At 45.5% G+C, this 144,179-nt stretch overlaps 1 protein-coding gene across 4 annotated transcripts; it reads left to right on the forward strand.

Annotated features, from left to right (window-relative positions):
- Nucleotides 1–7,694: 7,694 nt before the first annotated feature.
- Nucleotides 7,695–115,226, forward strand: IGSF9B (immunoglobulin superfamily member 9B). 4 transcript variants are annotated; one of them, XR_013263253.1, is made up of 21 exons: nt 7,696–7,865; nt 27,370–27,567; nt 34,777–34,923; nt 40,551–40,702; nt 40,983–41,100; nt 41,221–41,362; nt 43,242–43,387; nt 43,622–43,764; nt 45,553–45,693; nt 46,332–46,448; nt 50,101–50,251; nt 59,030–59,153; nt 65,028–65,203; nt 65,292–65,518; nt 67,050–67,134; nt 67,723–67,884; nt 82,081–82,126; nt 82,513–84,003; nt 86,368–86,410; nt 105,651–105,754; nt 108,095–108,128. XR_013263253.1 is itself a non-coding variant. In XM_077457902.1 (20 exons), exons 1-20 carry the CDS (start codon nt 7,799–7,801, stop codon nt 108,307–108,309), a joined length of 4,152 nt encoding a protein of 1,383 aa, XP_077314028.1. In that variant the 5' UTR covers nt 7,695–7,798; the 3' UTR covers nt 108,310–115,226. The 4 variants fall into 4 exon arrangements, 3 of the variants coding, with proteins under 3 accessions (XP_077314028.1, XP_077314030.1, XP_077314029.1); XM_077457902.1 differs by lacking the exon at nt 86,368–86,410 and having other exon boundaries at nt 7,695–7,865; nt 108,095–115,226; XM_077457903.1 differs by lacking the exon at nt 86,368–86,410 and having other exon boundaries at nt 59,030–59,141; nt 108,095–115,226.
- The last annotated feature ends 28,953 nt before the right edge of the window (nt 115,227–144,179 follow it).

Below are 144,179 nucleotides of genomic sequence, written 5' to 3' on the forward strand. Positions count from 1 at the left end.
CTGGGAAAGTTCACCACTGTTCCATGTCTTCGCCATTTGTGGATAATGGCTTTCACTGTGGTTCGCTGGATTCCCAAAGCTTTGGAAATGGCTTTATAACCCTTTCCAGACTGATAGATCTCAATTACTTTCTTTCTCAATTGTTCCTGAATTTCTTTGGGTCTCGGCATGATGTGTAGCTTTTAAGGATCTTCTGGTGGACCTTACTGTGTCAAGCAGCTCCTATTTAAGTGATGCCTTGATTGTGAACAGGTGTGGCAATAATCAGGCCTGGGTGTGGCTAGAGAAATTGAACTCAGGTGTGGACAACCACAGTTATAGTATGTTTTAACAAGGGGGGCAATCACTTTTTCACACAGGGCCATGATGGTTTGGATTTTTTTTCACCTTTAATAATAAACACCTTCATTTACAAATTGCATTTTGTGTTTACTTGTGTTGTCCTTGACTATTGTTTAAATTGGTTTGATGTTCCGAAACACTTAAGTGTGACAAACATGCAAAGGAACAGGAAATGAGGAAGGGGGCAAACACTTTTTCACACCACTGTATATGGGAGGAGGGTATAGTATATATAGTGGATATAAAAAGTTCACACACCCCTGTTAAAATGTCAGATTTATGTGATGTGAAAAAGACAAAGATAAATCATATCAGAACTTTTTCTACCTTTAATGTGACCTATAAACTGTAAGCCCTTGTACACACGGTTGGACATTCCGACAACCAAATCCGTCGGATTTTGTCCGAAACTGTTGCATACACACAGTCGGACAAAGTTGTCAGAAAATCCGATCGTACTTAACGTGATGACGTTATTTCGTTAGGACGGGACTACGTTCAGGCTAGTAGACAATAGCTTTGGTCTAGGAATTTGATCTGAGCATGTGTGGCACTTTGTCTGATCGGAATTCTCTACACATGATCGGACAAAGTCCGATTGGATCATGTTGTCGGAAAATTGTATAGCCCAGCTAGAAAACTTGGTCCGTCGGATACACCGATGGACACAGTCCGATGGAGCCCACACACGGTCGGATTATCCGACAACACGGTCCTATCGGACATTGTCCATCGGAATGTCCGACTGTGTGTACAAGGGCTTAGACTCAGTTAAAAAACAAACTGAAATCTTTTAGGTGCAGGGAAGTAAAAATAAAATAATATGTTTGCATAAGTGTGCACACCCTTAAACAAATACTTTGTTGAAGCACCTTTTGATTTTATTTCAACACTAATGTCCCATACACACGGTCAAAAATTCTGACGGAAAAGGTCAGATCAGGTTATGTTGTCGGAAAATCCGATCGTGTATGGGCTCTATCGGACTTTTTCCGTCGGAATTTCCGACGGAAAAAGTTTGAGAGCTGGTTCTAAAATTTTCCGACAACAAAATGCGATCAGACTTTTTCCAAGCATGTGTAGAGAATTCCAACGGACAAAGTGCCACGCATGCTCAGAATAAATTACGAGACAAAGCTATTGGCTGCTGGCCTCTTTATATTCTCGTCATACGTGAATTACATCACCTCATTCCGAACGATCGGATTTTCCGACAACTTTTGTGTGTATGCAACACAAGTTTCGGCCAAAATCCGTCCGAAAAAATCAGACAGATTTTGTGGTCAGAAAAAATCTGATGGATTTTGTGGTCGGAATGTTCGACCGTGTGTACAGGGCATTAGTCTTTTTGGGTATGAGTCTATCAACACGTGCCTCTTGACTTGGCAATATTTGCCAACTCTTCTTTGCAAAAACACTCCAAACCTGTCAGATTGCGAGGGTATCTCTTGTGCACAGCCCTCTTCAGATCACCCCACAGATCTTCAATCAGATTCAGGTCTGGACTGGGCCATTCCAAAACTTTAATCTTTTTCTGGTGAAGCCATTCCTTTGTTGGTTTGGATGTATGCTTTGGGTCATTGTCATGCTGAAAGATGAAGTTCAATAGACTTGGAAAATTTAACATTAATAAGTCACCAGGACCAGATGGCTTGCACCCAAGGGTACTTAGGGAACTCAGTCAAATAATTGCCAGACTATTGTTCCTAATTTTTACTGACGATGTACTGACTGGAATGGTACCAGCTGATTGGAGAAAAGCCAATGTAGCACCAATGTTTAAAAAAGGGCCAAACTACATCCCTGGGAATTACAGACCAATTAGCCTAACATCAATAGTATGCAAGCTCTTGGAGGGGATGATAAGGGACTATATACAAGATTTTAGTAATGAAAATGATATCATTAGACAAAATCAGCATGGATTCATGAACAATCATTCTTGCCAAACCAATCTATTAACCTTCTATGAGGAGTTGAGCTGCCATCTAGATATGGGAATCTGGATTTTGCAAAAGCATTTGAGTTCCTCATAAACATTTACTGTACAAAGCAAGGTCCGTTGGCATGGACCATAGAGTGAGTACATGAATTGAAAACTGGCTACAAGGGTAAGTTCAGAGGGTGGTGATAAATGGGGAGTACTCGGAATGGTCAGGGGTAGGTAGTGGGGTCCCCCAGGGTTCTGTGCTGGGACCAATCCTGTTTAATTTGTTCATAAACGACCTGGAGGATAGGGTAAACAGTTCAATCTCTGTATTTGCGGACCATACTAAGCTAAGCAGGGCAATAACTTCTCCGCAGGATGTGAAAACCTTGCAAAAAAATGCATTTGGGTGGCAAAAATATGAATGAAATCTACTCACTGGGGGTAGAACCTCTGGGGGAATCTAGGATGGCAAAGGACCTGGGGGTCCTAGAAGATGATAGCAGCAGCTTGGCATTGCATGTCATTGCAGAGCCTAACAAAGCAAACAGAATATTGGCATGCAAAAACCCCCCGGCCGGTATTGCCGAGTCTGGCTCGGGGTGGAATTTCAGTACCATAAGCGGTAACCCTGAGCCAGACTCGGGATCGCTTTGCAGGATACAGGGAGAGTTACTTACCTGGTCCCCTGGATCCTGCGATGTCTCCCCGCTGTGTGTGCGACCGGTCCTCTGCTCGATTCACACAGTGCCCGAGTGCCGCTGAGCTCCGTTCCCTGCGACGTTGCGACGCATGGGAGCGGAGATCGGCACCAAATTCAAAAAAGTAAAAACACACGGTACTGTAATCTTACAGATTACTGTACTGTATAAAAAAATTACACACCCCCTTTGTCCCTAGTGGTCTGTGCAGTGCCCTGCATGCACTTTTATATTATAAATACTGTTTTTTCTGCCTGGAATTTGGAGATTGTCCATAGCAACCAAAAAGTGTCCCTTTATATCAAAAGTGGTTAAAGACCAGCTAGAAAACAGCGATAATAAATTAGAATCACTTGCAGAATTGAGCGATAGCGATTTTTGTGGGGAAATTCGTCATCAAACACTAAGTCTAATCACAGCGACAATTCTGCAACTGAGCAAATTTCAGTGTTTTTGATTTGATTACATTATTGAATATTTATTATTATTATATTATTATTTGGTATAATTATTTATAGTTATTTATTATATCATAATTTATGATTTTGTGTTTCAAACTACTATCATACCGGGGATGAGTTATTCCTAAGAATTGCAGGCCTACAATATAAAACGCCAAATTTCCATGCAAAATAATGGTACCGCTTTCAGCACCTAAAATCTGAAATAATCATACCTCCAGGGAAATTAAAAAGGGGATCAACTCCAGAGATAAAACGATAATTCTCCCACTCTACAAGACTCTGGTCTGGCCGCACCTGAAGTATACTGTCCAGTTCTGGGCACCAGTCCTCAGGAAGGATATACTGGAAATGGAGCGAGTACAAAGAAGGGCAACAAAGCTAATAAAGGGTCTGGAGGATATTATTTATAAGGAAAGGTTGCGAGCACTGAACTTATTCTCTCTGGAGAAGAGTCGCTTGAGAGGGGATATGATTTCAATATACAAATACCGTACTGGTGACCCCACAATAGGGATAAAACTTTTCCGCTGAAGGGAGTTTAATAAGACACGTGATACTCACTAAAATTAGAAGAAAAAAGGTTTAACCTAAAACTGCATAGAGGGTTCTTTACTGTAAGAGCAGAAAGGATGTGGAATTCCCTTCCACAGGTGGTGGTTTCAGTGGGGAGCATCAATAGTTTAAAAAAACTAAAATTATATAGTCACCTGAACAACCACATACAGGGATATACAATGTAATACTGACATATAATCGTAGAGAAGTATATAGGGGGGTGTAGTATCATACAGAAGTATATAGGGGAGTAGAGAAGTGTATAGGGGAGTAAAGAAGTATATAGAGGTGTATAGGAAGTAGAGAAGTATATAGGGGTTGTAGTATAGTAGAGAAGTATATAGGGGTGTATAGAAGTATATAGGGGGTGTAGTATCATAGAGAAGTATATGGGGGAGTAGAGAAGTGTATAGGGGATTAGAGAAGCATATCGGGTGTATATGGGAGAAGAGAAGTATATAGGGGTGTATAAAGAGTAGAGAAGTATATAGGGGCCTTATAGGGAGTAGATGAGTGTATAGGGGTGTAGTATAGTAGAGAACTATATAGGGAGTAGAGAAGTGTATAGGAGTTGTAGTGTATAGGGAAGTAGAAAAGTATATATGGGGTGTATAGGGGAGTAGAGAAGTATAAAAGGGGTGTAGTATAGTAGATAAGTATATAGGGGGTAGAAACGTATATAGGGGAGTAGAGAAGTTTATATGGTGTGTATTATAGTAAAAGTTTATATAGGGGTGAAGTATAGCAGATACGTATTTAGAGGTGTATAGGGGAGTAAAGAAGTATAGGAGGGGTGTATAGGGAGTAGAGGAGTATATATGGGTGTATATGGAGTTGAGAAGTATAGAGGGGTGTAGTATAGTAGGGAAGTATATAGGGGAGTAGATTAGTATATAGGGGTGTATAGGGAGTGGAGAAGTATATAGGGGAGTAGAGAAGTATATAGGAAGTAGCGAAGTGTATAGGGAGTGTATACGGAGTAGTGAAGTATATAGGGGAGTGGAGAAGTATATATGGAGTGTATAGGGGAATCAATAAGTGTATATGGGGTGTATAGGGGACTAGAGAAGTGTGTAAGGAAGTATAAAGGTGTATAGGGGAGTAGAGAAGTATACAGGTGGTGTATTATAGTAGAGAAATATATAAGGAGTGGAGGAGTATACAGGAGGCGTAGTATAGTAGAGAAGTATTTATGGGCGTATAGGGGAGTAGAGAAGTATATAGAGGTGTATAGGGAGTAAAGCAGTATATAGGGGTGTATAGGGAGTAGAGAAGTATATAGGGGAGTAGAGAAGTACATAAGGAGTAGAAAAGTATAAAGGGGGTGTAGTATAGTACAATAGCAAAGTGTATAGGGAGTAGAGAAGTACATAGCGGGTGTATAGGGAAGTAGAGAAGTATATAGGGATGTAGTATAGTACAATAGAGAAGTATATAGGAGGTAGAGAAGTATATAGGGGTGTATAGAAGTATATAGGGGGTGTAGTATCATAGAGAAGTATATGGGGGAGTAGAGAAGTGTATAGGGGATTAGAGAAGCATATCAGGTGTATATGGGAGAAGAGAAGTATATAGGGGTGTATAAAGAGTAGAGAAGTATATAGGGGGTGTATAGGGAGTAGATGAGTGTATAGGGGTGTAGTATAGTAGAGAACTATATAGGGAGTAGAGAAGTGTATAGGAGTTGTAGTGTATAGGGAAGTAGAAAAGTATATATGGGGTGTATAGGGGAGTAGAGAAGTATAAAGGGGTGTAGTATAGTAGATAAGTATATAGGGGTAGAAAAGTATATAGGGGAGTAGAGAAGTTTATATGGTGTGTATTATAGTAAAAGTTTATATAGGGGTGAAGTATAGCAGATAAGTATTTAGAGGTGTATAGGGGAGTAAAGAAGTATAGGAGGGGTGTATAGGGAGTAGAGGAGTATATAGGGGTGTATATGGAGTTGAGAAGTATAGAGGGGTGTAGTATAGTAGGGAAGTATATAGGGGAGTAGATTAGTATATAGGGGTGTATAGGGAGTGGAGAAGTATATAGGAAGTAGCGAAGTGTATAGGGAGTGTATACGGAGTAGTGAAGTATATAGGGGAGTGGAGAAGTATATATGGGGTGTATAGGGGAATCAATAAGTGTATATGGGGTGTATAGGGGACTAGAGAAGTGTGTAAGGAAGTATAAAGGTGTATAGGGGAGTAGAGAAGTATACAGGTGGTGTATTATAGTAGAGAAATATATAAGGAGTGGAGGAGTATACAGGAGGTGTAGTATAGTAGAGAAGTATTTATGGGCGTATAGGGGAGTAGAGAAGTATATAGAGGTGTATAGGGAGTAAAGCAGTATATAGGGGTGTATAGGGAGTAGAGAAGTATATAGGGGAGTAGAGAAGTACATAAGGAGTAGAAAAGTATAAAGGGGGTGTAGTATAGTACAATAGAAAAGTGTATAGGGAGTAGAGAAGTATATAGGGGGTGTATAGGAAGTAGAGAGGTATATAGGGGATGTAGTATAGTACAACAGAGAAGTATATTTGGAGTAGAGAAGTATATATGGGGTGTATTATAGTAGAGAAGTATATAGGGGGTTTATAGGGGAGTAGAGTAGTATATAGGGGATGTATTATAGCACAATAGAGAAGTATATAGTATAGTAGAGGGATTGGCACTGTCTGTGGTGTATGGGATGTAGAGTATATAGAGGGTGCATTATAGTAGAGAAGTGTATAGTAGAGGGATCGGCGCTGTCCACGGTGGGTGGTCCTGAATTGCAGTGTATGGGATGTACAGTATATAGGGGGGTGTATAGGGAGTAGAGAAGTATATAGGGGTGTAGTATACGATAGTAAAGTACAATATGGTGAAGTGTAGAATAGGATATTATAGGATGGCTGTGTTTGTTGTACAGAGGATCGGCGCTGTCCGTGGTCGGTGGTACTGAATTGCAGTGTATGGGATGTACAGTATATAGGGGGTGTATAGGGAGTAGGGAAGTATATAGGGGTGTAGTATAGTACAATAGAGAAGGATGTAGAGGGTAGTGAAGTATATAGGGGGTGTATTATAGTAGAGAAGTATATAGTAGGTGTATTGGGAGTAGAGAAGTATATAGGGGTATATATGGAATAGAGAAGTATATAGGGTGTAGTGTAGTATAGTAGAGACGTATACAGGGGAGTAGAGAAGTGTATAGTAGAGGGATCGGCGCTGTCCGCGGTCGGTGGTGCTGAATTGCAGTGTATGAGATGTACAGTATATAAGGGGTGTATAGGGAGTAGGGAAGTATATAGGGGGTGTAGTATGCTGTAGTGTAGGATAGTACAATATAGTGTCGGATATAATAGGATATTGTGGGGTGGCTGTATTGTACAGAGGATCGGCGCTGTCCGCGGTCGGTGGTGCTGAATTGCGGTGTATGGGAAGGGGGGATCCTGTATTCGGTAGTGTTCCGGTTCAGGCGGTGATCGGTGGTGGGGGCGGGGAGACCTTGAACGGACAATGTTATCCGGGTCCAGGTGCAGTGCCGGGACGGGTCTCGGTGTGAGGACAGAGGGGCCCCGGTGCTAGTTGGGGACCCGGCACTGCGCATGACACTGCGGCTGTCCTTTGGCCTGGCCACACCCCCACCTTGTTGACTGGCGCCTCCCCCGACCAATCAACGCCTCCCTTGGAGCGGGGCCGGCCAATGGGCGCGGTGAGGGGGCGGGAGCGGCCGCTATAGTCTGTGTCCGGTGCGGGCAGAGAGGAGATGGAGATCGGAGGGGGATGACACGACGGGGAGGATGAGGCTCCAGAGCGACCATCGTACGATCTACTATGATCCGCTATGTGCGACATTTCATCGCCGTCATCTTCGCCGTGTGCGCCCCTCCCCGGGCTCAAGGTGAGACCGACCGACCCACCGGCGCTGCCCGCTCTGCCAACTACCCCACTAGTGCTGCCTGACAACTGTCCTACACTTCCCTCCTGACTGCCCCCCCCGAACTGTCCTGACCCCAAGGTGCCCCCCTTCTCTCTGTATACCCCCTTCTATCTACCCCCTGATACCCCAACCCCCCTTCTCTCTGTATACCCCCTCCTATCTACCCTCTGATACCCCAAGCTGCCCCCTTCTCTCTGTATACCCGCTTCTATCCACCCTCTGATACCCCCTCCCTTCCATGTCTATGCCCCTGTACTCCCCGTCTGACCCCCCAGTACCCCAATATACCCCCCTTCTGTCTCTCTTCTAATACTGCAGAGAACTCACCCCGACCCCTGGTGACCACTAATACCCCAGTATATCCCCCTCTCTGCTTTCTTACCACAGCACCCCCGTTATAATTCCCCTCCCCCTGTCCTCTAATTCCCCCTTCATGTCTGTCCTGAACTCACTTCCCCCCCATTTTTCCCATGTCTACCACCCTCCTCCACACCCCGGATTTACTGCCTTCTAATGCCCCAATACCCCCCTGACTGCCCTAATACCCCCATGTACTATCTCCAGCACCTCCTTCCTCCTGTCTGCCCTCTAATACCCCAGAAGCCCTCTCCTCCTTCCTGACCTGCCACCCCCATCTCTTCTGTTCTCATATTCCTGTCTGCCCTGATACCCCAGTACCCCCTCTGATACCCCCATTCCTCCTGCCAGCCCTATAATACCCTGTTATGTCTGTACTCCACCCCATCCCCATGTTCTGCCTTCTAATATGCCCTCCTGTCTGCCCTAATACCTTCCAATACTCTATGCAATACCTCAGTAACCCCCCTTCCTTCTGTCTGCCTTATAATACCCCAGTGCCCCCCCTTCTCCTGTCTGTTCTCTGTTACCCGCCCCCCCCCCCCCATACCCCCTTCCTGTCTGTCCATTAACTTATCTAGAATGCCTCTCCTTCTGCCTGACCTGCCACCCCCATACCTCCTCTCTTCTGTGCTCATACCCCAAAATCTACCCCTTCCTCTCCTGTCACTATTGGAACTTACCCCTCCCCATTAGGGCACTATACAAATCTGAGTACATTGCTGTCTACAAAGGGGACAGCAGGATTATTCTATTGGTTATTTGATGGGGCCAGTGGCAGTAGGATTATAGCACTGATCATTGGATGGGGCAGCAGAATTCTCTCTTCTCTCATTGGATGAGGCAGTAGGATTATCCCTCCTCACTAAATGGGGCAGTAGGATTATCTATTTCTCAGATGGGGCAGCTGGATTATCAATCCCTATTGGTTGGGGCAATAGCATTATCCCTTCTCATTGGATGGGGCAGAAGTGTTATTCCTCTGATTACTGGTTGGGGCAATAGGGTTATCTCTCTGGTTGCTGGTTGGGGCAGTAATTTTATCTTACTGATCACTGGTTGGTGCAGTAGGGTTATCTCTCTGATCGCTGGTTGGTGCAGTGTGGTTATCTCTCTGCCCGCTGGTTGGGGCAGTGTGGTTATCTCTCTGACCGCTGGTTGGGGCAGTAGGGTTATCTCTCTGACCGCTTGTTGGGGCAGTAGGGTTATCTCTCTGATCGCTGGTTGGGGCAGTAGGGTTATCTCTCTGACCACTTGTTGGGGCATTGGGGTTATCTCTCTGACCGCTTGTTGGGACAGTAGGGTTATCTCTCTGATCGCTGGTTGGTGCAGGAGGGTTATCTCTCTGACGGCTTGTTGGGGCAGTAGGATTATCTCTCTGGTCGCTGGTTGGGGAAGTAGGGTTATCTCTCTAAACACTGGCTGGGGCAGTAATTTTATCTTACTTATCACTGGTTGGGGCAGTAGGGTTATCTCTCTGATCACTGATTGGGGCAGAAGGGTTACAGTGCCCTGCAAAAGTATTCACCCCCCTTGGCATTTTTCGTGTTTTGTTGCCTCACCCTGGAATTAACATGGATTGTTTGAGGATTTGCATCATTCAATAACATGCCCACAACTTTGAAGATGTTTTTTCTTTTTTTATTGTGAAGCAAACATCAAATAGGACAAAATAACAGATAAAGTCAATGTGTATAACTATTCACCCCCCTAAAGTCAATACTTTGCAGGGCCACCTTTTGTGGCTATCACAGCTCCAAGTCCTTTTGGGTAAGTCTCTATGAGCTGGCTACATCTTACCACTGGGATTTTTGCTCATTCCTCCTTGCAAAACTGCTCCAGCTCCTTCATGTTGTATGGTTTGCGCTTGTGAAAAGCAATCTTTTAAGTCTGACCACATACTTTCTATTGGATTGAGGTCTGGGCTTTGACTAGGCCATTCCAACACATTTCCATGTTTCCCCTTAAACCACTCAAGTGTTGCTTTAGCAGTGTGTTTGTGGTCATTGTCCTGCTGGAAGGTGAACCTCCGTCCTTGCCTCAAATCACACACAGAGTGGTACAGGTTTTGCTCAAGAATATCCCTATATTTAGAACCATCCATCTTTCCCTCAACGCTGACCAGTTTCCCAGTCCTGACTGCTGAAAACATCCCACAGCATGATGCTGCCACCACCATGTCTCACTGTGGGGATGGTGTTCTTTGGGTAATGTGATGTGTTGGGTTAGCACCAGACATAGCATTTTCTTTGATGGCCAACAAGTTCAATTTTAGTCTCATCAGACCAGAGCACCTTCCTCCATACATTTTGGGAGTCTCCCACATGCCTTTTCCCAAACTCAAAACATCATTTTGTTTTTAGCTGAAAGTAATGTCTTTCTTCTGGCCACTCTGCCATAATCCCAACTCTATGGAGCGTACGGCTTATTGTCATTTTATGTACAGTTAATCCAGTCTCTGCTGTGGAACTTTGCAGCTCCTCCAGGGTTACCTTAGGTTCCTTGGTTTTCATGGCAGTGTTTGGTTAGTGGTGCCTCTCGCTTAGGTGTTGCAGCCTCTGGGGCCTTTCAAAAAGGTGTGTATATGTAATGACAGATCATGTGACACTTGGATTGCACACAGGTGGACATCATTTCACTAATTATGTGACTTCTGAAGGTAATTGGTTGCATCAGAGCTTTTTATATGCTTCATAACAAAGGGGGGTAAATACATATGCACATGCCAATTATCCGTTTTTTTAGATCTGAAAAATAGTTGTATGTATATATTTTTCTCATTTTACTTCACCAACGACTATTGTGTTCTGATCCATCACATATAATTCAGATTTTAAAAAACATTGAACTAAAGGCTGTAAAGTAACAAAATAGGTAAAACGCCAAAGGGGTGAATACTTTTGCAAGGCACTGTATCGCTGTGATCACTGGTTGGGGCAGTAGGATTATCTTGCTGATCACTGGTTGGGGCAGTAGGATTATCTTGCTGATCACTGGTTGGGGCAGTAGGGTTATCTCTCTGATCACTGGTTGGTGCAGGAGGGTTATCTCTCTGATCACTGGATGGCGCAGTAGGGTTATCTTTCTGATCACTGGTTGGGGCAGTAGTGTTATCTCTCTGATTGCTGGTTGGGGCACTAGTGTTATCTCTCTTATCGCTTGTTGGTGCAGGAGGGTTGTCTCTCTGGTCACTGGTTGGTGCAGGAGGGTTATCTCTCTGATCACTGGTTGGTGCAGGAGGGTTATCTCTCTGATCACTGGATGGGGCAGGAGGGTTGTCTCTCTTATCACTGGTTGGGGCAGGAGGGTTGTCTCTCTTACCACTGGTTGGGGCAGGAGGGTTGTCTCTCATATCACTGGTTGGTGCAGGAGGATTATCTCTCTGGTCACTGGTTGGTGCAGGAGGGTTATCTCTCTGATCACTGGTTGGTGCAGGAGGGTTATCTCCCTTATCACTGGTTGGTGCAGGAGGGTTATCTCCCTTATCACTGGTTGGTGCAGGAGGGTTACCGGTATCTCTCTGACCACTGGTTGGGGTAGGAGGGTTATCTCTCTGATCACTGGATGGAGCAGTAGTGTTATCTCTCTGATCACTGGATGGAGCAGTAGTGTTATCTCTCTGATCACTGGATGGAGCAGTAGGGTTATCTCTTTGCTCATTGGGTGTGAGTTGTGTCCATAGAGGTGCTGTGCACTTTTATGGAACATATCAGTCACAGAACATCCCATATCCAGGTGTTGGCACTTCCTAACCTGCAGCAGCTGTTGGCATTTGCAGCACCGCAGTGGAGTCTGCCTTGGCATCATAGTTGTGTGCAGGCTAGGCCTTGGCAGAAGCACAGAGAGGGCAGAGAAGGGACACAGAGTGAGCTGAAATTCCCCTTTATGTTGTGTGACCCTGCCATGTCCTCTCCAGCTCTCCTGTGCCGTTCTGGGTATTTGATGGAGTGTGATGTAAGCGGTGAGGAAGGGGTTAATGGATGGCTGCTGCAGAGTGGTAGTGAGCGGACTGTCCACGCAGCAGGGACGGTGAAGGACTGTGACCGGGAGGTCTGTGGGGTGCTGACAGGCTCCACGTTTTTATCTTGTCACATCTCATTAGTGTGAGTCAGTGTCACAAGTCGTGTAGAAGTGCAGGAGGGAGATGACGGTCGGAGAGCGGAGGCTCTGGATGATGTCATCTGTAATTCATGAATTCAGTGCCATGTGACGAGCAGCTTGTCCCGGGTGGTTTTGGGTGGAGTTCGGAAAGGACAGACAGATATTGCAGAGCGTGTGAGGGATTTGTTCATTAGAGGGGGGATCCGGGCATATCACTAGATATGTGTGTGTGTGTGTCAAAGAAAGTTGGCATGACCGACTTGCTGAGGAGACCTCACCTGGAGGCACCGCGTAATCCTGGGAACCTTCTGGAGGCTTAACCCTTCCTCTGCCAGCTCCTCTGTGCCTCCCATCAGGTGTCAGTCAGTTGTGGTGTTTCCAGCAGTGAAGGGGTTCATTTGTCTTGCGCTCTGATTTAAAGGCTGCTGATTGATGACAGCTTGAAGTTTCCACCAGTAATTGCAGAAATGATCTTTGCTGAGCGTGGGATCCCCCCCGCTCCGTCCTCCGGGCACAGAGACTGTAGTCTGCAGGAAGAGGGGAGTACAATTTGGCTGCACTATTGGGAGTGCTGAGAGGAAATGACATTTTCCTGCTGGGGCAATTCAGTGATTGGTGGAGATGCTCACTTTGCCATCACTAAGGTTCCATGTGTGGAGGGGGGTTTACATCACTACAAATGCGTGTTCTGCTCCATATATTAGGATGTTGCCGATGTAATCCATTTGAGCAGGTAGTGTGATGTCCCGTATTTACAGCACTGAATGACTTGGAGGAAGAGTTGTGTGAGTGCCCCCAGGACTGGTGCTCCAGGAACTTTCAAGGTCTCTCTGTGTGGGTGATGCTGAGCAGAGCATGATGGGTACATTGTAATTGTAGTCTATAGTCTGGGATCCCCCTTGATCTCAGCAGACAACCACAAGGCCCAAGACATAATGGACACACCATGTGTGCGTCTCCACAGGGGACCTCTGGATTTAAGGGCCCATTCATACAAGATACAGGTTGGTTGGACACTGGTACCCCACCCACGGTCTCATCATTCGCCTGAATATTCACTTCCTTCCTTGTTGGCACTGAGACATGTGGAGCACTTTCCCCATTTCCTGTGGACACTCAGGTCAGGAAGTCAAGTGTGTGCTGGCTCCAGTTGCATGGTATGGTGGAGATCCGGGCACACAAATGACTCTTAGCCTGCATCTGTCCATATACAAGGAATACTTCTTGTACTAAGTCATTGGTTGGGAGTTAGGGGAAGGGCAGGTTGTACTCACACAGGGGCCTCCATTGCTGCCTCCATGCTCTATGAATGCCATCATTCCTTTGACCGGAAGAATTCAAGTAGAACTGTAGGCAAAACTTTTTTTTTTTTTCATTTTAGATACAATAAGGAAGGATTATAAGCCATGCATGTTATTTTCTGCCATTTGTGTCAAATTGGAGTGATTACCTTCACTTCCTGCCCCATAGCCAAAACAGGAAGTGAGAGGAAATACCTGCAAATTAAAGGAATCCCTTTGGGAAAGGCCAAGATTTCCCCTTTATTACTGTTCTCGGGACAACCCAAAATGTGGGATTTTCTTTTACTTTCAATGATGGGGGGGGGATAATAAAAAGTTTTGCCTTTGGTTATACTTTAAGCTGTTCATGCACTGGTAGAATTATGTTACTTTTTTTCCCCTATTTTAGGAATGTTCATTTGATTTTCCAATCATTAGTGAGGTCAAAATGACATTCGTTTTCCACTGCACTGACGAGAAACTTCGAAGGAGCAAGGATGGTATATTTCCAACAGTGGATGTAGTTTTTATCTGGCTGTAGAATGTAGATGAGATTAAACAGACTCTCCACCCAGAATTTTTGGTGTCTGGTAGGTGCTAGAAATTTCAAGTATAAACTAAAGGCAAATTTTTTTTATTATTATTATTTTTTTTTGGATAGAGTGGAGAGGGAATAGAATGCCTATTAGGTTTTTATTGCTGTCTGTGCCCCCCCCCCCCCATTAGCAAGAATGAATCTCCCTATTTGTCCTGTTTACCATTATCATTGAAAATGAAAGTAAATGAAAACCCAAAATTTGGGTTGTCCGTAGAAAAGTAATACAATTTTCCAATGGGGACACTAGTTTGCAGGGATTTCCTCACTTCCTGTTTTGGCTATGGAACAGGAAGTGAAGGTAAAACTCCCCAACAAGGTGGCAAAAAATTGCCTATAGTTCTACTTTAAAGTATCTAACCATATCTTTTCAAGGACTCTGCGTTGAGTTTCCTCATGTTAAACTGCCTGTATGAGGTGCCATGCTCTACCTGTATATGAAATATCACTTATCACATATTTTGGTGCCTCCAGACAGACTGTTAGATCTTTTCCATGGCTGTGTATGTCATCATTTATAATCACTGTGTCTAGGATGTTATGATGTCCACTTCTCAGGCAATGCTCTGCTCCCATCCTCGATACCCCCAGTACAGTGCTTTCTCTTTTACCCAGGTATGGGAAGAGATACATTAATAATGTGTTGCCAGTTCCATCAGTGTTTGAGAAGAAAACCAAAAAGCATGCACTATGTGCAGGTCTTAGGGCCAGAGTAACACCACTTCCTTATGGAGCACTGTGGAATATCGGGAGCTGTGATATTCTGTATATGGTGAGCAGTGCATTGTGGGATATTGAGTACCATGAAATCCTATGTGTGGTGAGTAGTGCATGGTGGGATATCAGGTGATGAACAGCGCATTGTGTGATATTGGAAGCCCTGACATCCTGTGTATGATGGGCAGTGTATTGGGAGATATCGGGCACCATTATGTCTTCTGACCTCCCACATCTCAGACTTGAGAATTCCCTGAAGTGAACTCGGCGCCGGTCAGTCTCAGGAATCTTCTAGTGGGCAATCTGTATATCTCAGGCTTGGAAATGGCCAAGATGGAATTCTAGACCTCTCATGCCGAGAATTTCCAAGGTGGGTCTCAGCAATTCTTAGGCCATGGAATTCTCTGAATGAGACTCCATACTTCTCTGCAGTGAAGGACATCCTAGCTAGTTAAGTTGTATCTTCTTCCTGCTCAAGTTGCTTACAGTCTTTATGTAGTTTTCTGTAAACTGTGAAAGATGGAACTAGCAGGGTTTCCACTTCTGTTTCTGTCAATGACCCTGTAATTGATGCCATGCCACATGTGTCTTGCCTGGGGTCTGTGTTATTTTGTCTCATCACTGCTGTCAGTAAACTTCTGCAGATTACACAATATTTCATTGCTGTCATGTCTACCAATGACGGTTCCATTTCTTCTCCGGTTTATTAGAAGATTCGATCCTTTTGTTTAGTTCAATACATGATATAGTTAATAACCTGAAACATACCACTTTTATAAATCCTCTATGCTCCCCTTCTGCAGACCCCCTACACTCTTCTGCGAACCCTCTCCGCTCTCCTTCCGCTGACCCTCTCCGCTCTCCTTCCGCTGGCCCTCTCCGCTCTCCTTCCGCTGGCCCTCTCCGCTCTCCTTCCGCTGGCCCTCTCCGCTCTCCTTCCGCTGGCCCTCTCTGCTCTCCTTGTATGCATGGACCCTCTCTGTTCTCCTTCCATGGACCCTTTCTGCCCTCCTTATGCGCAAGGACCCTCTCTGCTCTCCTTCCGCTGGCCCTCTCTGCTCTCCTTCCGCTGGCCCTCTCTGCTCTCCTTCCGCTGGCCCTCTCTGCTCTCCTTCCGCTGACCCTCTCTGCTCTCCTTCCGCTGGCCCTCTCTGCTCTCCTTCCGCTGACCCTCTCTGCTCTCCTTCCGCTGGCCCTCTCTGCTCTCCTTCCGCTGGCCCTCTCTGCTCTCCTTCCGCTGGCCCTCTCTGCTCTCCTTCCGCTGGCCCTCTCTGCTCTCCTTCCGCTGGCCCTCTCTGCTCTCCTTCCGCTGGCCCTCTCTGCTCTCCTTCCGCTGGCCATCTCTGCTCTCCTTCCGCTGGCCATCTCTGCTCTCCTTCCGCTGGCCATCTCTGCTCTCCTTCCGCTGGCCATCTCTGCTCTCCTTCCGCTGGCCATCTCTGCTCTCCTTCCGCTGGCCATCTCTGCTCTCCTTCCGCTGGCCATCTCTGCTCTCCTTCCGCTGGCCATCTCTGCTCTCCTTCCGCTGGCCATCTCTGCTCTCCTTCCGCTGGCTCTCTCTGCTCTCCTTCCGCTGGCCCTCCGACCCTATCTGCTCTCCTTGTATGCATGGACCCTCTCTGTTCTCCTTCCATGGACCTTTTCTGCCCTCCTTGTGCGCAAGGACATTCTCTGCTCTTGCGCACACGTGCTTTACATCAGTGGCCTCCTAACTGTGGCACAGGGCTAGAAGCAGCCCTTTGCTTGTTTTAATCCAGCCCCTGGAGCACTATTTCTATCCACCAATACCAACAATTGGGCATAATTCCCAATGACACCAATGATGAGACACAATTCTTCACAATGACACTGATGGGGCACAATTCCTCCCACTGACACAAACGATAGGGCATGGCTTATTCACACTGACACTGGGATCTTTACTCCCAATGGCCTTTGTCTGGCCCACCTTAGGTCTGAAGGACAGTATACTGGTCCCTTTGCTTAGAAAGTTTTTAGACCTCTGCTCTACACTCTTCTTCCCTAAGTGCTCCATACTTCCCCTCTGCAAACCCTTTGCATTCTCTTTCCGCAGACCATCCAACACCTTCCTAGTCTTCTCACAATCAATGCTCTGCTTCTGCTTCCAAACTTCCCTCTGTGGGGAGAACTTCAAACACCGTGGATTAGGAGAAAGTGTTCATCTCATGATATTCTCCAGTAACTCTGCTCTCAGGCTCCACTCTGTATGCAGGAGGTAGAATTCCTAATCCCTCAACCTTGTGTAACCTCCATCTCTGTTCTGAACGCTGACTTGTTAGACAGCCCAGAGTTCGCTTCTGGCCAGCCTGTGTAACTTCGATGCTTCTTTATTGCTGGTTCACTGCAATGCACGCTCCTGTGATCACATCCATTATCATCCATTTTTTTTTTTTTTTAGGTTTTTTTGAGCTTCTAAAGCCCCCACTGTTGAGCTTTTCCTGCATTTCTGTCCCAATCTCTTTGACTGAGGGAAACATTCTCATCTTTGTCACCAGAAAACATGTCCATGCTGAAAGATTCCCCTTCACATCCGGGTCTGGGGACATCCATAACATTATGTATTTCCTCACTTTCTCTCTTACCAGGGCTATTAGAGAGGATCAGTCTTTTAGTGGAGATACAGTCCATGTATTGGCAGTAGCAGAGACGAATCTTTCCCACATGGTGCAGCTAAACTGTCATATTGACGTATTTAATGTCCTACTCCAGCCATAATGTTTTATGGTATTATGAATGGAGTGGTGAGGAGTGAGGGAGATTCCCCCTTACTTGGTGAATGGTTAGAACATTTTATTCCCTTCTGTACCTTCTTGTACTGGCAACAACTGCTTCCAAAATTTCTTGTGTGGGAGTCAGACAGGAAGTGAGGTGAAATCTCTACAATGAGGTCACAGAAAAAATACCTGACAACTTTTTACTCTTGCTGAAGCAATACGAAACTGAAAACAGATTTTGGCTAGAAACAGGCTTTTTTTTTGCCAATCTGCGTTCACCTCCAATCCTCAGTTTTCCATGATCCTCCACCTTCCATGTCCAATCCTCAACCTTCAATGTCCTGTCCAATCCGCGCCATGCCACACCCGATCCTTAGCCTTCCTTGTCACCTATAATCCTCATCCTTCCACATCACCCTTGATTCACCTTCCATGTCATATCTGTTCCTTAGCCTTCCATGTCACCTATAATCCTCAGCTTTCCACATCACCTTTTATCCTCTGCCTTCCATGTTGAATCCAATCATCAGCCTTCCATGTTACCTCCAGTCCTCATTCTTTCATGTCCACCTTGTATAACCTGGAAGACAGCAAGGTGAGGAGCAAAAACATTTACCACCCCCCCCCCATCATTGTTTTATTTTATACATGTCCTTCATGTAACTCTTCACGTGTTCATCTCAGATTCAGGCAAACACCGCCCTGTATCTGTGCGGTCACGGGAACACCTCTCACTGTTGTCTCTTCCCATCCACATCTTCTAAGCAGATAAAGTTTATTTATGGATTTATGAGGATTTTTTTTTTCTCTTTCTACAACTCTCCACTTAAAATTCTGATCTCAAGTCGTAGTAAACAAGTTTGACTAGCGAGAAGGAGTGTTTGTTGCCAAGTGGCAGCTATAGCTCACACAGCGGCCCACGCGGACGCCCACTCACGCGTGTGTATTGATACAAAACATCTTGTAACTTCTCGTAGCTGGGTATCACTTTCCATGGCGGGACCAGGAATATAGCCAGAAGGGATCCCTGTCATCATATCATTGTTTTGACAATGTTGACTTTTTTTTTTTTTTTCGAGAAAGTATGCTAATGAACCAAAAAAGCTGAATTGTCTTCCAGCTGAACTTTTGTTTTTCTCCTGGCGTATGCATGAAAGTTGCTTCTAATAACGAATCTTGGAGATGCTGGAAAGGCCTCAAGTTAATGAGTGAAATGTCTGATTAGAGACAAATAAGAAAAGAAATGGTTGACATAGTTTGGTGGCATTTATAGAGGTCATCTATGTTCAAAACACACAGAGAGCATAAATAAGGATCTCCGTTATTTGAATTGGGGCCCTGCTTACTAAAACTTGTTGGTGAACTTACTTAATCACATGTTATGTCCCCTGCTGTTCCCTTTTCCCTGCACCAGGGCAGATCCAAGCTGCTTTGTGTAATCGAATGAAGGAGATGGAAGAGGACTGAGAATCATATTGAACGGCATTGTACAGAATTGCAGTTTTGTTTTCTTAATCTTATAGAAGCAGGACATTGTCAGGCTTCATTTCCTGGCTTAGGCCCAAAACATTACAGATCCTCAGGCCCCTTTCACACGATCTGTCCATTTTTTTTTCAATCCTCAGACGTACTCCTGTGGGCAAATGGATTGAAATGGATGATCATCCGTTTACATCTGAATCCATTCTAATGCCCCGTACACACAATCGGACTTTCCGACAACAAAACCGTGGAATTTTGTTTGAAGGTTGTTGGCTCCAACTTGTCTTGCATACAGACGGTCACACAAATGTTGGCCAACAATTACGAATGCGGGGACGTACAAGACGTACGACGAGCCGAGAAAAAGGAAGTTCAATAGCCAGGGTGGCGCCTTCTGCTTGATTCCAAGCATGCGTGAACTTTTATGTGTCGGACTTGTAGGCACACAATCGAAAATTAGGACTACAAAGTTTTGTTGGCAGAAAATTAGAGATCCTACTAGCCAGCATTTGTTGGTGGAAAGTCCGATAACAAATGTTCAATGGAGCATACACGGTCGGACTTTCAGCCAGCAAGCTCACATCCAACATTTGTTGTTGGAAAATCCGATCGTGTTCAGGGCATAAGAGTGTGTGATACACAGGTCCATGCACTCTTCCCAATATTTAGAATAAAGCTTGAAAGGCTTTAATTTCTTGCAGTTTGATTTTTAATCCGTCATGTACTTATACAGCTCTGCAGATTATAGGATGTCTTCCACTAATATCTAATAAATTGATCATTTATTATTTTATTTTTTTGCTGAATGATGGTTGTAGGAGCCCTGCATATAAAAAGCAAGTTTTCTTTGAGAAGATTAGGCGCACTTGCTGAACCTAGTGAGCTGTGGAATGTCACACTTAGAAGGTGGCAGGGAGATGTGATCACAGCTGTATGTAGGCCATGTCATATATTAACAGGCGCCTGTAGTGTGAGCTGTGTGTGCAGCACTTATCTCATATTGGAGTCACAGTAATTCCTGCCATAACCCCCAACATACACCTCCCATACCTGTATTAGATACTTGGCTTCAGCACCACAGACAGACAGCTCCCCTCAGTGACACTGATCACAAAAATGTGCCCTCCTGATGATCCGCTAGCACTGATGGTCTCATTAATGCCTGCAAAGCACGGTGTGTCTCAAAGGGGGTCAGGTATTGATGTCTGTGTCAGAAGGGGTTAGGTATTGATGTCAGAGGGGGTCAGGTGACGATGTCTGTGTCAGAGGGGGTCAGGTATTGATGTCAGAGGGGGTCAGGTGACAATGTCTGTGTCAGAGGGGGTCGGGTATTGATGTCTGTGCCAGAGGGGGTCAGGTGATGATGTCTGTGTCAGAGAGGGTCAGGCATTGATGTCAGAGGGGGTCAGGTGACAATGTCTGTGTCAGAGGGGGTTAGGTATTGATGTCTGTGTCAGAGGAGTTCAGGTATTGATGTCAGAGGGGGTCAGGTGACAATGTCTGTGTCAGAGGGGGTTAGGTATTGATGTCTGTGTCAGAGGGGTTCAGGTATTGATGTCAGAGGGGTCAGGTGACAGTGTCTGTGTCAGAGGGGGTTAGGTATTGATGTCTGTGTCAGAGGGGGTCAGGTATTGATGTCAGAGGGGGGTCAGGTGACAATGTCTGTGTCAGAGGGGGTTAGGTATTGATGTCTGTGTCAGAGGAGGTCAGGTGACGATGTCTGTGTCAGAGGGGGTCAGGTATTGATGTCAGAGGGGGTCAGGTGACAATGTCTGTGTCAGAGGGGGTCGGGTATTGATGTCTGTGTCAGAGGGGGTCAGGCATTGATGTCAGAGGGGGTCAGGTGACAATGTCTGTGTCAGAGGGGGTTAGGTATTGATGTCTGTGTCAGAGGGGGTCAGGTGACAATGTCTGTGTCAGAGGAGGTTAGGTATTGATGTCTGTGTCAGAGGGGGTCAGGTGACGACGTCTGTGTCAGAGGGGGTCGGGTATTGATGTCTGTGTCAGAGGGGGTCGGGTATTGATGTCTGTGTCAGAGGGGGTCGGGTATTGATGTCTGTGTCAGAGGGGGTCGGGTATTGATGTCTGTGTCAGAGGGGGTCGGGTATTGATGTCTGTGTCAGAGGGGGTCGGGTATTGATGTCTGTGTCAGAGGGGGTCGGGTATTGATGTCTGTGTCAGAGGGGGTCGGGTATTGATGTCTGTGTCAGAGGGGGTCGGGTATTGATGTCTGTGTCAGAGGGGGTCGGGTATTGATGTCTGTGTCAGAGGGGGTCGGGTATTGATGTCTGTGTCAGAGGGGGTCAGGTATTGATGTCTGTGTCAGAGGGGGTCAGGTATTGATGTCTGTGTCAGAGGGGGTCGGGTATTGATGTCTGTGTCAGAGGAGGTCAGGTATTGATGTCAGAGGGGATTGTGGACGATGTCTGTGTCAGAGGGGGTCAGGTGACTGTGTCTGTGTCTGTGTCAGAGGGGGTCAGGTGACTGTGTCTGTGTCAGAGGGGATCAGGTGACGATGTCTGTGCCAGAGCTGATCAGGTATTGATGTCTGTGTCAGAGGGGATCGGGTGACGATGTCTGTGTCAGAGGGGATCGGGTGACGGTGTCTGTGTCAGAGGGGATCGGGTGACGATGTCTGTGTCAGAGGGGATCGGGTGACGGTGTCTGTGTCAGAGGGGATCGGGTGACGGTGTCTGTGTCACAGGGGGTCAGGTGACGATGTCTGTGTTGGAGCTGATTAGATAGCATTGTTGGTGTCGGAAGTGATTAGATAGCATTGTTGGTGTCGGAAGTGATTAGATAACATTGTTGGTGTCGGAAGTGATTAGATAACATTGTTGGTGTCGGAAGTGATTAGATAATATTGTTGGTGTCGGAAGTGATTAGATAACATTGTTGGTGTCGGAAGTGATTAGATAACATTGTTGGTGTTGGAAGTGATTAGATAACATTGTTGGTGTCGGAAGTGATTAGATAACATTGTTGGTGCGGGAAGTAACCCTATGTCAGAGGTAATCAGGTAATGGGTTGTTGTATATGTATGGATTTGGTGTCCGTGGTGGATTGGGAGGCGTTGTCACTCTTGCAGGTGATCCAGCAGCGAGGCTTATGTCACTGGTTATCCAATAGCATTGTCAGTCTGTGAGGGGATCTGATATCACTGTTGGTCTTGTTGATCCAGTTAAGGTGGTGTTTTTTTAAAGGTGATCTGGTATTATCGGTTTTGGGTGATTCAGTTAAGAAGCTGATGTCAGAGGTGATCTGGTACTGTTGTTGATCTTTGGTAATTCGGGTAAGAGGTTGGAGGTGATCCAGTTAGGTTATTGGTCTTGGAGGTCATCTGGTAGCACTGTTGACCTTGGAAGTGATGTGATAATGTCATCAGTCTAGAGGGTGGCAGCACTAGTGTTGCTGGAAATTAAGTAACACTGTCCGTCTCAGAATTGATCAGATGGAGTTGGGGGGGCATTTTCTTATCACTGCAGATATAGCTGTCTATAATGTATGGGGGGACAGGACACCCCCTTTTTTCATTCAATATACATCCTTGTACAATGTATGGGGGTGAGAAGAGGACACCCTCCATCAGCCCTTTCCCCGCAATTATTACCTTTTGTATCTCTTGACCCTCCCTCTTAGATTGTAAGCTCTGTATACATTTATCCCCGGATGTTGTAAGAGCATTAACAACAAATCTATCTTCATCTTGAAGAGAGTTCCTTCTCCAGCTCCCTTCACCTATAGGGAGTAAGCTCCAGTTATGGGTGGAGTAATGTAAAACATTGCTTTCTTTAATGTGGAAAATCATAAGAAATTGGAAGACAAATCAAAACACATAAAAAAACAGTACTCTGTACAATGTATGGGAGGACTGGACCCCCCAAATCTGCTCTATACAATGCATGGGAGGACAGGACACCCCCATCTCTGCTCTATATAATGTATAGGAGGACTGGACCCCCCTTCTCTGCTCTATAGAATGTATAGGAGGACTGGACCCCCCCCCCTCCTCTGCTCTATAGAATGTATAGGAGGACTGGACCCCCCCCCTCCTCTGCTCTGTAGAATGTATAGGAGGACTGGACCCCCCTTCTCTGCTCTGTAGAATGTATAGGAGGACTGGACCCCCCTTCTCTGCTCTGTAGAATGTATAGGAGGACTGGACCCCCCTTCTCTGCTCTATAGAATGTATAGGAGGCCTGGACCCCCCTTCTCTGCTCTATAGAATGTATAGGAGGATTGGACCCCCCCCTTCTCTGCTCTGTAGAATGTATAGGAGGACTGGACCCCCCCCCCTTTCTCTGCTCTGTAGAATGTATAGGAGGACTGGACCCCCCCTTCTCTGCTCTGTAGAATGTATAGGAGGACTGGACCCCCCTTCTCTGCTCTATAGAATGTATAGGAGGACTGGACCCCCCTTCTCTGCTCTATAGAATGTATAGGAGGACTGGACCCCCCCCTTCTCTGCTCTGTAGAATGTATAGGAGGACTGGACCCCCCCCCCCTTTCTCTGCTCTGTATAATGTATAGGAGGACTGGACCCCCCCTTCTCTGCTCTGTAGAATTTATAGGAGGACTGGACCCCCCCTTCTCTGCTCTGTATAATGTATAGGAAGACTGAACCCCCCCCCCTTCTCTGCTCTGTATAATGTATAAGAGGACTGGACCCCCCCTTTCTCTGCTCTGTAGAATGTATAGGAGGACTGGACCCCCCCTTTCTCTGCTCTGTAGAATGTATAGGAGGACTAGACCCCCCCTTCTCTGCTCTGTATAATTTATAGGAGGACTGGACCCCCCCCCCCTTCTCTGCTCTGTATAATGTATAGGAGGACTGGACCCCCCTTCTCTGCTCTATATAATGTATAGGAGGACTGGATCCCCCTTTTCTGCTCTATATAATATATAGGAGGACTGGACCCCCCTTCTCTGCAGAATGTATAGGAGGACTGGACCCCCCTTCTCTGCTCTGTAGAATGTATAGGAGGACTGGACCCCCCTTCTCTGCTCTGTAGAATGTATAGGAGGACTGGACCCCCCTTCTCTGCTCTATAGAATGTATAGGAGGACTGGACCCCCCCCTTCTCTGCTCTGTAGAATGTATAGGAGGACTGGACCCCCCCCCCTTTCTCTGCTCTGTATAATGTATAGGAGGACTGGACCCCCCCTTCTCTGCTCTGTAGAATTTATAGGAGGACTGGACCCCCCCTTCTCTGCTCTGTATAATGTATAGGAAGACTGAACCCCCCCCCCCCTTCTCTGCTCTGTATAATGTATAAGAGGACTGGACCCCCCCTTTCTCTGCTCTGTAGAATGTATAGGAGGACTGGACCCCCCCTTTCTCTGCTCTGTAGAATGTATAGGAGGACTAGACCCCCCCTTCTCTGCTCTGTATAATTTATAGGAGGACTGGACCCCCCCCCTTCTCTGCTCTGTATAATGTATAGGAGGACTGGACCCCCCTTCTCTGCTCTATATAATGTATAGGAGGACTGGATCCCCCTTTTCTGCTCTATATAATATATAGGAGGACTGGACCCCCCTTCTCTGCAGAATGTATAGGAGGACTGGACCCCCCTTCTCTGCTCTGTAGAATGTATAGGAGGACTGGACCCCCCTTCTCTGCTCTGTAGAATGTATAGGAGGACTGGACCCCCCTTCTCTGCTCTATAGAATGTATAGGAGGACTGCCCTCCCCCTTTTCTGCTCTATATAATGTATAGGAGGACTGGACCCCCCTTCTCTGCTCTATAGAATATATAGGAGGACTGGACCACCCCCCCCCCCTTCTCTGCTCTGTAGAATGTACAGGAGGACTGGACCCCCCCTTCTCTGCTCTGTAGAATGTACAGGAGGACTGGACCCCCTTCTCTGCTCTGTAGAATGGCTGTGACCCGCACATCACACACAGCTGTCCTCTTGGGGTGTGGATATGTCAGTGCTTGTCACTCGGGGTCACCACCGTCTCCTCCATCACTGACTTTCTCCTGTGTGTCAGAAATATCCACTGATATCACTCCCCAGAGTTGGTGATGTCACCGGCAGCCAATCAGGTTGCTGGCAGAAAACGCTTGCTGCAGTCTCGTAGCTGAGTCCATGTAACCCCTTCCTTGCTGAAAAGAATCCTGTGCATGTTCAGCCATCCTTCTCCTTCCAGAGCCCCCTTCCCCCACCCCATGTTGCTGTGTGACCGGTGACATCACTGAGGAAACGTGACCCAGCAACAGAATCCATGCGACTCCTTCCTTCCCGCAGAGCATTACAGGGAAGCATCTGCAGAGCATCGCTACCGTTCATTTATCAGACAAATCAGAGAAGATGTATGGCAGATGATGTAGTGTGTGCCCCCTGTGCCTGCTGTCCTGGCTGGAGGGTCCCATCCACTGAACACAAGTCATCACAGGCAGCTCCTCATTCCATAGTAATCAGGCAAGATCTTTTAAAGGGCTGATTTGTCCTCAACTTCCATTTCTTATGAATTTCCACATTAAAAAAGCAATGACTCCACCCCCAGCTGGAGCTTATTCCCCATTGGTGGAGGGGAGCTGGAGCATGGACTCTCCTCTATAGGGGTCCATGTATACAGAGCTCCTCTCAGTGTCTTTAGGGGTCCATGTATACAGAGCTCCTCTCAGTGTCTGTAGGGGTCCATGTATACATAGCTTCTCTCAGTGTCTGTAGGGGTCCATGTATACGAGCTCCTCTCAGTGTCTGTAGGGGTCCATGTATACTGAGCTCCTATCAGTGTCTGTAGGGGTCCATGTATACTGAGCTCCTCTCAGTGTCTGTAGGGGTCCATGTATACGGAGCTCCTCTCAGTGTCTGTAAGGGTCCATGTATACGGAGCTCCTCTCAGTGTGTGTGTGTAAGGATAAATGTATATGGAGCTCCTCTCAGTGTGTGCAGTGGTCCATGTATACGGAGCTCCTCTCAGTGTCTGTAGGGGTCCATGTATACTGAGCTCCTCTCAGTGTCTGTAGGGGTCCATGTATACGGAGCTCCTCTCAGTGTCTGTAGGGGTCCATGTATACGGAGCTCCTATCAGTGTCTGTAGGGGTCCATGTATACGGAGCTCCTCTCAGTGTCTGTAGGGGTCTATGTATACGGAGCTCCTCTCAGTGTCTCTAGGGGTCCATGTATACAGAGCTCCTCTCAGTGTTTGTAGGGAAAATTTACAGCAGAGCTTCTCTGTGTCTGTGGAGGGCCCTATTTTCTCCCTTTAAAGACAGACCAGTATCTGCCTCTCAAAGGGGCCCTTGTCTGTGCCCAGTGAGGGCTTTTATCTGACCTGTTAGGGCCCTGGTCTACCCCATGCAAGGGCCCGCTACCTGTCCCTGTGAGGGCCAATATTGGTCCCTTGTAATGGGGTCTTTGTCTCCCCTGTGATGTTTCTCCTCTGAAGGGCCATATCTGTCCCCTGTGAGGGCCCTTGTCTCCTCCCAGTGAAAGTTTGGATGTCCCCTGTGAGGGCCTGTGTCTGTCGCCTGTTGAGGCCCCTTTTTTGCCTCTGTAGTAGGGTCATGTGTCCCCTTTTAGGACTCATATTTGCCCCCTCGAGGGACTTGTGTCTGTCCCCTTCAAGGTACCATATCTGCCCTCTGTGAGGGCCCATGTGTGTCCCCCTACGTGCCCATGCATGTCCCTTCTGAGGGGTTGTATGTGTAGCCTGTGAGGCCCCTATTTTCCCACCGGGGCATGTATCCTGGGAAGGCTGTTTGTCTATTGTGAGTGTCCATGTCTGTCCCATGCAAGGGTAATGTCTGTCCCATGCAAAAGGGGGGGGGGGGGTTAATTAGATCTCTGTTCTGGGTTAGTAATACTTGTGTCTTGTGGGCCTCATGGCATCATCTGTAGTGATGATGGATGGGGAGGATCGGGGTTGGGTAAGGTAAGTACGGAGGTCCTGTAGGGAGCCCCTAGTTCAGAGATGGTGAACCTTGGCACCTCAGATGTTTTGGAACTACATTTCCCATGATGCTCCAATACACTGCAGAGGGCACAAGCATCATGGGAAATGTAGTTCCAAAACATCTGGGGTGCCAAGGTTCACCATCACTGTCCTAGTCCATATGACAGGTGAGTGTGTGTTGTAGGTGTTGGGCCCTTTCATATGTTGATTTCTCCTCTATGGATGTCTGAACTACACTGGGAAGGCTCTTCACCTCTAGTCTTTCTAAATCCAGAAATGTGTTGTGTTGCAGGAGCAGGGGGCCTGCGGGAGGAGCCACAGTTTGTGACCGCGCGTGCTGGAGAGAGCGTCATCCTGAGGTGCAACGTGGTCCATCCGCTCACAGCGCATCCTCCGCCCTACGTTGTGGAGTGGTTTAAGTTTGGCGTTCCCATTCCCATCTTCATCAAGTTTGGCTTCTATCCCCCACATGTGGACCCAGAATATGCAGGTAACGGTTTGCTGGACCTGTTACCTTTATACGGCTTGTTACATGTAATAAGGTTATGTAATAATGTTATATGACAGTATGTAATAATGTTACATGTAATATTGCATGTACTAATGATATGTAATAATGTTATATGACAGTCTTTTTATCTGTGCACATTATGGAAATAACTGAATCAGGATCACATTCCCATAGTCCTTTTAAACCTTTAAATATACCCAGTGACGTATATATGGCCTCAGGTGAGACACAGAGATAGAGAAAATTCTCCTACATAAGTTGTACCTGTTTATCTGCAGCCTCTTTCAAAGTGCTGAATTTTTTAAAGCTTGTCTGAGCTGTCAGAAAAAAAGGGGGTGGAGAGTTGAAGTTAGACTACAAAGCTCAGTGAGGAGAGCTCTGATCGCTGATTGGATGTAAGGGAAACCCCCTTTACACAGCACACCAGAACAGAACTGAGGCTGCCAGTCACATGCTTTGTGCTGGTGCTCCCTCCCCTGTCACTTTTTTTTTTTTTATGTTTGGTGTCAGAAAAACTTGTCAGAAGTGATTTGTGCTGATAGAGGAACAAAGCAGCAGACAGAAATATACTTAGTGCTTTTAATTGAGGCAAGCACACAATACAGAGGGGAACGCTTTGCCCATATTTCATGTTTGAGGTTTACAACCTCTTTAAATCTGCCCCCCAGCCTTCCCCTTAATCTTGCACAGTTGTACGGGCTTCTCTCCTGTGCTAAAATTGCCTACTCTGATTTCACTGCACACTGTGAGCTTCTCACATTGTACATTAGAAGCTGCAGCAAGTCATATAGAGCCTGCCTCATTTCTTGGCTGGAGGAAATCCAGCATCATTTAGCCCTTTCCTCTTCAGTTGTCCTGCCCCTTTTCATTTATTGAACTTGAATTCCTTCGATCATGGAGACTCCGTATTACATGTGGGCATTACCTAGGATGGTCTGCATACAAATACAGCCTGCCTAGGGGAATGCCCACTTCTTCAGACTGACATTCACCTATCAAGGCATATTTTGAAATTCTATTTTTATTGAGTTTTAAATAAAAGTATGGACAAGTATAATAACATAATGTGACATAAAGGTCAGGACACAGAGTGATCGAATCATAAGAGAAAAAAGTTGAATCACATATAAAAATTGCCAATTGGATGCAGAATATACAGTGTACAGCTTATAAGTGTAAACAGTGTCCATCATCGATCACACCTATGTACCAATATATATATATCGCAGTACTATAGGACATTACAAGCTTGATTTTTATTTTTTTTAACGGTTTTCTGTTCTGCATGATTGGCACTGATGTGTGGGCACCTCCCAAACTGGACACATAGGGGGAGATTTACTAAAACTGGAGCACTCAGAATCTGGTGCAGCTGTGCATGTTAGCCAATCAGCTTCTAACTTCAACTTAAGCTTTGACAATTAGGCCGGGCTCACACTGGTACAACACAACAGTGGTACGACTGTGGATCCGGCTTTGCCCTGCGACTTGAAGTCCGACATCATTGGGGATCCGACTTAATGCAGGCACTTTGGGTCTGGTATGAATCTTTAGGGGGAACTTCACACCAGATTTTTAAAAAAATGCCATGGGTTCCCTCTCCGAGACCATACCAGGCCCTTCGACCTGGTATGTCACTGCCCGGGGCATGGTGGGGCGGTGACATCATGAGGGGCGGGGGCCTCCGGGTGATGTCACTCGGTGACCCCTGCCCCATGCCAATAGAAGCAGTGGCACACTGCGCACCCGGCATTAGAGCAGGAGAGAGCATCAAGTCAACATCGGAAGAAGAACAGAGGGAGAAGACAGTGGAGAAGACCTGGCAGAGGCAGAAGACAGCGGACAGAGGGAGAAGAACCAGAGAGAGCTAGAAGACATCGTCGGAGAAGAACCGACAGAGGAGGCAGAACAGCCAGAGGGGGCAGAAGAGATTGTAAGCGACGCCGGTGCTGTGTTCATAAATTACTTTAAAAAGCTGTCTACTGCATTTTATTTTTGACACTTTTTAGGTGAATGGGTAGGGATACAATGTACCCCATACTCATCCACATAGGGTGAGGGACAGGATCTGAGGGTCCCCTTGTTGAAGGGGGCTTCCAGAGTCCGGTAAGCCCCCCCCCCCACCCACAGCCCCTAACAACCAATGGTCAGGGTTGTTAGGACGAGGCCCTTGTCCTCATCAACATGAGGTCAAGGTGCTTTGGGGTAGGGGGCACAAGCCCCCCTGTCCCAAAGCACCCCCCCCCCCCCATGTTGAGGGCATCCGGCCTGGTACGGTTCAGGTGGGGGGGAGAAAGTGCTCGCTCGTCCCCACCCCCTTTTATGACCTGCCGGCCTGCAAGCTCTGATAAGGGTCTGGAATGGATTTTGGGGGGACCCCATGCCATTTTGTTTGGCGTGGGAGTTCTCCTTATAATCCATGCCAAACTGAAGGGCCTGGTATGGTCTTAGAGGGAGAACCCATGCCGCTTTTTTATTTTATTTGGCGTGGAGTTCCCTTTCAAGATCATTAGAGCACAAGTCGCATGCCAAAGTCGGATCAGTTAAGACAGCAATCTGACTTTGATCCGACTTCAGTGATATTCAGTGGGCTGAAATATAATCAAAAGTCAGACCAGAGTAGAGCAGGGAGCATTTTTTAAAGTCAGACCGACTTGTGTCAGACCAGTTAAGACGGCTCTCATAGGGAAACATTGATTTTCACATGTCATGTGACATGAGCGCCCAATGTCGGAGCGCTTGTTGTACCAGTGTGAACCCAGCCTCAGCCCTCGTTCACGTTGAATGTGGCCTTGAAATCATGCTACTTCAGTGCACTCATATGGTTTCAAAGCTGCCAGTCAGTGCAATTTCATGTGAAGCTTGTCGAAATCTGTGCGACTTCATGCATAGGTGTCAATGCAAGTTGCACATGAAATCACCAAAAATAGTGCAGGAACCTTTTCAAAATCAGTGCGCCGATATGAACCGTTCCTTAGGCAGAAATAGCATGCAACTTATCATGCGACTTTGATCTAAGTCAAACCGATGTGAACAGGGCCTAAACCTTGGAAGCTAATTGGTTACTATGTACAGCTGCACCAAATTCTTTGTGCACCAGTTTTAGTAAATTTACCCCATAAAGTATAGCAGCATACTGTAAGCTTATTTGCTGACAGAGCTGGCTGTAGCTTTAAACAAGCATTTAGCAAGCTCCAGTCAATATTTACTAACCATCTAGTGTTTGCAGAGCCCAGGGTGTCCCAGAGATTGCTGAATTCTCCCCGAAGCTCCATGATGGTTTGCACAAAGCTGCAGGCAGAGCTTCCATTGAAGGCTACTGTAGAAGTGAAGGATGTTTCCAAAGCTCCATAAAATCTGCTCAAAGCTCATTAAGTGCTTTTTAAATGCTGTTTATATTAAAATATACCTAAGAGGGTGATTATAGGGTTTCGACAATAAGAAAATAATAAAAGTTGTTAGTTTTAAATTTGGGAGGGAATTGTGAGTCATAAGCTCCATAGTAAACAGCCTTGGAGATCGGAGGAGAGGAGCTCCTTTTAAAAGCTCCAACTCCCAATAACTTTAGAAGAAATGGAGAGCATCACTGTATTCTTTTTATCAATAAAGTGATAGGGTCAGTGACTTTAGAGCTGTGAAAGAATCAATCCCTGACATATAATATTCTATATTCCCATCGCTCATTTTCCTGGATAAAGCTCTACAAGTTTTTTGGGCGCTGCAGCAACCGCCAGCTGGAAACTGGATCAGAAAGCCACATTGAGGATATTTTCCAGCACACCACGGATCGTCAAGTAGTGTCCACATTTTTTTTTTTTTATTGCAGCAAGATCACAGAGCAGGTAGTGCAATGTTTTGGAATCACGCAGGACCTCTTCGTCAGGCATGCCTCATTGTGTCAATCTCTAACATGTCATAATACATGGACACAAAATAATTTTTGAAAAGCTCCACCTTTTTATAGTTAAAGGCCAACCTTATTCTCCAGACCAGTGACTTTGTCCAGGTTGAGGTGATGTCTGTCTGTAGAAGGCATGAGAAAGCATTGACTTAAACCCCCCAGGAACAGCAAAGACACCAGGATTTACAGTGCCTTGCGAAAGTATTCGGCCCCCTTGAACTTTTCAACCTTTTGCCACATTTCAGGCTTCAAACATAAAGATATAACATTTTTATTTTTTGTGAAGAATCACCAACAAGTGGGACACAATTGTGAAGTGGAACGAAATCTATTGGATAATTTAAACTTTTTTAGCAAATAAAAAACCGAAAAGTGGTGCGTGCAAAATTATTCGGCCCCTTTCAGTGCAGCAAACTCACTCCAGAAGTTCAGCGAGGATCTCTGAATGATCCAATGTTGTCCTAAATGACTGATGGTGATAAATAGAATCCACCTGTGTGTAATCAAGTCTCTGTATAAATGCACCTGCTCTGTGATAGTCTCAGGGTTCTGTTGAAAGCGCAGAGAGCATCATGAAGACCAAGGAACACACCAGGCAGGTCCATAATACTGTTGTGGAGAAGTTTAAAGCCGGATTTGGATACAAAAAGATTTCCCAAGCTTTAAACATCCCAAGGAGCACTGTGCATGCGATCATTTTGAAATGGAAGGAGTATCAGACCACTGCAAATCTACCAAGACCTGGCCCTCCCTCTAAACTTTCAGCTCAGACAAGGAGAAGACTGATCAGAGATGCAGCCAAGAGGCCCATGATCACTGTGGATGAACTGCAGAGAACTACAGCTGAGGTGGGAGAGTCTGTCCATAGGACAACAATCAGTCGTACACTGCGCAAATCTGGCCTTTATGGAAGAGTGGCAAGAAGAAAGCCATTTCTCAAAGATATCCATAAAAAGTCTCATCTAAAGTTTGCCACAAGCCACCTGGGAGACACACCAAACATGTGGAAGAAGGTGCTCTGGTCAGATGAAACCAAAATCGAACTTTTTGCCCACAATGCAAAACGATATGTTTGGCGTAAAAGCAACACAACTCATCACCCTCAACACACCATCCCCACTGTCAAACATGGTGGTGGCAGCATCATGGTTTGGGCCTGCTTTTCTTCAGCAGGGACAGGGAAGATGGTTAAAATTGAGGGGAAGATGGATGCAGCCAAATACAGGACCATTCTGGATGAAAACCTGTTGGAGTCTGCAAAAGACCTGAAACTGGGACGGAGATTTATCTTCCAACAAGACAATGATCCCAAACATACAGCAAAATCTACAAAGGAATGGTTCACAAATAAACGTATCCAGGTGTTAGAATGGCCAAGTCAAAGTCCAGACCTGTATCCAATCGAGAATCTGTGGAAAGAGCTGAAAACTGCTGTTCACAAATGCTCTCCATCCAACCTCACTGAGCTCGAGCTGTTTTGCAAGGAAGAATGGGCAAGAATTTCAGTCTCTCGATGTGCAAAACTGATAGAGACATACCCCAAGCGACTTGCAGCTGTAATCGCAGCAAAAGGTGGCTCTACAAAGTATTAACGCAAGGGGGCCGAATAATTTTGCACGCCCCACTTTTCATTTTTCTATTAGTTAAAAAAGTTTCAAAAATCCAATAGATTTCGTTCCACGTCACAATTGTGTCCCACTCGTTGGTGATTCTTCACAAAAAATACAAATTTTATATCTTTGTTTGAAGCCTGAAATGTGGCAAAAGGTTGAAAAGTTCAAGGGGGCCAAATACTTTCGCAAGGCACTGTACATGGTTATGCCATCTATGAGCTATCAACTCGGTCCAGATAATAGACACTGGCCCTGATGATGCCTGAACAAAGATGGTGCAAGCCTTCTGGAGAGAGAAGCAGAGAAAGGCATGTGGGATTACGGTGATCTCTGAGAGACGATACATCTAATAAAAAAAATAAAAAAATAAAAAAACATACCTGGAAGTGTAATGCCCCATACACACGATCGGACTTTCCGACAACAAAACTGTTGATTTTTGTTCAAAGGATGCTGGCTCCAACTTGTCTTGCATACACACAGTCACACAAATGGTGGCCAACAATTATGAATGTAGTGACGTACAAGACTTACATGATATCTCCATTTAGAACTCTAGTTATGCCTCCGACTTGTACTTGATTCCGAGCATGCGTGGACTTTTGTCCAAGGGACTTGTGTACACACGATCGGAAAGTCCGACAACAAACATTTGTTGGCGGAAAATTTGAGAACTCGCTAGCCAACATTTGTTGGCGGAAAGTCCGACAACAAATGTTAGATGGAGCAAACACATGGTCAGACTTTCTGCCAACGAGTTCACATCCAACATTTATTGTTGGAAAATCTGATCGTGTGTACGGGGCATAACACTGACACATTACTTTGCAAAGCGTACTGGAGGTCGTATCCTCATAATATGGAAGGCCCTCTCTCCATGCTGTCCTGGAGACTGGTATTATTAGAGCCTGTATATGGCACTCTCTTGGAGTTGGGTAATACGAAGGTCCTCTAGCTCAGTGGTTCTCAACCTCAGTCCTCAGGTACCCTCAACGGGCCATCTTTTGGGAACTTACCTTAGATAAAATAGCTCTTATCAACACCATGTCATTAATATTGATTTAAAGACGCCGTGCAAAGTAAAGAAAAACATGAAAACATGGCCCATTGGGGGTGCATGAGGACTGAGGTTAATAACCACTGCTCTAGCCCATGATGCCCTGGAGGCTTATAATTTAGTAGCCCACTATCTCATACTGTCTTTGATGCAATTAATATAGAGGCCCTCCATCCCATGCTCTCCTGGAGGCTGGTAATGTGGAGGCCCAATATCTTTTGCTATCCTGGAGGCTGGTTATATGAAAACCTTCTAGGCAATGACCACCTGGAGGCTGGTAGTATGGAGACCTTCTATCTTATGCTCTACTAAAGGCTGCTAATAAAGAAATCCTACCTCTGATGCTCTTGTGAGGGCTGGTATAATGGAGGCCCTCTGATGCCCCCCTGGAGGCTGGTAATATGGAGGCCTTCTATGTCATTATTTCCTACTCTAGATTCTGGTAATATAGATGTTCCCCTTCCAGTGTCTTCCATCTAATGCTGTCTTGTAGGCTTGTAATATGAAGGCCCTCTATTTAGTGCCCCCATAGAAGTCATTCCACATACAATAATCCTAAACATTGTGTTTGGTAATATATTGGCTGAATTTTACTTATCATTTTGCTACCTTTCTAGGCCGTGCCACCCTCCATGACAAGGCATCGCTGCGCATTGACCAGGCTCGCTCACAAGATCAGGGCTGGTACGAGTGCAAAGTGCTGATGCTGGAGCAGCAATACGACACATTTCACAACGGCAGCTGGGTACATCTGACAGTGAACGGTGAGTATGGTGTATGGGCAGCGCCAGAGGAAGAGAATTATCAGAACCTGTTACAAGGTGTATTTTTGGGTCTCATTATATTCACACTGCCAGGTACAGGACAAGGGGTGGGTGAAAGGAACAGCTGCCCTGGGTGCAATAGTTTACTGGGGGCGCCTTCCTTCTGTTGCAAGATGGATCCCCTAAGCTTGCACATCATGAGCGGGGAAGGAATCTTTTCGCTGGGCACTGGATGACCTTGTCCTGGCACTGTGCACTGTTTCCTCTGTGCTGGGTCTGACTTTAGGCAATACCTGACCAGTTTCAGGACATGCTGCCACTTTTCGTCCTACAAATGAGTCTTTGCTTAATGAATATTTTATGTCTGGGATGAAGAACCTTAGCTGTCCAGTTACATCAAGCTTGGACACTCTTCATATAGAATCTGGAAATATGCATCAAGTGCAATAGGGGCAGCCCCCTTGGACTTTAGGGTAGAAATGGGTGTAGAGAAGTAGATAAAAGACAACGTGGCACTACGTTGCCTTTTATCTACTTCTCTACTCTAATTTCTGCCCTAAAAGTCAAAGGGGGCTGCCCCTATTGCACTTGATGCATATTTCCTTTTTCTGTATTTAGGATGTTGGCAGTTTAACACATTCAATTCCCATAAACACTTTTTCTTCAAACAGAATCTGACTTTTCAAGCCTCTGTAACTTGCTTACATGAGAAGAATTTGTTATTTAAAGGGTAACTCTGCTTTCATAGGGAAAAAAATTGGCAAAGTAAAATATATATAATATAGCGTATACAATTGTTACACAAGTCATATTGTAATTGAATATAATTAGAAATTACCTTTTTCCTTTTCAATCTTCAGCTCTCTAATTTTTTGTAAAATGCAATATGGCAACCTAGAGGCATTCTATGCACAGATGGTGAACAGAAAGCCCCCCCCCCCCCCCAAAAAATATAATTGTCTGCTTGTGTGATTGGCTCTATGAGTTTCCCAGAAGTCTGCATTATGATACAAGTTTGAGCCCTGCAGGTGCAGCAGACGATTCATAATTATCAAACCGCTCCCAAGCAGATTCACTGTACATATGGACAAAGATCTGGCTATTTCTTCAGAATAACAATGGGTAGGAATCGGCACCAAAGTTTGTTAAAATCCTTATAATGTACATAGATCACCCAGAGGGGAATGTTTTTCTTTTTTCTCACCCAAAGTGGGATTACTATTTAAAGCCGAACTTCATTAAGGATATCGGGCAACTGGAGAAAGTGCAGAGAAGGGCAACCAAACTGATAAGAGGCATGGAGGAGCTCAGCTATGAGGAAAGATTAGAGGAACTGAATTTATTCTCTCTTGAGAAGAGGAGATTAAGGGGGATATGATCAACATGTACAAATACATAAATGGTCCATATAGTGAACTTGGTGTTGAGTTATTCACTTTAAGGTTATCGCAAGGGACAAGGGGACACGCTTTACGTCTAGAGTAGCGGGTCTTCAAACTATGGTCCTCCAGTTGTTCAGGAACTAGAATTCCCATCATGCCCAGTCATGTCTGTGAATGTCAGAGTTTTACAATGCCTCATGGGATGTGTAGTTCCGTAACAGCTGGAGTTTGGAGATCCCTGGTCTAGAGGAAAAGAGATTTCATCTCCAAATACAGAAAGGTTTCTTCACAGTAAGAGCTGTGAAAATGTGGAATCGACTACCTCCAGAAGTGGTTCTTGCCAGTTCAGTAGATTGCTTTAAAAAAAAGTCCTGGATTCTTTCCTTTCTGGGTACAGGTGCAACAATATAACTGGGTACGGGTGCAACTGATCAAAAAACTCACGGATCATTCCTTGGATCAGAGTCACGGATTGGATCATTTTTCGGATCAGCAAATTATAATTGAATTTGCAAAAACCTGTGAAAATTCCACCACCATATAGTCCCCACTGTAATATCCACAATCTCCCCCACTGTAATATTGGTTGAGCATAGCTGGGTTATGGCTGGGTTATGGCTGGGTTATGGCAGGGTATTGGCAGAGTACTGCAGAGTATTGAGGGATGGCTGCGACTACAATTGTCACAGAGCAGTGCTGTGGGCACTACAGATGCAGCCCCCAGCACTGCTTGCATCCAATCTCTCCCCTCCACTGTACAGATCTGTACATAGAGGGGAGAGAGGAACCGGTGTCATGACGACGCCGGTTTGTTTACAAGTGATCGCTCTGTCATTTGGGCCGAAGCCGTGGCCTTTCCTAAGGCTGAGACCGCGGAGCACGGCGTGTGCCGATCCGAGCGGGGTGACCCGTTCGGATCAGGGATCAGTGATGATCCGTTGTACCCCTATAACTGGGTACTGACATGTATTGGTAAAGTTTATCCAAGGAATATCTGATAGCCTCTTGGGGGATCAGAAGGAATTTTTACTGTTCAGGCTCTGAATGGTTTTGTATTGCTATAATTTTGGAATATATTCCCCAGATCATTGGTCAGGAAGGAGTTGGCCCTGTGTTTCAGAGGTTGCCTCAGTTGCCCCCAAGGTGGTTATTTTATTTTACTCTGCAGTTGGTGAGAGATGGACTTGGCAGATGAGTCTTTATTCATCCGTCTTCCCTGGATGAGTTGGGAACCCCATATTCCAATGTATTTGGGATGAACATTTGGTACCTGGAGTGGTACATTTGTGTTCTTTCATGGTTCTGTCTTTTTCATCTGTTTGTTCTGTGCAATACAACGTGCCATAATTACAGTAATTACACATTTCCGCTTCTTCTCCTCAAAGTTGCTTGCTGTTCAGACATTCAGAACTTTTTATCTTCAGCTTTTTTGGGGGTTTGGTTGGAGAATGTGTACTGTTTATTGTACAGATCTCTGCTGCTATCTATGTGTGTATATGCAATCTGCGGTCCCTCAATGTCATATTGTGTGTCTTGGATCTCTGGTTGTCATATTGTGTATCCCTGTTCCCTTGTTGTCATATTGTATATGTCCAATCCTTTACACCACTGTCATATTGTAGATCTCTGATCCCTCACTGTAATAGTGTAAATCTCTATGCCCTGGCTGTCATATTGTATGTCTCTAATCCCTAACTGTCATATTGTATATCTCTAATCCTTAACTGTCATATTGTATGTCTCTGATCCCTAACTGTCATATTGTATATCTCTAATCCTTAACTGTCATATTGTATATCTCTGATCCCTAACTGTCATATTGTATATCTCTAATCCCTAACTGTCATATTGTATATCTCTGATCCCCAGTTGTCTTATTCTATATCTCTGATCCCTGTTCTTTTATTGTATGTCTTTGATTCCTGTTTGCTATTTTATATACTTCTGATACCTCAATGTCTTTTGTTCATCTAGCATACATTTCCCACATGTGCATAAAATGCCTACAGATAGCCTTGTACATGAACTCTAATGCCGCGTACACACGACCGGACTTTCCGGGAGACTTGGTCCGGCAGACCGGAATCCGTCGGACAATTCGATCGTGTGTGTGGGCTCCAGCAGACTTTTTTTCCCCAAAAGTCAGACGGACCTAGAAATAAAACATGTTTCAAATCTCTCCGACAGACTAAAAATCGGGAAAACCTTTCATCTGTGTGCTAGTCCAACGGACCAAATGCGACGCTAGGACAGCTATTGGTTACTGGCTATTGAACGTCCTTGTTTAGTCCCATTTGCTTCATCACATTCAAAATGAATGGATTTAGTCCGGTCGTGTGACCAAGTCCGTTTCGTTCAGAAAGTCAGTGGGACCTCCACCGAAAGTCTGTCGGGAAGACCGGCGGACCTAGTCCGTCAAAGTCCGGTCATGTGTACGCGGCATCATTGTATATATTTGAACTCTGGTTGTCTTACTGTAGAACTCTCATTCCTGGCTGTCTTATTGACTGTTAAATTGTGTATTTCTGATCGCTGTGATCTTATTGTATATCTCTGGTTCCCGGTTGTCATACTATATTTCTGATCCCTTTATGTCTTACCGTATGTAAGACATAAGATTTCAGATTGTACATCTCTGATCCTTAGTTGTCACATTGTATACTGTACTGCCTAATCCTTGGTTGCCTTATTGTAAATCTCTGAATCCTGCTTGTCCCATTTTGTGTCTTTTATCCCTAGTGTTTATATTGTACACTATATTGTCAAAAGTATTGGGATGCCTGCCTTTTTACACCACATGAACTTAAATGACATCCCAGTCTTATGCCGTGTACACACGATAGGATTTTCCGACAACAAATGTTGGATGTGAGCTTGTTGTCGGAAAGTCCGACCGTGTGTATGCTCCATAGAACATTTGTTGGAATTTCCGCCAACAAATATTTGAGAGCGGATTCTCAAATTTTCCGACAACAAAATTTGTTAGAAATTCCAAGCGTGTGTACACAATTCCAAGGCACAAAAGTCCACGCATGCTCAGAATCAAGCAGAAGAGCCGCACTGGCTACTGAACGTAATTTTTCTCAGCTCGTCGTACATGTTGTACGTCACCGTGTTCTTGACGTTCGGAATTTCTGACATTTGTGTGACCGTGTGTATGCAAGACAAGTTTGGGCTGACATCCTTCGGAGAATAATCCACGGTTTTGTTGTTGAAAAATCCTATCGTGTGTACAGGGCATTAGTCCGTAGAGTTCAATATTGAGCTGGCCAAATCATTTGCAGCTATAACAGCTTCAACTCTTCTGGGAAGGCTGTCCACAAGGTTTAGGAGTGTGTCTATGGGAATGTTTGACTATTCTTCTTCCAGGAGCGCATTTGTGAGGTCAGGCACTAATGTTGGACAAGAAGGCCTGGCTCGCAGTCTCCGCTCTACTTCATCCCAAAGGTGTTCTATCGGGTTGAGGTCAGAACCAGTCAAGTTCCTCCACCTCAAACGCACTCATCCATGTCTTTATGGACCTTGCTTTGTGCACTGGTCCAAATTATTTGGTGGAGGGGGGATTATGTTGTGGGGTTGTTTTTCAGGGGTTGGGCTTGGCCCCTTATTTCCAATGAAAGGAACTCTTAAGGCGTCAGCATACCAAGACATTTTGAACAATTTCATGCTCCCAACTTTGAGGGAACAGTTTGGGGATGCCTGTTCCTTTTCCAACGTGATTGCACACCAGTGCACAAAGCAAGGCCCATAAAGACATGGATGAGTGAGTTTGGGGTGGAGGAACTTGACTGTCCTGCACAACCTGATAGATTACCTTTGGGATGAATTCGAGTGGAAACTGCGAGCCAGGCCTTCTTGTCCAACAGTGCCTGACCTCACAAATACACTTCTGGAAGAATGGTCAAGCATTCCCATAGACACTCCTAAACCTTGTGGACGGCCTTCCCAGAAGAGTTGAAGCTGTTATAGCTGCAAAGGGTGGGCCAACTCAATATTGAACCCTACAGGCTAAGACTGGGATGCCATTAAAGTTCATGTGTGTAAAGGCAAGCGTCCCAATAGTTTTGACAATATAGTGTAAATCTATGATTTCTGGCTGTCTTATTGTAACTCTCTGATCCCTGTTCATCATATTGTATATCTCCAATCCTTGATTGTCATATTGTATATCTCTGATACCTGGTTTTTCAATTGTATATATCTGATTGTTTGTAGGCTTATTTCCCCCATTTCTATCTTTTATAGCTCCCCCAACCTTCACCGAGACCCCCCCACAATACCTGGAGGTGAAGGAAGGAAGTAGCGTCACTCTAACTTGCACTGCTTTTGGGAATCCAAAGCCAACCGTCACATGGCTGCGAGAGGGCGAGTTTCTCGGGGGAACCCCAAAATATCAGGTTGGTAAAGACTTCCAATTCCCCCCTGACCTGTAAAGTGAATTTGTGTGGGTTAAATGACAGTTAGGTTTTATTTTGTTGTGTAGAAGAAGGTCAATATAGCAGTCTATGCAAAAACATGGTATTTTTTATGGACACTCAGAACTGAGCAGATATTTCAGTGACAGCCCAGGGTCGGAGTAGGTGGAAGTTGGGGGTCGCAGTGGGTCATACACCATATAGGGTGTAAGTGTCAGTAGTTGCAGTGAGGGTGTCAATGACATGTGCTTGTTCTCTGTAGATGAACGATGGCAGTCTGACCATTTCTTCGATTGGGCGTGAAGACCGGGGCTCATACACTTGCCGCGCTACCAGTATTCAGGGAGAAGCAGTTCACAGTACGCGGCTTCTAGTACAAGGTAACGGCGTCTCATCTGCTCCAGGCTGCCATGTCCCCGGGGTGTGCCCTCGCTGCCTGGCCTCCAGGTGACAACATGGCCTGTTTTGGGCAGCTGAGGTAATGTTTCTTCTGTCCCCAGGGTCGCCTTTCATTGTTTCCCCTCCTGAGAACATCACCGTTAACATTTCCCAGGATGCCCTGTTCACATGCCAGGCTGAAGCGTATCCAGGAAACCTCACCTATACCTGGTACTGGCAGGAAGAGAATGTGTTCTTTAAGAAGTAAGTTGTCCCAATAACCCTTTTTTCCTGTCAGATGATTATATCCATCTATCTAATTCAAGCTCTCTATGTGTCTAAGCATCCATCCATCCATCAAATTACGTGTAGGTGTGTGTGTTAAAGTGTTTATAACCATAAAATAAAAAAATTGGATCCTGTTATTCTAAAGCATGTTATACAGCACAGTGCTTGTGCTGTGTAATTTGGCCACCTGTATCACCTGAAATACCTGGCTGATCCTGGCTGGCTATGTCTTCCCGCTCCCTGTAAACTGACCACTGTATATCATGGCTGTTGAGCCCTGACACCGTGGTCAGTTTATGTGCCCCCGTCATCCGCAGCTCTTCTGTTTTTCTGTGCTCCCCCCCCCCCCCGCCATGCCTGTCAGCTCTTACCAGTGCCTGCCCCTCCCTCCTGCTGTTGAAATAACTGTAGAAAATACACACAATCCCCTGCGTCCTATGCTGCAGCATCTGTTCTTTGTAAAAAGTATGCCCATTACTACCTAATTTCAGTGTGGTGCACACGTAACTCCTCGCTGTTCCCCTTCTCCCTGGCTGACGTCTCGGCTCTCTCCTCCTCTCCTCCCGACTGACGTCAGCGAGAGATTCTCGGCCTCTCCCAGTCTAGCTGTCAGATCAGGACAGGGAGCAGCGAGGAGTCACGTGGGTGCCGAGCGGCGCTGTGAAATAAGGTAGAAATGGGGCATCTTTTTTTTAAAAACATGCACAATGCATAATAGGACGCTTTTTAACAGTGTGAACAGCAAAATTTAATGAAGCTTTCATCAAGGTTGTGGCAAGCTTCAAATAGCTTTCTAGGCCACATTAAGACTTGTGGTCGGGGGGCAGCAAAAATGCGTGGTTTCGTTTTACCCCTTCTCCCCTTAAGCTGCAATAGGCAGCGGATGGGGATGTTTACATGCTGCAGCTGTGATGCTTTACTTCGTGCCCATGGGAAAGTTGCCTCAGCTTGCGATGGTCAGCAGGCAGCAATCACAACCAATGCTACACATTCCAGTCAATGGAGAAGCCGCACAAATGCCCCCCAACTGTGTGCAATGCACGCGGTTGCAGTGCGTTTGTCAGCAAAAATGGGTTTAAAACAGGCGGTGAGGAGGCATCACATCGCTTCCTCCCCACCTAAACATTGCCTCTGAAGTGCAATTTGAATGCAGATCAGGCTTCAGAGGCAAGGGAGATTTATAGCCAATGAAAATCGACCCTTTAAGCACCATTCAGCTCCAGTTTGGGATTGTTAAAGTTATATTAAAGCTTTGTTTTGTTTTTTCTGATCCTCTAATTTTTAGGTCCCGCACCAGTACTCTTGGCTCCTTCCCCTCTAGCAGTGCCCCCAGAGAAAGCTTATTGCCCTGGGGGTACAACTGCATGCTCGCTCCTGGGCCGCTGCACAATGCGTCCATAAGTTAAATAGAGCCGCGACTCACCCCCCCTCTCCTCATTGCCCCACTGGCTGTGATTGACCGCAGTGGAAGCCAATGGGCTCCCGCTGCTGTCTCGGCCAATAAGGAGGAATAGTCCTGGGAGAGGCGAGGCTATCATGAACATAGCTGGACCGGAGGGAGCTCAGGTAAGTGCATAGAATGCATGAAGGTAAAACAACTTCAGCCTTTAGAACCACTTTTAAAAACAGATCCTAATGGGAGTGCAGACTAGAGATGTGCTTGGGAGTCCTCTGATCTCATCTTTTGCAATGCCATACTTGTACTCCAGTGAGCTTGTCACGTAAACAAAGGGGAGCAGCTCATTTAAACAAAAGTGTATACAGTTAGAGCGTGAAGTGTGTTATGCAAAAGGGCTGAATAGCCTCATCTGACTGTGCAGTACTAACGTGTGTTGTGTTTTCTCTCTTGTGACAGTGACCTGAAGATGAGGGTCCGGATCCTCATCGATGGGACCCTCATCATATTCCGGGTCAAACCAGAGGATGCCGGGAAGTATACCTGTGTGCCTAGCAACAGCCTTGGACGCTCTCCATCAGCATCGGCATACCTCACCATCCAGTGTGAGTGCAGAGTCTGGGTGGAGGATGGCTTATAGGGATGGGGCTTTCTCTAAACCAGCACACACAACTAAGTAGTTAAAGGGGGAGTCATTGTCTTCACCCACGACCTGAGACTCTTGGGGTCTCTTCAGTTTCCTGATAGCTATAGAAAATGTAACACAGAGACATGTCTAGTGGGCAGAGCCTGCGATAAAGTGTCTCTTAAGTGATATAGCTCATCTATTGTCTTAACAGATCCTGCACGAGTAATCAACATGCCACCTGTCATCTATGTTCCGGTCGGTATTCATGGTCAAATCCGCTGCCCTGTGGACGCTGTGCCGCCTGTCACCCATGTGAAGTGGAATAAAGATGGCCGACCCCTGAAGATGGATAAGGTTGGTGATGTGTATTGTGGTCGGAGTTCCTTATTCATCTTGTCCTTCTCTACTGCTTTTGGTCAGGTGTCCTTTGTGGTTAAAATGGCTGGCAGGTGATTTGCTGGTTGATGGTCAGCCGGAACTTTGATGATCCAGGGAGAGTGGGGGGCGGTGTGCACATCTTAATGCATAGAATTCATTAAGATAAAATAAACTGCCTTTACAACCACTTTAAGCTGGAGTGTCTCTATCCAAATAAAGTGTTGCAAGTGAGCTGTAGTCAGTCTTTTATGTTATTTGGGTTCCTTAGGTTTCTCCTAAGCCAAGGACATTGTTCTGCCTGCTCCTGTTGAGTGCAGACAGAGTGAGGAGATATAGGGGTTGATTTATTAAAGACAAATAGACTCTGCGCTTTGTAAAGTTGCCCTCTGCAAGTGCAGTTGCTCCAGAGCTTAGTAAATGAGGTAAATACCCAATCACATGCAAGGAAAATAAAAAAACTGCGTTTATGCTTGCACGTGATTGGATGATGGAAGTCAGAGCTTCATTCTCATTTACCAAGCTCTGGAGCAACTGCATTTGCAAAGTGCACAGTCGATTTGCCTTTAGTAAATCAATGCCAGTGTATTTGGTTATAAATATTTGCTTCAACCTGGCCCATCACACAGGGATTCATCCTAGTGATGTGGGCTGGTGAAGAGGAAATTATATGGAGAGACCTTATGGAAGGATCCTTCTCTTCCAGCCTTTGCCTGCTGAGGATATGAGTGTCGAAGGGTCCAATCCTCCCTTCCCAAGTTATTGCCTGGGGAGGGTGTAGCTCCAAAGAGGTTCAGCCTTTGACCCCCTAGTCCTTTTACTTGGAGAAAGAAGCCAATGCTAAGAAGAGACTTTGTTCTGCTAGCTGCCTGTCTGGGTCTAATGTCCTAAGTAGGCCTGTGGCAAATGCCTAAGAATCTGAAAGTTAGATGTCAATTTTAGTCATCTGAATCTACACTGGCCGTTGGCAGAGACCCAAAGTGTCCTACAGCTGACCTGTGATAAAGATCAGAAAGACACTAGCCTGTCCTGGCCTGAAGAGTTCTTTGAAAAATGTGTTGTGTGGAGGGTTTTTTGCTGCTGTTTTGGGGTAAATAAAGGGATACTGAAGTCTGTCTTGTCGATATTCAAGTATGTTTGTCAGTGAGTGTTTGGGTATGGGTACAGGGCAGGTCACCTTTAGGAAGGGTAGGATAGCCAGAAAAAAAAAAAACAGCAGCTCTTTCATGCCGCGTACACACGATCGCAATTTTGGTTGGAAAAAGCTGATAGCGTCTTCCATACACACAGTCACGCAAAAGTTCTCTGAACTTTCGACCATCAAGAACGTGGTGACGTACAACACTACGACTACAACACTACGACGAGCCGAGAAAATTAAGTTTAATGCTTCCGAGCATGCGTCGCATTGTTTGCGAGCATGCGTAGGAATTTTGTGCGTCCAAATTTATACAGCCGATCGGAATTTCCGATCAGAACTTTTTCCAACCAAAAAATTGGAACATGCTCTCAATCTTTTGCTGGCAGAATTTCCGAAAGTGTGTACATAAGTAATTCTTCACAATATTAGAAATAGATTTCATTAGCCCTATTTGCTCTTGGAATACTGGGCACGGTCCCACATCGTTGATTATAAAGCGATTGAGCGGCTGCCATTTTCTCTTTTTGCTGTGTGCACATTTCTGTTCAGAGTTGGGGTGCACGGGACTATCGCTCTTGAAGAATAGCCTGTTTTTTCTCTTCTTTTTTTTTCCCTCGTCTTTTTAGGTGTCAGGTTGGAAAATGTTGGATGATGGATCTATTCACATTGAGGAGGCGACGGAGGAGTTGCTGGGCACTTACACCTGTGTGCCTTACAATGCACTGGGGACCATGGGCCAGTCCCCTCCTGCACGGCTGCTGCTGAAGGTAAGTAGAGTAGGTGGATGATCTCACTCATGTTAGTTTAGTGCCTGACAGATTCCTGTAGTTTGATTGGCAGTATACACAGACTTCTGATTTTTATGTTTGTGCGGTGTACGCTTTTATGTTTGTATGCAGGTGTAGTCAAAGTGGTCACCTTCTGCCCAATCATTTAGCACATACATGGATAGGGGGCCCCATAATATGCTTAATAGGGCACTGATTGCAGATTGTATTTCTGAATTCTGGGTGGGCGGGAAATTTATAGAAATCTTTCTGATTGTTGAGAGGGGAAATGTAGCAGGTTGTTTTCCATTGGAGAGATTTCTGGAATGGAGAGCAGCAGCAAATGTCTGCCTTCCTAATGTGTAATATCCCAGTCTCACCATTATAAGCATCTTTGAGACATAAATTATGTATTAGTACTTTCCAGTGGCTACACCCAGTCCATCCGTCCGCTTACCTACAAATCTCCACGTAGAAATGAACTTGTATAATTAACCCCTCGGCCACAGCCTTATTAAAGTTGTTGTAGTTTCTTGCCTACTTTCCTGTACTCCTGTTGTGCCTTTTTTAAGTCTATTTACAGCATCTTTCTGATGTATTGTTTCTTATTCTGTTCACCACATCTTTCATTCTCATAGGACCCGCCCTATTTCACGGTGCTGCCCGGCTGGGAGTATAGACAGGAAGCTGGGAGGGAGCTGCTGATTCCTTGTGCTGCTGCTGGAGACCCCTTCCCCTCTATCACATGGAGAAAGGTATGTAGACTAACAGATGCTGTATTGCAAGAGGTGGGTCTAGGTAGCCAGGGCATTATTATGGAGAAGGGTCTGGGAAGGCAGTGCATTGTTGTGGAGAAGGCTGTGAGCAAGCAGTGCATGTTCTGAGGAAGGGTTTGGATAGGCAGAGCTGAAGCAGGGTCTGGACAGGTGGCATTGTTGTGGAACAGAGTCTGGGTAGATAGCGCATTGTTTTTGAGTGGGCCTCAGTGGGTGGAGCCTTGCTCTGGAGCAGGGTTAGGGTAGGCGAAGCATTGCTCTGGAGCAGGTTTTGGGTGGGCGAAGCATTGCTCTGGAGCAGGGTTGAGTAGGCAAAGTATTGCTCTGGAGCAGGGTTTGGGTAGGCGGAGCATTGCTCTGGAGCAGAGTTTGGGTAGGCGGAGCATTGCTCTGGAGCAGGGTTTGGGTAGGCGGAGCATTGCTCTGGAGCAGGGTTTGGGTAGGCGGAGCATTGCTCTGGAGCAGGGTTTGGGTAGGCGGAGCATTGCTCTGGAGCAGGGTTTGGGTAGGCGGAGCATTGCTCTGGAGCAGGGTTTGGGTAGGCGGAGCATTGCTCTGGAGCAGGGTTTGGATAGGTGGAGCATTGCTCTGGAGCAGGGTTTGGATAGGTGGAGCATTGCTCTGGAGCAGGGTTTGGATAGGTGGAGCATTGCTCTGGAGCAGGGTTTAGGTAGGCGGAGCATTGCTCTGGAGCAGGGTTGGGTAGGCAAAGCATTGCCCTGGAGTAAGGATGAGCTCAGGTGTGTTCGCAATGCTCCACATGCAGAGCCCTCCAGGAAGTCGGCGCAGCTCTGCACTAATCACAGGCAGTGAGACATTGCCCCGATGCGCGGCTGCAGAGATTGGGAAATGTCTCACTGCCTGTGATTAGTGCAGTGCTGCGCCGACTTCCTGGTGGGCTCTGCATGTGGAGCATGCGAACACGCCTGAGCTCATCCTTACTCTGGAGCGGGGTTTGGCTAGGAGGAGCATTGCTCTGGAGCAGGGTTTGGCTAGGTGGAGCATTGTTTTGGAGATGCATCAAGGTAGGTGTAGCATTGTTCTATGTAGAGATCTGAATACGTGAAGCATTGTTCTTGAGCGTAGTATTGTTCTGGAAATGATAGGTGATTTATGGGGGTAGCATTTCAGAAGCAAATTACACGCGCACGTGATGGAGATGGAGTTATGTGGGGGATGGTGTGAAAAGTCAGAAGTGACAGAAAAAAACAGCTACCTATATTTAGGACATACACAAGCTTGTATAATACCGTAGCTGTCTGAGTTGGCGCTGAATTCAGATATAATGGTCGAGAGAATTTGATGCCATCAGATTTTGCGCAGATCTTCACTAAGCTCTGTGCATCTTCATTGGTAACATATTGGGGAACTCTCCTTCTCATTTCTGGAGTTCACAGAACTGTAAAGCGCGGGTAGAAGTGTGTCAACCTTCTGAATTGCTGCTATCATTTATATATTTGCTTGCCCCATTCCTCTGCATTTTCCACCCCAGATACCAGCACACTGTACACCACACCTCTTCTGCTTTCCATCCCCTGAGACAAGTAGCGGGAATTCCATAAACTGGAACAGTAACAGAGCTGCCTGCTACTTCCTTCCATGCAGCATTGTGTGACCCAGATATCACTGGAAGGTGCATAACAAACCACTCGCCCTCCATTGTATACCCACAAGATATTTAACTTCTCTCTTACTGGAATCCACATTCCCCATAGAGAATCGCTTTTCGTTTAATACAAGGCAGTGTCATTGGTTTCAGGAAGGTGGAGGGGGTGAGCGAGATTAGGGGTTCTGTCCTGGAAGGTGCTGTACTCTGTGTTGTGCTATACATGGTGTCCCCGATTTGCAGTTTAATCTGTGTCTCAGGATTGCAATATTCTGTGTCAAGGGGGATTTGCATTATACTCTCTGTATTGGGGTTGCACTATGCTTTACCAGAGGGTTGCAGTATACTTCATTCTTAGATGATTAATAACTGTCCACAAACAAGGGTGAGCACCTCTAGTTTTTTTTTCTTGCCTTCTATTCTCTTTGAATAAAAATGATAGGCAGGCAAGGCATGATAGTCTGTTGTTGTAATTAGTATTGGAAGTGGTGCTGTATGCCGTGCCGTGGGGTGGTTCTGTATGCCGTGCTGTGGGGTGGGGCTGTACCTTTTGCTGTGGGTTGGTGCTGTATGCCATGCCGCGGGATGGTGCTGTACGCCGTGTCGTGAGGTGGTCCTGTGCCCTGTGTGGCGGGGTGGTCCTGTGCCCTGTGTGGCGGGGTGGTCCTGTGCCCTGTGTGGCGGGGTGGTCCTGTGCCCTGTGTGGCGGGGTGGTGCTGTACCCGGGGTGTGGCGGGGTGGTGCTGTACCCGGTGTGGCACTGTACCCGGTGAGGTGGGGTGGTGCTGTACCCGGTGTGGCACTGTACCCGGTGTGGCGGGGTGGTGCTGTACGTGGTGTGGGGTGGCAGGGTGGTGCTGGACGCGGTGTGGCGGGGTGATGCTGGACGCGGTGTGGCGGGGTGATGCTGGACGCGGTGTGGCGGGGTGATGCTGGACGCGGTGTGGCGGGGTGATGCTGGACGCGGTGTGGCGGGGTGATGCTGGACGCGGTGTGGTGGGGTGATGCTGGACGCGGTGTGGCGGGGTGATGCTGGACGCGGTGTGGCGGGGTGATGCTGGACGCGGTGTGGCGGGGGTGTTGCTGGACGCGGTGTGGCAGGGTGATGCTGTATGCTGTGTCTTGGGGTTGTGCTATACTGTGTGCTGGGGTGGCGCTGTATGTTGTGGCACACACTAGACTTTGCATCCCGGGATTGCAATATACTCTATGTCCTAGGGCTGTAGTATATTCTCTGTCCCATGGTTGTGCTATGCTTTGTGTCCTGGGGTTGTGCTATACATGGTGTCCTGGGGTTGTGCTATACATGGTGTCCCCGGGTTGCAGTTTAATTTGTGTCCCAGGATTGCAATATTCTGTGTCAAGGGGGAGCTGCATTATACTCTCTGTATTGGGGTTGCACTATGCTTTAGGGTTGCAGTATGCCTAGAGGCGATTCAGTTCGCATTGTGGGCTATACAAGTATTTCATTCATTCAGTATACTCTGTTTTGGGGGTTGCGCTACTCAATGTCCCAAGGTTGTGTTGTGCCCTTTCTTTGTGTTATGCTCTGTTTCAGGGTTGTGGTACACTCTCGGCTCTGGGGTCGAGCTACGCTTTATGTCCCAGAGTTGCAGCATACTCTAGGTCTCAGTGTTGCAGTATATTTACTGTCCCGCAGTTGTGCTATTTTCTGTGTCTTTGGATTGTAGTATACTCTGTGTCTCGAGGTTGAGCTACCTTGTTTTCTGGAGTGGTGGTATATTCTCTGTCCCAGGGTTGTGGCATAATCTCTGTGCCAGGGTAGGTATATTCTCCTTCCCCAGGTTGATGTATATTCTGTGTCCTGGGGTTAAACTATACTATGTCACAGGGTTGTGCTCTACTTTGTGTCCTGAGGATGGGTGTTGTGCTATATTCTGTATCCTGAGGTTACTCTATACTTTGTGCCCCAGGGTTGTGGTATGCGCTGTGTCCCAAGGATGGTGTTTACTTTGGGTCACAAGAGAAATAAAATAATGTGGTTTCAATTTTTCTGTGTTGTAGGTGGGAAGACCCTCATCCAGTAAACACAGCGTGCTGCCTAGTGGCTCCCTGCAGTTCCGGTCACTCAGTAAGGAAGATCACGGAGAATGGGAATGTGTTGCTAGCAATGTTGTGACGAGTATCACTGCCAGTGCACACCTCACTGTTATTGGTAAGTCAAGATAAACTAGTACTGAGGAAGAATAAGAGATTCTTATTATACAGTTGCTGCGGTCTGTTCATAGAACATGGCTTCACTTCAAAATTTACCAGATAGGTAAAGTAGCATGTGAGCACCAAATGTCACCAAAAAAGGTTGTGGTTATGTGCACCGGACACGAGTGATGCTTCAGATGTCACCGGACAAGTTGGGATGTCGACAAACATGAGTGTGACCACAGATGTCACCAGATATGAGTGAAAAGTTAAAGCTCTATAGAAATGAGCAGGGTACCACTATAAACAAGTAAGACATTACAAGATACAGATGGGATATCAGATGACACCAGACATAGGTGTGATCAAACCAGAGAGAGGTAAGATGGTAGGCAGTGAGAGGTAAGATGTCACAAGTCATGGATGAGATGTGGGGTGTCACCAGGCACAGGTGGGGCTTAAAGCCGCGTACACACGGGCGGACTGTCTGGCCAACTAAGTCCGTCAGACAATCCGACAGACAGTCCGTCCTACTTTTGAATGAACGGACTTGACCACACACGATGAACAGACAGTCCGTTGAAAGCTTGCGCGATGACGTGTACAGCACGTACGACGGGACTAGAAATAGGACGTCCAATACACAGCAATGCAACCTTCGGCCGTGTAAATCCTTTCTGAGCATGCGCCATACTTAGTCCGTCCAACTTGCCTACTCACGAGCAGACTGTCCGCTGAAACCAAAGTTGGACGGACAATATTACAGAAATTCCGAAAGACTTAGTCCGCCAGACTGTCCGCTGAAAAAGCCCACACACGAGCGGACTGTCCGCTGAAATGTGTTTCAGCGGACTAAGTTGGACAGACAGTCCGCCCGTGTGTATGCGGCTTTAGATGTCGCTAGACACAGGTGGCATGTCACAGGTCATCAGACATAAGCCAAATCTCAACCTTAAGGATGGGTAAATGGTTCTACCTAAGCATGAGTTTGGGCCGAACATTGGCTGTCCGGAAGTTCTCCGAACAACTAAATTCTAGGGTTGCCGTACGACCACAGTGCACTGCACCACGGCACAGTGCATTGAAAGGCCTGATTGGCTGAAGCAATGAAAGCTTCGCCCAATCAAGGCACAGAGCACTGTCAGAGCCATGATTGGACGCTGTCATGATGACTGTATCCAATCATGGCTCATTGCTCTTAATCTCGCCCCACACTATAAAAGTATTTTTCCGTAGCGGCAATTTGTAGTGTGATAGCAGTGTGGAGAGAGATAGAACAGGGCTCTGTTCAGTGGCATTAGACAGTCAGTGTGCTAAAGTGTTCTATTCTGATTCTGTTGTCAGTGTAGAATATCAATTTAGTGTGCATCTAGGGATAGTTCAGTGTGAGTGTAGTGCGACCACCATTTATCTTTACATTAGTGTCAATGTAGGGATAATTCAGTTATTTTGAGTGCAGTGCGACCACCATTCATCTTTACATTAGTGTCAGTGTAGGGATAGTTCAGTCATTGTGAGTGTAGTGACCGGTTAACACAGTATATTTCATTGTGTTACTGCAAGTTTAATGCAATATAGTTCTGTGCGTTACTGCAAGTTTAATGCCGTATATTTAATTGCATTACTGCAACTTTAACGCCATATCGTTCTGTGCATTAGTGCACGTTTGACACAGTATACTGCAGTATATTATGGTGTATCCGTGGAGTGTTTGTGTCGTGAATACTCAAATTAAAGTGCACCAAACCCCACTTTCCATTGATTAAAGTGCATCCACGTACACATTTACACATCTTTATTACATTTTGTTAATAAGCACCCCCCACTCCCCACATCATGTCTGGGAGGACAGCAAGGAGAGGCAGATGTTCCCATGGCACTGTAAGGGGGCCAGCAGCTTATGTGTCCACAGGCAAAGGTGGATGGGATCAGTCCTCAGGCAGGGCATCATTACCTCTGTGTAGTGATGTTTCTCGTGCTTTCCAGCCACAGCATGCAGAAGAGGTGGTAGACTGGCTTACTAAACCGTCCTCATCCTCCATCACCCAAGCAGAGACGCAGTTCACTGCAGCTGCCAGAGTGGCAAAACCTGCCTCCTTGTCATCCATCCAGTCTACTACATATAAACATACAGACCGGACTCAGTTCCCAAAGGCTTTGAGGAAGAGGAAAAAGCCTCAGAGCATCAGACTATTACTCCATCTCGCCATCCCATGAGACATGGATTTTGTTTTATGACCTTTTAGAGGAATAATGTGATGTTATTCAAGTTTCCAAATGTGAGCACTCCACTCACTTCTGCTTTGGAATAAAACTTTTTACCAAGTATAATGCACCAGGCCATGCGCCTTTTTCTTTCTTTCCTTGCTTTAGTTCTTTGAACTCCCCCTAGTTGGCTAAGGCAGCGGGGCGTGAAAAATCCATCCATTAAACACCTTACGGAAGTACAACATTTTTATCTAAGCCCTCCGCACAGTGTAGGAGAGATTTTTCAGTTGATGAGTTTGATGTCCCCAGACACAAGTAGCATTTCACATGTTGCCAGTCATGAGCCCAAGGTCAGATGTTGCTAGACACAAGTAGGATGTCAGATGTAACCAGGCACAGGTGGTATGTCACCATATGTGGGTGAGATGCCTTCTAGACTTGAGTGTAGTTGCAGTGCCAACCTAAACAGATAAGCTGTCAAATAACACCAAACGCAAATAGAATATCAGATGTCACAGGCACAGGTAGGATATTGAATTTCACCACAGGTGGCATATCAGATGTTGCCAGACACAGGTGAAAGGTTAGATGGCATCAGGCATAGAGAGAATGTCAGATGCGAGCATAAAATAACGGGATGTCACTGGACACAGATTATATGTCAGATGTCACTAGGCACACTAGGATATCAAATGTCACAGATAGGCTATCGAATGTCACCACAGATGGCATATCAGATTTTGTCAGACACAAGCCAGGAGTCAGATATCATTAGGCATAGCTAGGATGTCCGTTATGAACAGACAATAACGCAATGACATAGGTGGGATATTACCAGACATGAATGAGTTGTTACGTGTCACCAGACATGGTTGGTATGTCACCAAGCATGTGTAAAGCTGGCCACACACCAATAGATTTAAAAAAAATAAAAATATTCAGCCTGTAAGCTTAACAAAATAATTCTAACAGATTTCTCTGTCCACTCTAAATAGTGAAGATTAACAAATCACCTGCTATAGCTATTGTACTCTGACAGCCGGGGCTTTCAGGTGTCAAAATACTTGAACAGTGTCTGCATCTGAATGAATGCAGGTGCTCTTCTTCTGACAATTGTTCACCCGGCTTCTTCGATTAAAAAATCTCAGGCATTGTGGTACTAAGAGGGCCATCTATTGATCAAGTTTTGGCCGGGTCATTAGTCGGCTCGACATGCCAGATGTTTCCAGACAGGGGTAGAATTTCAGATAAACATGGGTGAAATATCTGTTATCAGACCCAAATGAGATGTTCGATGTTATTAAACAGAAGTGGATACATCCCATTCATTTCTGGCCACCAGAAATGGGTGGGATATATCAGAAGTCACCAGCCATGATTTACACATCAGATTGTCGTAGACATGACTGGAATGTTACCATACATGGATTATAGATCTGATGTCATTGGACACCTTAAGGATGTAAGAAAATGTGTAGGATGTTAGATGTCACCAGACACAAGTGAGATGTCACCAGACACAAGTGAGATGTCACCAGACACAAGTGAGATGTCACCAGACACAAGTGAAATGTCAGATCCTAACTGAAAGGTGGTAACTAAAATCTTGGCCAGATCTAGCCTATCTAATCTGGGGGTGCAATAGAAAAGTCAGGAAACATTATGTTAACACTGTGTAAGTTACTGACGGTCTGTCACAGGGAACCAGTATTTCCTGTTCACGTGGAGCGCTTCTATTTGATAAGTCCTAATGCAGAAGTAAGGTCTGGCAGGTAGTGTAGAGGTGGGGCAGGAGGGGACAGGGAATGCTGATATGCAGTAGGCTATCATTAGATTGGATGAATAAACAGAACCTCCACAGGTGTCTCTGAGTCCCCCCTTACATCAGGAGCCATCAGAGTCCCTCTATACCTCAGGGTTCCCATCAAAATCCCGTTTACATCAGGGTCCCCATCAGAGTGCCTCCTATCATCAATTGTTCTCATCAAAATGCTCCCTTACATTAATTGTCCCCACCACAGTTCCCCCTACATAAACTATCCACACCAGTGTGTCCCCTTATATTTGTTTTTCCCCTGGAGGTGCCTTTTTACATCAAATGTCCTGTTGAACAGTTGCCTACAATTGGAGTGCACCCTTACATTTACTGTCTCATCAGATGCCCTTTTATATTTAGGGCCGAAACAACTAATCGATTATGAAAATAGTTGTCAACTTTCACACTGGAGCGGTGCTCTGGCAGGGCGTCAGAAAGTCCTTCCAGCAGCTTCTTTGGAGCGTTGAAGGAGCGGTGAACTCACTGCTGCTCCCCATTGAAATAAATGGGGCAGCGATTCGATACCGGCGGCGTTTTGCAGGTGGATTTAACCCCTTTTCGGCCACTAACGGAGGGGTTAAAAACGGCTCCGCCAGCGGCCACTAAGACGACGGTAAAGCGCTACTAAAAATAGCACCGCTTTACCGCCGATGCCCGGGGCGGCTTGATGTGAAAGCCCTCTAAGTGCCTGAGAACTTGTGAATGACTGAGGAGCAATGCATCGTGGCAAATGTAGTCCTGGGCAGGAAGTGAGTGGTTCTAAAGGCAGAAGTTATTTTTTTTTGCTTTGTAATAGGGGCGATCTACTATACTTTGCAGCTTGCTATTGGGGCACTCTAAAGGCAGGAGATGCCAGAAACGTCAGTGGGGATCCCCAAAAGGAGAATCAGGGCTGCTCTGTGCAAAAGCATTACACAGAGCAGGTAAGTATAACATGGTGGTTTTTTTTTTAACCACTAGGGATCCGCGCTATAGCCGAATGACGGCTACAGCGCGGACCTCCTTTGCCGGGACTACGTCTATTGACGTCGTCCCGTGCACGAGCGGCCTGCGCGCCCTGTGATCAGCGAGTCTGAGACTCGTCTGATCACGGATCGAAGCAAGGGGTCGATCCCGACCCCTTACCACGTGATCAGCTGTCAGCCAATGACAGCTGATCATGTGATCACAACAGAGCCGGTAATCTGCTAAAAAAGCCGATCACCGGCGGCCGTGAGAGGGACTTCAGTCCCAATCACGGCCAAGCCATCAGTGCCCACCTGCCCCCTGCCAGTGCAACATATATATAGTAAATGTGCCACCCATCAGTACCACCCATCAGTGCCCACAATCTGCCTCAACAGTGCTGCACCTCATATGCCACATATCCGTGCCCATCAGTGTCATCTACCAGTGCCCAGCAGTGCCACCTATCAGAGCCACCTATCAGAGCCACCTATCAGAGCCACCTATCAGTGCCACCTATCAGTGCCCATCCATGCCATCTTATCTTTGCCCATCAGTGGCGCCTTATCTGTGCCCACCAGTGCTGCCTCATCTGTGCCTATCAGTACCGCCTTATCTGTGCCTATCGGTGCCACCTTAACCGTGCCTATCAGTGCCCACCAGTGCAGCCTATCAGTGCCCACCAGTGCCGCCTCATCAGCGCATTTCAATGAAGGAGAAAAATGACCTGTTTGCTAAATTTTATAACAAACTATGAAACATGATTTTTAATTTTTTTTTATTTTGCATCTTTTTTTGTTTGTTTAGCAAAAAATAAAACTCCCAGCTGTAATTAAATACCACCAAAAGAAAGCTCTATTTGTGGGAAAAAAAATGATAAAAATTTCATTTGGGTACAGTGTTGTATGCCCGCGCAATTGTCATTCAAAATGCATCAGCGATGAAAGCTAAAAATGGGTCTGGGCAGGAGGGGGGTTTAAGTGCCCAGTAAGCAAGAGGTTAAACAAACACTTTGAAGACTCTGTGCAGGGAAGATCAGCATCTGAACCCAGAAAAGGTGGAGGCTGATAGTTAATATAAGGAATTATAATTACATTTAAAGTAAACTTGTAAACTTTTACCAGTATTGTGCATTATATTTAAAATTATCATATCCATGAAAAAAGTCTCAGCTTTTAGTATTACTTTAATGTAAAAGATTTATATCTCCCTTCCACCCTTCATATCGCTTCAAGTCTGACTCCTAGTTAAAATGCCCATATATTCCACTTTGCGGCATATTTATTATTAATATTATATTTATTATTTATATATAAAATTATTACTTTCACTGTTTCACAGTATAACTATAGATGGACCTCTTATAGTAGCGATTATCTGCTCTTTTTATACTATAAAGAGCTAACTTTCGTGTTTTTTTTTTTTTTTATCCCCATTATGACAGGTGATACAAAAAAAGCATGCCGCTGCTACTAAACATCTTAGGCCTGGTTTTATACCTATTTACTTTTTTTGGTGCTTTTTGCACTATAGTTAATTTAACATGGGATTTTCCTATGGGACACGTTCACATCAATGCTTTTTTCAGTTGCTGCTTATTTGGAAAAGGTCAAGGACTTTTTTCAATGCAAAACGGTGTATTTTTTGCTTTTTTTTTTTTTTTTTGGTTCAATGGAGAAGCTGCAGAAAAAATAGCCAATTACCGGCTCTGTTTACATCACACGATCAGCTGTGATTGGCTGACAGCTGATCAAGTGGTAAGGGGTCGGGAACGACCCCTTACTCTGATCTGTGATCAGCTGAGTCTCATAGACTCTCTGATCACAGAGCGCGCGCCCTGCCGGGGGCGCAGGCTGCTTGAGCACGGGGAGGACATCATATAATGGCCTTCCGGGAAAGTAGGTCTGTGCTGTAGCCGTCATTCGGCTATAGTGCGGATAGTAAGTGGTCAACATTCAGTTTTAAAATGAATTTAATTTCTGAACAAAAAACACATACACTGTCTGAAAATTACTTTGAAAAAACACGGAGGTCAGTGTGAAACGCACGCGCCCCCTCCTGGGTTCGGACACTCTGTATTTTGTTGGCTGTTTATTGCTATTTTTTTGAATAAAATCATTGGAACGTTCCTGTAGTGTACAGCCGTTCTTTTCTTCCACTTGAAAATTACTTTGATAAAGTTTTCTATTCTGCTCCTTCGAATTTTCCCGTCACAAAACGAACATCGAGTTGACCGCACTAACGATTAGAAAATTGAACAAATGTTCTTAAAATGAATTTTTTTTGAAGGAAGATATGTTTTTTGTATGGCCAGCATAAGTGACAGCAGGCGCAGGTATTTTTTATGAATTCTCAGAGTGGATTGGAGATTTTGCTTCCTTACCATATTGTTGGTTATTTATATTTACCACTACATATAGATATTTGAGAATAAATTGCCTTTTTATTTTATTTTACATATGAATTAAATTATTCACCACACTTTTTTTTTAAGCTTATTATCTAATTAATCAAAACAATAAGCGGACAACTAATAGATTATGAAAATAATCATTGGTTGCACCCCTACTTATATTAATTGACCCCCCCCCCAGAGTGGCACCTTGCATCTATTGCCCCCATCAGCGCCCTCTTACATCAATCAGACTCGCTCATGGATCAGTCGATGTACTCTGAGACCTGGGGAGGGTAGGGCAACTAAAAGGTATGTGGAGGGGTACAGCTGACCCAACACTTACCTAACTCTGCCTGACATCTCACCTGTGTTTGGTGATATCTGACATCCCACCCGTGTATGATGACGTCTGACATCCCACCCGTGTATGGTGACGTCTGACATCCCACCCGTGTATGGCGACGTCTGACATCCCACCCGTGTATGGCGACGTCTGACATCCCACCCGTGTATGCTGACGTCTGACATCCCACCCGTGTATGCTGACGTCTGACATCCCACCCGTGTATGCTGACGTCTGACATCCCACCCGTGTATGCTGACGTCTGACATCCCACCCGTGTATGCTGACGTCTGACATCCCACCCGTGTATGCTGACGTCTGACATCCCACCCGTGTATGCTGACGTCTGACATCCCACCCGTGTATGCTGACGTCTGACATCCCACCCGTGTATGCTGACGTCTGACATCCCACCCGTGTATGGCGACGTCTGACATCCCACCCGTGTATGGCGACGTCTGACATCCCACCCGTGTATGGCGACGTCTGACATCCCACCCGTGTATGGCGACGTCTGACATCCCACCCGTGTATGGCGACGTCTGACATCCCACCCGTGTATGGCGACGTCTGACATCCCACCCGTGTATGGCGACGTCTGACATCCCACCCGTGTATGGCGACGTCTGACATCCCACCCGTGTATGGCGACGTCTGACATCCCACCCGTGTATGGCGACGTCTGACATCCCACCCGTGTATGGCGACGTCTGACATCCCACCCGTGTATGGCGACGTCTGACATCCCACCCGTGTATGGCGACGTCTGACATCCCACCCGTGTATGGCGACGTCTGACATCCCACCCGTGTATGGCGACGTCTGACATCCCACCCGTGTATGGCGACGTCTGACATCCCACCCGTGTATGGCGACGTCTGACATCCCACCCGTGTATGGCGACGTCTGACATCCCACCCGTGTATGGCGACATCTGACATCTTACCCGTGTATGGCGACATCTGACATCTTACCCGTGTATGGCGACATCTGACATCTTACCTGTGTATGGGGACATCTCAAATCTAATTTATGTATTGAACTGAGCACTTGTTGCTATGTCATATTGCTTTCCTTGTCTGTGTAGGTACCAGCCCGCACGCCCCTTCCAATGTGCGAGTTGTGGTTTCCATGAACACGGCCAATGTGACCTGGGAGGCCGGGTACGACGGAGGATTTGAGCAGACATTCTCAGTTTGGTATGGAGCTCTGTGAGTCATCCCAGCATGCTTTGCAGCTTCTATCTCCACACTGTCTTTATGTGTCTGTCATGCTTTGTTGGGGATGTTAGCCTTGCATTCCTGCTGTGACATATAGAGAGCCACCTATATGTCTGTATGATATATGTGTGTTTGTATATACACCAGAGATGTATATATTATACCGCACACATATAAAGGATGCCACTTCATGTATGCAGTATGATAATCTGTAATTATTAGTCATGTGATTTAAGTATGATATTTGCATCTGGTGACACACCACAGACTGAGATTGCATCTTTCCCTGACTTGTTTTAGTCTCCTTTTTATACCCTGAATAGAAAAATATGCAAATAAGGGGATGGCAGTAACAGAGTGCAGGAGAGCAGCAGAAAGTGCATTTCCACACAAAAAAAAGCCCCCCCCTCCTCCCCCCCTTCATCACACACCTTGCATAACTCTTCCTCTCCATACTTTGAGCACACATTCTGCAATGCTCCTCTTCCCTATACCCCAACCACACCCTTCATTGCTCCTCCTCTTCACACTTTGCATTAGTCCTCCTTTCCTCAGTCTGAACAGACCTTACATCACCCCATCTCTTAACACCCTGACCACATGCCCTGCACCGCTACTCTTCTTCACACCCAGACCCCACCCCCTGCATCACTTCTCCTCTCCAATTCCCGACCACACACCCTACACAGCTCCAGCTCTTCACATCCCAACCACACACCCTGCATTGCTTCTTCACTCTACATTCTGACCACACACCCTGCATCACTCCTCCTCTCCACACCCTGACTACAATGTCGGAAAACGTCATGCATTGCTCCTCCTTTCCACACCCCGACCACACACCTTGCATTGCTCCTCCTTGCTATACCCCGACCACACACTCTGCTTTTCTCCTCTCTACGGCCTAATCACAGAGTCTGAAAACTGCCTCCATCCCTCCTCCTCTCCACACCCTGACCACAGAGTGTGAACAAACCCTGCAATGCTCTTCCTCTTCACATTCTAACCACACAGTTTGCACACACTTGCATCTCTTCTTCTCTCCACACCCTGATCACCAGGTCTGAACACACCTTCTCTCCAGATTGTGAACACAGCTTGCATTGCTCCTCCTCCGCACACCCCGACCACATACCCTGCAACATTGCGCCTCTTCACAGCCTGACCACATACCCCGCATCATTCCTCCTCTTCTCATCCTGAACCTCATACCCTGCATCATTCCTCCTCTTCTCACCATGACCACATACCCTGCATAATTCCTCCTTCTCATCCTGACCACATACCCCGCATCATTCCTCCTCTTCTCACCATGACCACATACCTCGCATAATTCCTCCTTCTCATCCTGACCACATACCCCGCATCATTCCTCCTCTTCTCATCCCCGATCATTCCTCCTCTTCTCATCCTGACCCTCATACCCCGCATCATTCCTCCTCTTCTCACCCTGACCACATACCCTGCATCATTCCTCCTCTTTTCATCCTGAACCTCATACCCCGCATTATTCCTCCTCTTCTCACCCTGACCACATACCCTGCATCATTCCTCCTCTTCTCACCCTGACCACATACCCCGCATCATTCCTCCTTCTCATCTTGAACCTCATACCCCGCATCATTCCTCCTCTTCTCACCCTGAACCTCATACCCTGCATCATTCCTCCTCTTCTCACCCTGACCACATACCCTGCATAATTCCTCCTTCTCATCCTTCACCTCATACCCCGCATCATTCCTCCTCATCCAAAACCTCATACCCCACATCATTCCTCCTCTTCTCACCCTGACCACGTACCCTGCATAATTCCTCCTTCTCATCCTTCACCTCATACCCCGCATTATTCCTCCTCTTCTCACCCTGACCACATACCCCGCATCATTCCTTCTCTTCTCACCCTGACAACCCTGTCTGTTCCCCACAGAAAGGGATACATCTGAATGTTGCATTAAATTATAGCTGTTACCAATCTGGGCAATTCAAGCTGAGAATATGATGATAAAATACATAGGTTATCTTCATTGAGAAGCAGAGATTTAAACTGCTAATGTTTCCTGTAGAAGTCAGACTTGGCTTCTATCTCCCGAAACCTAAATTTGACATCAAAATAATTATGTTTATATTTACTTAAAAAGCATGAAAATACCTCTCAAACAAGCTTTTCCTGGTTCCAATCTGTGCAGGTATTAAGCAGTAATTCAATCTGGAGCTTCAGGCCAGAGTGACTTGTAGTCAAGCCCAGCATCTGCTTGACTCTGCTACCCCCCCCTTCTGTGTCACTGCAGCCTCTCCATCTGTTTTCCTGTCTCCCTTCTTGTGCTCTCCCCGACAGGCTGTGGGATGTCAATAGTGCCTGTGAGGAATGTACTGATCTGCTTTAGCCTTGTGCTTACTGAATACAAGTTGGAGCACTGGAAGTGCACTGCGGGGACCGCAAAGTGGTCACGTGAACTTTGCTTAGGAGGAACCAGGGACAGATTAAAAGCCCAGGTACGATGTCTAGGCATCTGTCACTGAGCTGTCCTAGAGGAATCCAAGATGGCATTTCCCAAAACAATGCAACAGCCCTCTACAGGGTAGTATGGACTTTTTTTTATTGTAGAATCATACTTAATTAGGTGGATGCAGCATTAGTCTGATGCTGCATCTGTCCCACACCTTCTTCTTTAACAATAAGAACCGAGTGATCAAACACCGGCAATTGCTCGGTTCTCAGGGCTCCCTTAGCAGGTGACTGTCAGTCACTGTCTCTCTGCTCTGTTCCCCCTTGCTCACTGTAGCGCAAAGCTGCGGAGGGGGTGGGAGTGACCAGCTCTCGCTGAGAGGCTGAGCTAGGTGTCGGTCCAAGCATGTGGGTGGATCCCGACGTCATTGTTGCAATCTTGCTCGAGCTTGGACCGGTTCTGTGACGTCAGCTGACAGCAGGCTTCAGCCCCCTGTCTGCTGAAAACAGGTCACAGGAGTGCAGAACGAACTGCACTCCTTTGATCCACGGGAGAAGTACAGCCAAACAAACTTTGACTTTACTTCTCTTTTTAAAGCGTTGTTCCACCCATTTAAAAGTCAGCAGCTACAAAAAGTGTAGCTGCTGACTTTTAATTAACAGACAGTCACCTGTCCTGCGGTCCAGCAAATCCCCCCCCGAAGCCTTGATTCTCTCTCCCTCCTCTCTGTGGTGCCGGCATTGTAAGTGTGAAAGCCCGGATTTGGCTTCACACGCATGCACTGGACACGCACTGCGCATTTGTGTGAGACGCGCTGCGCATTTTGAATGGCAATCTTATAGGACCTGTGACGTGTCCAGATTGCAGGGAGGGAGGAGTGAACTCCCGCTTGGCACCAGGAGAGGAAAGAGGAAGTGGGGGCTGGGTACCTGTGAAAACTAGGTACCTGCCCCCCCCCCCCCCCAAAAAAAGGACATGCCAAATGTGGCATGTCAGGTGGTCACAAGTACTTAAAGCGAAAGTTCCATTTTTGGGTGGAACTCCACAGTATTGAGGTAGAGAAGCCATCAAGCATAATTGTTACAGGAAGTTAAGATCTGCCTATAACTTCAGCTTGCATTCTCTCTGGACCCATTGATTGGCTTGACATTTTTCATAATAAGCAATCTCTGTATCTGTGTGTTCATTTTTCCATCATATGCTGAGTTTCAGTTGCCCAGGTTTGTGAAATTTCCGAAACTACATGGGTTTCTAGTTCTTTAGCATTCATTGCAATCCTATGGCTTCAGTACCTCTGAGTTACTAAACTGAAACAATTGTCCAAAGTAATAACGTTACACTAGCTTTGCTTTCTGCATGCTTGCTATTGGTCAGTGATTCAGTAAGTACTGAGACCAGAAACTGCCAGGTAACTACCATGTCCAGATTGATGGCATTTTTGGCAGCCCCTTTACGCCTTTCAGCATAGGGGGTCTCTTAATTTTTTGTGTATAGAAACATATAAATTGGCTTCCAGGGACACAACCTACCTGGTGACTATCAAATACACTGGGGTGCCCTACTTGCTAAATTCTCATCCACTGAACCTATGAATATGTAGCCAGTATATTCCAAGGTTCTGGGGCTACCACTTTCAACCCTGGCTTCATATACTATAGTATAAAAATCAGCATCCTAGAACGAGAGGGCAGCCCTTCTCAGATGCAAGTCTATTGAATTAGGTTGCAGCGGGTTTTATAAAATGGATACAAAATAAACTGGTGGGATTTTTCTAGCTATTACAATGTTAGTACTTGGTGCAGTTTAGGCAGTAGAACATCTCATTGGTTGCTGCAGGTTAATAACTCGCCTAATAAGTAGTTGGGCTAATGTTGATGCTGAGTGAGAAAATTATGGGTGGAGCTTAAGCTGGCCATACACCTATAGATTATCTGCAGATTTTCTATGGTTAGATGGAAAAAGTGTGAGATTCCTCCATCCACACAGTTTAGCGGACATGGAGAAATCTGTTGCACTTTTTCCATCTAACCATAGAAAATCTGCAGATAATCTATAGGTGTATGGCCAGCTTTAGGAGGACACACAAACTGGCGCAGCTGTGTATAGTAACCAATCGGCTTCTAGATTTTATTGTCAAAGCTTAAAGTGTTTTAAGGCCTTAAAGGGGGTGTAAACCCTCACATATACCCAATGAAGTGAACAGCCTCAGATGATACACAGGGATGAAACAAATCTCCCTACATAAGTTGTACTTGTATATCTGCTGTCTTCAGCTCTCTAGATCAGCCTTTCTCAACCCTTTCAACACAGAGGAACCCTTGAAATAGTTCTCCGGTCTCGAGGAACCCCTGCTAAAAATTAGAACCCTACAACCCATGATACATAAGTGTGATGGTCAGTGGGAAGAATGGTCCTTACACTTGTGGTCATTGGGAAGAATTACCTCCTTACAGATAGCTAAAAAAGACCAATGGTGTCAGTGGGAACTTATATGAGAGGCAGAAATTGCCCAATGCTGAGGGAACTCCTAGCAACCTCTGGAGGAACCCTGGTTGAGAATCACTGCTCTAGACTGTGTAGAAAGTGCACATAGTGTTAGGAGGTTCTCTCTTCCTGTTAGCACCGCAGTGAAGCCTGGGCATACAGCCAAGACAGGCACCCCCCCCCCCCCCCCTTCTCATAGGTAGAGGCGTTCAGCTCTGATTGTTGAATAGTTCAAGGCTCTGCTAATCCTATTTATAGCATCCTCCCCAACCCAAAACTCCGGCTGCTTTCATCATACGTGACGGAGAACTTGTCAGGAGTTATCAGGCTGATAACAGAAGAACGGGGCGGGAGAAAGCTATGGGACATAGTGCTTTGAAGATAGATAACAACACTGCAGATTCACGTGCTCAGCTTAAATGTCTTGAATCAGGTTTACATCCACTTTAAGGTTTTTAACCTTAGAAGCGGATTGGTTACTATGGACAGCTGCACCAGATTCTGTGTACACCAGTTTTACTAAACCCCCCCCCCCCCCCCCCATCGTGTGATGTTGTGTACAATGACCTACGTAGGACAGCATAAAAAAAAGAAAGAGAAATCACAGATCATGACACTTGACAAGAACCCATCTCACATGGCAGGCCATTGAATATCATTCTGAGGTAGTGAAGAAAAGCTTCATGTAGACGACCTTCCTGAATTATCTCCACCTATCCTTTGTACTGTCTGCTCAGGAGTTACTGTACATATACTCTTGGAGAAGACTCTGTAACTCGTAATGACTGGTTGAGATGTGAAGATACAATTTAGTTATTTAAATGTTTTGTCTGACTTTTTTTCCTTTCTGCAAAGATTTCTTCCTATGTAAACAGGTCTTGGCTGATTAAATGCGATTGTTATTACTATATTTCCATCTTCTGGCTTCCTACAGGATGAAGCGTGCTCAGTTTGGACCTCATGATTGGGTCTCCATGCCCGTAGCCATTGGAGCCGCATTCCTGCTCATAGAATCTCTGGACTCAGAGACGGAATATCAGTTCAGCGTACTTGCACAAAACAAATTGGGCACCAGCTCGTTCAGTGAGGTGGTCACGGTGCAGACCTTAGGTGAGGTACAGATAGGCTTCTTTTATGAACTGAATGCTGACATAGCGCTGTCATAAGGGGTCCTCTAATAATACCATATTCCTGACAGCCTTCCCTCTCACAACTCCGGAGCCTCTTCTGGTTTTGACCTCACCCCGCTGCCTAATAGCCAATCGGACCCAGCAAGGTGTGCTGCTCTCCTGGCTCCCCCCAGCCAATCACAGCTTTCCGCTCGATCGTTATATCATGGAGTTTCGCTTAGCAGAGAGGTGGGAAATTCTCGATGACTCGATAGCTGGACCTGAGACAGAAATCTTGGCAAAAGAACTTTCCCAGGTAGGTGAAAAGTGTGTGGGACTTTCAGTCATAATCTTTTGTTCTGTGAAATTTGTTTTTACTCGTGAGGACTTCTCATATTTCCTCCTCTGACTATCATGCCTTTTTTGAGAAATGTCTACATTTTAAAGGATATGTCACTGTTTAGTAGACACTGAGGAATGTAATGCCCTGATCATTTCTCCTATCCCTCTCGGACTCTATTGGTGCAATCCCTGTTCCCACTTCTGCAACCCTGCTGCAGGAATTACTAGGAGACCTTAAAATCATTACGGAACAAATGTGTTATGTTATGGGGCATTAACAGGAGGAGTATTGGCATCCAATGTTAATGGGCACAAAAATAGGTATGTCAGCATGATCTCATAGTTCATAAGAAGGTGATTCAGCCCAACAGACTCCACCTTTAACTAATTTATCTCTTTTACGGGTCTTGAAGCTAAATCACACAAACCCTGCTAGAATACCACTATTCAATGATTTGTTTCCACCTCCTGAGGAGATGCATGCTAAAGTGATTGTAAAGGTTCATATATATTTTTTTAATAACAAACATGTCATAGGGACCTGCTCTGTGTAATAGTTTTGCACAGAGCAGCCCTGATCCTCCTCTTCTCAGGTCACTTACTGCGTTCCTTGCCCCTCCTTCTTTCTGAGTGCCGCCATAGCAAGCAGTTTGCTCTGGGGGCACTTATGGATGATTACTCACGAGCTGCCTCTGTGTGTCTCTCTATGAGACACACAGAGCGTGGTTTGCCCCTGCTCCCTTCTCACTGACCAATGTCTCTCACTGTTGTGTCTCAGCCAATGAGGAGACAGAGACCTGGGAGAGATTCTACTCTCGTACACTTTGCTGGATCAGGTTGGGGCTCAGGTATGTATAAAGGAGGGCTGCGGGGGGACCTGCACACTGAAGGTTTTTCACCTTTATGCATAGCTTGAAGGTAAAAAAAAACAGCCATTTTAAAAGACTTGCCACGATGTAGGTCCCTACCCTCTGTTTTTCACATCATGGGCCCTTACCCTGAGATTTCTCACATTATGGAGTCATGTTATTTTTTTTATGTTAGAGGTCCACGTTCAACGGGAGTAACTCATACCTTATAACAGGATGTTTGTTAAAAAGATTTCACACGTTGTGGGTCCCTACACTAAGATTTCCCACATTACAATTCCCTACCCTGAGATTTCCCACTTTACAGGCCCCTACCCCGAGATTTCCTATTTCACAGGTCCCTACCCTGAGATTTCCTATTTCACAGGTCCCTACCCTGAGATTTCTCACATTACAGGCCCCTACTCTTAAGATTTATTACTTTATAGGCCCCTGCCCTGAGGTTTCTCACATTTTCCTTGCCCTGATAATTCTGACACTAGGTTTGTCTACCCTAAAGTTTTTTTGTTTGTTTTGTTTTTTCCACGTTATGGGTCCGTACCCTTAGATTTTCTACATTATGGGGTTATGAAATGTCCCATGTTGGAGTTCCTCATTCAGCAGTGGCATGCCTTCCAGTGTTCTGTTTTGTTGCAGGAGACATGGTACGAGTTCCGGGTTCTGGCCGTGATGCAGGATCTCATCAGTGAGCCCAGTAACATTGCCGGATTGTCCAGCACAGGTTAGAGTCTGCAGATTCTTATACTACAGTATATATCATTATGGTTGCTGTGATGTGTGCTAGAATTGTGTCTGCACAGTGCCAGTTGAGTTTATACAAAGCTCAGCTGTGCCAGGTAATCTGCGCCAATCAGAGATTTTGCTTGCATGCTTTACTGCATGGGTGCTCAACCTGCGGCCCTCCAGTTGGCAGAACTACAAGTCCCATGAGGCATTTCAAAGCCGATAGTTACAAGCATGACTCCAAAGGAAGAGGCATGATGAGAATTGTAGTTCCACAACAGCTGCATTGCCACAGGTTGAGCACCCATACTTTACTGTGTTTTCTGTTGGAGTGCCCTCTGCTGGCTCATCCTAACCACATCACATTATGTCAGATGCTGCATTGCACATGAAAACATCCAATATTATTAATATACCTATAATATTATGGATCTATAGATTTGACTAGAATAAGAATGAATATTTATGTTATCAGTAAACAGCTGAGCATCAACCAGTGTGGGACAGTACTTAAGTCTCATTGGTTGTTTTAGGTTTCATTAATGTTAGTATTTCTTTGAGAATTTCACTTTTTTTCATCTTGCAGATGTCTTCCCCTCTCCAGAACTTAGTGATGAAGGTTTTGCTCGCCCTGTTCTTGCTGGAATTGTTGCCACAATCTGTTTTTTGGCAGCAGCAGTTCTGTTCAGTACCCTAGCAGCATGTGTGGTCAACAGGCAACGAAAACGCAAGTTGAAAAGAAAAAAAGGTGAGAGTGGAGCTCACGGTGAATTTTTTTTCTCTTAGATATCTAATGAACACAGAGCAGAAAAACTATTTAATTTCTTTCCACCCACAAAATGTCTGCCTGTCCCATATTCAGTCTACGCACAGAAGAGCCTCTCACAACCCTAGTACATGACCTCACAAAACATACAGTGCTCTAATGAATCGTGTGCGTTTCCCAGAGACTTAACCTAGGGACATATTTCTATAATCACTCTTATTAAACTGTAACGCCGCCCCACAATTTATTTTAGTATAAGTTGAAGTAGAGAGGGGCTAGAACTATCTTGTACTCTTATTTGCCCCATCTCTGTTCTGGTGTACCTGTACCCACATCCCTTTTCCAAAGTACAACTATTGTCTGCCCCGTTCCTTTGCCACAACACAGTGTACCTGTTCCCCCCATCTCTTCTCCAGAATACATATATCCTAATTGTACAATACAGGACGCAGGCTGAGTATGCAGAGACCCTGGCTTAGGGGCTTGAACCTTCAGGTGATTGGACACTGGATAAGCTTTTGTGGACATACCCCTTGGCAACTCCCCTATAACTCTACCCCACTTCATGAATCCTCCGTTTGTTTGTTTTTCTAGTGTCCTAAGGTTATGGACCTTTCGCTCTTAGGGGTAAAATCACTCTCGGCCTAATTAGTTTATTATTTTATCTTCGGATTATTCAACCAACTCTTCACTGTCTTCTAATACCAAAATAGAGGCAGTGCACCCGGATCGGTGCAATTTTGGTAAAATCTTGGGAGCCATGCCCAGACCCCACGCCAAAGGCAATGGCCTGTACTTTTGCTTCAGGTGATGAATCCTGCATTGACCTCAGAACTTTGTACAATGCGCAAAGTCAACCTCAGGGTGTTATACAGGTCCAAGACCCTGTTCCATCCCTATAGAGCCCAGACCAAGAAGACCCCTTTGTGGGTATGCCCACCTTGATGGACAAAGCCTGGACTCTGTATAGGGTTCAGGGTCATGAACTGGTAAGACAGGGTCACCCTGTATCTCTGACTATTACTGTATAAAATGGGGCCATGTTTAGAATGTATTCACTATAGAGTGTAAACTTTTGCGCACCTGCCTGGAGCCCATAAAGGTACTCAGGCACTTCCTTTCACCACAAGGACTTTGCTATGGGACAGTCTACACCCTGGTTGCTGCATACTCCTTGCAGATGAGCTTATTTTATATTCCTAACCCTACTCCATGAGTACCCTACAGGGGAATACGCTCACCCGTGACTATTGCGGTAACCAGGCAAAAGGCAGCCATGGCAGAAATTCAAGTGATTATTCCCTCTGCAGAAGGCCTGCACAACACTCAACCTCCGAATGACAATGCTTACCTTGAAACAGAGCAGGATCTGATTTTAACGCCAGTCTCTACATCTGACTCTAGTTCCCTTTCATGCACACAAGTGTCCTACCTGACAAAGGCAAACATTTCTGTCACAATTTCTTTGACAACTAACAGCTTTAATACAATCATCTCTGTCCAGGGTTCCAAAATACCAATCCCCTCCTCCAGCTCCTCTGTTGCTTCTTGAGTCAGATCCTAATATGCCCAGCCTAGATGAGGTGGATACAGAAGGGATTCAAGAGGATCCAGTGGCAGAGTTAGAAGGGCATTTCTTACTCCCTTGCAGCATCACAAAATACACTTTCTAATGTGGATATGTTTTCATCATTGTCACACTTGATTCTTCTCTATCTGACAGTGCTCTTTTTGAGTACAAAAAGACCTGCAAAATCTAAAAAGCACTCCCCATTTATGAACAAATAGAATTGTCAATCCATGACAATTAGGTCAATCCAAAATAAGATCGTCACTCCTCCAAAAATCATTGATGAACTCTATCCAGTGTAAAAAATAAAAATGTTCACTAATACGTAGACTGTTCTGATAGTTGATCATGCCATCTCAGTCTTAAACAAATATCTCACTGTACCAAATTTAAGATGTTCCTTCCTTCAAAAATCCTACTTCCTAAGAAATGCAACATTTTATTAAAAAATACACTTAAAGAAAAAATAGCACACTTAAAGTTAAAATACTTGAAAATCAGCATAGGTGATGGGAATCGCCAAGGTGGATACAAAGTAAGTCTGTGTGCAGGAATGGGAGCTCCAGCTCCTCTGGCCGGCATCACTTGGACCTGCTCTGACAGCTGTCAAAATGTTTAGCAGACAGTTTGGCTGTCTGCCAAACTTCAGCTGACTAAACTAGGGAACAACCAACACAATGCTGTATTTCAGGACCATCCCTTAACTAAGCATCTACAACAATTGCCTTCTGCTCTGCTCTTTTGTTGCGCATGCCCTAGAACAAGTAATGAAACACATTTCCAGAATGGCTCTAATCTCCATTCATATGTGCAGAATCTTGTGGCTCAAAGACTGGTCAGCTGAAGCTGCTTGTAAAAGATGCTTCACATGTGTGCCCTTTTGAAGGAGGATGTCTTTTTTTGCTTAGGCAGTCGACAAATTCATTATTGATCTCACAAGAAGGAAGGTTCTTCTTCCACATTGGAAGGTTCAAAAACCTCCCTCTTCAGGGGCTTCTGCTTCTTTGAAACACAGAGCACCTAAATGCTTTACTCGGGCTTCAGCATCAAAACCTAAGTTCAGCCAGTTCTTTTGGTGTAAGCCTTGGCCCCCAAAGCCCACCAAGTCTTCCACAAATCCCTCTTCCTAATGAAAGGGCACCCTCTCTCCTAAGGGTAACTGTTACAGTTTGCCTTTCTGGTTCATATACGACACAGACGTGGGTTCAATCGGTGGTTTCAAAAGGAGTACAAAATAGAGTTCAAATGTATACTATCTCACCGCTTTCTTCTCTCAAATCAACCTAACAGTCAGATTTGCAGAATGTCCTGAACCATCTCCTGTACCAGGAAGTAGTTGTACCAGTGTCTCCGCAAGACTGGTTAAAAGGATTCTATTCAAACTTGTTAATGGAACCAAAGCGCATCAGGGTATTCATCCTATTCTGGACCTAAAATCCCTTAATGCCACGTACACACGAGCGGAATGTCCGACAGAAAAAGTTAGATGGAAACTTTTTGTCGTATTGTGTGTGTATGTATATATATACATACATACACACACATACACACACACACACACACACACACACACTGGGCACTTTATTATGTACACCTGTTTAATTGCTTGGTAACACAAATTTCTAAGCAGCCATGCACATGGCAGGAACTCAATGCATTTAGGCATCTAGGCTCAGTGAAAACGACTTTCTGAAGTTAAAACGGAGCATCAGTATGGGGGAAAAAAACTGAAAATTGTATACTCACCTTTCCATAATTTTCCTTTCCTGACGCATCTTCATGGCAGCACACACTGGGTTGTGACTCCGCCCCCACAACCTGACAAGATTGGTTTAACTATAAATTTGAAGGGGAGACACCCCGCTGCATTCTCTGTAAATATCATCATAAAAACGGGGTGGGCAACTGTGTGCCGCCATGAAAATGCGTCAGCAAAGGAAAATTACGGAAAGGTGGGTATACAATTTTCCTGACGCCTTCATGGCAGCACACACTGGGAAATAACTCACCAGTCGGGTGGGTGCAAGAAAAATACTATTTATTCCTTATAATGCGGAAGAATTGGCTCCAACAAGGGATCTACCGAAGTCTGCCATGGACAAGTGAGTGGAATCCACTCTGTAGTGGGAAATGAAGGGGTGTCTGGAAGACCATGTTGCTGCCCTGCATATTGTCTCTGGTGAGACCCTGCAATACGCTGCCCAGGAGGTAGCCACTGCCCTAGTCGAATGAGCCCTGATGTCTTCAGGAACTGTCAGAGGTTGGGTGGAATATGCATTCTTAATGCCTCTCACTAACCAGGATGCAATAGTGCGTGAGGAGGCTGCTTGCCCGTGTTTGGTCCCATGTGGAATGACCATGAGAGAATCAGTCCTTCTAAAGGAGGTGGTAGCTGCTAAGTAATTAATGATGGTAGTCTTGACGTCTAGCGGATGAGGTTCACTCTGTTCATCGGTGAAGGATGGAAGGATGATGTCTTGGTTGTAATGAAAAGAAGTTATTACTTTTGGTATGACGTGATCTAAGGGTCTTAGAACCACTCTATCGAGGAGCTTCAAAGTCAAGTCCCATAGTGAAATCAAATCGGATGGAAAAAACGGAGGATTAGAGAAAGCATGGAGGACTACTGACAGATCCCATGATGGAAAAATTGGTTTCCTGGGAGGTTTAATCTTTAGACAGGCTCTTGAGAATTGTATTACCAGAGGGTGAAGAGCCCACCTCTTACCTCTCTTAGCAGACAGTGCAAATATTTGTATCTTGAGGGTACTTGAGCTCAGACCCTTGTTAACCCCAGATTGCAGGAACTCTAGAATTTGAGAAGGTTCATGGAGAAAAAGCGTTCCATTCTTTCTGTTGGGCCATGGAGCGGAATTATTCCCAAGTCCTTGTATAAATGGCATTAGTAGTGTTTTTCCTGGCTTGCATCAGGGTTGATATGATAACTTCCCGAGAACAGCCTGGTGCTCTTAGCCTAGCCCTCTCAACCTCCAGGCCATCAGATGTAACTTCTCTGGTGCTGGGTGTAGGAACTGTCCTTGGGATAGGAGATCTGGGGTTACTGGAAGAGGAATTGGAGGTTGAAGACGGAGCTGCAAGAGGGTCGTAAACCACGGTCTTCTCGGCCATAGTGGAATTACTGCAATAACTGTCACTGAGGACCTCCGGAACCTTGATAGGAATCTTGCGATTAATGGAGTCGGAGAGAAGATGTACCCCAGCCTGAAATTCCACGGGTGGATTAGACAGTCCACCCCCTCGGCTGATGGAAACTAACCTCTCGTCAGGAACCTGTGACCCTTGGTATTCCTTGAAGTGGCTGCTAAGTCTATTTCCGGCATTCCCCAGGCTTCTGTAAGGAGAGAGAATGCCTGAGGGCTCAGGGACCACTCATTGTTTGATAGTGTCTCTCGACTCAGGTAGTCGGCTAACATGTTCTGTGCCGCTGGGACATACACTGCCCTCAAGTCTGCTAGGTGTATCTGAGCCCATTCCAAGATGGGACGGACTTCCTCCATCAGTGTGACACTCCTGGTGCCTCCTTGTTTCTAAATATAGGACACTGCCACTCTGTTGTCCATTTGAATGCCCTCAAAGCGTGGAAATCCGCCCTGAGCTCCAGTATGTTCGAGACCACACCTTGTGCCTGGAAATGCCATCGGCCCTGGGTTGCCTGATCTTGAAAGTGGGCTCCCCAGCTGCTCTGGCAGGCATCCGAGGTCACTACCTCGGGATCCGGAGGGACTATTGGTCTGAATTTCCCGAGATTGCTTGGGTGCGTCCACCATATGGACCGCTTCACTGATCTGGAGATGAGAATGGTCTAATGCATTGATACTCCATCCCACTGCCTGAGAAATGAGTTCTGCAAGACTCTCATGTGCCATTGCGACCATTGCACCATGGGTATGGTTGCAGACATCGACCCCAGTATACTCAGGCAGGCTCTGGCTGGTAGATGATTTGTTGATAGCAGTTTCTGCATTTTCTGTATTAAAGGCTGAACCTTCTCTTGCGGGAGCTGAACCTTGTTTGATTTGGTGTTTAAGCCATATTATGAGTGGATTGTAGACTGCTTTTCTTCCAATTGATTATCCAACTAAAATTCTGGAGAGTTGAAAGGAGAATTTATCGGTGTTGGATCAGCGTCTCCCGACTTTCTACTAAAAGTAGTATATCGTCCAAGTAATGGTGGATTAGCAATCCCTTTTTCCTGAGGAATGCCACTAATGGTAACAGAACTTTGGTGAATGTTCTGGGTGCCGAGGAGATGCCGAATGGGAGACACCGAAATTGGAAATGACATTGATGGTGAACCGAAGAAACTTTTGAAAAGCCGAATGGATTGGGATATGACGATAGGCATCCGATAAATCTATTGATAGCATCCAGTCGCCCTCGCCCAGATTTATTGCCAGGAGTATGGACTGGAGACTTTCCATTTTGAAAGCTTCCACTCTGATGCCTTTGAGTTTCTTGAGATCTAACACAGATCGTAAATCTCCTGTGTTTTTCTTTACCAGAAACATAGGGGAGTAGAATCCTCTCCCCCTCTGACATGATGGTACCTCCAGAATAGCCCCCTTCTGTTTCAATTCTGCTACGTATTTTATTAGCAAACTTCTCTTGGATAGTGAGGATGGCAATGTGGTTGGCTGGAAGTCCTGGGAGTCTGTTTGTGAATTTCCATATGTGTCCAAATTTGATTGTGGACAGTGTCCATAGATCTTCTATATGATTTGTCCAGATCCAAATTAAGTTCTTTAGCCTGGCGCCCACCTGAGCCGGGTGGGAGGGAGAATTTTCAAAACTATTTCTGCTGCTCCCCAGTCGGGGTAGCCTTGAATTTTTGCATCCTCGGGAAAGAAGGTTTTGTGTTCTTCCAGTCTCTTCTAAATTCCCTACCAGGACGGTAGAATCTGGATTCTCTGTACTTATCCGGAAGATTATGTCTGTAAGATGGCCCTTTCTGAGCCTTGGGTCTCCTATCGGAGGGGATTAGACCTGCCTTCCCTCCTGTTACCTTGGAGATGGTGAAATTAATTTAGCACCAGATTTGAGCCATCGTATGGAATTCTGCACCAGTTTATTTTGGATGCCGTATCTGCCATCCATGGCTTAAGTCACAAGGCCCTTCTTTCTGTCACTGAGGCTAGCATTGCCCTGGCTGAGGATCTTATAATATCCACTGAAGCCTCTGCTACAAAGTCACCCGCCAGTCTGATTTCTTGAAGAGAAGAAATTATTTTTTCCATTTCGATGCCATCTTGTAGATCTTTTTCCATCTTAGTTGCCCATCCTGAGATGGCCTTAGCCACTGCTGCTGTGGTAATTGCTAGTCTACAGGCACCCCGTGGAATATACCTTCTTCAATTCCAGGTCCATTTTCCGATTGAGCACGTCCCAAAAGGGGACAGCATCCTTGATTGGTAGTGTGACGTGGCGGGTGAGACGCATCAAGGAGGAATCGAGGACGGGAGCATTAATCAAGGACTTTACTTTTGACTCGTTCAAAGGGTACATCTTAGCTAATCTGTTGGTAAGACTAGATCGCTTATCAGATCTCTCCCACTCATCTTTAATGAGATCCTTGAGTTCTTCTATAAACCGAAAAGATTCCGGATCCTTTTTTAAATTTGGAAAATATTTATAAATTTTTGGGGGTTCTGCCTTGTCTTGCCAGCCGATTGCTTCCTTGACTGACTTTGCAAAAGGCTCCACTAGAGAGAAATCGAACCCTACTGACATTTCCTGACCTTCACTTTTAGAGGAAGATTCTGATGCCTGGGTGTGATGAGGTTCTGCTGAGGATGTACTGGGAGCAGCTGTATCCATTGTTGGTGTTGTTTCCAGTATGGACTCCCGCACTGATTCTCTAATGAGCTCTTTAGCCATCCTTGCGTCTGCTTCTTTCTCCTTGGTAGCTTCATTGAAACAAGAGCGGCAGGCAAGTTTATCTGGCAGTGCCGGAGCGCCGCATACCCAGCAAGTGTTGGCTGCAGGTTGGGTGTGGTGGCTCTGACAGTGCGAGGAAGGAGACCGTCTGCGATTTGAGCGACTGTGACGTGAATAGCTGTGCCGTGAGTGGCTATGCCTTCGATGACGAGATGGAGAGCTTGCGGGATCTCCTGCTTGAAGTATGGCTTGATTTTCTCCATGCCTGGAACTTGCGGCTCTTGATCTGGTAGGGCTGCCAAGAAAAATGCAGCATTCAGCGGTCTGGCACTCTTTTTTTTTTTTTCCCTCCCCTTCTTCAATACTTGCCTATACCTAGCGCCGCCCCTTACCTAGCTTGCTGATGGTGGCCTGCGTGGGCAGTGGACTCCATAGGGGAAAAAAAAGGGACAGGGCAGTCTGAGGAATATAAAAGAAATAAAAAGCAGTTTTCCCCCCTTATTCCTTCATTTATTTATTTATCCATTATTAAATAATGAAACTATTTATATATACACACATACACATACACAAGCATATACAATGCTTTCTTTTTTTAACGGGGAGGGTGTGTGGGGACAGTGTCAGTGTGTTTTTGTTTTGTTTTTTGTTTTTTTTACTATATTTTTTTTTTTATTATTATTTATTGCAATTTTTTTATCAGCCCTGTTGGGGGGGCTATGGTGAGATATCAGGGGTCTTAACAGACCTCCGACATCTCCCATTTGAGACCGGGAAAGGGACTGGGGACACAGATTCCCTAGTCCCTTTCTCTGTAGTCTCTGCTGCACTGATAATGAATGGAGAGAAGACAGCGGCTTCTCTTCATTCATTAACTGAGATATCGTAATCAGAGGCGGTTACAATGTTTCAGTTATGTGAATGGACAGAGTCAGTTATGATATTAGGGGATTTCAATGAAGTATTGGACAGCCGGGTTGATAGATTTCCCACTAGACTTCAAATGGGGGCGATGGGGATAACAAGATTAGGTCACTTCCTGAAGGAAGTGGGATTATTCTTCACTTGTGGAGAGTGAAGAATGTGAATATTAACCACTTTCAGACCGGACCAATTTGCTGGTCAAAGACCAGACCACTTTTTGCGATTCGGCACTGTGTCGCTTTAACTGACAATTGCGCGGTCGTGCGACGTGGCTCCCAAACAAAATTAACGTCCTTTTTTTCCCACAAATAGAGCTTTCTTTTGGTGGTATTTGATCACCCCTGCGGTTTTTATCTTTTGCGCTATAAACAAAAATAGAGCGATAATTTTGAAAAAAACGCATTATTTTTTACTTTTTGTAATAATAAATATCCCCCAAAAATATATAAAAAAACATTTTTTTCCCTCAGTTTAGGCCGATACGTATTCTTCTACATATTTTTGGTAAAAAAAATCGCAATAAGCGATTATTGATTGGTTTGCGCAAAAGTTATAGCGTTTACAAAATAGGGATAGTTTTATAGCATTTTTATTAATAATTTTTTATTATTTTTTTTTGTACTAGTAATGGCGGCGATCTGCGATTTTTATTGTGACTGCGACATTGTGGGGGACCCATCGGACATTTTTGACACATTTTTGGGACCATTGTCATCTATACAGTAATCACTGCTATATAAATGCAGTGATTCCTGTGTAAATGACACTGGCAGTGAAAGGGTTAACCAGTGGGTGGCAGTGTAGGGGTTAAGTGTTCCTAGGGGTGTGTTACTAACTGTGGGGGGGTTGGGCTTTCATTTAGTGTACACTGATCTCTGCTCCAATCACATGGAGCAGAGATCAGCGTCACTAGTTGCTAGGCAGAATGGAAAAATGTTGTTTATACAGCATTTCCTCCATTCGGCCGCTCCGTGAGACGATCGCGGGGATGCCCGCGGCGATCGAGTCCGCGGGTCCCGCGACCGGACTCACGGGGGTCCCGACCAGTGCGGGAGCACGCCGCCGGCGGCGCGCTCCCGATGGCATGGCGGCAACGAATATTGGACGTACATGTACGCCAATATGCCTGCCCGTGCCATTCTGTCGACGTACATCGTCGTGCGCTGGTCGGGAAGTGGTTAAGCAATATTCTTGTTTCTCAAGTTCGCACTCAACACTCTCCAGAATAGATCTGGCCCTGGGCAATGAAGAAGCGTTACAAAGTGTAAGGAACATAGAGTATATGCCCAGAGGGATTTTGGACCATTCACTTCTGAAAATAGCGGTGAGCATAGGGGAAAGAAAAAAAACACCCGTGGGTTGGAGAATAAGTCCATTCTGGCTTGAATTAATGAAAGATGTAGAAGAAGTCCCAAAGAGACTAAAAGAGTTTATAGTGTTCAATACAGATACTGCCCCAACTAGTATAATATGGGATACATTAAAAGCTTATATTAGAGGTATTCTGATCCACCAGGTAGCCAAAATCAAACAAAAATCCAGGAGCTGGGAGGAGAGAATTAGGAAGGAAGTAATGGAGGCAGAGGATAACTGTCAAGGACCCTACACATGAGAAACAACTAATATGGTTAAATAAACAGCAGGGGTATAAATCGGCAATTATTAAGGGAAGAAAATAAGCGACTATTTCAGAAGCAATGCCATTTTGGGGAGGGAGAGGGGGTGGGGAGAATGTTGGCCCAATTGGTGAAAACCAACTCCCCCTCATCTATTATCCCAATGATTAGGTCCATGAATGGGACTGCTATTACAAGCGGGAAGGAGATAGTAGAAATTTTTGGGGCTTTTTATAGGGAATTATACAGTACTCGAGGTCAGAGAAAGGAAGGAGGTATGAGGGCATTTTTGGAGAAAGTGAAGCTCCTAGCCCTCACCCAAGAGGAGAGGGAGGACTTGGAGGCCCCTATAACCCTGAGTGAGTTACAGCAGGCAGTGGCCGGAATGGCCACTCAAAAATCTCCAGGGCCAGATGGCCTTCCGGTGGAGATATACAAGAAATATAGTGAAATTCTACTCCCAGAATTGCTTAAGACCCTGAGAGGAGCAAAATCCGAGGGGAGATTACCAGCCTCCATGATGGAAGCGATCATTATTGTGATTCTCAAAGAAGGAAAGGACCCCCAAGAGATAGCCTCGTATAGGCCGATCTCACTCTTATGTTCCGATGTTAAAATATTGGCCAAGGTATTGTCAAATAGGTTAAATAAAATTATTAATAAGCTTATACATCCAGATCAGACAGGATTTATTGCGGGACGATCAACCGGCATGAATATAAGAAGGGTATTTTTGAATATTCAAAAGCCATCGGTAAATGTGGGCTCGAGGGCCATCCTGTCTTTGGACATGACCAAGGCTTTTGATAGCCTAGAGTGGGAGTATTTGTGGCGTGTCCTGGAGGGGTGTGGATTCGGTCCCACGTTCATTGGATGGATAAAAATGATGTATAGCGCTCCCAGTGCAAAAGTAAGAATAAATCAGGAACAATCTGAAAGAATAGAAATGAGTAGAGGATCGAGACAAGGGTGCCCGCTTTCCCCGTTGCTCTTTGCAATTGCAATAGAGCCGCTGGCGATTGCCATTAGGTCAAACTCCGATATAACTGGTTTCCAAAGGGAAGGGGGTAGAGAGGAGAGAATCGCATTATATGCGGACGCTGTTCTCCTCTTTTTAGGGGACTCTGGTCAATCTCTTGAGAAGACAATTAAATTAGTAGAAGAGTTTGGAGGATTCACGGGCCTGACGATAAACTGGGGGAAGTCGGAGTTGCTCCAAGTTGATACCCCAGGTGCTGTGACTGCATTGGGGATACCGCAATTGGAGGTGGTAGACGTAATGAAGTACCTTGGTATATATTTAACAACAGATTTAGATCAGTACGTTGACAAAAATATAGTTCCGTTACTGGGAAAATTCAAGCGGAGCTGTGATGCTTGGAGTCGGCTTCCTTTGTCGGTAGCAGGTCGATGTAGTTTGATAAAGATGATATGGTTGCCACAACTACTATATGTTCTACATAATGCCCCGATTTGGATATGTACAAAGTGGTTTAAAAAGTTTGAAACCCTTTTTCGGGAGCTGATCTGGAAAAAAGGGCAGGCGAGGATCTGGCTCCCGGCACTGCAGCTCCCAACGGACAGAGGGGGATTGGTGGTACCCTGCCCCAGGAATTACTATCTGGCAGCGCAGTTGCAGCACCTGGTGGGTAGTGATCAGGAGGGGGAAGGTAACTTGAACGGTAGAGCAATATTGACAGAAGCCCCACATAAAACACTGGTGGATGCACTGGAGGCAAGTTCTTTCCAGCGCAAGGAGCAAAGTATGGAAAATGGCAAAAAAGTTGACGGGCTGTACAGGATGGTCAGACTATACACCCTTGTGGGATAACAATAACCTGCAGGAAGTATTGTTAATTGGGAAAATTAGCATATGGGAGAAGAAAGGTATAACTAGGCTGCGCCAATTATACGATGGTAGAACTTTGAAGACATTCATGGACCTAAAAAGGGAATATAATATACCACAGCAGACATTTTATCGTTATTTACAGATTCGGCATGCTCTGACAGCGCAGTTCGGCCCACAGATACCTGAGTGGGACAAGATATCCTTGCCCCAGAAGATACTTAAAATAGATAAGTCTAGGGGATTCATATCCACTATATATGAATTTTTATGTAAAGGCCCCGATACGGAGCTCGGATTAGTAAAATTAAAAAAGAAATGGGAAGAGGACATAGGAGGAATCACAGAAGAACAGTGGAGGAGAATATTAGAACTGGGTCCATATATATGATATCTGTTTCTCCATCACAAAAAGTATCACATCTGATGTTGGTATATAGGGCTTATTTCACCCCCAAGAGGCTGTACTCTTTTGGAAAGAGGACAGACGCTAACTGCCCTAGATGTCAAGGCTTTGGAGATCTTATACACATGATGTGGAGGTGCCCAAAGCTGTTTCGGTATTTGGAAGGAATAGTTGAAACTATAAATAGGACATTTGGGACCAAGTTGGATCAGGACCCTAAAACATGTATACTAGGATATAGGGGAAGCTTGGGGGAACAGAAGAATACCACACTCTCAGTTATACTTTGTTTATTTCAAGCACGTAAATTGATAGCGCAGAAATGGCAGTCCGAGAGGGCACCTCTCTTGGGTGAATGGACCCAGGTCATTAACGATCTAGTATGGAGGGAGAAGACCGTATATATACGTAGGGGAAATATTAGAGGATTTGAGAAAATATGGAGACCTTGGCTGAATAAAATAGGGCATCCGCTTGACCAATAACAGTAGAAGAGGAATAGGATAAACGATAAGTTCAGTTGAACACTGTAGAGTGAAACATCTGGAGGTAGAACAAAGGAGATAGTGTTGAACTTGGTATGAAAGAAATCTTGAGGTGGGGTTAGGGGAGGGAGGGGGGATGGGAGTTAAAAGGGTGTAATATGTAAATACATAAGAAATTTTGAGATAAAATAAGGTAGAAAGTATGGAAGATAACTGTTTAATTTAATCTTATTGTTCTATGTCCATATTGTGTATTTTTTTAGTATTAAAATTTGTATGACAGAATAAAAACAAATAAAGAGAATTTAAAGTATAAATAAACATTCTTTTGATTGCAAAGCCTGTGTCCTGCGACCTAGCTGGCTCCCCAAACTTGACAATACATACATACCTACATACACACGCAAGTAAAAGTATGTGGATTCTTAGACTGAACTGGCTTTCTGCAGTAATTTGCCATAAAATGTGATCTGATCCTCGTGATCTATTTCCTGACCTCAAAATAGGCTAGTCAATAGTTGATATACCATAAGGTCCTAGCAATGAATGCCATTAATCCAATCAACCATGGAACACTGTAGGAAATGGAAACCACCAGAGTTTTTTTCTATCCTATGCTCTGTGGTGTCTACCATCTCTTATCTTTCATAGTACAGTGTACCTATATCCACATCCATCTTCCAGAGCACATCCCTCCTCTGTCACAATGTGGTGTGCCTGTACTTGAATCTTTCATCCAGAAACACATATCTTCTTCCACTGTACAATGTACACCTATCCCTCTGCCGCAATACATCTCCCCTCTGCCCCATACTTCTGTCACAATACAGTGTACCCCCATCCTTTTGCTAGAATACATCTGCAAAAATGACCATGTACATCTGACAGAATCCATCTCTTCTGTGCTCCATCTCTTCGAATACTTAATTCCTGTGCCCAACCCCTTTGCCACAATACACACTTCTTGTGACTGTAACCTCTGCAGTAATTAATCTCTTCTCTGTCTGTATACTGTACCTCTTGGGGAATTGTCCCTCCTGTGCCCCTATCCCTCTGCCAGAATACATGCCCCTGTGCCCGTATCCTTTTCTCATGCACCCATATCCCTATGCTAAAGTACATGCCTTCTGTGCCTGTATGCATCTGCCAGAAATTATCTCTCCTGTGCCCATATACCTCTGCCAGTATTTATCTCTCCTGTGCCTATTTAACACTGACAGAATCCATCTCTTGTGTGCCCTTATGCCTCTTCAAGAATACATCTCTCCTGTGCCCTTCTCCCTCAGCCAGAATGCATATCCTTTGCTCTGACTCTGCTGTCACAGTTTAATTCCTCTCACCATACAATGAAACTTCTATACTTTCTACAGTTATCACCCTTTAATTGGTGTGATGCTTTGAAGTTGACCAATATTGTGCTTTTGTCTCCTCAGATCCACCACTGTCCATTACTCATTGCCGGAAAAGTATGGAGTCACCGTAAGTGATATTGTATCTTATGGCTGCATATATAACACAGTGCATATCAAGACAGCTTTCCTAGATGGAACTATACACACACACACACACACACACACACACACTACTTCTAGACTACCTTCTAGACCTGTCTACACAAGATTTATAGATCTAACACAACTATTAATGATACAGATAAAACAATATGCACAAAACACAAAGAACTAAGGTATACATAGTAATATATATTTTTTTTTATATGCTACTGTACACATAGTACATGTAGATCTAGATAGTGCTTGACATTTGTTGCACGCAGTATTGTTACTAAAATAAGTGGATAGATCATTCATTACCTATGTTCAGCTTTACCTGCCACATTTTAACTTCCACCTCCCTCATCATAGGTTATCCTCTGGAAAAATCAGCCCGGAGAGCGTTCGGACTCTCCATGCCCCTTCAGAATCTTCTGAGGATCAGGGTCTGCCATCCAAGAGGCCCCTTAGTCCTGGCCGTGAGAAAGAGCTGTCCTTGTATAAGAAGACCAAGCGTGCCATGACCAGCAAGAAGTATAGTGTAAGCCAGGCAGAAGCAGAGGTCACCACACCCATTGAACTGATCAGCCGAGGTCCAGATGGCCGTTTTGTCACAGACAGTCCAGACCAGGAGCCAGCTTTGCGCAGTCGTCGGATACAAGGTTTTCCGTTTGCAGAGGAAACTGACATGTACCCAGAGTTTCGACAGTCTGATGAAGAAAACGATGAGCCAACTGGATTGAAGTCCCAGCTCACTCCACTGTCATCCAGCCAAGATTCTCCCCTACAACCTCCGGCCTACAGTCCCAGATTCCAGCATCAGCCCCCTGAGGGAAGGCAGCAGGCTTCTGGTCAGTCCCGACCTGGCGGATACCATCATGGTCATATATATGGATATCTTAGCAGCAGCCCTCGTGATTCTGAACCTCCTCCACCATTCTATATGCCAGAAGTCAGTCCTCTTAGTTCAGTCATGTCATCTCCACCTTTACACCCTGAAGGATCTTTTCCACCCATCCCAGAAGAGAATGGAGAGAACAGCTCTACCAGTACCTTGCCTCTCACTCATACGCCCACTGGGGGGCGCTCACCAGAGCAGTGGGGAGCACCAGAGTTCCCTTTCGGAGGCTTGGATGCTCCCCCATCTCCTTCTATGTTTCTCCAACATCGCTATGAACCTGGGGAGATGAGACGTCCTTTGCCTCCACCACCACCAGATCCATTTCCACGAGGACGCCCACCTCCCAGCTCCTTGCAAGTTCCACCATATGCTGCCATCTTGCCTCTGGAACTCCATCCAGGATGGTCAGGTCGGCTACCTGGTCGCGGCCCTCATCCTCCCCACCCAGCGTCTTGGCACGATGCAGCTATGCAACTGGCTGCTCAGAGCCAGCTCCGGCACACTAGCCAAGGGATGGGAATACCGGTGCTTCCATACCCAGACATCCCCGAGCCAGGGTCCTTCGGAATGGATGCTCGTTGGTTTGAGAGCCGGACACGTCAACAAATGAGCCCCAGACAGCATCGTAGACTAGAGCCAAGTATACATCAAGTGGTGCTGCAGCCTTCTCGTCTTTCCCCACTGACACAGAGTCCACTAAGTTCAAGACATGGCTCACCTGAACTAAGTGCTAGAGCCAGGCCCCGGCCTGGCCTGCTTCCCCCACCTTCAGACTGCACTGGCATTGCTCTACAGCCTCCAATCTTTTTACACAAATCACCTCCTTCCTCTGGATCCCCAGCAAAGAGCAGCCATGATAGTCCTAGCTATCGGCCTACCCCACCTAATGCTTCCCCCCATGCAGATGGACGCAGAAGAGAAGAGCGCGTACATGCAGAGACAGCGGTGCTGTGCACTGCAGGGTGAGTCCAATGCTGCTAGTGTGAGAATTAATGCAGTATTAGGGAGTTTCCAGTGGACAGTGTACAGATCACATGATAAAGAGGAATCATGGTACAAACAGTTTTCCTTGAGTGCATTTTTATTCATGTTAAAGGAAAAATTTATGTACGATGTGTGGAAGCATAGGATTTCATTATTTTGAAAGCACACTAGGTTCCTTTATCTGATACTTTGCTCTTATAGACTGCATGCAAAGTCACCAAATCTTCCAAAACTTGCCATAAAGTTTCTGTCAGCTCCAACCAAGCTTCAGACTTGAAGAGGAACTCCAGCCAATTTATGGAGCATCTGGAGAGAAAATACAATCTGTCTTTTTTTTTTTGCAATCTGTCCCTGAATGGCGAAATTTCCTGTGGCTTTTTGTCTAAATTGAAAAACAAAGTTTTGCTTGAAGATCCACTTTAGTGGAGTCATGCCAAAGTGCCATTATTTATTAAAAGATATATATTTTTTTTTTTTCGGTTGTGCTGACAGAACAAGGCTTGTTACCAAGAGGTCCCGTTTAAAGCAGATTTGCCATCAGTACCCAGCATCCCTGTGTTTGGGAAGTAAACAATGCTGGTTTCCAGGGACACTTTAAAGAGAATCTCTGCCTTCCTTTGCTTGGTGAAATTTCCTTCATGATGTGTGCATTAGGGACCAATGGGGTGATGTTGCTTAACTCCAAGGATTGCATCCCCAGCACTACGGCACACTGAAAGTAGGGGATTTCACCCAACAGACAAAGCCAAGAGAAACGTTAAATGTGTAATATTGATATTGCTTTCATCATGTTATAAAGATTCCTTATTTTATGTTGGTAAAACATTGCCACCATACTGAGTCATCTGCTGTGACCAAGAACTAATGTGACCTCTAGTGACAAGCAAAACGCACTTTATTAATGGGGATTCTTGATTTTTTTAGATGGCCATTTTATGTTCTGCAACCGATTACTACCCAGAAAATGGACCTGTAATTACCCAGGGGCCCCATGCGACATTGCACACTATCATACTCCAACAGAGCAGAACAGAGATGACTTCCTTAGATTTGGATCATCCCAGTTGAGTATAAACAATTGTAGATGTAGTTACTAAAAACACACAAACTTAGTTTTGTGAAGCAGCATCACTTGTCAAATAATCACTCAGATCTGCTCTTGATACCTCTGGTGAATATTATAGGTTCCTGTGCCATAGTAAAAACACAATGTGCCAAATTCTACATTCTAAACCTGCAACATTCTTAGCTTTGTCTGTAGATAATCACAGCGTTAAGGTCAGCCTTTTTACGTGGCCTGGGCATCATAAATGAGCAGAGTGCGCGGGTTATACTGTGTTCTGTTGTAGATGTGAGGTGCACTCTGTATGAACATGGCACAGACAGCCTTATCACTCATGTTGTGTGTCAGTAAATGGCAATAAATCATAAAATTGTTGCTGTAACCTTTGCATTGTATCACATGACAATAAAACGTATTGTGCTCTCTGCAATTCTTCTCATTGTTCTTTGTTTTCCTAATTCTTAAGACTTTAGGAGAACATTATAAATGTTCCACACTTTATATACACGACGCATACACTTCAGGGTGGAGTGAGAACATGAAGACTGTATAGTTCTGTGTTATGTTCAATGTCTGTCTGTCTCTTATAGCCCACTCCCCCCGGACAGCATTTTCCCACAGTCCATTGATGAAAATTTACCATTTTCTGCATCTGCAATTAGTAGAAATAAGTCGGTTAGCAAAGCAGTGTTTATACGCCATATAATAAGTGATTTTTTTTTTGGATCATCACATCATGCACAAAGCATAGATATTAAAGAAAGAAGTTCACCTGGTATCTCCAGATCATAACCAGATGGTGAATCCAAGCTACATAAGACGAAGAAGGCATTATCAGGCTCTTACCAGAGAGAAAAAACACAATTGTTCTATTATTCCGTCTTGCATGTCTTATCCCACCAGTTTCTCAGTAAAGTGGCAATGAATATTACCGATGTAATCCCCTCTGTCTTGTGTCATTGTGTTTTCTTTTTTCCAACTAAGCCTCTTTAGATATCGACATGAAGATCTGATGTATAAATGGAGGATTCATGTTGATATCTTCTCTACAAAGGACAGAGATGGCAGCTTTTTAGGAAAGCTACAGAGTACAAATGTTAGAATATTATGATGTGTGTAGACTTGCTAAGATCTTGTTATCAAGCCTCTCCAACATGTTAGAATCAATCTGAACATTTTTATGGTAGCTTCCATAGTGGCATGTACACCCTCCACTTCAGCCTCCCCTCCCTCCCCTGCACTGCCCTGAATAACTGTGTCTATTTCTGATTGATCTCAGCTATCTGAGCAGTGTTGACGTCATGAGCTCCTCCGTCCAATAGGTAAGGGTGATCCATGTCTGAAGGGGGAAGAGGGAAGCGTGGGGTGGGCTCCTGGTGGGTGGGCAAAACATGGGCCTTTCATTCCCTCTGTTTATTAATCCCAACGTCTGCTTTAAAGGGGAACAGAGCCCAGAATAAGACAAAGTGGTCATCAAAACTCAACCAATGGGTTTATCACTTCTTGTATATGAAGAACACTTCTTCTTGTGTCGCTTCACTCTCAAAAACCACAGCTTCTTCCATCACGCAAACCCTATATTCCCACCAGCATTAGGCTTGGCACAGCTTCACCCATCTCACAAGTCTATATGATGACAATGGGGAGGTCTGATACCAGTCTTCCACATATTTCTGTGAGGCCACCAGATTCAGGCCAATCATCTGCTTACTTAATGTGAACAACATTGGACCCCATTAATTCACCCCTGAACATTACAACATTTAATTAGAACATATAAACTCTACACAAGTCCCCTCCACAAATGGAAATCACAAACACCATGAAAGGAGGTGGTATGTCTATGTGATTGTGTATAACAGACACACTGACCTTGTTTAATTTTCAGGTTGTAGCATTCAATAAAAGGGTTCACCTTTTATAATTACTGAGATCTACAATAGGCTGCGATACGGAAGTGTGCAGTAAAGACAGAATAGGGAGGTGAGGCCTACTTACAGAATTCCTGAAATTTCCTCCAGGCCACCATAACATAGGAGTGTCCAGGAGAGACAGTAGAAAGAATGAAGGCTCCCTCCCAGAATTCATGAGGTTTTCACCAGATCACAATGTATTGGGGGTGCTCAATATAGACAGGATAGGATGGTGAGGCCTACACCCAGAATTCTAGAGGTGTCCATTAGTCCATCCATACTGTGGCAGTGCCCAGTATAAAGAAGATAAAAATGTGAGGCCTACTCACAGAATTCCTGAGGTCTCCACCAGGCCACCATACCATAGAGATGTACAATATTTACAGGATAGGGAGGTAAGGGGTATTCCAAGAAATCATAAGATAGACAGGATGCAAAGGAGAGGCCTATTTCTTAAATGCCTCAGATCTCTACCAGGCCACCCTACTCCAGGAGTTTATTTTACAGACCAGAAAGAGAAGTTAAACCTACTCCCAGAATTCCTGAAGTCTCCATCAAGCCACCATACCCTGTGTGTCCAGTATAGACAAAATAGGTAGGTAAGCCCTGCTTTCAGAATTTTTAGGTTCTCCATCGGGTCACCATACCCCAGAAGTTTCCAGTATAAAACTAAATAGGGAGGTGAGGTCTACTCCCCAATATTCTGAAGTGTGAACATGTTTAGACATCAACGTGAAGGTCTTATATATAAATGGAGGATTTTCTTCAAATATCAGAATAATATGTTCAGCATAGACAGGATTGGCAGTCAAGGTCTATTACTAGAAAGTCTTCAGATTTCCACAAGGCCAAGATAGACAGGACAAAGAGAGGTCATATATACTCTTAGAATTACTGAGGTATACATTAAGCCACCATAGCCTGGCAGTGCCCAGTATAGACAGGAGGATAGGAGTCCTACTTCTGGAATATGACTTCACAAGGCCCATGAGTGCCCACTATGGACAGAATAGGGCGGTAAGGCCCATACTCAGAATTCCTGAGGCATCCATCAGGCTGCCATACATACCATTACAGTGCCCAGTATAGTTAGGATAAAAATATGAGGCCACTTTACCATGGGAGTGTCCCGTATAGAGAAGACAGGGAGTTAATGAAGGCCTACTCCCTACTCTGGGTGGGTCCAGTAAAGACAGAAAATGGAGATGAGACCTACTTTTGAAACCCCTAAGTTCTTTCTTTAGGCCACAATACAATGGAAGTGATCAGTATAGGCAGGAGAGGGAAGTGAAGCCTATTCCAAGAATTCCTTTGATTTCCAACAGACCACTATTTCATTGAAGTGACCAATATTAACAGGAGAGGGGTAAGGTGTTTTCCCATAAATCCCGAGATCTCCACTAGGCCACTTTACCATGGGAGTGCCCAGTATAGACAAAATAGGTAGGTGAGGCATAATTCTAAACACAGGTCTTCATCGGGCCACTGTACCCTGGGTGTGACCAGTATAGATAGATTACAAAGTTATGTTTTTTCCATTACAGAAGTGACAAGTACAGGCAAAGAAATCCTCATTTTGGGACTGGAAAACGTGTGTTCATTTTTTACTATCAGACAAATCAGAAGGTGTCATATGTAATTTGTTTGACATAAACCTGATACCCACAGTCAGAAGAAAGCAGCAAGGTTTTGGGACTACCTAGTAGCTTGGATTCGGGTTGATGGTAAACTCCAGAGGATTTCTTGGTCATTACAACTGACATTGTAGCAAACAATTCTTTCTCTACAATTTTTCTCTCCTAAGTAAAGTAAAATATATCCTCCTTACTATTCCACGCAAGCAACAATTTCATATAGTGACATACGATAGTTTTCTTCTCTTACAGTCACCTTTTAGATGTATCATGGCTATTGTAAGAATAGAAAATTATTATAACTATGCACAGATTTCTAACACAATACATAAACAGTTATGGCCTATACCATCTCATTAACTGTACCTCCTCAGATCCTCATCAATTTGGGTAAAACAGCTGATCACTCTTTGTGTAGGATGTGTAAGAGAGCCTGGTCCAAGGCCGGCCCTGGGAATGGGTTTCTTCAAGGGTGCCAGGTTCCCCTTTAAAGGAGACCTCTGCAACTCCTGTGCATGACAAAGCTTTGTCCTAATGCTGTGACTGTAGCAACCTCTCCCTCCGTCTTCCTCCCTTCCTGTCATGGTGAGACCCTCATCCAATGAGCCATCCTGGCAATACTCGCTGGTGCTTTTAGAGTGACATTTTCCTCCTTCACAGCCTGTAGTGAAGTTCCTCCTCACTGTGTGTCTGTCAGTGTGATCACTGCAGTCTCGTTTTTCAATAACAAATTACTACAGTGTGTCTTTCCTTCAGTGTCCCTGCTTGTCTATTTGAGTGTATGTTGAGTTCTGCAATGTTCTCACATCCCTTTTATGGCAACATGAAAGAACTGATTAAAAGCTGAAGTATTTGTTTCCTACCCAGAAGGTGGACACACATCTCCTGCCTGTTGGTTGCTTGGCATTCTGTTGCCTAAATGGCTAGTACGTGGTTGTCTTGTATATGTGTGTTTTTTGCCCCCTGTTGTGGATGTCTGTCTTCATGTAGTGTAGACATACAGGTACATAATATCCTGTCCAATCAGTACACGGAACTTGTAAACCATCCCATCATTGTTGGCAGATTAGAGTAAAATCGGTCTAACCCGTTTTGGTTGGTGTATAACTCTTCTATGGCAGAATAATGGAATGTCTCTTCTGAATCCTAGAGGTGGTGCTGTCTGCCAAGCGTTTCTTAAAAATACCTACCATTTCATCTCTGTGGAACTTTCCACCAGCAATTCAGACTTCTGGCATTTTAATGTTATGCCATGCTGCTGGTACATCATGCTGTAATCAACCAAAATACCAGTAACTATGCAATGGTGAGGTGTCCCTGGTCAGGCCAGGTGCCCTGCCAAGCATTGAATGAGTCTATTCTGTAAAAAGCAAAAGGTTATTACAAATGGAATAGAAACCAGAGTATGAATGAGCCCGTTCTGAGTGCAGACTCTGGAATATGTGTAATGACAGCATCATTATGTGCGTTTAGGCTTTTGAGTGCAGTTCATACCAGCCAGAGATGAAACGGGCACCAAATGTTTTTTTACATCCTGAGATTTGCCAGACAAAACAATTGCTATTGTGTTTGATTCACAACAAGGGCTATATTACATGGCAGGACCATATACATATACACTGCATTACTAAATGTATTGGGACCCCTGCCTTTACACACACATGAACTTTAATGACATCCCAGTCTTAGTCCGTAGGGTTCAATATTGAGTTGGTCCACCCTTTGCAGCTACAACTTTGACTCTTCTGGGAAGGCTGCCCACAAGGTTTAGGAGTGTGTCTATGGGAACGTTTGACCAGTCTTCCAGAAGCGCATTTGTGAGGTCAGGCACTGATGTGAGTGAGAAGACCTGGCTCGCAGTCTCCTCTCAAATTCATCCCAAAGGTTTTCGATCAGGTTGAGGTCAGGACTCTGTGCAGACCAGTCAAGTTACTCCACCCCAAACTTGCTCATCCATGTCTTTATGGACCTTGCTTTGTACACTGGTCCAAATCATTTGGAGGGGGGAATTAAGGTGTGTGGTTGTTTTTCAGGGGTTGGGCTTGACCCCTTAGTTCCAGTGAAGGGAACTCTTACAGCGTCAACATACCAAGGCATTTTGGTCAATTTCATGCTCCCAACTTTGTGGGAACAGTTTGGGGATGGCCCTTTCCTGCTCCAACATGATTGTGCACCAGTGCACAAAGCAAGGTCCATAAAGACATGGATGAGAGAGTTTGGGGTGGAGGAACTTGACTGGCGTGCACAGTCCTGACTTCAACCTGATAGAACACCTTTGGGATGAATTAGAGCGGAAACTGCGAGCCAGGCCCTTTCGTTAAATATCAATGCCTGAACTCACTTGTGCTTCTGGAAGAATGGTCAAACATTTCCATAGACACACTCTTAAACCTTGTGGACGGCCTTCCCAGAAGAGTTGAAGCTGCAAAGGGGCCAACTCAATATTGAACCCTACAGACTAAGACTGGGATGCCATTAATGTGTGTGTAAAGGCAGGTGTCACAATACTTTTGGCATTATAGTGTACATTTATATTCAGTGGTGGCAAAATTGTGGACACTTGGTAATTTTAATGTTTTGCAATTTTACAGGCTTTGGCCGTGTACACGCGTAGCAGACTATCCGGGGGACTTAGTCTGGTGGACTTTCCACCGGACTGTCCGCCAGACTTTCCGAACGAGCTACCTGCCTACACACAGTACTTTTGCGGCGGACTAAGTCCGGCGTACTAAGTCCGCCGTACTTTTGAAATGAACGGACTCGCCCACACATATGGAGGAAAGTCCGCTCATTTTGAGCACGGCTCCAGGTAGCCGGGGCCAGCGAAGGAGGCGTCGCTGGCCCCGACACCTGGTATGGACTTAAAGGGGAATTCCTACGCCGAAAAATCGGCGTGGGGGGTCCCCCACAGGTCCATATCAGACCCTTATCCGAGCACGCTACCCGGCCGGCCAGCAAAGGGGGTGGGGACGAACGAGCGCCCCCCTCCTCCTGAGCTGTACCAGGCCGCGTACCCTCAACATGGGGGGTGCCTTGGGGAAGGGGGGCCGCACCCCAAAGCACCTTGTCCCCATGTTTATGAGGACAAGGGCCTCTTCCCGACAACCATGGCCGTTGGTTGTCGGGGTCTGCAGGCGGGGGGCTTATCGGAATCTGTGAGCCCCCTTTAATAAGGGGGGCCCCCGCATCCCGGCCCCCCCACCCTATGTGAATGAGTATGGGGTACAATGTACCCCTACCCATTCACCTGTGAAAAAAGTAAAAAGAAACACAACACACAAGGGTTAAAATAGTTTTTCGCACAGCTCTGGGGGTCTTCTCGCTGGACTCCTCCGCTATCTTCTGCTCTTTTGCTAGCTCTTTCACTGGCGGAAGAGCCCAGCCTTCTTCTTCGCCGCCGCCCTCTTCTTCCGACTTCGGGGGTTTTGTCCCCCTCTTCGGTTCTTGTTGCCGGGCCACCGCTTGCAAAAGAGCTAGAAGAAGGCGCGGTGGCCCGGCAAGAAGAACCGAAGAGGGGGACAAGACCCCCGAAGACGGAAGAAGAGGGCGGCGGCGAAGAAGAAGGCCGGGCTCCTCCGCTAGTGAAAGAGCTAGCAAAAGAGCAGAAGATAGCGGAGGAGTCTGGCGAGAAGACCCCCGAAGATGGAAGAAGACCCCCAGAGCTGTGCAATAAACTATTTTAACCCTTGTGTGTTGTGTTTTTTTTTTTTTTACTTTTTTTTTTTCACAGGTGAATGGGTAGGGGTACATTGTACCCCATACTCATTCACATAGGGTGGGGGGGCCGGGATCCAGGGACCCCCCTTATTAAAGGGGGCTCACGGATTCCGATAAGCCCCCCCGCCCGCAGACCCCGACAACCAACGACCAGGGTTGTCGGGAAGAGGCCCTTGTCCTCATCAACATGGGGACAAGGTGCTTTGGGGTGGGGGGCCTGGTACGGCTCAGGAGGGGGGTGGGGGCACTCGCTCGTCCCCACCCGCTTTCCTGGTTGACCGGGTAGCGTGCTTGGAGGGTCTGATATGGACCTAGGGGGGGACCCCCACGCAGATTTTTCGGCGTAGGGAATTCCCCTTTAAGTCCATACCAGGTGACGGAGCCAGCGACGCCTCTTTTGCTGGTCCTGGCTACCTGAAGCCGTGCTCAAAATGAGCGGACTTTTCTCTAGGCAGGAAAAGTCAGTTCATTTCAAAAGTACGGCGGACTGGCACACACATGGCCGTACTGTCCGCCGAAATGCGAGTCCGGCAGAAAGATTGGAGTGCAAAACTACTTTCTTAGGCCGCCGGACTTTTGGGTAAAAAATGTCCGCCGGAGCCTACACACGGTCGAATTGTCTGGCGGACTTGTTTGATCGTGTGTATGAGGCATTAGGCTCCTTTCACAATAGCTGACTTCAAAGTTTTTATAAAACTCTAAAGCCCCATACACACTATCAATTTTTCTGCTGAGTTTTTCCTTCAGATTTACCAAAACCATATAATATGAGGTCAAACCTTAGGAGTTTCAATGTGTATGTAATCAGGCAGGCCCTTCTACTACATGGTTTTGGTAAACTGTGCACCTTTGCTTAGGATAACCTCCGCCCGTTAACTATGCAAATAAAAGGCGCTTAGCATCAAAGAATATGCTTTCTACCTGGGAACTGTGGAATTTAAGCAGCTGTTCTAAAAGGTATTAAATCAATAAAACCACTAGAAAATATTAAACAAAAATCTGCGAGGTGAATGGATCAATCAATTCACCCGTAGAAAAAACAGCGCATAATACTTCATAAAAAAAGAAAAAATTATATGTGATTTGTGCTAATACGAACTATGGAAAAAACATTTAAATCTTCCCAAATGCAGTCATACACACTAAGTATTGTCCATGAACACTGTCCATATATCCAAATTAGGCTGAGTGATTGGGATAGTTTCAGGAAAAAAAGTTGAAACGAGATATCTATTTCAGTCCATCAACAGACAATAGAATTAAAGGTCAAAACTGAAACAAAGTGTCCTGGTACAAATCACAGGGAGTGTACGATGCAATCCTTCCTTAACATGATTATACTTCCACTAGTATAATGCAGTAATCCCGAATTTACTGGGGTGCAATCTCAAGGATGAGGTGACCCCCCTTAGTAATATTCTTACCAGATATGCCTGGTTACATAGGCTCTCAGAAATTACTCCTCATCGGTTCGATCTCATCAGCTTCATAAGCGCCAGGTAATACACGATCGGATGTGCTTGGTTACACGGGCTCTCAGATGTTACTCATCGGCTGGATCTCATCCACTGCATAAGTGTCGGGTGATTCAAGATCTCCGAAAGAAGCAATTACGGGAAAACAAACATAGCGTGATACTGTCTTATAAAAACACGATTTATTTAAGTAAAAATGTTGCACTCACACAAAATTAATTCTTTAAGGCATTGATTCATTCAGCGTGCATAGTTCTTAACCACAGTCTCGGGGGAAGTAATAGCATCAGCCGCTAATGGCCGTCACCACTTAGTAGCTCACGGTTAAAGCTGTGCGTCTCTTCCTCCCTCCTGTCAGTTCCTCTATGCTGCAAACATGTGCTACCACCCTGACGCGTTTCGTCGTATTGACATCATCTGAGGGTGGAGGCAATCAGTCCTGACTACTCTTTAATACGTGCGGTATTAACCCTTCGTAAGCATGTATAGATATATAGTGATTAATCCACCTATGTTATGTACGCTGCTCTCTTTACAGGATACCTGTCAGAGGCTTTCATAAATGATGTTTTTGAAAGAACCATTTCATTATACAGAAGGTATAGAAATTGAAATATTGAGAATTAGGTGAATTCAAAACATAGATTAAAAAATAGATTAAAACATCAGGAGAGTTAAAAGCAAAATTACAGATAAAAACCAAAAACAATCATATTCCCCTCACACACTATACCGATATGGCCATGTCGGATTTCTGATAATATGCTAATCTGCTAACGATCGCAATGTTTGCAAAATCCGGCGCATATATCCCAATGACTTTTATTTCTTTAAAACAGGGAATTCCCATCCCGTTGATCTAGATGCTCTAGGTTTGGACGATCAATTTTATTGTACAGGGAAATACATAAAGAGAACGGATTCGCAACCTTTTATAGCCTGTCTCATATTTTTTCTGCTAATGGGGTCATGAAAAAGCCTCGACTGTAACTGACTTGTGTTCACACGCTCTTCATACAGATAGAGGCAAGTCGTCCACTACAAGGCTCCCATTGAGACCATCGTTAATACGATGAATGGGCTATACACAGCACGATCTCTGTGATGCGACGGGGATTTTTTTCTGACTCTTATTGGCTGGTTCCAGTGCCGCTATTCTCAATCTGCTTTACATGCGACGTTATGGCTTATGTATTGTGCATGCGACGTTATAGCTTATATCTATATATGGCATTATATACTTATGTGGTTAAGAAAAAGGTAAAATACATTTAAAATTATAATGAAACAAACTTACTACCTATCTCTGTTAATTAACTCATTATGGTGAAAATTACCACATATTAGAGGGCAATAGCATCCAAAGGCCATAAACTTATGCGTTTATCGGTCAGCCTATATTTAGGCCGACTTGCCTAAAGTATGGATTTATCTTATATATTTTCCAGGAATGTGTTTATTAAAAATAATTTTTATAAATAATTTTTAAAATAATTTTTAAAAACTCTACTGAACTCAGCATGGATGTATAATACTACCCATATTTACACTACCATCCCTCAATCTTCTTGAGGGATGGTAGTGTAAATATGGGTAGTATTATACATCCATGCTGAGTTCAGTAGAGTTTTTAAAAATTATTTTAAAAATTATTTATAAACACATTCCTGGAAAATATATAAGATAAATCCATACTTTAGGCAAGTCGGCCTAAATATAGGCTGACCGATAAACGCATAAGTTTACGGCCTTTGGATGCTATTGCCCTCTAATATGTGGTAATTTTCACCATAATGAGTTAATTAACAGAGATAGGTAGTAAGTTTGTTTCATTATAATCTTAAATGTATTTTACCTTTTTCTTAACCACATAAGTATATAATGCCATATATAGATATAAGCTATAACGTCGCATGCACAATACATAAGCCATAACGTCGCATGTAAAGCAGATTGAGAATAGCGGCACTGGAACCAGCCAATAAGAGTCAGAAAAAAATCCCCGTCGCATCACAGAGATCGTGCTGTGTATAGCCCATTCATCGTATTAACGATGGTCTCAATGGGAGCCTTGTAGTGGACGACTTGCCTCTATCTGTATGAAGAGCGTGTGAACACAAGTCAGTTACAGTCGAGGCTTTTTCATGACCCCATTAGCAGAAAAAATATGAGACAGGCTATAAAAGGTTGCGAATCCGTTCTCTTTATGTATTTCCCTGTACAATAAAATTGATCGTCCAAACCTAGAGCATCTAGATCAACGGGATGGGAATTCCCTGTTTTAAAGAAATAAAAGTCATTGGGATATATGCGCCGGATTTTGCAAACATTGCGATCGTTAGCAGATTAGCATATTATCAGAAATCCGACATGGCCATATCGGTATAGTGTGTGAGGGGAATATGATCGTTTTTGGTTTTTATCTGTAATTTTGCTTTTAACTCTCCTGATGTTTTAATCTATTTTTTAATCTATGTTTTGAATTCACCTAATTCTCAATATTTCAATTTCTATACCTTCTGTATAATGAAATGGTTCTTTCAAAAACATCATTTATGAAAGCCTCTGACAGGTATCCTGTAAAGAGAGCAGCGTACATAACATAGGTGGATTAATCACTATATATCTATACATGCTTACGAAGGGTTAATACCGCACGTATTAAAGAGTAGTCAGGACTGATTGCCTCCACCCTCAGATGATGTCAATACGACGAAACGCGTCAGGGTGGTAGCACATGTTTGCAGCATAGAGGAACTGACAGGAGGGAGGAAGAGACGCACAGCTTTAACCGTGAGCTACTAAGTGGTGACGGCCATTAGCGGCTGATGCTATTACTTCCCCCGAGACTGTGGTTAAGAACTATGCACGCTGAATGAATCAATGCCTTAAAGAATTAATTTTGTGTGAGTGCAACATTTTTACTTAAATAAATCGTGTTTTTATAAGACAGTATCACGCTATGTTTGTTTTCCCGTAATTGCTTCTTTCGGAGATCTTGAATCACCCGACACTTATGCAGTGGATGAGATCCAGCCGATGAGTAACATCTGAGAGCCCGTGTAACCAAGCACATCCGATCGTGTATTACCTGGCGCTTATGAAGCTGATGAGATCGAACCGATGAGGAGTAATTTCTGAGAGCCTATGTAACCAGGCATATCTGGTAAGAATATTACTAAGGGGGGTCACCTCATCCTTGAGATTGCACCCCAGTAAATTCGGGATTACTGCATTATACTAGTGGAAGTATAATCATGTTAAGGAAGGATTGCATCGTACACTCCCTGTGATTTGTACCAGGACACTTTGTTTCAGTTTTGACCTTTAATTCTATTGTCTGTTGATGGACTGAAATAGATATCTCGTTTCAACTTTTTTTCCTGAAACTATCCCAATCACTCAGCCTAATTTGGATATATGGACAGTGTTCATGGACAATACTTAGTGTGTATGACTGCATTTGGGAAGATTTAAATGTTTTTTCCATAGTTCGTATTAGCACAAATCACATATAATTTTTTCTTTTTTTATGAAGTATTATGCGCTGTTTTTTCTACGGGTGAATTGATTGATCCATTCACCTCGCAGATTTTTGTTTAATGGTTTTGGTAAACCTGAAGGAAAAACTCAGCAGGAAAACTGATCGTGTGTATGGGGCTTTACACACTCTGGCATTGAAGTTGTGTCAAAGTATTGCAGGAACCTTTTCTGAAGTCGCAGAAACTTCAGTAGTGTCAATTGGAACAGCTCTCATAGAGATACATGGCATTTCACATGTCCTGCGACTTGGGGTCTCACAAGTGTGAAAGGAGCCTCATAGGAAATTTTATTTTGCACCAAATACAAATGTTTATATACCAACATAAAGACAATTTTAATGCTGAATTCAATAAAAGAACAGAAATCAAATATATGCAATACAAAAAGTTATCCTTACTTTAGTCTAAAAAAGAAACAGACATGTGAAGACCAGGCCTTTCCTGAAACTTTGTTTACATGTAAAAATCAACTTTTTCGCTTGACAATCACTTTGCATCCCCACACATTATATATATTCTACACACACACACACACACATACACACACAGTGTCTCACCCCTCACATTTTTGTATATATTTTATTATATCTTTTCATGTGACAACACTGAAGAAATGACACTTTGCTACAATGTAAAGTAGCGAGTGTACAGAAAACTACAAGCCGACAGCCGCAAAGGCTGCTGGACCTTGTCGTTTTCCATGAACAGAGCCTTGTCAAACAGCGACGCGGCTGGGTGGGCAGCGCCCTGCTTGGCCACGTCTTTTTTTTTTTTTTTTTATTGTGCCAGCTAGCAGGGAAAGAATCAGGGAAAGGATCAGGGAGGTGCGGGGGCCGGTCTGCTCATAACCTGTTACACCTTTAACCTCCCTGGCGGTACGATTATTTCGGATTTTAGGTGCTAAAAGCGGTACAATTATTTTGCATGAAAATTTGGCGTTTTATATTGTAGTCCTGCAATTCTTAGGAATAACTCTCTTAAATCTGTCCAAACCAGAGTCTAGCAGACATCCCCGGGTATGATAAAGTTTGAAAAATTAAATCATAAATTATAATATAATAAATAATTATAAATAATTGTACCAAATAATAATATAACAATAATAGAAATGATTCAATAATGTAAGCAAATCAAAAACACAGAAATGTGCTCAGTTGCAGAATTGTCACTGTCATTACTTTTCAGTATTTGATGACGGATCTCCCCACAAATCGCTATCCCTCAATTCTGCGAGTGATTCTAATTTATTATCGCTGTTTTCTAGCTGGTCTAAAATCATTTTTGATGTACAGTGACAGTTTTGGTTGCTATGGGCAATCTCCAGTTTCCAGGCATAAAGAACAGTTTTTATTATATAAAACTGCATGCAGGACACTGGGCAGACCACTAGGGACAACGGGGATGTGAAATATTTACATACAGCAATGTAATCTGTAAGATTACATTATACTGTATGTTTACTGTTTGTTTCACTTTTTGAATTTGGCGCCGATCTCCGTGCCCGTGCATCGCAACGCTCGCAGGGCACGGAGATCAGCGATGTAATGCATCGAGCGAGACACGGCTCGCTCGTACAGCGGGGAGACAACGCTGGATCCGAGGGAGAAGGTGAGTAAACGTCCTCCTGGATCCAGCGATGCAGTCCCGAGTCTGACTCGGGGATACCGCTCTTGGTATAAAAAATCCACCCCGAGTCAGACTCGGGAATACCATCAGGGGGGTTAATATGGATGTAGCATGTTACAAAAGGTGAACTTTTTTATCCCCAAAAAAAAAAACGCTGCACAAATGCTGTGTGACATAAAATAATTGCAAAACCCGCCATTTTTGTCTCTAGAGTAACTGATTTAAAAAAAATAATCTATAATGTTTGGGGGTTCGAAGTAATTTTCTAGCAAAAAAGCAGATTTTTACATAAACAATAAGTGTCAGGAAAGGCCTGGTCTTCGCACGTATGTTTCTTTTTTAAACTAAAGTAAGCATAACTCTTTGTGTAATGCATATATTTGAATTGTGTTTTTTTTATTTTTTATTATTGAATTTAGCATTAAATTGCCTTTTAACCGATATGTAAACATTTGCATTTGGTGCAAAATAAAATTTCCTATCAGCCAGCAAAGTTGCAAAACATTACAATTTCCAAAAGTGGCCACAATGTTTGCCACCAATGTATATAATATGTGTTCTTTGGGATATCAGCAAACATGCTCCCTTTAATGTGTCGTCCCCTCCTGACCTTACTCTCCACCATTGTCAAGGTTTTGGAAGGATGCAGGGGCTTACACGAGGTTCACTTTCATTCTATGGGGTCAGATGAAAAGGTGTCCCTGTACACAGACAGAAGCAACCTTCTGATGAATTCACCTTCATAAACCACTAAAGAAAATTCATTTCTGACACTCTTTGATTGTCTGTATTCTCCCTGTCAGGCCATGCTACATCTCAAGAGCAAGGTCATTCAAATTGCAAATGCAGGGATTGGGGTGCCATATCCATAGAAAATCTTACTGGTGCCAGCCTGGTACATGGGGGTTCTCTTAGGTTTCTGGAGATATTTGAACAGTGTCCTAAATTTAAATGGTCTTGTTACATAGTCAGGTTGAAAAAAAGACACAAGTCCATCTAGTTCAACCATAAAAAATAAAAATAAATAAATAAAAACTATCATACAATCCCATATACCCAATCCTATACCCACAGTTGTTGCCAGTAACATGTAGAAAAAAGTGGCATCCACCCCAATCTATGACTGGCCTTTGCAGAAAGGTGCACATAGAAGGGCAATGCACATCACAGACAAAAGATTTCCTAGCACACTTACTGACCAGCCTGCAAAACAACCAAATTGGCCCTGTCTAACATTTTACGGGGGGTTAAGTTTGCACGCATTTGTAAATATAAGTGTAAACCACAGTGCCCATGCCATGTGACCTCTGTATAAACTGTGGTCCTAATTTTAAATGTCCAGAGCCTCCATAGTAGGAGCACATCTATCAATGGATAGGTTAAGGGCAGGCATGCCTGGAGAGAGCCCATACCGCCTTAACCACTCAAGGACCACCTCAAGTCGATGTACGTCGGCAGAATGGCACGGCTGGGCATAAGCACGTACCTGTACGTTGCACTTTAAGTTCCCAGCCATGGGTCGGGAGTGTGCCGCCGGCGGAGCACTCCTGACCCGGTCCTGAGCTCCGTGGCTGCGAGACCAGCTAAGGCCTTATAGGCTGAAACGCGTCAACCTTTCTTATTTGCGTTTGGTCACTGTGGCTTGTTAATAAATACTACATTTTTTAAGAGCAATCACCGGAGTGCGGATCATCTTTCCCTCATTTCCCTACTCAGCCAATCACTGTGGATCGAGCACCTGGGAACTCTGCTATCTATGTGATGTATGTGTAGTAGCACTGACTTTTTTGTTTATATGCTGGTAGGTTAATTGGCTTCTGTCCAAAATTGGCCCTATTATATGAATGTGAGTTGGGAACCTTGGATTGGGGGCTGCTTGAGGGTAGGGCCCGATGTGAGTGTGCAATGTATGTGAAGCACTGCATAAATTGACAGCGCTATATGGGTACCTTAAATAAATGATGATATATTTGATATGGTTACAGTGTCGCGCGACCACGCAACTGTCAGTTAAAGTAATGCAGTCCCGTATTGCAAATATTGGCCTGGTCATGAAGGGGGGTAAATCTTCTGAAGGTCAAGTGGTTAATAACAACAGAAATCAACATATTCACATTAACAGCTGGTCCTTGCAGTTTTTGGCAAAAAGTACCATTACTACGTACATTGTAGTCCATCAGTGAGGATTTTCACCTGACTGGCTAGCATCGGGGGTTATTTACTAAAGGAAAATCCACTTTGCACTACTAGTGCATTTGAAAGTGCACTGAATGTGCACTTGGAAGTAAAGTTGCTGTAGATCCGAGGTGGACATGGAAGGAAAATAAAAAACTGCATTTTAGCTTGCACATGATCGGATGATAAAATCAGCAGAGCTTCCCCTCATTTCAGATCTACCCCTTTAGATTTAGAGCGACTGCCTTAGGTAAATAACCCCCACCATCTATTAAGAAATAAATACAAACTTGCATCGCATTGAGATGTCCGGAGTGTTGATGTCTCATAAGTCATCCACTCATTCAGTCAACAAAAGCCCTGTCTACACTGCCGTTGCACATATTCTGTGACCAGCACACCAAATTCCTCAAACTAAACTATTCCATTCACTATATAATTGTATACAGTGTCTGTGTACTGTTTCATTACATTAGTGTACATTAACCACTTAAGCCCCGGACCAATTTGCAGCCAAAGGACCAGGCCCCTTTTTGCGATTCGGCACCGCGTCACTTTAACTGACAATTGTGCGGTCGTGCGACGTGGCTCCCAAACAAAATTGCAGTTCTTTTTTTCCCACAAATAGAGCTTTCTTTTGGTGCTATTTGATCACCTCTGCGTTTTTTATATTTTGCGCTATAAACGAAAATAGAGCGACAATTTTGGAAAAAAAAATTTTTTAATATTTTTAACTTTTTGCTATAATAAATATCCCCAAAAAATATATATAAAACATTTTTTTCCCTCAGTTTAGGCCGATACGTATTCTTCTACATATTTTTGGTAAAAAAAAAAACGCAATTAGCGATTATTGATTGGTTTGCGCAAAAGTTATAGCATTTACAAAATAGGGGATAGTTTTATAGCATTTTAATAATTTTTTTTTTACTAGTAATGGCGGCGATCAGCGATTTTTATTGTGACTGCGACATTATGGCGGACACATCGGACATTTTTGACACATTTTTGGGACCATTGTCATTTATACAGCAATCAGTGTTATTTAAATGCACTGATTCCTGTGTAAATAACACTGGCAGTGAAGGAGTTAACCACTAGGGGGCAGTGTAGGTGTTATGTATGACGTTATGTGTTTTTTTTTTATTGTAGGGGGGAGTGGCCTGGCATGTGACGCCACTGATCGTCTTTTCCTATAAAAGGGAAGAGGTGATCGGTGACATCCACAGTAGGAAGCACGGGGAGAGGTTTGTTTACACAGACCTCTCCTCGTTCTTCAGCTCTGTGACCCGATCGCGGGACACCAGCGGCGATCGGGTCCGCTGGTCCCGCGGCCACGGAGCTCACCCGACGCACGGCTGGGCACTTAAAGAGGAACGTACCAGTACGTGCTTGTGCCCAGCCGTGCCATTCTGCCGACGTATATCTGCAGGAGGCGGTCCTTAATTGGTTAATTGACCAAATAAATGTTTTTCATCTCAGCAGAAAATATCATTTGCACTTGCACCAGTAAATTCAATCTGTACATGTAGTAAAATTAAATAAAAACAAACAACACACATAAAAACTCTAAAAAGCCTAATACCCTGTACACACGGCTGGACTTTCCGACGGAAAATGTGCGATCAGATCTTGTTAGAAAATCCGAACATGTGTAGGCTCCATCTGACTTTTTCCGTCCGAATTTCCGACACACAAAGTTTGAGAGATGGATCCAAAATTTTCCGACAACAAAATCCAATCGTTTAAATTACGATTGTGTGTAGACAAATCCGAAGCACAAAGTGCCATGCATGCTCAGAATAAATTACGAGACAAAAGCTATTGGCTACTGGCACGTTTATAGTCCCGTCGTACGTGTTTTACATCACCCCGTTCTGAACGATCGGATTTTCCGCAAGACAAGTTTGGGCCAAAATCTGTCAGAAAAAAAATCAGACGGATTTTGTCATTGGAATGTCCGACCGTGTGTACAGGACAATAATAGGTGAAAAGAGTGGTGAATGCTGGACGCACTCTGGTGCCTGGTTAGTGCATCAGAGAAGTATATACCGTAAGTATATATAAAAGGTGTGGTTAAAAGTTCTGAGAGTAAAGCCATGACACACGATCGGACTTTGTACAAACTTTCCTGTGGATTTTTGTACAAAGGGCGTCGGCCGAGAACTTGTATTGCATACACACAGCAGGACTTTTTCAGCTAACTTTCACCAAATCACGTTTTATTTTGCTCTTTACCGCCACCTTTGGTCAACTTCTGTATTGTTATCTGATCTTTTGCATTGGTTCTGAGCATGCCTGTTTGTACTTTGTACAAAAGTCCTATGGTTTTCTGTACACACGATCAGACTTTGCGCCATCGGACTTTTGTTGCCACAAAGTTTGTCCATTCGCACAGCCAACAAAAGTCAGTTGAAAACCAAAAAAGTTTGTCCGATGTACACATGGTCGGATGTTGCTCCAAAACAGCTAATTTGCATGTTTGTTGTCAAAAAGTCCGACCGTGTGTATGGGCCTTAAGAAAGTCAATGTTTGGAAACAGTGTTCTGGGGGGAGAGTCCCTTTATTAAATGAGTGTCTGGTGTAATTCCTGCAGATGGTGACGAGGCCGCTTCAGGCACGAGCTGGGGCCCCCGACTACTGGAGAGGTTGGAAGGAAGAGCAAAAAAGAGAAGTGCCAGGCCAATCCTAGGGCAGCATTATTTTATCATAAAAATATATATACATGTTGTTTTCAGTAAAAGAAGCACTTACATTATGCTCAATAGGTGGAAGCTTGTCACATCCATCAAGGGATAACACAGGCGCTTGAATCCCCGTGATGTGTAAACCACGAGCGCCATTAGACTGCGGGACACTGTAGCCTCCTACTGATCACTATGTAAGTGCATCTTTTACGGCAAACAATTTATATATATTTTTATAGTAAAATAATGCTGCACTAGGTCTGGTCTGGCGCGTCTTTTTTTCCCTCTTCCTTCCAACCTGTATATGTAGTAAATAGCATGCTTGTTATACTCACTGTGGATTACTCTGATCCTCCCCTTCTTCCACAGTCCCCAATCCATCTCCTAATACAGAGCTTAGGGGGCACTCTGCACATCCTCAGTTTGGTGTGTATTGCTAGAGAGGTTTTTTTTATATTTTTTCCCCCCTTTTTTTGGGAGGGTGCTTATGATCAGCACAGGGCTAATCAGCACTGTCCAGACAGAGGGTCAGGGGTTCTGCGGCCTCATAGGACAGTCAGAGAAGAATGAAAACTCCTCCTACAAACTTTAACCAGTGCTCACCCGGACACTGATAGAAGTAACAAGACTGTTATATACGGCTGATGATTAGCGGTTTATAGTTACTAAAACGATTGCATTTCCATGTTCTGTGTACGGTGGGAGACCAGATATAGTGAATGCGGGGTCCTGGGCTTAGTAACACTTTAATGTTATCAGTGCTGAAATGGTGAAAAGTAAACCAATTGATTTGGTTGGTCAGTGGTGTTTTTTTTTGTTTTGTTTTGTTTTTTTCAGCAAACTACATCTAAAATCCATAATAACCATGAAGAAAAGTTTTAACTAGTTTTGGAATTTTATAAATAGACCCCGACAAGCTCCCGGTGATAATAAATGGATGACATTAATACACAGAGCAGAGAATAAACTCAAGATGGACATCCAATGATATCAGAGAATAAATTGATGATGTTTGGCATGAAGCTGTGTGATTGGCTGCAAAAGTGTGAGAGAGAATCCCTCCCCCTTGGAGTTACAAGTCACCACACTTATTATTGCATGAAGTAAAGTGCAGTAACTCAAAGTGACCAAACGTGACCCTTACCTTCAGAAGACTGAAATTGGATTGTTTGCAATGACTTACTGTGATCTGGTTATGTGTAGTGGCAGTGCCTACTGTTAAACCGCACACACACTATTAGATTTTCTGCAGATTTTTGTCCTCAGATTTACCAAAACCATATAATATGAGGTCAAACCTTAGGAGTTTCAACTTGTATGCAATCAGGCAGGCCCTTGTACTACATGGTTTTGGTAAATCTGAAGACAAAAATCTGTAGAAAATCTAAAAGTGTGTATGGGGTCTTAGGTAGATGGTCCTTGTGATTGTATGAACTTCCTAGCAGGATGTCATTTAGATCAGTGGTCATCAACCCTGTCTTCAGGACCCACTAACAGGCCAGGTTTGCAAAAAAACTGAAATACATGACAGGTGATATCATTTTCTACTCAGTGATTGCAGTATTCTAGTCTGTATCTCCCCGAGGTAATACATAAAACCTGGCCTGTTAGTGGGCCCTGAGGACAGGGTTGATGACCACTGATTTAGCTGACAAGGGTCTCCGCCTGGCCGCCCACTCCCCGCGCACTCCATACTAACATGTGCTCAGATGGGATGAAGGCAGTGATGTGGTGACAGTGAAGGGGCAGATTGCTCCCACTATGGCTCTGACCACTCTCTTCTCCCCCTCCAGGCTTGGGTTAGCTGCTGTACCTGAGAGGTCTGAAGTCATAGATGACCGCATCCATAAGCCCAAAAAATCTAGCAAGGGCAGATCAAAATCCAGGAAGCACTCTGGTAAGAACTGCTGAATTTGGTGCTGTCTGTGTAATTTACTGCCCATAAAGAACATTGTTACTTGTAGCAACATGTCTTCTTCTGCTCCCTCTATCTACACTATATTGCCAAAAGTATTGGGACACCTGCTTTTACATGAACATGACATCCCAGTCTTAAGGCCCGTACACAAGGTTGGAAAATCTGAAGATAAGCTTCGCCTGACGAAGGATCTGCCGATTTTCTGATTGTTAGTATGCTGCTTTTGACAGCCGATTATGACAAAAACTGCATGTGCAGGCTTGAAAATTTTTGTCTGATGCGACCACAACGTCCAATTTTCTTTTCATTAGTACGGTTTTCTGACAACACAAAATGAATCTGAAGAGCAAGACTAGGCATGCTCAGAAATGAAAGAACACATACAAAACAATTCGACACATTATGTCACTTCTGACATTGAATTCTGTCGGTAGAAAATTTTATGATGGCATCAAACTAAAAACATGCAAATTTGTCCAATAATCTGACCATGAGTACAAGGCTTAAAGCCCCATACACACTATCAGATTTTCTCCTTGAGATTTACCAAAACCATATAATATGAGGTCAAACCTTAGGAGTTTCAATGTGTATGCAATCAGGCAGGCCCTTGCACTACATGGTTTTGGTAAATCTGAAGACAAAAATCAGCAGAAAATCTGATAGTGTGTATGGGGCTTTAGTCCATAGGGTTCAGTATAAAGTTGCCCCACCCATTGCAGCTATAACAGCTTTGACTCTTCTAGAAAAGCTGTCCACAAGGTTGAGGAGTGTGTTTATGGGAATGTTTGACCATTCTTCCAGAAGCACATTTGTGAGGTCAGGCACTGATGTTGGACAAGAAGGCCTGGCTCGCAGTCTCTGCTCTAATTCATCCCAAAGGTGTCCTATCAGGTTGAGGTCAAGACTCTGTGCAAGCCAGTCAAGTTCCTCTACCCCAAACTCACTCATCCATGTCTTTATGGACCTTGCTTTGTGCACTGGTCCAAATCATTTGGTGGAGGAGGGATTATGGTGTGGGGTTGTTTCTCAGGGGTTGGGCTTGGCCCCTTAGTTCCAATGAAGGGAACTCTTAGGCCGCGTACACACGCGCGGACTGTTGGCCCAACCTTGTCCGCTGAACAGTGTTTGGGCGGACAGTCCGCTCGTGTGTGGGCTTTCAGCGGACAGTTTCAGCGGACAGTTGGACGGACAAGGTTTTACGGAAATTCCGAAAAACTGTCCGCTGAAACCTTGTTTCAACGAACAGTCCGCCCGTGTGTAGGCTTGTTCGTCAAACTAAGTTCCGCGCATGCTCAGAAAGGATTTTCAAGCCGAAAGTTATAATGCAGTGTATAGGACGTCGTATTTTGCGTCCCGTCGTACGTGCCGTTCACGTCATCGCGCACGGTTTCAGCAAACTGTTCGTTCGTCGTGTGTGGCCATGTCCGTCCATGCTAAGTTTGAGCGGACTGTTCGCTCAAACTGTTGGACGGACAAAGTTGGGCCAACAGTCCGCGCGTGTGTACGCGGCCTTAGGCTCGGTTCACACAGGGGGCGACACAAGGCGACACGATTTGCCTCGCCGCGACCTCAGCGCCGACTTGCAAATGACTTCTGTATAGAAGTCAATGCAAGTCGCCCCGAGGTCGCCCAAAAGTAGTACAGGAACCTTTTTTCTGAGTCGGAGCGACTCGAGTCGCTCCTCTTAGAACGGTTCCATTGTACAGAATGGGGGCGACTTGTCAGGTCGCGGCACGGCAAGTCGTGTCGCCCCCTGTGTGAACCGGCCCTTAAGGCGTCAGCATACTTAGATGTTTTTGACAATTTAATTCTCCCAATTTGTGGGAAACCTTTGGGGATGACCCCTTCCTGTTCCAACATGACAAAGCAAGGTCCATAAAGACATGGATGAGCGAGTTTGGGGTGGAAGATCTTGACTGGACTGCATAACCCTCTCCAGACCTCAACCGGATACAAAATCTTTGAGCCAGGCCTTCTTGTGCCTGACCTCACAAATGCCCTTCTAGAAGAATGGTCAAACATTCCCATAGACACACTCCTAAACCTTGTGGACGGCCTTCCCAGAAGAGTTGAAGCTGTTATAGCTGCAAAGGGTGGGCCAACTCAATATTAAACCTTACAGACTACGACTGGGATGCCATTAAAGTTCATGTGCGTGTAAAGGCAGGTGTCCCAATACTTTTGGCAATGTAGTCTATTTCAGGTCCCTTTCTGATCATCATGTGATATAGTCTGCCACCTCTTATCTCCTTTTTCTCTGTTACATAGTTTAGAAAGGAGTCAGTGTATTAATGTGCATTGTCTTCTCTCCACCAGATGGATCCACCTCGCAGGTCTACCAGCCGGCCACAGCCATGTATACTGACACTCGCTGCATTCGTAGGAAGAAGCGTCCATCTCGACAAGACCCACTGTCTCGCCTGTCCGCTCTGAGGGATGAGCTTTGCCACCGTTCGCTGTCTGACGACCGGGCTGCCATACTGACCAGCACCGAGCCTGACGATTCCAGCGGCCATGCCACCCTTCTGTGACCATCCTTAGAGAGAGGCCTGTATTATGGGCCCTTTCTGTCTCTTGGTGCTGACACAATCCACCCTCCCTCTGAAAAAAAAAAATGTGAGCAGCAAGTTGTGCGTTCATTCCTACCTCACCAACCCTGTGTGTGCACGGAGGAGAGACTTAGCCTCACATGTTGCAAACATGTACAGTGTTAAGACGGCTGCTGGTGGGGGCACACATGCTGGTCACAGCTTGGCACTTTGTATGACCATAGCACATGTGGCAGCTCTGAGAACAAAGCCACGTCTCACAGCCCAACCCACCCAATGGTGTTTTTATGTGAACCGTAGCAGAGAGTCGTGCTGTGAATCTAGCCAAGCCGTTTACATGAACATGCCACGGCGTGTCTGTGTATACATGTGTTTGTACGTGTACCCGCTAATGGGTGCGCCTTGACTACGCAGTACATAGAGAGAATATTTAGACATAAATGATATATTTTATTGTGTAGGGATTAGACTGATTAGATGTTTGTATTATTGGGGAAGGACATCACTAAAGCTGCTGAATGACATCCATCTAGTTTGCACTACCTATTCATGTGTTTAATCATTATTGTTATTTATTTTATTTATTTTTATTGTGGCTGGCTTCTCCAGAACCTTCATTAGCAGTGCAGCCCACTCCCATCTCCACCTCCGGAGGGGCCAGCCACGACAGAGGGGATCTTATCTGGGGTGTTCACATGTGGTCATGCTGTGTGGGGAATTTGGTATACATTTTAAAGGAAACCTGTCATAAGAAAAACATTGCTGACTTAATGTTGGTCACCTGGCTGTTTTCCTAATGCCGTGTACACACGACCGGTCTTTGAGGGACTAGGTCCGACAGTCTTTCCGACGGACTTTCAGCAGAGTTCCGGCAGACTTTCTGAATGAACGGACGCACACAATCATATCAAAGTCCGACGGATTTGAACGTGATGACGTACGACCGAACTAGAATAAGGAAGTTCATAGCCAGCAGCCAATAGCTGCCCTAGCATCGTTTTTTGTCCGTCGGATTAGCGTACACACGAACGGATTTCTCAGCCTGGCGGGAAAACCTGTTCTATTTCTAAAGTCTTTTTTGGCAAGCAAAGGTCCGATGAAGCCCACACGCGATCAAATTCAGTCCGTCGGACCTTTGCTGTCAAAAAGTCTGGTCGTGTGTACGTGGCATTAGTTTATTCCTTTCGGAGTCACTAACCGGAAATAAGTCAATACATCAGGAAAGTCAGAAGAAGTCCTCATCTCCATCCTTGTTCGAAATATCCAAGCCAGAAGGTCAGCCAATTGCTGTTTTGAAAAGGAGAGGCCATCAGTGGTGGCCTCTAAGTTTTTGTCATGACAGGTCACCTTTAAGCACATGAAGAAGTAGTACAAGCTGTTCTGTAACTTCTTTTGTTGCCCTTTGCTTTTCTTAAAAGCTTCTCTTTTTTTTTCTTTATGATGTAATGGGCATAAAGCCCTCCTGGGCCGGAATCATATGGCAGGAGGTCCCACAGATCGCATGTGATATTCTCCATAAGCTGCTATTGTGATAGCTCAGATGTTGGAATGCGATGGTTGTGGCAGAGGGAATATTTGAGGTAATCGTGTAAGCAATAATTTCCAGAAACTGCTGCAGATGGTTTAGCTCTTTTGTCACATTTCCTCCCAGAATGTCTTGTATCACCGGGTCACCTTCTTCCAGGACTGCTGACATGGAACGCCTGACCGTCCCATTAGCTAGGTGACTCCAAACACATAAGGTTTTCACAAACCCATATTAGTGCCAACGATACAGAAGAGAAATAAAAGTACTGCTCAGTGACGGGAAGGGGCCTATCTGTCATCCACATCCATCACACGCGGTCCTTAATGTGGTCAGCTGTTCCTTAGCAGAGTTGTCCTCTTTAGATAATTTATGTCGAATATGAAAAGAACCTGTTGTGTGTAAATCCTGGAATGAACAGACCACAAATTATGAATGCTTTGGGTGTTCCATTAACGCCAAAGAACCTCAAATAGCTCCTACAAGATGACGTGTCCACCATGTGAGGTCACTAGCACAGTCCCAAGTGTTCCTAGGTTTCATAAGTATGAGGTCATTTGGTTATTAGATGGAATGCAGGCGTGTGTTATCTTTGGATGGATTGATACAGATGTAGACACAGGTCCATTCTTGCCCCTGGCAGGAATAATTACAGGAGGCAATCTGAGAGGCAGCTACAACCTGAAACATGAGACCGTTTCTGTAAAATCCCCCTTTGGTTGAGATAGATTTTGTATTTGTTTGATGAAAGTGAAAGGGGCTGGGTCAGAGCTGCGTTAGATTTGAGTGGTGGCTGTGATTGAGGTTAAATCTTGAGTGGAAGTTGCGATTGGCATTAGATCTAAGTGGTGACTGCAAATGGTATTAGATCTAAGTGGCGGCTGTGATTGGCATTGAATCTGAGTAGCAGCTGCAAACAGACCTACAATTGTTCTCATAAGTTTACATACCCCTGGCAGAATTTGAAATGCAGTTTATAAAAATTTTAAAAAAGTGATAAGACCAAACAAATGATTAAAGTGATTGTAAACGCACACCTTGTAAAACAACCCATTCAGTTAAAAAATAGAAATGAAAGGCAAAACATTTGTGTATAGATTTAAAAAACCATTATAAACACCTTTTTTCCTTTTTTTATAAGTGATCACATACCCTCTGTTCTCAGCTGCATAAGAGCTGGAGGAGAAACAGCAGCACACTGATTTTCCCTAGTTAAAGGCTGTGTAGAGGGTGGGGTGTCAGGACACGTCTCATCATTGGAGTTCCCTGCATAGATAGAGAACTGACCACACTGTGTTCTCCCGCTTAGGCTTCAGGCACACCGCTTATTGTAAACGCTGTTTCTCCTGACAGGAGAAAATCTGTTTTAAAACGCACCTAAGCTGCATTTTTTCAAACCAGTTTTGATAAGTTTAGCAGCATTTGGTGTTTGGGAGTTTATTTCATTGGTCAGAATTTGTATTTATTTCTGGCCATCAAAATGAATAAATGCTGAAGTACTAAAGTGCTAGGTACGTTTAGACACGTTTATGCACATTTGGCGTTTTAAATGCTGGTAAACTCTTGTCCTGAAAGCAGTTTTTGTGCTTTCAGAGAAATGGCAGTAAACTCAGCAGCCTGTAAACTCCTATAAACGACTATGTGTACATGGACACATAAGATAACACAGAGGAGAATTCAGGGACTTCAGAAAAAAAATGCCCAACTGCTCCTAAATGTCAGTTTAGCAGCTGCAGTGTACATGAGGCCTTAGTGTGGTCAGTTTTTTAATAGGAAAGCAGAGGGACTGGCAGGAACAGCAGGGATTTCACACAATGGAAGCAACACAAAGAACAGGATACTTTCTCATACAAGTACAGTGGAACCTTGGATTACGAACATAATCCGTTCCAGGAGAATGCTTGTATTCCAAAGCACTCGCATATCAAAACGAGTTTCACCATAGAAGTCAATGGAAACGAAGATAATTTGTTCCGCATTGAGTTCTATTGCATGCAATACCGCATGTGGCCAGAGATGGGGGGTGCCGGAGAGCCTCTGAAATACTTGGAAATGGAGTATTTACAAGTTCTTTCCTTGTTTTTCCGAACGGCTCCGAACCGTTCCAAGTGTCTCTGGTGCCCCCTCCCCCCGCCCCCCACACCTGGTCAAATGCGGTATTGCACACCGCATTAGCTTGAAGTCTTCTCGTTTTGCGAGACAACACTCGCAAACCGAGTCAGAATTTAAAGAAAAAAGTTGCTTGTCTTTCACAACGCTCGTTAACCGCGTTACTCGTTAACCAAGGTTCCACTGCACATAGTACAGCAGAAACATATCAAGAATATGAAGTGTTGTAGTAACATATTCTTTAAAATAAATTGTTAAGCATCACGGAATAGCACTATCATTGCACAAACCATAGCTTTACCAGAAAATAATAAAATGGTCTTAAAGTGGTTGTTTTTTTTTATCTTCATTCATTCTATAAAAAAAACCTTCTGTGTGCAGTAGCCCCCAAACCCACTTAATACTTACATGAGCCCCATCTTGATCCAGCAATGTGCAAAAGAGTCTCGTCTTTCAGGGGACTCTCGCTCCTCATTGGCTGAGGCAGCAGCAGGGCCCATTGGCCCCAGCTGCTGTCAATCACAGTCAGGGAGCCAATCAGAAAAGGGAGGGGCGGGGCCTAGTCACAGATGTGTGTGTGTGTGAATAGACACACAGAGCTGCAGCTCGGGAGCGAGTCTACTTGGGTGCCCCTAGAGCAAGCTGCTTGTTTTTGGGGGGACTTGGCAGGAGGGAGGGGCCCAAGGGTGTCGGTGGGGGACCCGAGAAAAGGAGGATTTGCTCTGTGAAAAACAACTGCACAGAGCAGGTAAGTATGACATTTCTGTTATAAAAAAAAACAAAAAAACAGGACTTTAATAACACCAATAACAGCCTATAATGTGCGATAGTTGTGAACACGGCTCTTCATTTTCTCATGTGATGATTATGATTGAAGCTCTTTTTTTTAATGTAGCAAAGCCGCCCATTCTTCTTGGCAAAAAGCCTTCAGGTCCTGTAGATTTTTTGGTTGTATTCCATGAAGTGTGTGTGTGTGAGATCTTTCTAGCATGGATCAATGAGTTTGTGATGGCCACTGCAGTACCTTCTTTTTTTTCTGCTTCAGCTACTGAAAAGTCAACTTGTTTTGGATCATTGTCATGTTGGAAAGTCCAACTGTGTGCTTTCTAGACTGATGAATGCAAACTGTAGCCACCGTAGCTCACACGCCCCAAGAACAGCAGGGGATCCAGGGCCATGCTTAACTTTAGGGATGGTGTGCTTCTTCAAAGGTCCTGTTGACTCTCTCCTAACATAACATTTATTGTTGTGACCATTACGTTCATTTAGGCCCCTTTCACACTGAGACGTTTTTCAGGTGCTACAACATTAAAAATAGCGCCTAAAAAAGCTTCTCTTTTCACTCCAGTGTGAAAGTCGGAGGGCTTTCACACTGGAGCGGTAAAAAAAGTCCTGCTAGCAGCATCTTTGGAGCGGTGTATTCACCACTCCTAAACCGCTGCTACCCATTGAAATCAATGGGGCAGTGCGGCTATACCGCCGGCAAAGCACCGCTGCAGAGGCACTTTGAATCCTTTTTCAGCCGCTAGTGGGGGTTAAAACCGGCCCGCTAGTGACCGAATACTGCTGCTAAATCGACGGTAAATCGGCACTAAAAATAGCACCGCTTTACCACCGACGCCCATACCGCCCCAGTGCGAAAGAGGCCTTATGGTGTTATCACTCCAGAAGTTTTGAGGCTGATGTTTAGCATGCTGTAAGCGGGCCGTTTGTGGCGTTGGTGCAGCAAAAATAGCTAACATTTTACAAACTCTGCTGGGTGTATGTAAACTAATGAGCATAACTGTATATCTGAATGTTGGCTGCGATTGGCATTAGTTCTTAGTGATGGCTGTGAATGGAGTCAGATCTGAGTGGCGGCTCTGAATGGCATAAAGATCTATGTGGCAGCTGCCAATATAATTAGTTTTGAGTGGTGGCTGCGATTGGCATTAGAACAGAGTGATGGCTTGTGATCTGCATTAGATCTAAGCAGTGAATGTGAATGGCATCAGATCAGAGTGGCGAATTACGTTTGATTGGAGCGTTTGCCATCTTCCTTGTTGCAATCCATTCTAGGGAAGGTCTCCCAGGATTCCCTTCTCATTGAAAGACTCATGTTCATCTTGCTGTGAGTTTGGTGGAGTTAATTGGGGTTCCTGTTGATGGTCTCTCCGTCCTTCCTATTATAATGTACTGTAGTATTAATTGAAGCGGTGCTCTGGTTTCAGCAGTAATGTCAGTGGTGGAAGGACAGACAGCTGCAGACTTCTGTGATCTGTGTGTCCATCTGTGGGTCATTTTGGCTGTCCAGGGATGTGAGAGTAGATGGATATGTGTTGTTTCCAGCTGTTGGATGGTGTTACCCATCTGCCGTATACCACAGTGAGGAGACAGGAGAGAGCTCCTGCGTTCATCTGTCTTCGGTCTGTTTGAATTCACAGTTTGGTCTGTTCACTCCCGGTGTATATTGCGAGGTCTTGACACGGCAAAATCGGACACTGGATAAGAATTTTTTGTCAGACGATATATATTTCCACAGAGCGGATAACTCTTATGAGAGGTGCTACCCTTACATGATGAACTGTGTCATGTACACATGGTACATATGAGTCCAGCGTGCACAGTGTAGGTCATGTCACGTATACGTGGTACATACAAGTCCTGTGTGCACAGTGTAGTAAGTGTCATGTACACATGGTGCATATAGTTCCTGTCTGCACAGTTTAAACCGTGTCATGTTACTGACCATATCTGCACCATTTTGGATTTGATTCGGCACATAACTTACTTAGTGGTGGATAGAGGGTCACTTGCTCGGGGCTCATCTTGTACATACCCGTTCATTATTAATCCTTTGGAGCTTTTCCTTGTTTTACATGGCCGAAGGTATTCTTGTTGTTTCTATGTGCTAATATCAAAGTCTACATATAAGAATAATATATATAAATCTATATAGAGAAATATATATATAGTGAGAGAGAGAGAGGAAGAGACTTTATCTATATATAGTATCTTTTATTTTTCTATCAAGCTGCTGCTAGCCACAGGGCTAGTTGTGAGTAGTAACTGGCCCCTGTGGACAGAGTCATCTGATTCCCTCTGGAGATTAGCACGCTTCCTCTCTGGTCGGGATCGGCTGTCGGTGCTATAGACGTCTGGCTATCATTTCAGTTGTTTCTTTGGTGCATAGGACTAGCCAGATAGCCAATTAATATTTCGGTGATCTCTGGCTAAACCATTTCTCTTGCGTGCTGTACAGCAGTAAAGTGACATCACGGGGGGGGGGGGGGGGGGGGCATCTGACTGTTGCCCGCAGGGTGTCTGTCTTACAGTGCCGTCAAACCTTCCACAGATTCACAGTTCAGATGATTGTCGCTCAGGTGTCTGACTCCTGGCTTCTAGCTTTACTCATATGATGGCCTATTGCCTTCCTAATCACCAGACACCTCAATATTCTGTACTGTGCAAAACCAGCCAAGGAGCGAGTGCCACTATTGCCACCCGCAAGATATTCGAGCGCCCTATTTTTATTTTAGGGTCCATCTATGTGTGGCTGGAAGGTGACGAATTGGGAGACATTATGAAGAAGCACATTGGGGTACCTGTCTCCGGAGCATTGCAGAGATTCCAGGTGTGGTTAACCTCTCTGGGCAGAATGCGGTCTGCAGCTGGAGGGGGTGATCTGCTGGTGCCCCTTCAGTGCCTTATTGCCATCAGAAGCACATATGCCATCTCAGATATACCTGTTGAAGCCTTAGCTTGTCAGTAGAGAAGAGGTGATAAGCTGGTAGGGTTTGTCTTACATTGAAGGGTGCTATTCATAGACACATTATCTTTCACTGCTCATCCAAGGTTTTCTTTTGTTGCCGGTGACCAGTTCTGGTGCTCTCTGACAACCTTCAATCTACATTGTGCCAAAGTTTCTAGATATTTCTTATTGAATGTGTTCACCAAATGGGCTCAATCATTCCTACAGGAAGCAAGCTGCCATTCTTCCAGCAACACATAAAGTTTTGAACCCAGGTAAATGAGAGACAGGTGAAATCCTCCCAGGCAATTTTATAGAAACTAAAGTAAGACATCTTTAAACTGCTGCGCTTTTTTGCAAGTAGATGAGCTACACTTGAAATATAAAGTTGCTGAAAACGCTTTTAGCAAAATAGTTCAAATAATTCTCTGAATTGCTTTCAGAAAATGAGATGGTGAATCCGAAATAAGGACACTGTAGCGTTTTTCAGTGCTGACTTTAATAATAAGCCCCATTTTCTTGCAGAACTATGTCATTGATTGCGTGCTAATCTCTTGACATTAGAACCAATATTGGTTAATCTCTTGGTGGTTAACAGACTAGCCACAAATGACCTGATAAATGCAGGCATCGAGGCAAATTTGTCAGGCTTTCTACAGGTGTGGTGAAAGCTTCTATACTTGAAGTGATTATTAGTGTACATTTTCCACGGTTGGAAACATTTTGACCAATAGGAAAGAGATTAGGGGAACAAAGCTTTGAAATCATTTGTACTGCTGCCACTTTCAGCCCCATAAGGAAGAAGATCCCAGCAGCTCCCCATGACGGCTGGGTTGTGTTAGGATTGGCAGATGATTCTTAGGTTTTGTCAGACATCTTCCATTGGATCCTAACAATATCTTATGAAGGCTCATTATTTCACGATCATACAATGAGCCCTAGTCAATCTCCCAAATCTCTCAGTAGCCAAGGCTTTCTCCACGATCGCTAAAATATAGTTGTGTGCAAAATACAGAGGGGGACATCCCAAAAGGGGCACTGGCAGTCTGCTTGCTGCTTTAGGCTTTGCACTGAAAGACACCCTCTTCCCACTCCTTTGTGTGACATACACTATAGATTGTAAGTGCCAGGAGACCACGCCATCTTGTCAGTTCCTCATTCCCCAGTCTGGTCACTCATGTTGGGGAATCTCTTGATTCCTCGCAGGAGGGTGAAGAAAGCACTGAGTAGCGCAGTGGTGACACACTCACGTCTATTACACTTGTGTATTGCGTGCTTGCAACAAGCGTGACCTTTGTGCATTTTCCTATTAGCCTTTAGACACAAGCGGAGCACGAATGAAGCGCACATTGACACCTGACATGTCCCGTCACTCGTCTTCTGCTGTCAGGTGTTTCAATATAGAGGTCACAATTATTTTGGAGTTTGTGTTCCTATTCCTCCCCCCTATGGGGGTGTTTCAGGGCAGATGAAAGGATGAACAATGTCCTACTCTTCTAATCTTATTAATAATAATAATACGGGAGTGAGGCAAATGATCACAGTCTTGGTGATGAGGTTCAGACTTCAGGAAGCATATAGATTAGAGTGTTACAATAAGAAGCAAGCCTGCTCTGATCTTCAGTGTGTGGCACAAGACAAATTTTCTGGAGTTCTGTCATTTCTGTGCACAGCCGACATTCTGGGATTTTAATAGGATTATTCCACCCAAAACTGATATTTTACTGGTAGAAACTAGATAATATTTCACCTTATGGTTACTCATATCTCTCAGGGATTTTGGCTGTGACCATGATGAGGACTCCCTCTGTGCTTGCTAGATTATAACTTTATATTATACTATGGATAATGAAGCAGGAGGACTGGGAGCACCCAACAAGTGGGAAGAACAAAGCCACAAATTCTGACAGGGAAATTTCATCACTGGAGTTCCCAAGAGATATAAGAAATCAGTAAGCGACTCAGCCCACCATGTTCCACCAGTAACTGAACTATCACTTTTTGGTGGAGTAACCCGGCTCTGTATCACAGAATGTAATCCCAGCAATGAGAATGTCAGACCGGCACTGGTGCTCCGGCTGTTTTATGTTAAAGGTTTCCAAGAGATTCTCCCGCTGAACACACAACCCAGAAACCTTACATTGGTGCTTGAAACATTACGGAGCAGAATCTGGGTCTCCGGTTTTATCAAAGTCATTCGAGTAATAAACACCTCACACCTAGAAACCAGACAGAGTCATTTTCAATAAATATTTGTACAAGTGAATGCATATTTAATGAAACAAAGAAAACTCTTACAATAAATATATGAAATCTGTTTTACATTCTTTCTTCTTGTGTCTTCATTCGCCGATAAGTAGATTTTGTGATCTAAGGCCATTAGAAGGTAGGCAATCTAATGGGACAGGGCTCGCCAGAGGTGAAATCCAAGTAATAGTTTGGTAAAAGCCCAAAGTAAGTGGATGGCTGGTTGACCGTTCTCAAACCAAGACTAATAAAGTGACACCAAGACTCTCCAGGCCTAATATACAAGACTTGGCGTACTTCCCCACAGACACCATGGATCTTCAAAAGAGATTTGAATCAGATTGTGGCTTATAGATAGGAAGAAAATGTGGGGTTTATTTACTAAAGCTTCCAGGTTTTATTGCCAAAGCTTCATTGAACACGCTGAAGTTAGAAGCCGATTGGTTTCTCTGCAGAAGTGAGACCGATTTTGCACTCTTCAGGTTTAGTAAATAAACACCTGTATCTCTTCATAAACAAGCATTTACACTTTAGACTTTGTGATGGGACCAATATCTTATTGAGAATCCATACATTAAAATACTATAATAGACTCAAAAATCTATGGAGAGTCCATCTAGTACACATTATAGACCAAAAATCTATAGAGAATCCATTATACACTATAATTGAACAATAACCTATGGACAGTTCTAATAGACCAACATTCTATAGAGATTCCATGCCTTTATAAACTATCATGGACCAAAACCTATTGTGAATTGGGGGTGTTTAGCTCAGTGGTAGATGCCTTTTTACAGCGAGTCCATGTCACATATGAGTTATAGTTAAGTGCCCGTTAGCCCACTTTCAACTTCACTCAGCAACAAATAATAAAAAAAATACCAAGCTGCCTGGCTCTTAGGCTCACCGAGCCTTGTTTGCAGTACCTTACTGCACAGGCCCACTCCTGGCCTCCAGATATGGTTCACTGGCCCTACCTAGGTTTGTACATTCATTTCAAGAGTTCCATGCTTTCTCCAGACTCCCTAAACTCGCTAGCCACATTGGCTTTCCCAGTCTCCTAGACCCTCTATTGGTCTACCAGGCTTGCGTAGCCATCCTGACCTTCCCAGTCCTTTGGACATGAAGTCCCCCTCAACAGGGATGCAATCTCTGACAGAAACAACCAGGTCTCCTGACAGGGGTCTGTCTCCAAATGGTAGTGACTGCCCAGAGCTATGCTCTGATCTGTCTTATAACAATCCTGGCCACCTGTACGGCTTTCAGCCCCGATCCATAATGAACAAATCCAGAGAAGACTTAAACAGTTTTCTCTGCTCACAAAACATCTGCTGGTGCTTCTTAAACTGACTCTGAAAGACCTATGTCCTTTTTAAACCCATTTATATAGTGGCAGGGACTCTCGCTGTCAAACTTTAGAGACTCCACACTATACGCTATAATAAATCAAAAACCTATAAAGAGTCTATCTGGTATACAGTACACAATAATGGACCAAAAGCCCTTTTGGCGAGTTCATCCATTATACACTATAATAGTCCACAGACCTATGGAGAGTCCTTGTATTATACACTATGATATGCCAAAATGTATACGTCCATCTGTTCATCAGTTATATGCTATAACAGACTGATAACCTATGGACAGCCTATCCATTAGGACACTAAAGTAGACCACAAACCGATGGAGAGCTCATCCATTATACACTTTAATAGACCAATAACCAAAGGAGAGTTTACATAAATGTACGACGAGTCTGTAGCCAAAAACCCAGGAAGAGTTCACCCATTATACACTGTAATGTAATGATCAACAGCCAAAGGAAAGTCCACATATTATATTCTGTAATATGCCAATAACCTATAGAGAGTTCACCCAGTATACACTATAACAGACCAAAAACCCACAGAGAGGCTACCAATTATACACTATAGTAGACAAAACGCCAGTGGAGAGTTCATCCAATATACACTATAAGAGATTAATAATCTATAGAGAATCTATCCGTCATATACTATAATAGACCAATAACTTGCGGAGAGTTCATCCAGTACAGGCATACCCCACTTTACATACCCTCACTTAGCATACACTCCTAAATACGGACACATTGGCATCTATGGGAAATCGTGGTCAGCTTAACATGGCACTGCTCCTGAATCATAAGTGACAGGGACACCAAACTTGGGGAGCACCTGAGAGGGGACCCAGGGCTACAACATATACTATTTTGGGATCGGCCAGCTTGCCTAGTTAATCATGGAGACTCCATCTATTATAAATTATAATACCATGGAAAGTTTACTTTACCTTATAACAGACAATCCATAGAGAGTCCATCCATTATACAATATAAGAGACTATTAGCCTACAGAGTAGTGATGGCAAACCTTGGCACCCCAGATATTTTGGAACTACATGATGCTCAACTACACTGCAAAGAATCATGAAAAATGTAGTTCCAAAACATCTGGGGTGCCAAGGTTCGCCATCACTGCTATAGAGGGTTCACAGCATTATATACTATAGTAGACCCATATGCTTTAGAGCAGGGGTGGTCAACCATGTGGTCTGCGGAGCCCTCTGATGTGGCTCAGGACCTCAAACGAGGGAAGTGCATGCCCGTGTTCTGGGATGGTGGGTCAGCAAGCCCAGATCGCAATCAACAGGTTACTGACCCACCATCCCAGAGCAACAGAGTGCATTGAGCCAGCAGCAGACAAAACAGATGGCCGCGGAAGGAGCATGAGCCGCATAAGCCGGTGCTTCCTCTGTGGCACCAGCTGCTGTCCCAGGCAAAGTGATACCAAGTGCACTTCACCTGGGTCCTTTCTAGCAGCCTGGAGAGCAATGCCAGCAGAGGTTGGAAGAGGAAAAGGTCAGTGTATTAAATATCACAAACACTGCACTTTTGTAATGAGCATATTGGCACTTATAAAAATAGGATTTTTATATACAGCTTACCTGTAGAATCCTTTTCTTGACAGTACATCACGGGACACAGGAGCTTCATTACATAGTGGGTTATATAGGCACCTCTGGTGATTGGACACTGGTTAACCCCCAATTAAGGAGAATTCCTCCCCTATATAACCCCTCCCATATGGGAGGTACCTCAGTTTTGTAGCAAAGCAATAAGAAATCACGTAAAACCCAAGAAGGGCAGGAGCCCTGTGTCCCGTGATGTACTGTCAAGCAAAGGATTTTACAGGTAAGCTGTTTATAAAAATCCTATTTTCTTGACCATACATCACGGGACACAGGAGCTTCATTACATAGTGGGATGTCCCAAAGCAATGCTCAGTTTGAGGGGAGGGAGACACAGATCAGAATCATAGACCGCCATGGACCAGAGGATCTAAACTGCAGCCTGCAGTACACTGCGCCCAAAGGCGATATCCTCTTGCCCTCTGACATCCACCTGATAAAATCTGGTGAATGTGTGGACTGATGACCAAGTAGCAGCCTTACAGATCTGAGCCAGGGAGGCCTGGTGATGCACTGCCCAAGAAGCACTTACAGCCCTAGTTGAGTGCACTTTCACTTGAAAAGGAGGACTCTTCCCCTTTACACTATAGGCCTGAAAAATAACCTGTCTAATCCACCTTGAGAGAGTGGATTTTGACGCCACCTGGCCCTTCCTCGGGCCTTCTGGCAAAATAAATAAGCAATCTGTTTTTCTTATCTGAGTAGTTGCCTGAAGATAGATACTGATTGCCCTTACCACATCTAAAGTGTGCAAAGACTCTTCTTCTGCGGATTGTGGATCCGGAAAAAAGTATGGTAGGATTACATCTTGATTCAAATGTAATCCTGAAACCACCTTAGGCAGAAAGGACCTATAAGGACGCATTACTACCCGGTCCTTATGAATAACTAGATAAGGTTCCTTGCTGGAGAGAGCTGCTAGTTCTGACACTAGCCGAGGATATGGCTATCAAGAAAACCAATTTTTTAGTCAAAAGAACCAATGAAGCCTGATGCAAAGGTTCAAATGGTTGCCCCTGCAAAGCCAAGAGAACCAAATTCAGATCCCATGGGCATACCGGAGGTTTGACTGACGGCCTTAACCGCATGGCCCCCTGGATGAAAGCCCGCACAAGTGAATGTGATGCAAGTGACTTCTGGAAAAACACTTACAAGGCCGAAATCTGCACCTTGATAGTGCTTACGGCCAAATTCATTTCTAGGCCTGACTGGAGGAAAGCCAAGACCCTGCTAATGACATACTTTCTAGGATGCCATCCCCTGGGTTCACACCAGGAAACATATGCCTTCCAGATTTTGTAGTAAATAAGCCTGGAGGCCGGCTTTCTGGCATTGACCAGAGTAGAAAGGACAGATTCTGAGAGTCCACGGTCTTTCAGAATGTGGGTCTCAGCAGCCAAACTGTTAAATTCAGACTGCGTAAAGCAGGATGGTAAATTGGACCCTGCGAGAGTAGATCTGGCCGGAGAGGAAGGATCCACGGCCTGCCTACTGCCAACTTCATGATCTCTGCGTACCAAGGACGCCTGGGCCAAGCCGGGGCTACCAAAAGAACCGACTTTGTTTCCCTCTTGACTCTTCCCAGGAACCGTGACAGAAGCGGGAATGGTGGGAAGGCATAAATTAGATTGTACTGATCCCAGGGAACTGTCAGAGCATCTGACCCCTGAGCAAGTACATCTCTTGTCCTTGACACAAAATTGTCCAGTTTTCTGTTGAATCTGGACGCAAACAGATCTACGTCTGGAGTGCCCCATTTGTGACATATGATCCGAAATACGTCGGGGTGTAGAGCCCACTCTCCTGGGCATAACTGCTGGTGGCTTAGAAGGTCCGCTTGCCAATTTTCCACTCCTGGAATGAAAACTGCAGAAAGGCATGGAACATGCCTTTCTGCCCACGCAAGTATGCGATTCACCTCTCTTTGTGCAACCAGACTCCTGGTGCCACCCTGGTGATTGATATAGGCCACAGCTGTGGCATTGGACTGAACTCAAACAGGGAGACCCCAAAGTCTGTAAGACCAGTTCATGAGAGCCATATAAACTGCCCGGATTTCCAAAACATTTATGGGCAATAGCTTCTCGATCGCAGACCATTTCCCCTGCGAGCACGACTCCTCCAACACTGCTCCCCAGCCTGTCAGGCTGGCATCCGTAGTTATAATCTTCCATGGAAGGGGAAGAAAGGTTTTGCCTTTCAGCAGATTCTTGGTTTGTAAACACCAAACGAGACTCCTGCGTGTCCCTGGGGATAGACACATAGGAAGATCCAAGGCCTGGGGCTTCCTGTTCCAAGCCGCAAGGATGCATCTTTGCAAAGGCCTTGAGTGAAACTGGGCAAATGGAACGGCCTCGAAGGAGGCGACCATTTTCCCTAACAGTCTCATACACAACCGAATGGGGGAAGATCTTCTGCCCAGAATTAGGCGCACCAGATCCCCTATAGCCATGGCTTTTGGCCTTTGTAGAAACACCCTGCCCTGAGCGGTGTCGATGACCATGCCCAGATATTCCAACCTGGTAGCAGGCTGAAGGGACGACTTTTCTAGGTTTATAATCCAACCTAGGCGTTCCAGGTGTTCTAACGTTCTGGTAACACTGTGGTTCAAGAGCGCTACTGTCTTCTCTATGAGAAGCAAATCGTCTAGATAAGCCATCACGGTTATACCCTGAGCTCTTAGGTTTGCCAAGAGAGAGTCTAGAATCTTTGTGAAGACTCAAGGAGCTGTAGCAAGCCCGAACAGCAAGGCCACAAATTGAAAATGGAGCTGATCTACCGCGAACCTTATATACCTTTGGTGTGCGGAAAAAATTGGCACATGAAGATATGCATCCTTGATATCTATCGATGCCATAAACTCTCCCCCTTGCAGGGAGGAGACCACAGAATGTATTGACTGCATTCGGAAAGACCGGATGCGCAAAAACCTGTTCAGATCCTTCAGATCCAGGATAGGTCTGACACTTCCATTTGGCTTTGGAACGGTGAAGAGATTTGAGTAAAACCCTGAACCCTGTTCTTTTGGGTCCACTTCCACTATCACTCCCTGGGATAGTAAGTGATTTAAGGCCAGAAGAAGCAGCTTTTGCTTTACTGGATCCTTGGGGATCCTTGACCTTAGGAAGCGAGAAGGTGGAATCTCCTGAAACTCTAGCTTGTAGCCCAGAGATACCGAGGAGGTTACCCACTCGTCCCGGATCTCTTCCTGCCAGGCTTCTGCCAACTGCAGGAGCCTTCCCCCGAATCGGCCGAGTGGGGGCGCCCCTTCACAAAGAAGCTTTTGGGCTCTGCTTGGCAGGCTTTCGCCCCCCAAGTCTTTTTCTGCCCCTGGGCGTGGCCTTTCCCGTAGAGGGAGGTTGGGAAGACCGTCGCCACTGTTTAGAACTCCGGGAGAAAGAAATGATGGACGCTTGCTCTTTTTGATTGGAAGTAGGGTAGATTTACCCCCTGTAATCTTTTGGACGAATTTATCTAATTCTTCCCCAAATAAGCGTTCCCCCTTAAACGGGAACCCAATCAAATACTTCTTACATGACAGCTCAGCTGCCCAATTTTTTAGCCATAGGGCCCTTCGCATGTGTACCAACAGGAGAGACAAACGAGATGCTTGTTGGACCGAATCCAAAATCGCATCAATCATAAAACACAGAATTTGAGGAATCTCTGCATAATTCTCCACTTCCTCACTGGGAAGGAGGCCAAACATTTGCTTAACCTGTTCCTTGAGGAACTGACACAACCCCACAGTTGCGACTGTAGGTTGCACTACAGCGCCAGCCAGGGAAAAGGAGGCTTTTAATAATGTTTCCAGCTTCTTATCAGTTGGATTCTTAAATACCTGAGCATTATCCAAAGGACAGGTCAGGTTTCTATTCACACAAGAAACAGCCGCATCGACAGATGGGACCCCCCATTTCTTGGTGAAACTTTCCTCCAGAGGATAAAGCATAGAAAACCTTTTAGGAGGAGCAAACAGTTTATCGGGATGTCCCCAATCCTCATACAACAATTTATCCATTAAGGGATGAATTGGAAAGAAAAAAGCAGTCTGTGGGATTTTCCTGACCCTCAGGGAAGAAACAGAGGATGTAGCGGCCTCAGCAGCGGGCATTCTGAATGTGGTACGCACCAACTCAGTATAATATTGAACCTGTTTTCTGAGTGCCTGGGAGGAGGGGACTCTCTCCTCTTCCTCTGATTCATCCGACTGCTCTTGATCCATATCCCATGATAGGGATCTCTCCTCATTGTCAGAGGTGTCATCTGAAAGAGGAATCTCAGCAGAGGGAGGGGATCTACCCCTATTCCTGCTATCTTTTAGGGAAGCTGAAATAAAATTCATGATTCTCCCTTCAAAACCCTCCAATGTAGCCTTAAGGGAGCTTTCAGTGACATACACTGGGGCTGAAACACTAGGAGAGGCTGCAAAACCTGACAGGGGCACTGACTCATCCTGTGAGGCTGGCTCCAGTCTTGCAGGGGGGGGATGGTAAACTACAGGCATTTTTAGGACCCCTAGACCTAGACGGCGATTTACCAGTGCCCTTGTTACCTCCCCCTGAGACCCTCTTACGAGGAGATATAGTCCTAAGCTACAAAGCAGAGGTACTAGTACAAAGTGCAATCACTGTTGTGCTCCAAGTCTCACAATAAATATATATGCTTAAACTGCACAACCTGATGCTGAGTAGGTGTCTTAGGTTTGCCTGGATCCAATCCCTTAGGATGCTTACTGCCCACAGCTCCTGCGTCTTCAACTTACAGCCCCCTGGCGCTGTGGGCTTTTAAAATTTCCACTTTGGCGCCTGCACAGTAAAGCGCCATGCACGGCTCGCAACCACATCCCCCCTCCATCTATTAGATGCACGAGGACCGCCGGTCGCCCAGGGGGGGAGAGGATCACCAACGGAGCCGCGCGGGACCCCCAGACTACGTGGGACCCCTCTCTTACCTCTACTGTGGCAGAGACTGCAGTGGAGACGTGAGCCATCTGAGAAAACAGGGCTTCACTGAGCGTGTGTATCTGAAGGCATGTAAGTATGCATCAGGCTGCTCTTGCTCCCTCTAGTGGTGGAAACCAGGTAAGACATACAACTACTCACATGAAGAAATCCATAATATATGATTTATATAGGATTAACTTCTCTTACCTGATTGCTGAAAACAGACAGATTCCAGCCTTCACCCATCACGGCGGGCAGAGTTGTGCCAACCTTCAGGATTTTTAGGGTTCCTTCTGAGAGGAACCTCTTACCTGGACCTTGTAAAAGACTCTGCCAGAAACTTTTGTGCCACTAAGTAAATAGTACACCAAGTCTGGTTTTCCCAGAGCCCAATCTCCCGACAGGAGAGGACTTACAGGCAAAACCTTGTTTCTTCGGATGACGAGGCCCGGGTACCATGTCATCTTGGGAGTCAAATATCGGCCCGAGATATGAATCCAGTTATCATAGCCCTTAGACCCCCGCAGGGACCTACACAGAGCTTTCTTCCGAGCACATGTTTTACGTGACCAACCACCTTAGACACTGGTGAAAAAAAACGGAGGTACCTCCCATATGGGAGGGGTTATATAGGGGTGGAATTCTCCTTAATTGGGGGTTAACCAGTGTCCAATCACCAGAGGTGCCTATATAACCCACTATGTAATGAAGCTCCTGTGTCCCGTGATGTATGGTCAAGAAATGGGGTTATTAGGTTGCTTTAACACTGATCCACAGGTACACCTGCAGCTTCCTGCAGGTTAGCTGCACTGAGTCATAGACTTCTATTATATCCTGTGGGTTTGGTGCGCTTTTTGAATGCGTACCAACACTCCTGAATGCAGGAATTGAATGTGCACCACACCCTCGAGATATAATAGAAAACTGCAGTGCAGTGTGGTGCAGATAAACTGTAACTCATCCGTGTGAAAGGGGGCAGTAAGGGTCAGATTACATTTGCGGTTTAAAGGGGGGGCAATAAAACCCTATAATTTATTGTGGCCTGCGACCGGTTACCAAATCGCTTAAGTGGCCCTCGCTCTTCAAAAGGTTGATTCCATGTTTTACACTATAATAGACCGATAGATGCGTGTTTAAATGCGTTTTTACAGTGGGCCCACATTATTTAGGAGTTATTAGTTAACCACTTCAATACTGGGCACTTAAACACCTTCCTGCCCAGACCATATTTGAGCTTTCAGCGCTGTCGCACTTTGAATGGCAATTGCGCGGTCATGCTACACTGTACCCAAATGAAATTTTTATCATTTTTTTCCCACAAATGGAGCTTTCTTTTGGTGGTATTTGATCACCTCTGAGGTTTTTATTTTTTGCTAAACAAATAAAAAAATACCGAAAGTATCACTGATGGGCACTGATGGGGTTACACTGATGGGAAATGATAAGGCGGCACTGATGGGCACCGATGAGGTGGCACCAAGGAAGGATTGATGGACATTGATATGTGGCACTGATAGGCGGCACTGATGGGCACTGATAGGTGGCATTGATGGGTGGCACGAATGGGCACTGATAGGTGGCACAAATTGGCACTGATTGCTGGCACGGATGGGCGGCACAGGTGGGCATGGGTAGGCGGCACAGATGGGCATGGATGGGCACTAATAGGTGGCACAGATGGGAACTGATAGGCAGCACAGATGGGAACTGATAGGTGGCACAGATGGGAACTGATAGGCGGCATTGTATTATAATATACTGTACTAATGGATGCCAATCAGTGCCAAACAATAATGCATGCCAATCAGTGATGCCCATTGTGGGCACTGATTGGCATCCATTATGGGCACTGATTGGCATCCATTGTGGGCACTGACTGGAATCCTTGGTGGTCTAGGGTGGCATACCTTGTCCTGGGCATCCCTGGTGGTCTGGTGGCGTCCCTGGTGGTCCAGTGTAGGCATCCTCGGGGGGGGGGGGGGGGGCTGCGCTGATAATCGATCAGCACAGACCCCCCCTGTCAGAGGAGCAGCCGATCGGCTCTTGGGAATGGGAAGGAGCGCTTTAGGAGCAGTAAATCCACCATATATCACATATCCAAAGATGCGACTTACAATACTTTTTTGACCATCCTGTAAGCGCACCGCTCCAGTGTGAAAGCCCTCTGGGCTTTCACATTGGAGACACAGCAGCGGCTGTTTCAGGGCGCTTTGTAGGCGCTATTTTTAGCGCTGTAACCCCTGCAAAGCGCCCCAATGTGAAAGAGGCCTAAATATAAGGATTTTTCTCACAGGTTGTCATATACCAGTGACCACTAGAAGGTGCCTTTACAAATTTGTATATGAAATGCAGTTATAAAAATATGGAACATCAAGTATACAAAATGTGAAAGTCACAAAAAAGATGATGGTTAAGGTAAACATTATGCTGGTATAAAGAAGAACTTTCTGGCAATGTCTTTAAAAAGGCACAGAGACCTTTTTTTTTATACTTCCATTTATTAGCATTTAGACAAACACATCAAAACAAGAAGAGTCATTAGAAATACTATATATAGGAGTCAGCACCAAATGGAAGGAATAAAAATTAAAGGCAGCGCGCAAAGAGGTCAATATACACAACCCTCCAAAGTGAATATTAAATATAAAGTGCAGCGCCTAAAATGTAAATATAAATACTCCAGCTAAATAAATAAATGATCAAATAAATTAGTAAAACCTAATTCATCAAAGTAAAGAGCAATAAGTCCATCAAAGTAAAGTGCGATCCATCAGTGCCGGGTTCCGCCTTGTAGCTGTGTGTTGGTGAGGGAGGACAAATGTTACCGGATTATTCAGGATTTTATCGAAGATCGGAAGATTGATCATTACATAATGTATAATAGAATGTCATTAAAGGGTCAGCCCATTCTGTAGTGATATCTTTGTCCTGGGTTCAGCAGGATGAGCTGTGTCAGCCCCTGGTTTCTTATCCACTTGACGGCCAAGCCTTTTCTGGCACTTTTTGTTTACAAGTTCTAGGCTCCATTCACACTGATGTGTTTTTTTGATGCATTGCAGGGAATTTTTTTTTTTAACATGGGTTCCCATGGAACACGTTCACATTAATGCATTTTTGTGCCTCTGCGTTTTTGGGAAGGGTCGGAGACTTTTTTCCCGCAAAATGCAGCGTTTTGAATGTAATAGACTTCAATGGACCTGCATCCAATACGCAAGTACCGAATTTTTACAGCGATTTTTATTTATTTTTACACTGTATATAGCTGGTTGCTAAGGAGAGGGCCGGGAAACCGGCCGCTGCATCCTTGACAACCGATGAGTCATCAGCTGTCAGCGGGCTTCCCTACTGAAGCTGAATATAAAAAAAAAGAATTGGCGGCTAAAAATAAAAATGGAATGCGTTTTTTTAAAAAATCGGGAAAAAATACGGGGAGCCCCCCCCCCACAGGTCCATACCAGGCCCTTGGGTCTAGTGTGGTTTCGGAGGGGACCCGCACACCAAAATGCTTTTAAAAAATGACGCAGGGGTCCCCCCAAAATCCATACCAGACCGAGCATGCAGGTCAGGAAAGGGAGGCCACGCCCCATAGTTATCTAAAGCCCCGTACACACGATCAAACAATCCAATGGAAAAGACCCGCATTTCAGCGAACGTGTGTGTGCTAGTCTGTACTTTTGAAATGAACAGACTTTTCCTGCCCGGAGGAAAGTCCGCTCGTCGCTGGCCCCGTCACCTGGTATGGACTTAAGGGGGAATCTCTACGCTGAAAAAACGGCGTGGGGGTCCCCCCCAGGTCCATATAAGAGCCTTATCCGAGCACGTCTTCTGGTCTTCTGTTCTTCTCTTCTCTTCTTCTCTTCTTGAGCTGTTGCCTTGTCGCTGTCTCTGGTCACAATGACCGGCACGCGGCATGCGGCGACTTATATAGGGACATCGCCGGATGATGTCCCCGCCCCCATTATGATTTCACAGTCCCAGCATCCTAGAAGAAGGAGCGGTGGCCCGGCAAGAAGAACCGAAGAGGTGGACAAGACCCCCGAAGAGGGGGACAATACCCCCAAAGTCGGAAGAAGAGGGCGGCGGTGGCAGCGAAGAAGAAAGCCGGGTTCCTCCGCTAGTAAAAGAGCTAGCAGAAGATAGCGGAGGAGTCTGGCGAGAAGACCCCCGAAGACGGAAAAAGACCCCCGGAGCTGTGCAATAAACTATTTTAACCCTTGTTTGTTGTGTTTTTTTACATTTTTCTTTCACAGGTGAATGGGTAGGGGTACATTGTACCCCATACTCATTCACATAGGGTGGGGAGCCGGGATCCCCCTTATTAAAGGGGGCTCACGGTTTCCGATAAGCCCCCCGCCCGCAAATCCCGACAACCAACGGCCAGGGTTGTCGGGAAGAAGCCCTTGTCCTCATCAACATGGGGACAAGGTGCTTTGGGATGGGGGGCCACGCGGCCCCCCCTTCCCCAAGGCACCCCCATGTTGAGGGCACGTGGCCTGGTACTGCTCAGGAGGGGGGGTGCTCGCTTGTCCCCACCCCCTTTCCTGGCTGGGCGGCTGGGTAGCGTGCTCGGATAAGGCTCTTATATGGACCTGGGGGGGACCCCCACGCCATTTTTTCAGCATAGAGATTCCCCCTTAAGTCCATACCAGGTGACGGGGCCACCTCCCGGCTACTTGGAGCCGCACTCAAAATGAGCGGACTTTCCTCCGTGTGTGTGGGCGAGTCCATTCATTTCAAAAGTACGGCGGATAGTCCGGCAATACGGCGGACTTAGTGTTTTTTTGTTTACTTTTTTTCACAGGTGAATGGGTAGGGGTACATTGTACCCCATACTCATTCACATAGGGTGGGGGGGGCGGGATCCGGGGGCCCCCCTTATTAAAGGGGACTCACGGATTCCGATAAGCCCCCCGCCCGAGGACCCCGACAACCAATGGCCAGGGTTGTCGGGAAGAGGCCCTTGTCCTCATCAACATAGGGACAAGGTGCTTTGGGGTGGGGGGGGGGCGCGGCCTGGTACGGCTCAGGAGGGGGGGCTCTCTCATCTCCACCCCTTTTCCTGGCCAGCCGGGTAGTGTGCTCGGATAAGGGTCTGATATGGATCTAGGGGGGACCCCACGCCGATTTTTTGGCGTAGGGATTCCCCTTTAAGTCCATACCAGGTGACGGGGCCAGCGACGCCTCCTTCGCTGGCCCCGGCTACCTGGAGCCGCGCTCAAAATTAGCGGACTTTCCTCCATATGTGTGGGCAAGTCCGTTCATTTCAAAAGTACGGCGGACTTAGTTCGCAGTACTTAGTCCGCCGCAAAAGTACCGTGTGTGGGCAGGTAGCTCGTTCGGAAAGTCCGGCAGACAGTCCGGCGGTTTGTCCACCAGACTAAGTCCGCCGGATAGTCTGATACGTGTGTACACGGTATAGGAAATGCTTGACCATGGCATGGACAGATCAGTGGGACATAGCATCAGAGGAAGGTCATCGGCGGGACTGCCGTGGAGGAAGAAGACTGGAGAAAGAAGAGGACCGGAAGAAGAAGCAGGAGAAGGAGAAGCCCGGAGGAGGAAGAAGACATTTTTAATAAAGGACTTGTCAAAAATTGTCTATTGTCTTTTGTCACACTATACTACTTTTTTTTGATGAATGAGTAGAGGTACAATGTACCCCATACTCATTCATATAGGGGGGGGGGAGGCCGGGATCAGGGGGGGGATAACAAGGGGGCTTCTGGATTCTGATAAGCCCCCTGCCCACAGACCCCAATAACTATCGGCCAGGGTTAGTAGAAATCTTTACTGTGTACACTAGAACAGCATCCTTTGTTAACTGGATATATCAGAATGGCAACCTTCAATAACATTATATCCTGGAGGGGTGATCGTCACTAACTGTGCAGTGTTGCCAACTGTCAGTATTTTTACTGGCAGCCAGTAAAAAATGGGCACTTTACTCCTGTCAGTGAAAGGAAAAGATTGCCAGTTAAAAATATGGCTGTGATGCTTGGTTTGGAACTGTGCTTGCACACTTCCGGAGACAAACATAATTTGTCTAAATTGAGAGTGTGTGTTACACTCTCTTTCACACTGTCCAAAGCCAGCACTAACAATTCCCCCACATACAGATGGAAAGGAGAGAGGGCTAGATCTGCACCTCTTCCTCCCACCCCCACCCCTCTGTGTCTGCCCACACTCCATCCCCAGGGCTGTGCCTCAGGAAAGAAAAGTGTGGACAGGAATGTTGAAGCCCAGCAGCCTCAGATACATCTGGATGAGAGGTGCTGACTGCCAAGGGGTGAGTGAGCTCACCATCCATCCCTGTCTGTGACTGAAGTCTCCCCCCTTCTGTCTCCTGCCTCTGAGTGAGTACACTAAGGCCGCGTACACACGGGCGGACTGTATGGCCTACTTAGTCCGTCAAAACACATTTCAGCGGACAGTCCGCTCGTGTGTGGGCTTCAGCTGACTTTTTCAGCGTGCAGTCTGGCGTACTAAGTATTTCGGAATTTCTGTAATTCTGTCCGTCATACTTTGGTTTCAGCGGACAATCCGCTCGTGAGTAGGCTAGTTCGACGGACTAAGAATGGCGCATGCTCAGAAAGGATTTACACGGTGGAAGGGTGCATTGCTGTGTATTGGACTTCCTATTTCTAGTCCCGTCGTACGTGCTGTACACGTCAAGCTTTCGACGGACTGTTTGTGCATCCGTGTGTGGTCAAGTCCGTTCATTCGAAAGTATGACGGACTGTCCGTCGGATTGTATGACGGACTAAGTAGGCCATGCAATCCGCCCGTGTGTACGAGGCCTAAGGTAAATCAGGATCCTCAGAGCACCCCTTATATCACAGCTCCCCTTTACACCAAAGGCCACAGTGTTCCCCCTTATATCAGAGTCCTCTCCGTGCATCAGAGTACTCAGTGTTCCCCCTTAAATCAGAGTTCCCAGAGCATCCCTTATGTTACAGTCCCCAGAGTTCTCCCTTACATCAGTGTCTGCAGAGTCCCTGCTTACAATGTAACGGAATTATGCGGATTCAAATGTAAAAGTTGAACTCTGTGGACTCTTGTGATTAACTTCATATGAAATGTTATTTATTGCAAAATATATGTATAGTTTATACTATAAACAAATTGCTGTGCCCTGCTAAAGTGTCCGGGTTTCACTTGAAGAAAAGGTGGCAACCCTAAACCCAATGCTCCACCTGCCTTCCTCCATGGCATCCTTACATCCGGCCCAGGCTCAGTGTCAACTCTATGGGAGAGAGGAGGATGAGGGGAACTCTCAGGCTAGCCCCCACAGCAAGCACTGGTGCCTCTTCTTAGATCATGTAAGTGCTCTAGTTCCAGCAGGAGGAGTTTGAATGATGTTGTTGGCTCCTGTCTCTGCCCACCTACTGTCATTCAAAACTGAGGAGCATAGGTGTGTGCAGCCCATAGCATTAGGGTTTGCACCCCAAAGCTCAAACACATGGGCCTTTCTATGTAGCCTCAGCTGCACGGGGCAGAGAATGAATTGGTCTTTGCTGAGCGGAAACTGAAGCAAAGTAAATCTTTTTTTACTATGCTTTGCTTATGAATGGACACAGTGAGCGAGTGTGTTCACTGTGTTCATTAAGGCTGGATTCACACCTATGCATTTTTAGTGCTTTTTGCATTTTGCAGATTTGCACTACAGTCCATTTAACACGGTTTCCTATGGAACACGTTCTGTAGTGCAAAATGCACTAAAAATGCATAGGTTTGAATCCAGCCTTAGAAAAGGAAGGTGCTGGTAAATTACATATTTACTAGCCCTTTCCCCGCTCTCCATCCTGAAATATCCCCTGCTGCAGAGGTCATCAACCCTGTCCTCAGGGCCCACTAACAGGCCAGGTTTGCAAGATAACTGAAATACATGACAGGTGATATAATTTCCTGCTCAGTGATTGCAGTATTCTAGTCTGCATCTCCCCAAGGTATGACATAAAACCTGGCCTGTTAGTGGCCCCTGAGGACAGGGTTGATGACCACTGCCCTGCAGCAGCTGGGGGAGAGGAGAAGAGGGAAGCTAGCAGCACTGCAGGGTAGGGGGAACAAGGGGGGCAGGGCAGTAAGGGGAATCAGCACTGCACATAGTGATTAGGGTGTGCCTAGGCACACCAGGCACACCCCTTAAGCATGCCTTTGCTGAGGAGGATTTTAAAAGCACTTTCCATGGCTCCAATCCATGCTGCAAAGGTCTTTCCCCAGCAAACAAATGGCTCCAGCAATGTCCCTGGTTGTGTAGACCTGCTGCTGGTCAGACCTGTGTAGCAGGATAACAAGGAGTTTGAATGATGTAGTTGTCTTGTCAGCCCTTGTTACCACCCGTCAGACCTGTGTAGCAGAGTCAAGGTGTTTCAGACCACTTGTCTTGGTTTCCCAGGCAACGGGGAAGGGACAAAAGCCATACCTCCCAACTTTTTGAGATGGGAATGAGGGACACCTATCAGTAAAAGTATGCAGGCATAGGACACACCTCTTGCCACGCCCCCGTAAAAGAGAATCATACAAAAAACACGATTGGCAAAACCCTTTTTTTAACCACTATTATTCCTTTATATTGGCTTTTGGAATCTACAAATGCAGCAATTTAGAAATCAGATGAAAGGTTTAGCATTTGAAAACTCTTTTTGATAGATAAAAAGTGCATTTTATATATATCTTTATATCAGACCAAAATGAGGGACAAATGTGGAGGAATGAGGGACAGAGGGACATTGCTCCAAATCAGGGACAGCCCCTCGAAATCAGGGACAGTTGGGAACTATGCAAAAGCTGCAACTAAATGCCAGATGGGTCTGATGGGTGGCAGGCGGGGACAGAAAGCACCATGTCTCTTCCTTCTGTGCTTAGCAAGAGCAGTTGCGTTTCAATTACAATGGCTTTCCATCTTTGAAAAAGGTCATAGGTGTGCGGCGCTACCTTCTAGGAATCTAGGGAAATAAGTATATAGCAATAGGATCAAATATAAAGTGCTCAATATGCATTAAAAGAATGTACAGGTACTGCAATAAAGTTCTCCGTGCTACAAATTCATTAAACAGTCCACATTCAGTGAAAATTCATATGCTTCAAAGTGCTCCATGCTGGAATCAATACATGATTTATATACAATAAGCAGCTGTGATATAAAAGTGCTCGGCGCCTCTGTATGCATAATTCCAGTGCTCCAGGTGTCACACTCTGTGCTCCCCTCCTATATGTCCTTATTGGAGATGGGCTTGGGAGTGTTCAAAACCCACCAGCCCGATCCTGCCAGGAAGCCGACACTGCACAACACTTATCACATTTCCTGATCTGTGCAGCTGCAGACCAGGGAATGTCTCACTTCTTGTGATCAGCACTGTGCAGTGTCAGCTTCCTGTCGGGATCAGGCATGTAGGTCCTCACTCACCAGAACAATAGAATATCTGTGCCTTGTGAAAGATAGGAGATTGTGTCTCATTTTTACTTCTCCACTCCAAGTACATGTTCAAAGAGTAAAGACCAGGCTCGGGCATCATCCATAGTGTAAATCCATTTTATTCAATTAAAAATACATTACAAGAAGCTACTCACTTATAAAACTGTTTGTTGCCCAGCTACAAGCACTTCCTACCTTATGGATTCACACTATGGATGCCCGGTCTTTACTCTTTCAAAGTGTACATGTCGGGACTGCGCCATTGTGGCAGACAAATCGAACACTAAGGGACACTTTTTTGGGGACTAATACTAATTTATTATTCATTTCAGGTACTTATATAGGGCCATCAAGGTGGAGCCTGAAGAATGGGTGTGGTTTACAGATGATAGGGCATGTCTAAAACAGGAAGCTGTGGGTCATATTTAAATTAAAACCAAAATCCACCACTGGACCTGCATCCTGATAGAACAGTCAGTGCAGAATGAAACCTCCTACAAGCTTTAACCAAACACTTATAGAAGTCACAAGACTGCTCTAACTGCTGATGAGAAAAGGTATTTAACAGTTCATAGTTACTAAAATAATTGCATTTTCATGTTCTGTGTACTATGGGAGACTAGCTATAGTTTAATATCTACCCTAAATCATATTGCTAATTGCATATTGTACTTGTTTGTAGGTTAATTACTGAAATTTGCACTAAAGTTACGGTTCACACCAGTGCGTGGTGCGAGATCGCATTTGATTTGCACCGCACTGCAAATCACCTGCAATACGATTTCAGTCATACAGATAGCATGGCTGAATTTGCAACACATTCAGAGCAAACTTGCACAAGGGCCTTTTTTTTCCCTTTTTTTTTTGGTGTTCACACCCATGGAATACAAATTCATGTCCGAACTGTCAGTTCGCAGTGCAATATGGGGGTGTCATTAACATTAAATTGACACTTCCCGCAGTTCGCATATGGCAGTGTGAACTACCTTGCGAGTCGGGTGGGATGTGGGAACTCTCAGTGGATTTGTAGGCTTCCCTTCATTGCACAAGTGTGAACCGGCAATAAAACTGTAATTTTGTAACTGCCAGTAAAAACCTGGCTGTGTCAGTAAAGTTTTGGATATCGTGTCAGTCCATTTCAATCCAGTAGGTTGGCAACACTGGAACAGTGGCCTCCAGGAACTATGTATGATGGAACGGCGTACCATGGAGGGGTGATCTTCACCGATTCACACCTATGCATTTTTGCAGATTTGCACTACAGTCCATTAACATTGGTTTCCTATGGAACACGTTCTGTAGTGCGAATCTGCAAAAAGCATAAGTGTAACTATGCATTTTGCAGATTTGTACTACAGAACGTGTTCCATAGGAAACCAATGTTAATGTACTAGTGTAAATCTGCAAAATGCACTAAAAATGCATAGGTGTGAATCAGGCCTAACTGCATATACCACAATGGCAGCCTTTAATAACTGCGCATATTAGAAACAGAATCTTAAATAACTCTGTATAATGGAATGATTACCTCCAGGAGCTACATATGATGGGATGGCGTCATCTCTTTCCATGTGAGGTCCTCCGGCACAGTCGAGGACACTCAGTGGGGGAGATTCACTAAGCCTGGTGCACACAGATTAAGGTGCAGCTGTGTGTAGTAATCAATCAGCTTCTAACTTCAGCTTGTTCAAATAAGCTTTGACAATAAGCCCTCGTTCACAATGAACACGGCTTTGAAATTGTTCAGCTTCATCTAAACTTGCATGATTTCAAAGCCGCATTGCTGGGTCCGACTTGAAAGACTTCAAACTTCAATCTCAATCTCGGCACAAGTAGTGCAGGAACTACTTTTGCAAATCGGTGCAAAGTCAGCGTCGCACCGCTTGGAACGGTGATATTGCCAGGGATAGACTGCGACTTGTCATGTGATTTGACCTATCAAATCGCATGAAAAATTGCTTCAATGTGAACAAGAGCTTAAAGCCTGGAAGCTGATTGGTTACTATGCACAGCTGCACCTGATTCTGTGTGCTCCCATTTTAGTTAGACCCCTTTCACACAAAAAAAAGCACCTGAAAAGCTCACGAAAACCGGAGTTAGACTTACCGGTAACTCTTTTTCTAGGAGTCTTCCAGGACAGCCTCTGAGATATTGGGCTCCTCCCTCCGGGACAGGAAACACGTCAACCCAATCAAATAAAAGGTGTGGTCCTCCAGGCCCTCCTCAGTTTTACTCCAAGAACCACCGGAAGGCTCTGAAAGACATAACACACTAACAATCACGTTAGTACACATCCTCACCACTTAGTCCAACTTAAATAACTTTGGGTGGGAAACCAGGCTGTCCTGGAAGACTCCTAGAAAAAGAGTTACCGGTAAGTCTAACTCCGGTTTTCTTGTATTGTCTTCCAGGACAGCCTCTGAGATGATAAGCAAGGAGCTCACCTTGTCAGGGCGGGACCACTGCCTGGAGGACCTTTCGTCCAAAAGTCTGCTCTTTATCAGACCATAAATCCAGACGGTAATGTCTTGCAAACGTAGAGTAGCTGGACCACGTTGCTGCCTTGCAGATCTCCTCCAGAGAGGCTCCAGCCCTCTCTGCCCATGATGCGGAAACCGCCCTGGTAGAGTGTGCCTTAACTAAGGATGCCTGCTTCCCCTCTAATTCATAGGCTTTAACTATCGCCATTCGTATCCACCTGGCGATAGACGATTTGGACGCCTTGCAGCCCTTGCGGGCGCCCGAAAAATTAACAAATAGTGAGTCTGACTTCCTGAAGACCCTAGTGGCCTCTAAAAAAATTAATAGACTTCTCCTGACGTCTAACAAACTTAAAGATCTCGCCTCATCCTCGCCTGAGGCTGAGAAAAATGTTGGTAAAATAATATCCTGTGTCCTATGAAAAGTGGACACAACCTTAGGGAGAAAACTAGGGTCAGTCTTAAGTACTACCCTGTCCTCTAAAACTAACAAAAACGCCTCTCTGACCGAGAGCGCCTGCAGATCACTGACCCTTCTAGCTGACGTGATCGCTATCAAAAAAACAGTTTTTAGTACCATCCACTTAAGTGATGCTTTCTCTAAGGGTTCAAATGGATCTCGGGTCAAAGCCCTAAGAACCAAGGACAAATCCCAAGTAGGACAGGTCTTCATCCTCACAGGCCTGGATCTAGCTAAAGCCTTGAAGAAGTTCCTGACAAAAGGATTCTGCTGGAGAGAGGACTGAAGGAAAACACTTAAGGGTGCTGATAGAGAGGTCCAGCTCTACCCCTGCCTGCAGAAAATCTAGGACTGCCGGGACCCCGGGACTTGCAATCCCCTGTTCTCGCAACCAGGAATTAAATCTTTTTCCTATCTTGGTGTAAATCGCTCTAGTTACTGGTTTACGGCATTCTAACAAGGTCTTAACCACTCTCTCTGAAAAACCCTGTGATCTTAAGATCTGTTCCTCAGATACCAGGCCGCAAGCTTGAGTCTCTCTATCTGAGGATGCAGGATTGGCCCCTGGGAAAGCAAATCCTCCCTGACTGGCAGTAATATCAGAGGATGAACAGCCAACCTCTTTATGCTGGCAAACCAGGGTCTCCTTGGCCAAAAAGGAGCCACTAAAATGAGGTCCGTAGCTTCCGATCGGAACTTCTGCAGAACCTCCGCCACCATCCTTACAGGAGGGAAGGCATAACACAGGCCGAACAACCATGGATTGGCAAGGGCGTCTATCCCCCTGCCCCGATCCTGTGGGTGAACCGAAAAAAATTGTGTCACCTTCTTGTTGCTTTCTGTTGCAAATAGGTCTATTTCTGGCCTTCCCCAGCATGACACAATCTCCTCGAACACTTCCTTGTTGAGGGACCACTCGTCCTGACCTATCTTCTGCCGACTGAGCAAGTCAGCCAGCAAATTCTGAGTTCCCTTCAGATGAATGGCTGATATTGAGGACAGGTTCTTCTCTGCCCAGCAGAAGATTCTGTCTGCAATTGCCTGCAGCGCGGGGCTTCTGGTTTCCCTTGCTTGTTCAGGTAGGCTACTGCTGCCACATTGTCTGACCGAACCTGCAGATCCCTGCCCTGTAACTGGGACTGGAAGGTTTCTATAGCCTTCCAAACTGCCAGAAGCTCCTTCTGGTTTGAGGAACGACCTGCCTCTAGATTTGACCAGGTACCTTGGGCTAAGATTCCCTCTAGGTGGGCACCCCAACCCAGCGCACTGGCATCGGTCGTGACCACCACCGTAGCTTGTGGGGACCAGGGAAGACCCGTGTCCAGGTTGACCTGGGCCCACCACCACCACAGAGACCTCCTGACGGCAGAGGATAGGGGCATAACCTGGTCCAAGCTCTGCTTCCTGCCATCCCAATAACGGAGCATAAGTCTCTGCAAAGGGCGCTGATGATGCCTTGCCCAGGCCACCGCTGGAAAGCATGATGTCATCAACCCCAGGACTCTCATAACCTCCCTGATCTGGGCTTCCCGACCTGATTGAAGCTGGGCTACCACCTGCTCTAGCTTGTTGATCTTCTCCGCAGGAAGAAACACCCTCATCTCCACCGAAGAAATCCTGTATCTTAAATACAGGACTTCCTGTGAGGGGGTCAACTGGGATTTTTCCTGGTTAATCAGCCACCCCAGTGAGCGCAGGAAACCCAAGGCCTCCTGCACATCCTTCTGCAGCTGTTGGGCCGACTGGGCTATGAACAGTAGATCGTCCAGATATGGAATCACTGTTATAGCCTTGAGCCTTAACGGGGCCAGTGCCTCTGCCAGAACCTTTGTAAAGATCCTTGGCGAGGCTGAAAGCCCAAAAGGGAGAGCTCGAAACTGGAGGTGTTACACTTCCGTGTTCATCCTCACCGCCAACCTGAGAAACCTCTGGAACTCCAGATGATTCGGGATATGCAAATATGCATCCATGAGATCCACGGTGGCCATGTGACAACCCTGAAACAGAAACTTGGTTACCGAGAAGATTGACTCCATACGGAACCGCTTGTATTTTATGAACCTGTTCAGGGGGCGGAGATTCAGTATCAGCCTGAATTTTCCCGAAGTTTTCTTTACCACGAATACGTGGGAGTAAACCCCCAAGCCTCGCTCCTCCGGAGGCACCTGCACCAGTACTTCTTGGTCCACCAGATCCCCCAGGAGAAGACCCAGAGCCTTTGCCTTCTCTTGGTCCCTTGGTAACCTGGTTACCTGAAAATTTGGGAGGGGAACTGAACCAAACTCCAACCTGTAGCCGTTCCTTATTACATCTCAAATGAACGGGCTTTCGGTTGAAGTATCCCATTGTGGAAGGAACTTCCCCAGTCTTCCTCCCACCGGGACGCAGGAGTCAGGCCGCGTACACACGGGCGGACTGTTCGCCCAACTTTGTCCGCTGAACAGTGTTTCAGCGGACAGTCCGCTCGTGTGTGGGCTTTCAGCGGACAGTTTCAGCGGACAGTTTGACGGACAAAGTCTTTCGGAAATTCCGAAAAACTGTCCGCTGAAACTTTGTTTGAGCGAACAGTCCGCCCGTGTGTAGGCTACTTTCGAAATGAGCAAACTGTTCCCGCTCGGAGGAAAGTCTGCTCATTTCGAGCGCGTGTGAAGGTAGGCGGGGCCCGCGACGGAGACGTCGCGGGCTCCGCCGCCTGGAATGGACTTAAAGGGGAACCCCAACGCCGAAAAAAATCGGCGTGGGGGTCCCCCCAAAGTCCACAACAGACCCTTGTCCGAGCACGCTACCCGGCCGGCCAGGAAAGGGGGGCGAGCGAGCGCGCCCCCCCTCCTGAGCCGTACCAGGCCGCGTGCCCTCAACATGGGGGGTGCCTTGGGGAAGGGGGGGCCGCGCGGCCCCCCCACCCCAAAGCACCTTGTCCCCATGTTGATGAGGACAAGGGCCTCTTCCCGACAACCCTGGCCGTTGGTTGTCGGGGTCTGCGGGCGGGGGGCTTATCGGAATACCGGCCCCCCACCCTATGTGAATGAGTATGGGGTACAATGTACCCCTACCCATTCACCTGTAAAATAAAAGTACCCAAAAAAAAAACACAACACACGAGAAAAAATATTTTATTGCACAGCTCCGGGGGTCTTCCGTCTTCGGGGGTCTTCTCGCCGGACTCCTCCGCTATCTTCGTGTAGCTCTTTTGCTAGCGGAGGAGTCCGGCTTTCTTCCTCCCCACCGCCGGCCTCTTCTCCCGACTTCGGGGGTCTTGTCCCCCTCTTCGGTTCTTCTGCCGGGCCACCGCGCCTTCTTATAGCTCTTTTACAGGCGGTGGCCCGGTCTTCTGTCGCCGCCGCCTTCCGTTCTTCTGCCGGGCCACCGCGCCTTCTTATAGCTCTTTTACAGGCGGTGGCCCGGTCTTCTGTCGCCGCTGTCGCCGTCGCCGCCTTCCGTTCTTCTTCTTCTTCTTCTTGTTCTTCTTCTTCTTCTCCAGGAGATGTTGACACGATGCTCTCTCCGGCCGGAATGCCAGAGCCGCCCTGCGCTGCCACTTATATAGTGCCAATGGGGCGGTGTCACATGGTATATGTCACATGGGTTGGTCACATGGGTTGATGTCACATGGGGACCCCGCCCCCTTACGATGTCATAGTCCCCATGTGACATCAACCCATGTGACCAACCCATGTGACATATACCATGTGACACCGCCCCATTGGCACTATATAAGTGGCAGCGCAGGGCGGCTCTGGCATTCCGGCCGGAGAGAGCGTCGTGTCAACATCTCCTGGAGAAGAAGAAGAAGAAGAAGAAGAAGAACGGAAGGCGGCGACGGCGACAGCGGCGACAGAAGACCGGGCCACCGCCTGTAAAAGAGCTATAAGAAGGCGCGGTGGCCCGGCAGAAGAACGGAAGGCGGCGGCGACAGAAGACCGGGCCACCGCCTGTAAAAGAGCTATAAGAAGGCGCGGTGGCCCGGCAGAAGAACGGAAGGCGACGGCGACAGAAGACCGGGCCACCGCCTGCAAAAGAGCTATAAGAAGGCGCGGTGGCCCGGCAGAAGAACCGAAGAGGGGGACAAGACCCCCGAAGTCGGGAGAAGAGGCCGGCGGCGGGGAGGAAGAAAGCCGGACTCCTCCGCTAGCAAAAGAGCTACACGAAGATAGCGGAGGAGTCCGGCGAGAAGACCCCCGGAGCTGTGCAATAAAATATTTTTTCTCGTGTGTTGTGTTTTTTTTTTGGGTACTTTTATTTTACAGGTGAATGGGTAGGGGTACATTGTACCCCATACTCATTCACATAGGGTGGGGGGCCGGTATCCGGGGGCCCCCTTCTTAAAGGGGGCTCCCGGATTCCGATAAGCCCCCCCGCCCGCAGACCCCGACAACCAACGGCCAGGGTTGTCGGGAAGAGGCCCTTGTCCTCATCAACATGGGGACAAGGTGCTTTGGGGTGGGGGGGCCGCGCGGCCCCCTCTTCCCCAAGGCACCCCCCATGTTGAGGGCACGCGGCCTGGTACGGCCGGGTAGCGTGCTCGGACAAGGGTCTGTTGTGGACTTTGGGGGAACCCCCACGCCGATTTTTTTCGGCGTTGGGTGTCCCTTTAAGTCCATTCCAGGCGGCGGTGCCCGCGACGTCTCCTTCGCGGGCCCCGCCTACCTGTACACGCGCTCGAAATGGGCGGACTTGCCTCCGCCTTACGTGGGCGAGTCCGTTCATTTCAAAAGTTGAGCGAACTGTTTGGCAAACAGTTCGCTGAAACAGTCCGCTCGTGTGTGGGCAAGTCCGCTCATGCAAATTTTGAGCGGACTGTTGCGGCAACTGTTTGACGAACAAAGTTTCAGCGAACAGTCCCCGCGTGTGTACGCGGCCTCACTGGGTTTTAGTGGAGGGTTGAGGAGGATTGAATAAGATTCCTCCTCTGCCCCTTCCCTTGTGACCCGTCCAATGTTTTTTGGGGGGAACCTCCCTTTCCTGCAGGTTCTGCTGCCTAAAATGCGCTTTCCTTCAGGTTTCTTTTTCTTTTCTGGGAAAGCTTTCTTCCTATCCTGCGTGCGCTCTAACGCCTCTTGCAGGCCGGGCCCGAACAAATGGTCCCCTGAAAACGGTAATCCACACAGCTTCAATTTCAAAGCTGCGTCGCCTGACCAGGTTTTAAGCCAAATGGCCCTTCTGGCAGCATTCACTAGTGCTGCAGATCTAGCAGCCAATTTGACTGATTCTGCAGAGGCATCGGCCAAAAACCCCACTGCCTTGAACAGTAGCGGAAAGGACTTCAACAGCTGTTGCCTGGAAGTGCCCGCTGAAATATGCGATTGTAACTGTGTAAGCCAACACTCTAAGTTTCTGGCCACACAGGTAGCTGCTAAGGCTGGTTTAAGCCCAATGGAAGAGGCATCCCAGGCCCTCTTAAGCAGCACGTCTCCCCTCTTATTCATAGGATCCCTGAGTGAACCCATATCATCAAAGGCCAAATCCGTCTTTTTAGAGACTTTAGCCAAGGGAGCATCAAGTTTGGGAACCTTGTTCCAGGGATGCACCGCATCCTTCTCAAAAGGGAACCTCCTTTTAAGGCTACCTGAAAAAAATGGCCTTTTTTCCGGTTGTTCCCACTCCAGCAGAATCGCCTCAATCAGCGATTTATGGACGGGGAATACCCTGTCTTTCAGCACACTCGACCCCTGATACATCATGTTGTGTTTTGAAAGCTGGACCTGTTCTTCCCTGATCTCCAAAGTGTCATATATTGCCTTGAGGAGGTCACCCACATCGTCCAAAGACAGCTTGTGTCTGGCTGATCTAATGGATTCTTCCTCCCCCTCTGACTCAGAAGTTGACTCTGTCCTAGAGGAGGTTAATGACCTAGGTAACCTCTCCTTATCCACCTCCTCCTCCTGACTTGGTTCAGACAAGGAGGGCATACTCACGGCCCTGGGTAAAGAGACAGAAGGACCCTGCATC

The sequence above is a fragment of the Lithobates pipiens genome, unplaced genomic scaffold (genome assembly GCF_037356315.1).
Source record: "Lithobates pipiens isolate NorthernLeopardFrog02 unplaced genomic scaffold, aLitPip1_a1.2 Scaffold_27, whole genome shotgun sequence".
Taxonomy (NCBI): Eukaryota; Metazoa; Chordata; class Amphibia; order Anura; family Ranidae; genus Lithobates; species Lithobates pipiens.

Excerpts from the sequence above, each read along its gene's own strand:
- IGSF9B (XM_077457902.1), top strand. The coding sequence starts at position 7,799 with ATGATCCGCTATGTGCGACATTTCATCGCCGTCATCTTCGCCGTGTGC. Across the intron at positions 41,363-43,241 it reads GAGAATGTGTTCTTTAAGAA|TGACCTGAAGATGAGGGTCC; the intron begins GTAAGTTGTCCC and ends CTCTTGTGACAG. Across the intron at positions 50,252-59,029 it reads TGCACACCTCACTGTTATTG|GTACCAGCCCGCACGCCCCT; the intron begins GTAAGTCAAGAT and ends TTGTCTGTGTAG.